This window comes from Natrix helvetica (genome assembly GCF_964273705.1).
Source record: "Natrix helvetica genome assembly, chromosome: 5".
Lineage (NCBI taxonomy): Eukaryota > Metazoa > Chordata > Lepidosauria > Squamata > Natricidae > Natrix > Natrix helvetica.
The window spans coordinates 77,723,753-77,867,931 of NC_138551.1; the positions used below are offsets into that span (position 1 = coordinate 77,723,753).

The 144,179-nt window shown below is 42.4% G+C and overlaps 1 protein-coding gene across 1 annotated transcript; it reads left to right on the plus strand.

Annotated features, from left to right (window-relative positions):
* Nucleotides 1–17,540: 17,540 nt before the first annotated feature.
* HTR7 (5-hydroxytryptamine receptor 7) lies at nucleotides 17,541–110,710 on the plus strand (the record flags this gene model as incomplete). The annotated part of the gene is made up of 3 exons (XM_081955339.1): nucleotides 17,541–18,181; nucleotides 99,777–100,526; nucleotides 110,197–110,710. The coding sequence occupies 3 exons, from the start codon at nucleotides 17,541–17,543 to the stop codon at nucleotides 110,237–110,239; spliced, it is 1,434 nt and encodes a 477-aa protein (XP_081811465.1). The 3' UTR covers nucleotides 110,240–110,710.
* Nucleotides 110,711–144,179: the final 33,469 nt, after the last annotated feature.

A 144,179-nucleotide genomic window follows, 5' to 3' on the forward strand; every position in this document is an offset into this window, starting at 1 on the left:
GAATTGATTCTGAACTTCTCTTGGTAGAGTTTTGTGGGTTACTTGATAGTTGGAAAAGGGAGGAGGACCTGTGGTTGATCATTATATCTTCTGCTACACATCTTTCTATCATTTTGAAATATTGCCTGGCTGCTTATTTTTCACTATATAAAAGAATCCAGAGAAAGGGTTTCCCATTATGTTTCTCTTGAGATTTAATGGAAGTCAAGGAGGCTACAGATTGAGGAAGAGATGATAGAACCATGAAAGATGCAACATTCATGCATCCACTGGCCACCTTATAATCATGTTATTGCAAGAACTCCACACCCCATCCTTGAGAATTTCATCAAACTTTTTCCTCTCCTTTGATGCTAATTTTGAAAACAAATTATTATTCGTTAAGTTGAATGAGAACTGAAAGGGAAAAAAAAACCCGGCAGGATATTTTTTGTGCATGGCAGTAGTCTCTATAATCAACTTTGTAATTGGAGATGGGGGAACTATTGTATCTCATTCTTAGTACTCCCCTGCCAGTCAGTTTTGCAGTCTGGCCAAGTTTTCTGCTTTGTGTGGAATTTAAAAACTATCAAAGCAAAACTGTGTTCTGCTGAATTTTTTTTTTAAAAAAATCTAGAACAAATAACATCGAACTGGGAATTGAGAAAAAAAAAATAGTTCAAATTAATAGATGGAAGTTGGTTTTGTACTTAATGCCAAAAACAACATAAAGGGAGAAAAAGTTAAATTTGTTCATAGTTTTACTGAAAACCATAGACTGAAATACCAGTTTTAGGGTGGCCCTCTAAAATAGGGATGTCAAACTCAAGGCCCGAGGGCTGGACCGGTCCATGAAGTGCTTAGATCTGGCCCATGGGACCAACCTGGAAAAAACAAAGGACCAGCCCGCGATGCCTGTGCCAGTGAAAATGGAGCTCTCTAGGTTGAGCTCTCTCACCAGGGGTGGCCGTCCTAAGCTCCGTTTTCTCCGGCAGAGGGTTGCAGGAAACCATCGCAACCAAAACCAGAGCTTGGGTGCCCGTTTTCGCTGGCAGAGTGCTTGGGCCACCACAGGTACCCCGACACGAGTGATGTCAAGCTAGCCACATACACCCTGGGCTTCCAAGGTCAAACAACCCTGATGCGGCCCTCAATGAAATCGAGTTTGACACCCCTGTTCTAAAACTAAGAAAGCAGGATCAAACAAGACACCAGCAGCATCTTTCTGACTATATGAGCTCTCAGCCTTTTGGACAGGATGCCACATTCACTACTGAATTCTCTGCTAGTCTTTAAACAGCAGCTGAGTGTTCATCTGTCAAAGATTCTCTAATGGAATCTGTGCTGAGCATGGAGTTGGAGTAATGTCTTCTAAGATACCTTCCACTGTGATTCTCTTTGGACTGGTGCCCTTGGCTTCCTTCAGCTTGCGGCACCCCTTCATGTGGTAATTTGAAATACAAACACAACTGAATTCTTCTCATTGTATGGAGTTCATTGAAATTATAATTCTCAGCTACAAATCCTCAAACTACAATCTTACATTCAGATAACTCCTTTGAACACAGTGGCAGGGAACCTCAATTCATTCCTACTTGCAAAGAGTTAAAAAGCTTACATCTATAGAAAGAGTGAGACAGTTTTTATTGGTTCTCCTTTACGATCCCTACCTGTATTTTCTAAAATAACAAGATATTTCTAGAATGAGAGGCAGAGGAAAGGAGAGAAAAATCATCAGTTTTTCCCCCATCTCTTGCAACAGCAACATCCTCTGTTCAATTGTTATCTTGCTCATGCCAAAAAGGTTTTCTAAGTGAGGAAGCCTACTTAGCATCCAAGAAACTACAGTTCAATTTAATTCAAAGTAAACAATTCAATTCCAAGTAAACATTTTACAAGTCTTCTTTCCCCCCCTCCTGTTTCAAGTTTTTTTTCATTAGTTTATCAAAATATACAATACAAAGGAAAATAAAAATAATGGGAAACTAGGGGAAGAAATAAGGGAAGGGACAAGAAAATGTAAGGTAAAAGTGGAGAAAAGGAGAAAAAGGCATTGACCTTTGTTCCTTTTTAGCACAGTAGAAAATAACATTACAGTCTCAACTTTCTACTTTTACACGTTAATCTATACCAGCCATTTATATGATGACAAATCTTTCTAATCTGCAAAAAAAAAATTTTTTCTTAATCACAAGCACAGAATCCAGAAATGATTTCCAAATTAAAAACATAATTAAATGTATTCTCCTGAAACAAATTTAACCATCTCTGCTTTTTCTTCCCTGCTGTGGAGAATATCTATCTATCTTATCTATCTATCTATCTATCTATCTATCTATCTATCTATCTATCTATCTATCTATCTATCTATCTATCTATCATCTATCATCTATCATCTATCATCTATCATCTATCATCTGTCTGTCTGTCTGTCTATCTATCTATCTATCTATCTATCTATCTATCTATCTATCTATCTATCTATCATATATCTATCATCTATCTATCTATCTATCATCTATCTATCTATCTATCTATCTATCTATCTATCTATCTATCTATCTATCATCTATCTATCTATCTATCTATCTATCTATCTATCTATCGTCTGTCTGTCTGTCTGTCTGTCTGTATGTATGTATGTATGTATGTATGTGTTGTGTCACAACCCCTGGTATGCCCAAATATGGGAGGGAACACACTGCTTCCTTTTTCTGTCTTTTGGCTCACTGTAGGAGACCATCCAGGCAGAAAACCATATTTTAATGTTGCCTTTTTATATTTGTGTTGTATTTGTGCTGATAAATAAATAAAGGGAGATTAGTATAGATCTATTTCAAGCTATTTAGCTCTCATCAGCTACCCATATCTGTTCTGTGGGCGTGGCCTGGTGGGCATGGCATGGTGGGCGTGGCATGGCTTGGTGGGCATGGCAGGGGAAATCTCCATTCCCTCCTCAATCCAGGGGAAGGTTACTGCAAAATTCCCATTTCGTCCCGATCAGACTCAGGAGGCAGAGAATAGATGGGGGCAGGGCCAGTCACAGGTGGTATTTACCATTTCTCTGAACTACTCAAATTTCTGCTACCGGTTCTCCAGAATTGGTCAAAGCCTGCTGAATACCATCTCTGTATCATACCATCTCAATTATAATCTGCCAAGTGTTCATCTGAAGATACTTTGAAGTTAAATAAATTTAACCTTATTGTTAGATATTAACATATATCGTGGCAAGTCTCCTCTCTGGTCCGCTGCTACCGCGGGAAACAGGTATCGTTCTGATTGGTCGAGAGGCGTACCCAATTCCTATAAAAGGGGAACCCTCTGGCCACAGAGCAAGCTGGATCACTACTACTACTAATAAAGAGCTGTTAAGTCACTTCGTGTCCGCAGTCTGTTCTCTCGTTGCCCAGATCAAACATTGGCGACGAAGGTGGGATCGAGAGACAGATAGGACGAAGATCGCTACTTCGGAATCTCCGGATTTGATCCAGCCCAGGAATTCGGCAGAAATTCTGGCAGCCATCTCAGGACACCGCAGCGCGGCAAATTCAAACAAGGAAAATGGCGATGCACACTCCCCCCGCTCCATTCGACCCAGCGAATGACGAATGGGAGGCATTCATGATTCGGTTCGAGTGTTTTCTCGAAGCGAACGAATACACGGGGATAACCGACGCACGAAAGAAAAATATCTTCCTCGGCTACTGTGGAAAAGAAGTCTTCAATACGGCCAGAGACCTCATCGCACCTACTCCGATACAAGCGGTATCATGGGCGGCGTTGCAACAGGTTCTACAGACTCATTACGCGCCAAAACCTTCCCGCCACGTTTGCCGCCAGGAATTCAACACGAGGAACCAGAAGGCGGGAGAATCAATCAATCAATACGTTGCAGCCCTATGTAAGGCATCAACTAACTGCGAGTTCAGGGATCTGGACGAGCATATCCTGGCACAATTTGTTTGTGGGTTAAGAGACATTTCGCTACAAAAAAGGCTGTTGGCAAATCCAAATTTAACCCTACAAATAGCACTAAACGAAGCAAGGGCATCCGAGTCAGCGGAAAGATCATCGGAAAGCATACAACGCGGGTTCAACACAAGCCAACCAGCACCCAGACAAACCAGAGTCCACTACGAGGACACCAACCCCGACTACGAGGATCCCGAGTTTGAGGACAGTCACCTGATGCGGAGCAGTCACATGAGGCCTGGGGGGAGACCCGGATTCCGTTTGCCGCCCTGCGCAAGCTGCGGAGGGAATCACCCCCGGTCTACCTGTCGGTTCAGGAACGTTGTTTGTTCGCTCTGCAACAGACTTGGGCACGTCGCGCGAGTGTGCCGGAGCGGAGTCCCTGCCTCACGGCAGCCACCTACGTACCGCCAACAGAAGCCCAACCCAGGGGCTTGGCGAAACCAAAAAGGGCGCCCAGAGAGAAACCCACAAGTGTTTACCCAGAGAGAAAATCCCCAAAGAGCTGAGCGAACATATTCCCAGAGAGATTACACACAAAGAGCTGAGAGAGCGTTCTATCAAGACGCTCAACGAGAGTATTTTCAGGATACAGATGCTGAGATAGAGTTGACCCAGAGAGAGGAGTTGCAAACGTATCTCACAACAATAAGTCAGGTCCGCACCAAGCGGCCTAAAAAGCTGAAAGTCACAGTCCTCTTGGAGGGCTCACCTTGCGAGCTGGAAGTTGACACAGGATCGTCCCTGACGATCATTTCATGGGCATCCATGAAACAGGCTATCCCTAGCCTCAAAAAGAGCCAACTACGCGCTCCAGACATCCTGCTACGAGACTACCAGGGGAACCGAGTCCCCATCGTGGGCCAAGGCACGTTCCAGATCCGTTTCAAGGACATCGTAGCCCAGCTGCCCATGACCATCGCCAGCGCACCGTTACAAAACCTCCTAGGACTGGATTGGTTCGAATCCTTGGGGCTAGAAATCACCGGAATCAACACCGTGGAGAACAGCAGCGCTGAGCAGATTTTTAAGGAGTTCGAGGATGTGTTCAGCCCCGGTCTTGGTAAGTATGTGGGTAAACCAATCTCATTCAATTTAGACCCCAAAGTGGCGCCAATCCGACTTAAACCGAGACGAGTGCCTTTTGCACTCCGCCCAAAAATAGATAAGGAGATAGATAAGTTAGTGGAGCAAGGAATCCTTGAGCCGGTGGATCACGCGTGCTGGGAAACTCCCATTGTGACCCCAGTCAAGCCAGACGGATCAGTCCACATCTGCGCGGACTATAAATGCACAATTAATGTCGCGCTACAACAAAGCGCATATCCTGTGCCCGTAGTACAACACCTATTGCATTTGTTGGGGTCAGGAAAGATATTTGCTAAGTTAGACATGGCACAAGCTTACCAGCAGTTGCCCGTGGATAGCGCCACAGCGGAGGCCCAAACTATAGTGACGCATAGAGGAGCATTCAAATGCAACCGGCTACAATTCGGTGTGAGTATTGCTCCAGGTCTGTTCCAGAGCGTCATGGAACGGCTTTTGCAAGGGATACCGGGAGTCATCCCCTATTTTGACGACATCTTGGTGTCCGCTGCAAACGAGGAGCAACTATTAAAAAGAGTCAGAACTGTTTTGGCCAGAATCAGAGAAAAGGGCCTCCGCCTAAAAAAGGAGAAATGCCAAATTAACGTGCCTAGTGTAGAATTCCTGGGATATAGAATCGATGGTCAGGGCATACACCCCACTTATAAGAAAATTAAGGCGATCCAGGACGCCCCCACACCACGAAATCAGACCGAGTTGCAGGCCTTCCTCGGACTTCTTAACTTCTACAGCGTTTTTCTGAGACAGAAGGCGACCGTTGCTGAGCCATTACATCGACTACTCCAGAGGAACGCAACATGGAGATGGGGACGATCCGAAGCAGCAGCTTTCGCCGCAGTAAAGCGCCTGCTCACCACCGACTCGCTGTTAGTCCAATACAGCCAGACGCTACCGCTGGTATTGACCTGCGACGCATCACCTTTTGGAGTTGGCGCAGTCCTCAGCCACAGGATGCCAAACGGGAACGAAGCACCCATCGCCTTCTACTCCAGGACTCTTTCATCGGCCGAGAGGAATTACAGCCAGATGGACAGGGAAGCATTAGCTGCTGTAGCTGGAGTTAAACGTTTCCACGAATACCTCTACGGCCGCGATTTTGAACTGATTACAGATCACAAACCGCTGTTGGGACTTTTGGTGGGAAACCGCCCCACTCCAGTCTCCCTTTCTCCACGCATGACCAGGTTGACTGTTTTCCTGGCTGCGTACTCATACAAGTTAATTCATCGACCGGGCTCCACTCTAGGACACGCACTCAGCCGTTGCCCACTACCGGACCTTTTGCCAGACCCCACTCCCTAAGTACCGGTGCTGCTCATTGACTGTTTGGACTCAGGACCAGTTTCTTCCTGCGATGTTGCAAGGTTCTCTTCTAAAGACAATATAATAAAGCAAGTTCAAACTTGGGTTTGGAGGGGGTGGCCGAAGGGGAACGTGGGCCCGGAATTCAAAATGTTTTGGTCAAAACGGGATGAACTCTCAGTGTTACAAGGTTGTTTATTGTGGGGGGATCGAGTGGTTATTCCGTATGCATTACGTAGGAATGTGTTAGATGCTTTACATGTTGGTCATCCGGGGATTGTTAGGATGAAGGCGTTAGCAGGAAGTTACGTTTGGTGGCCCAACATGGACAAAGAGATAGAGGAATGGGTGGCCACTTGCGATCCATACCAGGAATCGAGACCAGCACCCCCGGAAGCGCCCGCCACAGAATGGGAAAAGCCTAAAGCACCCTGGTCGAGAATACACATCGACTTTGCTGGGCCGGTCCAAGGTCAGACTTTCCTTATAGTTGTGGATGCATACTCCAAATGGCTAGAAGTAGTCCTAATGACTTCAACCACGGCAGAGGCAGTCATTAAGGTTCTACGGTGACTTTTCGCCACTCATGGCCTGCCCGACCTCCTGGTCTCCGATAACGGGCCCCAGTTCACGGCCATGCAATTCGAGACGTACTTAGCAGGTCAGGGAATTCGGCATGCCCTCGTCGCGCCATTCCATCCGGCATCAAACGGACAGGCGGAGAGAATGGTGCGATCCGCAAAAGAGGCCCTCGCTAGGATGGGTCCAGGTGATTGGCAAACACGCATTGACCATTACCTATTAATCCAACACATTACCCCCAGCGCAACGACGGGTAGGAGCCCCGCTGAACTACTCATGGGCAGCCGTCTACGGTCTCACCTGGACCGTCTTCACCCAAATTACTCTGCCACAGCACCCCCAGACTCCACAAGCAAAATTCGGAGTTTTAGCATAGGGGATTCAGTATACGCCCACAACTATGCAGGGGGGACATTGTGGATGCCGGCAAGGGTCATTGGCATCACGGGTCCACGATCGTATCTGTTAGAACTGGAAGATGGGCGAAACTGGAAAAGGCACATCGATCAACTACGGGGTCGCCTGGAGCACTTAGATCTACGAATCGAGAAAGAGAGCTACCTGCCAATGCAAAGTCAGCCACTCGAGAGCCCCAACACAGAGAACTACGACACCTGCAAGCCCAGAACAGAACAAGAGGTCGAGCGCGAAACGGAACAACCCCCAAGCAACGAAAGCGAGCAGACCCCCGAACGCCAAAGCAACAAAAGCCTGCAAACGCCCGGACACGAAACGGAGAAAGCAACCGATCCTGCAACGACTTCTGACCAACCCGAACTGCGACGTTCCACCCGAGTAAAGCAAACGCCAACATACCTTAAGGACTATATAACTAACCGCAACGTTCCGTCTAAGAGGGGAGGGGTGTTAGATATTAACATATATCGTGGCAAGTCTCCTCTCTGGTCCGCTGCTACCGCGGGAAACAGGTATCGTTCTGATTGGTCGAGAGGCGTACCCGATTCCTATAAAAGGGGAACCCTCTGGCCACAGAGCAAGCTGGATCACTACTACTACTAATAAAGAGCTGTTAAGTCACTTCGTGTCCGCAGTCTGTTCTCTCGTTGCCCAGATCAAACACTTATATTGATAGAATTGAAAAAATCAGAGATTTGGGTATTGTTTTAGACTTGGGCTTAATTATTCATTATCCCTTTCATTTCCAAAGAGACATCATCCAGATAGAGGACATGTCTCTTTCCATTTTCTCTGCCACATTCAGTTGCTTCTCGACATAATTTCTGCTGCTTAATGAGAACTGCCTCGGTGAAGATAAAGAAACATATAGTAAGTCCAAGCTTACTCCCAGCACTTAATTCCAGTCTGTCTATAGTGATTATGCTTTGCAGAAAGAATGTGGGAAGGAACAGGAGATGGTAAATGTTTTTACTCCTGGGAGCTACATTTGGCACGAGAAATAGATTAGTTTTCGAGGTGAAAAAATGGACATTTTTCCCCAGACTGTGAAGGATATTCTCTTCTCCAGCATTGTAAAGTGCAGTTAGTTGAGTTTATATGCTAAGAGCCATCATTTGAGAAGCATTTAATAAACTTATAATATTAATTAACAAATTGTTGTTTTTAAAGCTGTGCTTTAAGCTTGAAGCTTGCCATGGAAGGGTTACAAATTTTGGAAACATGGTGGGAAAGGGAATTAATTGTTATTAAGAAGATAATGAAGGGAATTTTTTTAAAATTTTGTGGGCATTTAATATTTAACTTTTACATGACATCTTCAAGACAAGGCCAGCAAATCACTACCTGGGGATGCTCTCTAGTTCTGGATATCTTGCGTCAATCAGGAAGGTGGGTTAGATAGCCCATAAGGCTCTGTCTCCTTTATGCCTGGGACACGTAGTATGGTAACTATGTACGCTTAATCATGTTAATTTAATGAGGCATAATTGTTGGGTTCATACAACATACTAAACCAGGAATCAGCAATGTTGTAATCTGTGGATATAACAGTACCCCAAAACACCGAGTAAATACTTAGGTAGATTCAAAGAATTCCTAGATTATTTTTTCAATGACCAAAACTCTCATGAATACCAAAACCCCATAAGATTTCAGCTATTTATTTGATAGTGGTGATAATGGTAATGATGCCTACAGGATAGAAAACTATGCATTGGTCTCATCTTGAAAAGTGTGTCAAACCATTAATTATGCCTTGCAAATCACAGCAGATGGGTTCTTACAATATATCCAATACCAACAAGCCACAGTCTGATATATTTCAACTCAGCATCCATAACTGTCTGGTTTATGGAAAGTTATTAAGTTTTCCTTTGTGCAAAAAGGACTATCGGTAGCTAAGAATGACTCATGGTCTCTGAATGCCAGCTTTGGGGGGAATAAAGGTGTAGCTTAAGCATTTTCAAAGAGAGAGACGAAGTTTTTGGTCTGGCTAGAAAACATACAGGAAGCCTCCAGCTTAGATTTTCCGAGTTTGGAGTTAGTGACTAATGAATGCTCTTTTGTAGCAAAGGATGCCTGCCTCCATCTTCCTTCCTTACTCATCTGTGCAGCCTATATAGTTCTATAGAAACAGAAAAGCATGACTTTTAGAAAATTGGCTCAGCCTTACATTACAAGGAGTCAAGTGGAGGATGGCCAAAAACAGATTAATTATTTATTGTATTATTGTTCCATTTTGATTCCTGGAATCAGGATCCGAATCAAAGCACCAGTCCTAAGAAGAGAGATCATTGCTGCTACTTGTTATATAACATTTTGGACTTCAAATATTAACTTGACCAGCTTTGGGAAGTATGTACTTTGATGTTTAATGGGCAATTTATACCATATTAGGAAACACAGACTCCTACTTTGTGTGTATGCTTTGGAACAGTAACTCCCAGAATTAGTCATGCATTCGTAAAGCACCTGAAAGAAGCCAAAATGAGGAAAAAAACACTTTAGCCAGAATGTATATATTCTTTTTATTTGGGCATTTGACTTAATGCTCCATCCCTTAGCTTTCCTGATTATATTGAGATTGTCACTAGATTCAATTAAAGCAGGCGGAGACCTGAGCCAAGGAAAATGAATCTGCAGCAAATGACATGTTGATCTTTGGTTTGGTTATTTTCTTCAACTGATGGGTATTTGGAATGGGTGATCAACCAACACTTTTTGCTTCGGACACAAATAGAAGGGAAAGAAATGAATCGGATGCATAAATCAACTCTTAAGGACAACCCATGCAGAATAAATGAAGCATGCAGCCTTCAGCAGTAAGTCAAATCCATTAGCCAACACTGTGTTAATAAGAGGATAAGAAATTTGCAGGGCTTATCTGCACTCCAACCTAGCACAGCTCACTAAGATGGAAAGCATACACTCAAAAAGGGTGGACTTTGATCACATGGTGTTCGCCATCTTAACTTTTTAGTCCCCTCCCGCCCCAAACACCACTACAGGCAACTATTAAGAGTTTAAAATAAGGGCTGTTCTTGAGGTAATTCAAAAATATAATTAAGAAAGCATCTGATAAAACATCATTTAACAAAGCTTTAGCTAAATCTTGAATTGTGGACCTATGGCTGAGAAACACCCCAAATGATAAAATGAAATCAAACCAAACAGGCAGCCCTATTGCTAATCCAATTTCCTGGGGCTAACAAGCAAATCCTGTCGGGAACATAGAAGTCACACATTCCAATTTCAATCTCTTTTGGCCTAATCTTTGGAGCACTTTTGTTAACTTCTCTTCCTGCTGATCTCTTGACTTAAATTCTGTAATCAGTAGATGGAAGTGAAGGTTTTTCTTCAGAGAAAGATTTGGAGTCTTCCCAGATCAGGCTTTTGCTGTGTAATCAGTGTGCCTTACTTTATTTTTCCACTAATTGTCTGTGGGTTGTTTCTTTTTTTAATGATGAAATAGATAGAAACACTGCACGATGTCTTTCATTTGACAGCAGTTGGGTTCTCTTTCTATGAATAACCACATCCACTGGATTTCTGCCTGCTATGGAACAGCAGGTAGTGTGTGTCTAGTGTGTGTGCATGAATGACAGACTATATTGTGGTTAGCTACCACTGTGTCTATAAGCATCAGCAATATGGTGATCTGTGGTGGCACAGTGGTTGGAATTCAGTATTGCAGGCTAACTGCATCCCACTGCCAGGAGTTCAATTGTGACCAGCTCAAGGTTGACTCAGCCTTCCATCCTTCTGAGGTTGGTAAAATGAGGACCCAAATTGTTGGTAAAATGCTGACTCTGTAAAATGCTTAGAGAAGGCTATAACGCATTATGAAGCGGTATAAAAATCTAAATGCTCTTGGAAATGGGGCTGACGTTGCTAAACACGACATGCAATCTTGGTGCTCCAGGATTGTTGTCGATATCTTTGCTGCTGGACTGTCCTTTTTGGACCTAAACTGTCCTGAAGAGACAGTGATAGAGAAGGGCATGTCCTGCTGATCTCAGGGGCATCGTAAAGCCCCTGATTGATCCAGGAGAAAGAGAAGCAGCCATTGAAGCTGCACAAGGTTGAGACAGACCCCTGAAATGGAAGCAGAGCAGGAGAGAGTGTGTTGAAATTGGTGAGATAAATTTTACTATTGGAGAAGAGAATACCCCAAAAGACTTAGAGCAAAATTAAAATTGAAGACAGAAGAGAGTAAGTGGCGGATTAAGCCTGTATTAAAATTAGAGTGTTATCTTTCTTTCCTTAACTTCGTTTTCTTTTTTGGGATGGAATTCTTACAAATGCCTCTTACTTTTTAAATTGGACTGGTCTCTTTTTTCCTTCTTCTATTTTTCCTCACTTTTTGTATTTATGGAGCAAGAATCTCTTTCTTTTTGTAACTTTTGGGTGAATTTTACCTTAAAAATTTTTTCTCTCTCAAGCTCGGAACAAAGAAAGGGCTAAAAGCAGGAGAAAAAGTAGTAATGCTGTCACCTAGAGGCTAGAGGCTTGGAAACACTAATTCCTATGAACATTTGATTTATATTTTATATCTTGAAGTCCTTGATTTTGTTTACTGAAAGGAACAGTGGGAACAGCACGATTTGTTTATACAGGTGCTCTTTTTGGAGTATTATCAGTAGCTGGACTGGAATAAAGAGAAAGCCTGGACTTGAAAGATTATAGTGAATTTGTTTGAAATTTAGCAATAAGCCTTGGATGGTTTAGTGGCAGTGTTTACAACCTGGAAAAATGGCACAACATGAAGAAGAAAAGGAATTAACATTGCAAATAATTATGTTAGAAATTCAAAAAGTTCTAATAAGCAGAAAATTGATAAGAGATTTGAGATTATAGAACAAAACATAGAAAGAATGGAGGGAAGAGTTGAGAATATTTACAAAACAACAATGAAATTTGAGGACAGAGTTCAAAAAACTGCAGAGAAATATGAACAAAGTGATAAGAAAATTGTTGACATTTACAGCAAACCGAGAGTGGAGGGAAATGATATGGGTGAATTAATGAAAGGAGAGACGAACTCGAACTCTATTCCAGACTTCAAAATATAGATGAAGAAAGGGGAGAAAATTTGGCAGAAACAATGAGAGTAATTTTGGCAGAAGCACCAATGATAACAAAAGGCAAGATGATGGAAAGAACAGATGGAGGGTTTCAACTCTCTATAAGATATGGAATGAACAAGAAGTTGCTAAGAGAAGTCCACATAAGACTTATCAAGAAAACACTTAGAATGAAATGTTACAATAAAATCAAGTTAAACTTAGTTAAACTTTGAGTATTATGTATAAGACAAAGTAATAATAGTTATAGTCAAATAAATGATTAACAATGATAATAATGTACTTATTATTGATGTATTTATTATTGATCATATGTAATTTTATATAAAATTGGAAGTGACTATGGAGATGAGGTTGAAAAGCTTTTTATAAAAGATAAACAATTTTATATAGAATAGAATATAAAGCTGTAATATCATTGGATGATTTTAGGACGATGTAATGAAACGTCGTAATATAAATTTAATTTAAATTTAGTTATGCTTCACATAAAAATAATGTAATAATAGCTATACTCAATGAATGTTTAATACATAATAATTGTATACATATATATTAGATTGATGATATTAATAATGGGGAAAAACATGGAATTGGAAATTATTAGAGAATGTTACCAATACTAAAATAATAGAATGACCTAGGATATAAAAAATACTTTATTATTGGATATATTGAAGATGATATAATGAATTATTATAATATAAATGAATTTATATATAGAATTCCTTGTTTAAAATGAAGAAACAATAGTGATAATCAAACAAATGAAGTACTATAATAATATATACAAATATATTTGATTGATAATATGTGACTTTAGATAAAGTTTAAGCGATGACTATGGAAAGGACGCACAAAAACCTTGTAACCAATCGACACATTGAATGTAATTGAAGATGTTTTTATGTTATATGTTTTGTTTGTTTATGTTTGTTTAAAAATAAAAAAAATATTTTTAAAAAATATTTTTAAAAATATTTTTTAAATGCACAAAAACCTTGTAACCAATCGACACATTGAATGTAATTGAAGATGTTTTTATGTTATATGTTTTGTTTGTTTATGTTTGTTTAAAAATAAAAAAAATATTTTTTTAAAATCTAAGTGCTCTTGCTATATACAATGCCCAGAGAGATGAATGGACAATACAATGGTTGTGTGAATTGATTCCACTGTTCTGAAGTTGGCTTGGTTTGATCTTTCATTCATCAGGTTTCAATCCTTGAAACCTGAGCTTGTAAGATTGACTCACTTTTCATGAGGAAGAAAAAAACTGTTCAGAGCAAAGTATTATCTGTGCGCACCTCAAATCCTATCAGGCATTCGGGTCAAATAATTTCCAAACTATCAAATTTATATTGACATCTGACCATTTTTTACGGCGATGATCAGTAATGAATCAAACTTTCACAGTCCAGTAAAGGCTGGGTGATGGGTGCATCTTCATAGCAGCACACAAGCACATTGTTGACTGTTTTGGGGGGCCCAATCCCACTGCAAAGCCAATCCAAAATTGTTTTTAGTGGTTCTGTTGTTCAAATGTTTCCCTTCTTTTGACATAATTTCTGCAATACAATCTATAAGGGCTCATTGGTGTTATTTAGTTTAGTTTACTTTATTGTCATTGCACCTTGTACAATGAAATTAAATACGATCTTCAGTGTACACTGACAGTTCAGGTTGTGGTTGTTAAGGAATCGTGTGCAGTCATTAAGCACAACATCAGGTGGTGGCTGGTTTTCTCATTGACTTTGAGTTATTGGAAGCTGGCAGTGAAGATCACAAGTGGTGATTACTTACTTTACTTTACTTTATTCATATTTCTAGACCGCCCCCTCTCCCAAAAGGGACTTGGGGCGGTGTACAGTCAGTGGAATACATAAAAAAGAATACATAAATACACAAATACTTAAATATTTAAATACTTAAATGCTTAAATGGAGGAGGTTATGAAAACTGTACATTCAAGTAAAGCATTTAAAATACATTATTTAAAAAAAATGACCCCTAAAAATACCCCAAAGAATTAAATTTAAAATAGTTACCCCAGAAATTCCCAATTAAAAATATCAGCCAGGAGGTAAAATAAAACTATGAGTGGGCCAAGCCAGCTAATCGAAACAGGTGAGTCTTTAGTTTGACGTCTCGTCTGGACTACTGCAATGATCATGTGACTGTGGGAAGCTGTAACCACTGTAACTGTATGCCGGTTACCCAGTGCCCCAATCATGATCCTGTGACTGTGGGGACACTGCGACAGCCATAACTTCAAGGACCATCCATGTCTTCTTGTTGAGAACTATTGTAACTTCAAATGCTTCCTAAACAAGAAGTCACTAAAGGAGGATTACCTGTATAGTCAAAAGCCTTCCATCTTCCATGGTTGATAAAAGCATAATGATACCCCTGATGACAACAATCGGACCAACTCCTTGCTGGGATCTGTAGTACCCTGGGGTCTCTGACCTGCTGGCAAAACCAAGTCTTCATGCTTTTTGAAAGAATGTGGGGGGCAACCTTATTATTTCTGCAAGGATGATGTTCCACATATATCTTCAATTCCTCTCATCTTAAAAAGAACGCCTGCACAACATCCTCTATTTCTTTTCCTGTCCATTTTCTCCTCCTCCTCCTCCTTCCTGCGGGGATAGTAATCCATGGCTCCCCCAGGGGCCTAGCTGCCTCCTCCGGTATTTTATAAGAACGTATAAAATTGTCTGTAATGGTCTTTTCACATTTCAATCCAATTGGTAACAAGGCTTGCCGACTATAGATGCCCCCTTTCCCCACGGGGTTCATCCATGTGCGCAGCCATCTTGAATGGCAGCTGGAACTAATTTAATTTCATTAAGCTCTTCGGTGTGTTCTTCTAGAGATGTTGAAGGATGATGTTGTGGCCAGCTTTTCCAAAGGCTAAATAAAGGCTTGCCGACTATAGATGCCCCTTGCCCCACAGGGTTCAATCAAGGGGAAAAAACCCCAATCAACACTATACATTGAAAAAAGGAGTTACCCAGCTGCAGCATCCATGTGCGCAGCCATCTGGCCTCTAAGATGTTATATTGTCACTGACCAAGCTCCCTTTGGCAGCTTTGGAGTGCTGTGGCATCATCCTTTCCATGCCCGATCTCTAGGCATACATCCATTTTGACAGATACCTACCATGAATAGAGTGGGCCTGTCAACCAGGATATTTCATTTTTCCTAAAAGTCTGTAGAGATTCTCAGTCATCCAGGTCAAGGTTGTCCCAAAGATGTTTTTCCGGGAGGCAACTGGTCTTACTTGTTTTTTTCTTTTGAAGATGTTTCATTTCTCATCCAAGAAGCTTCTTCAGCTCTGATTAGATGGTGGGGAATGGAAGGATTTATATTCCTTGCAGACAGCTGGTCATTTGCATCCTTTCAGAGGGTCATTAAAGCCCTTGGAGGTTTATCTGTGTCCTCAGGATCACCTGAATAGCGATACGAGTTCCTGTAGTCTGCAGTATTTTTTCTCTGGAAATCCATTCCCACTTCCACCCCAATCCAAGGGGGTTCATCCCAAATTGTGTAGTTAAAATTGCATAGCTTCATTTTTCCTATTTTTTAAATTTTAATACCTTCCCTCTCCCATGGCAATCCCTCCCCCACCCCAATTATGTCTGGTAAGTGGAACATGGGAACGGGAGCTGGCTGAAACTGAACCAGGTAAAGAAGGACATTTGCAATATAACTCCATCTGGACTGTGCATTTTTCAGGAATGGAGGCGAATGTGAATTTTTCTCCCACTATCCTGTTTTTTTTAACGTGGGTCTAGCTATCTCCTGAAGCATCAATGCAAGAGTCTTTTAATTATTATTTTAACGCCCTAAAAACGATCAACCTTTAAAAAAAAAATTCAAGCAGACTGCTCTTTTTCCCAGATAGGTCTGTCAATCTTCCTTCGTTATAAACTTTCTTTAAAAAAAGAAAGAAAGCCCAGCATCTCTGCACTGCAGTGGCAGCTCCAGGAATAAGGGAAGACCCGGAGGAAAGGACTGGAAATCCCCAGTAGAGACATCGCTATTTAAAGAAATCGTATCCCAGTGACCACAATCGGAGGGGAACAGGTGATGGCTGGGAGAAAGCGGCCAAAAATGGCCAAATCCCGCCCCGCCTAACATTATACGAACCACAGGGGGTCCTTTTCCCCACCCGCAGGTGCGGCTGGGTGGAAAGAGAAGCGAAGCCAGGGAAAAAAACAAATCGCCGGCTTGAACTCCCGCATTCAAACTGCGAGACCGCCACGCTCCTCTGCTGCCTCTGACGCTACCCGAAAGCCCAGCTTGCGCGGGCCGCACTTAAATGTCCACAACCGATTCGAGGAAGGTAAAGAAAAGCCGGTGGAAAGCCCAGGAAAACCCGCCAGGGCTGAGCTCCCGTAGGAGGCTGCAGAAACCCGCCCGGCTAGCGGAGAGCAGCGAAGAAAGGGCAGCTTTCCTGGTCTGTTTGCAAGCAACCCAGTCTACGCGGCGCTCCGGACTTTTGGAAACGCACGCTCGGCGCGCTCAAAGAACAGAACCTGCCCCCCGATTCGGGCTCCGTCCGGGGGAGGGAAAGGCGCCTCGGATTAGCCTCCTCCACCCGGGAGCGTTTCTTCCCCCTCCTCCCCACCGCCTGCGCCGACGGGCTCCCCGCCAGAAGCGCTCCTCAAAGTTCCCGCTTTCTGGCACGACTTGGGATTCCGGCCATCGACGTCGAATAGCGAGGTCCGGCTTAGAGGCGAGTCCGGCCCTCGGGCCAAGAAGCTGGGTCGGCGCCGAGCTCGCACTGCCCCCTACGGAGGCGGATCTCCTCGCTCTGCGCCCGCGCCGCCGCCCGCCGGAGGGAGCCCCGCAGACGATGCCAGAGCCCTCGGCGGCGGGGAAGTGGCGCTTGGCCTCCGCGCGCGGCTCCATCTCCGGCTCCAGGTGAAGCGGGCGGAGAGAGGCGCAGCTTCGGCGGCCGGAGCGAGCGGCTGGCTGCGTGGGCGGAAGCAGCCCGGGGACGCCGGAGCGCTGGGAACCGCCGCCGCGTGGAGAAGCGGGCATGCGGGCTGGCGGCAGTGGGCTTCGTGGGTAGCCCTCCTCAATATGGTCCTCGTCTGCCACGGCGCCAGCAGCTGCCCCCTCTTGGCTAGCGGCACCCTGGACTCCTGGGCGCCGGAGCCTCCCCGGCCGTTGGGCGGCACCGGCGGGGCGAGGATGATTTCTGGCTCGCTGAATCCGCCCCGTTTAGGGATAGGCGGGAAACTTCTGCAAGGGGTCACCGCCGGCCCCGGAGGGGGAGGCGAAGGCGTCGGCAGCGGCGTCGGAGGAGGCGGCGGCGTCGGGAGCAGCCCCACCGGCGGTCCCAGCGCGCTCAGCCCGGGCTTCGGCGACGCCGGCAACGACACGCAGTGCGGCGAGCAGATCCTGAACTACGGCAACGTGGAGAAAGTGGTGATCGGAGCCGCCCTGACGCTCATCACGCTGCTGACCATCGCGGGCAACTGCCTGGTGGTCATCTCGGTCTGCTTCGTCAAGAAGCTCCGCCAGCCTTCCAACTATCTCATCGTCTCGCTGGCCTTGGCCGACCTGTCGGTGGCCGTGGCCGTCATGCCCTTCGTCAGCGTGACCGACCTCATCGGTGGCGAGTGGATCTTCGGCAGCGGCTTCTGCAACGTCTTCATCGCCATGGACGTGATGTGCTGCACCGCCTCCATCATGACCCTCTGCGTGATCAGCATCGACAGGTGAGGAAGGCGCGCCAACCAAACCACCCCGGACGGCGGGGCGGCTCGGCCGGCTGAAGCTCGGGGCCACGTGGAAGCCTGCCTGGCTTGAGGGAAGGCAGCGCCGTCTTAGCCGGCGCGCAAGCCGGCCGGCTAAATTGAGGCGGGTTGAAACCGCTTCGGGTTTCCCGCGCTTCTCCGGATGGCGCTCTTTTCTTTGTTCTAGTATAATCCGCTTGAAGGTTTGGGTTTCTCGGTGGGAAAAAAAGAAAAGATCACGCGAAGCTCGAAGAAGTTGGGTCCCGACCCTTGGTCAGGCTGAGTTCAATGCAAAGGATTACCCATTTAGGATTCCTTCACTGGATTACCTATTAATCATCCCGATTTGTAACGTTCTATAATTATGGTGTGTTAATTAATGCTAAGATTCATTTTACATATAGAGAAATTATCTAGAATCGTAATGAGGATAAACTACAGCCAATTCCCCCCCCCTCCTTTAAATCGAAACCTGCTGCCACCTGTAAAATAGGTTGGGAACCTCTTTCAGGAAGTGTTTAGGGGTTATCCTAAGGAACCAGTGAAAAGAGAATAATTGTTCTGAACTCACCATCGTGAAATGATACCCTGGCTTTGAACACCTGTCTCGCAAAACAAGTTTGTTCAGAAAATGTCTGAGTTGATAGAAACACTGGAAGGCTAATCTATCTGATGAGCTTCTAACCTTTCTAGAGGTTCCACCGTAAAGGAACCCTTCCTGGTATTGCCATTCCCAGAAAACTAAAGGTATACTTAATAAAAGTTATTCCTGCCATCAAATAGGGGGCTTTGTACGTCCCTCAAAACTTCTGGATTTTGAGTGGGGTTTTTTTTTTTTTACCACTGGAATATCAATTTTATTTCTTTATCTGCCTATCTTGGAAAACATGAACTATTGATGAGGTTGAAGAGTTTATCTGCAAAAGGTGTGAAAAGTTTGCCTGGAAGCATAACATTTGTTTGACTTGAGTTGAGAATCGATTTTGTAAGCAATCCAGCAGGGGTCTCTTTTGAGTTGCTATAGCCTTAAAAAGAATAGACAACTACAGTAAACTGTAAAAGTCGGGCAAAAGAATGGATATTTGATGTGAAGAGAAGAGGATGCACGGAAACCCTTCAGAATAGCTCTGCTAGTTCAACATCCTACTGTGTTTTCCCGAAAATAAGAGAGTCTTATTTTCTTTTAACCCCTGAAATAAGCACTTGGCCTTATTTTTGGGGAGGTCTTATTATTTTTGAGGTGCAGGAAGCGGCCAGCATGGTCACCCCATGGCTGCTGCCATGTTACAATATTTTCGGTGAGGGCTTATTTTAGCGCATAAGCTCAAAAGCCCGATTGAGCTTATTATCCGTGGAGGTCTTATTTTCAGGGAAACAGGGTAATTATCAATGATCACCTTTATCAATGAATCATTTTTATTCCTTTAACTCAGTTATGGCTGTATAAGTCACTCAGAGTCCACCAGATGACAAGGTATTCAGATGAAATGTATTTGGCTAATTTTGGCTCACTCTGTCCTACAGGGATAGCCATGGCCTGGTGTAAACTATTCATGAGTATCAAGTTGTATTGTTAGAAACAGGATATCTGCCCAGGAGTATGCAATATTGTAAACAGAATCCTTCTTCTTGAGTAGATTGATCCATCAGCTTGGTTCTGCACAGAAATGGACACCTCCAAGTGCTGGATGATCAACAGGTTTTATTCTGTCTTATTATCCAATAGAGTACAACTTTCTTCTTCTTTTGATGTTTCCTTATGTGTATGCCGCACCAAAAAATAAAACCCCATTCAAATAACATTAAAACCTTTTGAGTGTTTTTGGCATCCATGCTTGTTCAGAAGTATCTTTTTTTAAAAAACCTTGGAGACTCGTGTCAATCAGGAGAAGCGTGTTATGTGGTAGTTCTGAGAATTATGTGAAATGAAATATGTCTTTTGCTTTTTATGATTAACAGGAATTGTTTCACCATCCCACAACATTGTAAAATAGGCTTGTAATTCTTGCAGAAATCCTGAGAGTTTTGATAGCATAGTAAAATAGGGTGTCATCTGTACTACATATTATTACAACATATTACACATTATTAAATGTAATTTACAATTTGTAATGTGTGATTCGAGATACCAGTCTTCCTTAACCTGTTATTTTCCAGGACTGGAGAAAGTCATTGTTAGCTGAGAATTAGGTTAGCTGTATCCATTGTATCAGGCTAGGGAAAACTCGAGCAGGATTGGGATAGGGTGGGGAGCCATGTTTTATTATTTTCAACAAAGGATGCTTTATAGTTTCCTGAAACCAAGTCAAAATCAAATTCAATCAAATTCTTTAAGAGGTTCTTTAAATTTCAGTCTAAGTTTTGACAATAAGGAAAACAATAAAGATAAAAAAAGGAGAGCTCTGGGCTTTGAAAAGATTCCTAATGCCTTAAAAAAGAAAGGAACAAATGCTTTCATATGTCTGCACCAAAGATTTTCTCAGGGTAGGGTTAAAAAAAAAGTCAGCCATGGCCATGAGTCTGCACATTTCTTTTTTTCCAATATTTAACTTCCCAACTGAAGTAGATTCAGCTAATTTATCATTGTTAAGGATGGAAGATTTTAAGTTCCTTTTGTATTCTTTTAGAGGTAAGACTTCTTCAGCTTTTCATAGTTTTTCTACCCTTGTGGAGGAATTCCCTACATTAATCTCTCTTTGCAAAGTTCTCTTTTACATCAAAACTGAACACACAGCTAGTCGGTAGAGCCATGTCTAATGGGCATCCTGGAAAGGGAGACATATGGCCACTTTTGACTTCCAATAGTTAGTGAAGGTTGCAGGTTATAAACCAGCAATGTCCAGCTTTGCCAACTTTAAGACTTGTAGACTTCATTCTCCGTGCTAGCTGGGGAATTCAGGGAGTTGAAGTCCACAAGTCTTAAAAAAAGTTGCCAAGGTTGGTTACCTCCCTCAGAAATGTTGCATAAGGCTCACAAAATTAGCACAATTTATAGCCTGACCTTTACAGCCAGAATGCAGCAATTCAGAATCCCTCACAGTGATCATGCATGGAAGTATAGAATATTATTCCCCACAGAGCAGAACCTTATTATCTAAGAAGGATAGCTCAAAGCAAGAGGCTTCACAGGTGGAAGCTAAGGAGAGTCAGACTTGATTAGAAATTAGATGGGAGAAGCTGCCAAAGAATCCCAAATATATAGCATGGGAAGCTAAAAAATCATTCTGAGAGAAGACAAGAATACTTTGGTATGGTTGCTGAGAAAACTCTATGGATGGGTTCATGAAATCATTAGGGGTTAAGCTCAGCTTGAAAGAGACTTTACTGGAGGATCTAGAAAGAATGCTAATGAACAAAACAATTAAGTATTCTGAAATAGAGTTTTAATATTGAAACTAGCCTTTGTATATTTTGGATTGCAGTGGCGGCTTTTCAGAAAATCTTATAATTAAATGGAAAAGAATTAAAATGCCATCAAAGGCTTATATTGAAATGGGCATTTTCACTAATTGTGAAGTTACTCACATTTCTGTAAATAGCAAATGGTAAGCAAGTTTTCATTCTTAGAAGATAAGAGGAGTTGGCTTTAAAAGGTCACTTTTGGTTTATAGATAGTCAGTTTTTCTTCTAATTTCTCCGTGGATGGAGAAAAAAACTCTGTAGGTCTCAGTTCCACAGCCGTGGGCAAATTCTGTTCTGGGACATGAAGCCAGACATGTTTGCTGGCCTTAAAAATGATGACCCAGGGTTTCTATGCAAAAGAAGGACACTTTAGCATTCTAGAATCCAGGTCAGCAGAATTTTGGAGGGCAAGAAGGACGACAAGAATAAATAGGAAATGAGTCAGGCAGAGGTGAGCTAGGAGATTTGAAAGCACCTTGCTGCAGAGGTAAGTTAATTTCTCACATTGCAGATGTTCCATAATAAATCAGGTTGTGATTACTTAACAAGAAACAACTTCAACAAAGGCATTAAAACGCAGGCCCACAAAAGTCCAATCCAGCCAAGGAATGTGGTTAGGATGCATCCCCCTTCAAACTTGCCTATTTCCCCAGAACAGTTATTTCTATAATTCCTGATTCCTACACAAACCACTCACATTGCTTCTCTTCTGTCTGCTGAGAGTATTAAAATAACGTTGCATTATATTGAAGGCCCATCTGGCTCACTCTTCTAGGGGCAGTGTTGCCAAGCCAATGTATCCTGAAACCTTTCAAGTTTTCAAGGCAAAAGGCCCTTTTCTTCTGTTATTCCACTGCTGCTGTGGATTTAAAATAAATTCTCTTTCAAGATGAGGCTCACTTTCCAAGCCATCTTAATGGGTGACCTTTGTTGGCACCTGCCGGCAATCAGTTCCATAGTTATGCATCAAGCAGAGAAATAAATATTTTTATTGGTCCTAAATTTCCTGGGCATTGAGATTCATCAGGAATCCCAAGTCCTTAATGCTGGGTAAGCTAGAGGATGAGGAAATGTCTTGTTTCCTTCACATTTTCCACACTAAGATATCATGCATCCTATTGTTTTTTTTCTTTCCAAACCACATAGTCTCAAATGCTGTTTAATATTCATGTATATGCAAGTTGCTCTAGCCTCCAAATAATTCTAATTGCCTGCTCCTATGCCTTTTGGGGCTTTGGAATATCTTTTGCAGTGTACCGATTAGAACTATATATAGTGTGCTTTTCTAGGAATCTTCCCCACCCCTAATTTTTTAACCTTCGAAGAGTTCTGTACATTCAAACATAGTAGATCATTTAAACAGCAGCTTCATCGATACTGCCATATAGCCAAGTCAAGAAAATGGCAAATTTCAGATTATTGTTCTTTTTGTTATTCAAATTTTTATTGGTTTTTAAAAAGATTTCAGGGAAAAAGGGTTATAGGGTATAAAACATTTTGACAGCAACATCGTGCGGGGAGGAGGAGCCCCCCCCCAGATCTTGCAACTTACAAACAATGATAGAAAAATATCAGCATTTACCTAAGTATTAGCAGTTTAAAATTTGACACAAAATCATCAGTATGTTTCAATCATTTGTTTTGTATCACTTCCATAAAAATACATTGTAGCAACAATTGCAGTAGTATTCCAAATCACTTTTGTGATCTGAGTCTTCTAGCTGTTGCATCCTCTCTCCCATCCACCGGCTGAGCCTAAGTCCCTCCCTCCCTTGTTCCTTGTGTGACATCCCCCATTTCACCTAAAAGAGCACTATGTTTTTTAGCGAAAGCCTCTGCTTCCGCTGGTGTGTGAATTCTAATTCTGCTGCCCTCCCAAAAAATCAGCATGCCTTCTGGAAAAAGCCATCTGAACCAGACCCCATTATTATATAATTTTTTTGCTAAGAAGGAATATTTCCTTCTATTATCTCTTACTTTTTTGGGGATCTGTTTAAGAATGGTTATCTCTTTATCTTTATATTTTAGTGGTCCTCCCCTTTGAGCTCCTAGAACCTCATCTCTTGTAGTTTTTCTAAGAAATTTAATATGAACTTCCCTTGGGACATTGTGTGTTCTTGTGTAGGCCGAATTAACCCTATAAATCAGGTCAATGTCCCACCAAAGCTGTTGTTTCTCTCTATTCATATACTCTGCTAGTATTGTGGTCATAATCTCCTTGAGATCTTCATTCTCAACTTCTGGCAAATTTTGGAACCTAAGAAAAAAAGACATCCTTTTAAATTCCATTTTTAACATCTGGTTCCCAAATTCTGTATTCCCCCTCTGGATTGTCTTCATCTCATCTCTAATCCCAACCGCCTCCTCCTCCAACACACCAATCCTCTGTTCATTCCGTGTGGTTTGCTGGTTCGTCTCTCTGAGCTCTTCCTTTAAGTCCTGCAATTGTTGTTTAATTTCGTCCTGTCCCTTTAAGATGTTTTGAAGCATCTGCTGGGTAGACAGGTCTTTTGCACTCTCTTCAGAGGCTTTGGTTATAGGAAAGATCCCATTTGTGACTGGTGTGCAGGGCTAGACGTTGAAGATGTTGGGGCCGACGAGGCCTTACCAGGTGGTAATTTCTTAGGACCCATCATAAGGCTCAGAGTTAATTGTTATTCTGTACAAAGAAATGGCGTCTGTGGGAGAGCACAGCCGGCAGGGATCACCAAACAAGCAAGTCCAAAGGAGAACAGGTCCTCTAGCAGAGAAGTTAAAACAAATAGGTGGGTCAAAATATTCCAAGTCCAGGAGAGTAACGTATTTGAAGAGGCTCCTGGAGGTCTCTGGGGTGGAAATTAGTTGAAAGCCATAAAGTTTTCCAAGGGAGGAGTCTCATTCATAAAGACAAAGAAGAAGGAGGAAGTTGGCCATCTTGGGTCAGCCAGTATAGGTGATCAGGAAAACAACAAAGTCAAAATTTCCATAAATAGTTTAAAAAAGAATCAGTTCAGCCATCCTTTCTCTCGCAATTGTAGCCAAAGAAGATTCCCCCCCCCCATTATTTAAGGGAAGTGAAAGTAGTTTTTAAACTTTCTCTCTCCCCCATGAAGGGGAGGGATTTTTCAAACGCCGCTTTTCCGAGGGGGGTGGAATTTCCCCCCCCCTCCAATCTAAGCTCCTCCAGAGGTTGAAACAAGCAAGGCAGGAAAACTGCAAAACCATCAGAAGTGTAAAAATAGTAAAAGACCTGGAGAGGCCCCTAGGCTCACCGCAAGCCGCCTTTCGGCAGGAGACCCTTTGCTCGAGCCTCCTGTGCTCCTTTTGGAGCCCGCCAAGGGAGCGATCGGCAGACTACACGTCCGTCGCCATTCGGTCCCGGAAGCGGAAGTCTAGATTATTGTTCTTAATCATCCTGCTGATTTTGCTGAATGCCCTTTTAGAAATTTGCCCTGGAATTATGAGCGTTCCCTTAGCCACAAATTAACCACTTCCATCTCAGTACCCCACAAAGACCATAACATCCTGCCTTCTCAATCACTTAATTTTATGTTCCTTAATATATTCTTGGAATAATGAACTTCACATTCTCGGCTGCTATCCTGACTGCAAGTACTAAAAGATGCCTACAACTGGATAATTTTGAAGACGACCAAACTTCCTTAATCTTGTAATTTACAACAATAACAACAATCAGCCTATTACATGACCTGGACTGAGAGAGAGTGACTGGTTCAAAGTCACCAGCTGGTGCCTGGAATTTTTGTTCAGCATCTTAACCACTACACAAAATTGGCCTGGACAGATTTTTTTTGTCAATTTAAATATTGCTCTACTCTCACCCGTGTAAGACATTGACATGTCCTTCTTCATAATTTCAGAATGCGTGATGTGTGTTTGAGCAAATCTCATTCCAGGAGATCCGTAAATATAAGGGCATACCTCTTAGTTGGCAGAGATTTTTCTAGTCCATATTGGAGTGGATCTGAAATAAAATGCAGTGGAAGGAAGAACCCATCCTCTGTTTATGAAGTGAAAAATTTGGAGGAAGAACTGGACAATCTGAGTGTTCTTCTTACCACAAGGGAGAACAGGGCATGTGTTTTAGGCTAACACTGATAATGCAGCAGAAAAAAAAGATGGATATCTTTTGGAACCCAGAGGAATATCATGTGTTGCTCAAATTAGAATGCCTGTGAAGTACAGTTGATGGCAAACATGGTTGGGCTCTCAGCGGAAGTAGTTCCTGCTAGAATATCTGAAAAACACTCCCTTGATATTTATAGAAACATAGTATTAGATTCTTAGACCCTGCTACTGCTAGGTTACCTCCAGATTGGAGGAGGATAGACTGATAGAGCAGGACTAATTTTCTAGGGACTTTCTGGGGTTACTCAAACTAACTATCTCATAGGAACTAACTCCCCTTTTATAAATATGGGATTTGTACTCCTGGACAATTCTGTCATGCAATGTTTATTAGATTTATGCCATCCCACCTCTGTTTGTAAAGTTAAAGTAATAGACATAAAACTCCCATTTCTTTATTTTTCCCACAACAATTACCCTATTAGATGATCTGGACTGAGAGAGAATGACTGTCCCAAAGCCACCAGCTGACTGGGTAGAATTGTTGTTCAGCATCCTAACCATTACACAAAATTGGATTATTACTCAGAAATAGTTGATTATCTGAACCATAACCTTCAACATCTGGTTGTTGTTTTCCCCCCAACTTTATCCAGCATGTAGACTGTTCAGACAGCAAATCACAGAACTGATAATTGACCCCAGCTTTGCTCAGTGCAGAATTACAAATTAAGGTCTTCTTAAGAAAAGGATGTTCTACTTTGTTCCAATGTAACAAGCAATGTAGATCCCCTGCTTCCCTCAGAAACTGGTTCCACTGTTGAATAAATGTTAGGTTTTTTTTTTATATTCATAGGATGCACTTCCTGACCAAGGATAGTAGATCAGGGGTGTCAAACTCAATTTCATTGAAAGTTGCATCAGGGTTGTGTTTGGCCAGGGTGGGCGTGGCCAGCCCGATTTGACTTGTGTCAGGGGCGTCTGTGGTGGCCCAAGTGGCTTGCCTGTGAAAAAGGGCTACCAAGCTCTTTTTTTGGCTATAACAGCTTCCTGAAACCCTCTGCCAGCAAAAAGGAGCTTGGGAGGGCAGCCCGCGGCCATTGCGAGCTGTTTTTGGCTGCAAAGGCCTCCTGCAACCCTCTGCCAGCAGAAATGGAGTTCAGGAGAGCCACCGGTGGCCCTCCCTAGCTCCATTTTTGCTGGCAGAGGCACCACAGGCTGGTCGTTTGCTGTTTCCAGGGCAGCCCTGCGGGCCAAATCTGAGCATCCCGTGGGCTGGATCTGGCCACCAGGTCTTGAGTTTGACACCCCTGTAGTACATACTGAGCCACATATGCTTTTGTGGAATATGTGCGCAGAAATACCTGCAGATGTCGTATGATGGGATAATATTCAGAGATACACAAGCAATCAGAAGAAAATGTTGAATACTCTTATGCCTACTGCTGATAAAAGAGTTTGAAAGAATTAAGTCATGCTTCGTAAGATCTCTCCATGTTGTTATTCTTTCCAATCCAACAGAATGTTGAAAATACGTAACTTATATAAAGAGGATTGGGTAACTTTCCAAGAACTGAACAGAATAGGGCTGAATTTAGTCCAGGGGGAGAAACCGTAAAATGAAAGATCAGGTTGAAAAGTAGGCCATATCCAGCTTGAAGCTGTGGATGAAAAAAATAAATCCATAAATATTTTCCCAATACATTTCTGTAGCTTGGAATGTTGCCGACTTCTCCATTCTCCATTCCCCTCCTGGTCAATAGATTTAGTGATGGACAAGTTTTAAGAAAGTTGGAAAAAATTCAAGAAGCCACATACTGCTCCTTTTCCTTTCTCAGTGGACAAGATAGGAACATCATGAGGTAAATCTAAACAGCATACGGACCACAAAGAAAAAAGACAAGATACCCACAACAACCTTTATACCCACAACAACCAATTGTAGTGTAGATTGCCTCATGCAGGAGCTGGCACTCTCCAGCCAATCCACTACAACTGTGTGTTCTGGTCCATTGTACATTTTACTGTTCCTACTAAATGTAATATTTTAACATACTTGAAGTGGGGACTTACCCAGTGGTGAAATTCAAATTCAAAGTTCTGTGGGCGTGGCTTGGTGGGCGTGGCAGGGTAAGGATACTGCTAAATCTTCATTCCCTCCCCGCTCCAGGAGAAGGATACTGCAAAATCCCCATTCCCTCTCCAGGGGAAGGATACTGCAAAAGCCCAATTCCTTCCTCACTCCTGGGGGAAGGATATTGCAAAATCTCCATTCCCACCCCACTCTGGGGCCAGCCAGAGGTGGTATTTGCCGGTTCTCCGAACAACTCAAATTTTCTGCTACCGGTTCTTCAGAACCTGTCAGAACCTGCTGAATTTCACCCCTGGACTGACTGCTGTAGAATATATTTTTTGCCTCTTACTTGAAAACATTGGTAAAGCATGGTTATCATCACATAAGATGAGCTTTTGGGAGAGGTGGCAGGAGGGAGCCGAACCTCCTGGGTGCCCCTAATCAACCAACCACATATTTAGTTTCTTGCAATAATTCAAGACTAAGCTGCATCAAATAAAGATATTAATTCCACTAATTAGGTTTTTAAAAACTGTCTATGCTTGGATGGGTGAGGCGGGACTGAATTTGTTAAAAATGAAAAACCATCATGGATTCAGTCTAGTGTACAGAAAACCCCCTGAGGGCAGATGGATGCTCCCCCCCCCGCCCTGTCAAAAGCTAATTTTCTTGAAAATTAGGAAAATGAAATACTCAGCTGTGTGCAACACAAGAGTTTTAAACAGCTAGTTTCAATAGTTCCAATTTAGTTTAAATTTTGTATTTCACTAAGAGGTTAATAATGAAAAGAGAGCATATGTGAGAAATAGATTGCCCGGAATGAGTAAATACCAAGATATGATATGTGGGATGAAATTCTTAGTAAATTGTCACGTAATTATGCTGCTTAGAGTAGTTAAGGAGTCCTAATATATGACTAGACATTTATTAGATTTGAGTGATGATTTCTGATCTGGCCCCTCTCGTAGCACAAATGGAAGCTGAAACTTTAGAACTTTCAAGATCTTTAAGAAGTCAGTTTGGTCCAGTGGTTAAAACACCAGGCTAGAAAGCGAGGTGAGTTCAGTTCCCGTCTTAGCCATGAAATCCAACTAGCCAGTCACTCTGAGCCAAATCCATCTCACATCTCACAAATCCATTGTGGTGAAGAAAATAAGAGGAAGAAGGAGCAATAGATATGTTCGCCGCCTTGACTTGTTTATCAAAATAATAAAAGGTGGAATATAAACAAACAAATACATGTAAAAAAAATAAAAGCAGCCCTGATATGTTGGCAAAATAGCTTTTCTTGGATTGGTGTTTAATCCCCTGAATGTTGGGAGATTAGATAATGGTATATTAGCATGGATTGGCCCCAGTTTTTTATTGTTTTTAATGATTTATGTTTTAACTCCTTGATTTACGATCACAATTGAGCCCGAAATTTCTGTTGCTAAGCAAGACAGTAATGCCCATTTTATGACCTTTCTTGCCACAGTTGTTAAGTGAATCGTTGTAGTTGTTAAGTTAGTGGCAGGGTTGTTAAGTGAATCTGGCTTCCCCATTGACTTTGCTTGTCAGAAAGTCACAAAAGATGGTCATGCGACCCTGGGACAACTGTCATAAGTATGAGTCGGTTGTCAAGCGTCTGAATTTTGATCACATGACCTTGTCGATGCTGTGAGTCAAAGGTGTGAAAAGCAGTCGTAAGTCACTTTTTTTCACTGCCGTTGTAACTTTGAATGGTCACTAAATGAACTGTTGTAAGTTGAGGACGATGCGTAGTTGATTTTATAGTTTTCAAAACGATTTTATGTGCTTTTTTAAAATCTTTGTGTGAGACACAACAGAACTGATTGAAAGATGGGCAGCAATATGAATGCTTTAAATAAATAAATAAATCACTTTAAGCCCATCAATATGGAATTTGAAATAAAATGAAACCCGAGAAAGCCTTTTGAAGTTTTTGATGTGCGAAAAAGAGATACCAGGTCTTCATTTCATTTCCAAGTACTGGAATGAGGAACAATTGAAGATAATGTATTAAAACATAGACTCTAAAAGGCTGACACGGGGCACACATCTCATTTTGTTTGAAGACTAGCAGCAATGCAATTGTCAATTCCAACCGTTGCTAGCTCTGCCTTTAAATCCACAGTCAGTAGAATATAGCTTTCTTTTTGTTTAAAAGAAAACCCTATATCAGTGATGGCAAACCTATGGGACGCATGCCACAGGTGGCACGTGGAGCCATTTGTCAGGGCACGCGAGGCACTGACTTCCGGTTTGCTCGGAGGGTCGTTTGAAGCGCTCCGAAGGCATCAGGGAAGCCTCCGGACGGTCCCTGAAGCCTTCGGAACGCTTAAAACGACCCTCTGAGCAAACTGGAAGTGACTTCCGGTTTGCTTGGAGGGTCATTTTAAGCGTTCCGAAAGCTTCAGGGAAGCCTCCGGACGATCCTTGAAGCCCCCAGAGGGCCTCCGGGGTGGTGGGGGAGGCTCTTTTTAATTTAATTTAATTTAATTTTAATTTAATTAGCACTTCTAGACCGCCCCCTCTCCCAAAAGGGACTCGGGGCGGTGTACAGTCCACATCAAAAACATCATACATAATAACAATTAAAAATTATTAAATGGATAAATACATAAATAAGAGGAGGATAAAATAGACAGAACTGTAATTGCTAAATAAATAATTTAAAATATACAAAGTTTAAAACCCCAGTGTCTTATAAAATTAAGTCCCCTAAAAAACCAGTAGGAAATATATATGCCAGGAGGTAGACGTTAAGAATTATGCCAGACCAGCCAGTCGGAACAGGTGTGTCTTCAGTTTCTGCCGGAAGGAGCGGAAGTCAGTGGTGGTTCTAATGTCGGGGGGGAGGTCATTCCAGAGGGTTGGGCCCATCACAGAGAAGGCCCTACTCCTTGGTGTCGCCCGTTGGCATTGCCTAGTGGACGGCACCAGGAGAAGCCCCTCCCTGTGAGAGCGAATTGGCCGCAGGGATGTATGTGGGAGGATGCGATCCCGCAGGTAACTAGGCCCTATGCCATGGAGTGCTTTAAAGATGGTGGTCAAAACCTTGAAATGCACCCGAAAGACCACAGGTAGCCAGTGCAGCTCGCGCAGGAGCGGTGTTACGTGAGAGTACCTAGTACTCCCCATGACTGCCCGCGCGGCTGCGTTCTGGACTAGCTGCAGTCTTCGTGCGCGTCCCAAGGGAAGCCCCATGTAGAGAGCATTACAGTAGTCCAGGCGAGACGTCACCAGTGCATGAGTGACCGTGCGTAGGGCATCCCGGTCCAGAAGGGGGCGCAATTGGCGCACCAGGCGAACCTGGTGGAACGCCCCCCTAGCCACGGCTGCCACATGGTCGTCCATTGACAGCCGGGCATCAAGGAGGACGCCCAAATTGCGCGCCTGTTCCACAGGGGGCAGTTGTTCGCCCCCTATGGCCAGCGTTGGAGTCAGCTGACTGAACCGAGGTGCCGGTAGCCACAGCCACTCAGTCTTGGAGGGGTTGAGTTTGAGTCTGTTGTCCCCCATCCAGACCCCGATGGCTTCCAAACACCGGGACATCACTTCGACAGCCTCGCTGGGGTGATTTGGGGTTGAAACGTACAGCTGAGTATCATCAGCGTACAGATGGTATTCAACCCCAAAACCACGGATGATCTCTCCCAGCGGCTTCACATATGTGTTGAACAGGAGGGGCGAGAGGACCGACCCCTGTGGCACCCCACAAGTGAGTGACCTCAGGGTCGACCTCTGCCCCCCTGTCAACACACATTGCGACCGGTCGGAGAGGTAGGAGCTGAACCACCGTAAAACGGTGCCTCCGACTCCCATCCCCTCCAGCCAGCGCAATAGGATACCATGGTCGATGGTATCAAAAGCCGCTGAGAGGTCTAATAGGACCAGGATAGAGGAACAACCTCTATCTCTGGCCCTCCAGAGATCATCAACCAGCGCGACCAAGGCTGTCTCTGTGCTGTGCCTGGGTCGGAAGCCGGACTGGCGTGGGTCTAGATATTCGGATTCGTCAAGGTGTCGTGGAAATTGCTGTGCCACCACATTCTCAACAACCTTCGCTAAAAAGGGAAGGTTGGAGACTGGACGATAATTAGCCAGCTCCATTGGGTCCAGTGAAGGCCTCTTGAGCAAGGGCCTCACCACCGCCTCTTTCAAGGCAGTTGGTAGGAAGCCCTCACCCAATGAGGCGTTCACCAGGCCCAGAAGCCAGCCTCGTGTCACCTCCCAGGATGCCAGTACCAGCCAGGAGGGACACGGGTCCATTGAACATGTGGTGGGTCGCAGCCGTCCACGCAACCTGTCCAAATCCTCGGGGGCAACAGTCAAACTCCTCCCAGAATGGTCTCACAAGACTCACTGTTGACGGCTCGTCCGGCCCACTGGAGGGGGCCCATCCGCTCCGGATCTGAGCGACTTTGTCCTGCAGATATTCCCCAAACTCCTCTGCTCTACCCTGCAAGGGTGCCCCCCGCGTCCCCTGTGACAGGAGAGAGCGGGTCACCCTAAACAGGGCAGCAGGGCGGTTATCCGCGGACGCAATAAGAGCGGCACAATGTCTACGTTTGGCCGCTCTCAATGCCACAAGGTAGGTCCGTAAATAGGCTCTTACCTGTGTTCGATCAGACTCGGAGCGTGAGGATCTCCACCTGCTCTCTAGACGTCTCCTATGGCGCTTCATCACCCTTAGCTCCTCGGTATACCAAGGAGCTCAGGTGGATCGCTGCCGCAGGAGAGGTCGCAAAGGCGCAACCCGGTCCAAGGCCCCAGCCACCGCCGTATTCCAGGCGGCCACTAGGTCCTCCGACCGAGCGCGGGTCAGGGCTACAGGTAGTGGCCCAAGTTCCGTCTGGAACCTATCCGGTTCCATCAGGTGCTTGGGGCGGTACCAGCTTGGAGAGGCTGGCTCCGCCTCCTCGCGGTGGGGGGTAGCGGAAGGGAAGTCGAGCCGGAGACATGAGTGATCTGACCATGACAGGGGAGTAATGACTAAGTCCCCTATTCCCAGATCACTCGTCCACTGTTCAGATACAAAAATAAGGTCCAGTGTGTGACCGCCCTCGTGTGTGGGGCCCTGAATTAATTGGGTCAGGCCCATGGCTGTCATGGAAGCCATGAACTCCCGAGCCACCTCAGATGCTGCTCCCGTCGACGGCAGGTTGAAGTCCCCCATGACCAAAAGCCTGGGGATCTCAACCGCCATCTCTGAGATCAGCTCGAGGAGCTCGGGCAGGGCCGCTGATGTATAGCGAGGAGCCAAGTATACAATCAGCAGGCCCAACTGCCTCCCTGGGCCCCATTTCACACCTAGGGATTCACAACCGGGTATCTGAGGAACAGTGAACTCTCTGGGTTCCAGACCATCCCGTATAACTACCGCCACCCCACCACCCTTACCCAGGGCCCGAGGCTGATGGAATGCACGGAAACCCGGTGGGCACATTTCCACGAGGGGTAAACCACCCTCGTGGCCCAACCAGGTCTCCGTTATCCCTGCAAGGTCCAGCTCCCCCTCCGAGATCAACTCGCTAATGAGGGGGGCCTTGTTGGTTACGGACCTTGCATTGCAAAGCATCAGCCGCAGGCCCTGGCTCTGTAGTTCCTGACCACCTAGGCTGCGGGGATTGGTACAAACGACCGGGCGTAGCCAACAGCCACGGTCTCCCAACCGACCTTGTGATCTTCTCTTGTCCTCGCATCCCCCCCTCCCCCGACCGATGTAATAAAACAACCCTCTACCGGAATAATTTGTTCCCTCTCCCCCCCCACCCCGCTCACTTCCCTCCTGGACTCACCTGTTCGACTGGCGCTGGCTTCCCTCCCGGCCTGGTTAACCCACCCCCCCTCCCTGGAACCCCCTAAAAACAATGTAAAACATTTGACTAAAAATCCCCTCAGCTTCCGTTTCTTCCACCTCTCGGGGTTCACAAACCCGTCATCAAGGCAAGCCCTTGTAAGAGCCAAGGGCCATACCTGCGAGAGAGGGGCCTCCCGCAGGCGGAGCAGGTCTAACCTTGAATAAATTGATAGAATATTAAAGCCCAATTGGGTAAGGGTGCAGGTAGTAAAAGTCAATAGCCGGAGGGCTAAGGTCTTAATGGGATACTAAAGCTGGAGGCTTTAGTATCCAGATAGTACTTGGAAAGAGGGCGGGGGGGAAATGTTCAAATATTCCCAAAGTGGAGCAAGGCAGAGATGTCATAAAAATGGGAAACAGTCTAAGGTGGTTGAGGATAGATATAATTACAGATGTGGGATCCTTAGTGGGTGGGTGGGGCATTCTGAGCCCAGCTGTTTTTAATCTAGGCAATCAGTCAGGCCCATCCATAGCCCTGAAACGGGCCTCCAGTGGCCTCTGAAGTTCTAGGCCATCCCCAGCCGTTATTTTAGTTCCTCTCCTCACTTCTGGTTCCCCAACACATTCATCTTGGTCCCCATCCGGCGCCTCAGTGATCATTGCAATTTGGGTAAAGCTCTCAAAAATTATAGGAACATTCTCCAGGTTCTCCAGGTTCCCGGGAGCATGGGAGCAGCCAGGCTACAGCCAAATGTCATAGAGGAGTCCCTGGCTGCAGCTCTTTCCACACCTCCAACGCTGCAGCCATCTCCCTTTGCCGTTCCTGATTGTCTCCCTGATCTGCTCACCTCTCCGGAGCCTCCAGTGCCTCGTTGTCTTCTCTGGAGTCGTAGGGAGAACCTTGTTCTCTTTGGTGCCATTCTCTTGGTTTTTTCCCATTTTTTTTGCATTTTTTTCGCAACGCAGTTCAAATTTCACGCCTTCGCGCCGCTGCGCGCGCCGCCGCCATTGCCTCCCGGCTTCCTCCTCAGCCGCTCACAGCCGTTCCGCTCCTTCCACTCTCCGTTCTTCTCCGACCAACCCTGGTGGGCTAAAATGAGCCCAAAACAAGCCAGGGTGGTCGGGCTACCCAATTCTCGGCCCTCCGATGACATGAGGGCCGGCAGCAACCTCCTACCCATTGGGACGCTCCATGGTAAGCTTAGGAGCTTAGGAAGGCGACCGCCATCGCCGGAAGCTCCTCCTCCTCTTCCTCTTGCTCACAACAAGGTCCTCCCCAGGCTCCTATAAAGCCTCTGGAGCCTGGGGAGGGCGGAAAAAGCATGTACAATTGGGGGGGTCGCGCCTGTTGTGCGCACATGTGCACTGGGGGGTCGCACATTGCATTATGGGTGTGGCACGCCCGCACATGACCCCCCTGCGCTCCCCCCACATGTGGCACGCGAGCCAAAAAGGTTCGCCATTGCTGCCCTATATCAAATGTTATATGTCAATTCTCTATATGTTTCATTTAAGTTTTTTTTTAAGAAAAAAAATCCATCCATATTGTGACTCTTGAGAGTTTTAGGTGGGTATATCTTTGGCAACTTGTGATTTTAGTCCCAATATTTAGGGTTGTAAAGTTATTTCCTTGAATCTATATTCTTTAATGAATTGCAAAGAATAAGTAAACTTAAAATAACAATAAAGTAAACTAATAATTAAAATATGTTTTATTTTAGGATGTGTTAATTTTTATTTTATTTTTCATATTTTTATATATTCAACCTAGGCAATTTCTGTAGGCCTCAGAGGTTCAGGTGTGGTTTTATTGATTGGAGATTACCTACTCTTTTTCCTTGTCTTAGCATTTGATGGATTTGTTAATCTATTTCACAACCAGATTTCATTAACTCGGGCTAGCCAGATCCTTTAGTCCATTTTACAGTGCAAATAGACATAGACATTTAAAGGGAGCAAGTGACAAAACATATGTTGCAATACAAACCCCCACTCCTTATGTTCTTCCATGCAATGTTATGATGACAAATATAAAATGGCAGGGATTTCATGGGACATCACAATGCACTCTTGGTCATTTTGGATGGATGGATATACACTATGTATGTATGTATGTATATGTGTGTGTGTGTGTGTGTGTGTGTGATTTTCACAGGTGTAGGTATGCTGGTCTTGTATTCGAGTCTTTTCCCATGTAAGATTGAGATAGTCTTGGCAACGTTTTGAGAAAGTAGCACAAGTAGCGCAAAGAAGATAGGCTAGAACTATGATGGCGAACCTATGGTGTGTGGGTGACACGTTCGCACAGAGCCCTCTCTGTGGGCACGCGAGCCCCAGCTCAGCTCCATTGCTTATGTGTGCCTGACTCCCGCTGGCCAGCTGATTTTCAGGTCTCTGCTGCGCATATGTAGGGCGCATGCAGGAGATGGATGTACATGTGCGGGGCCTCCCCCGCAGCCTGTTTTTGGTTCCAGGAGGCTGCAGTGATGCCTGCTAGGCCCAAAACAGGGCACCGGGAATTCATGCGTGCATGCACTGGTGGAAGGGGGAGTGTGTGGGGTTGTGCATGCACATGCAGGGAGTGCAGGGGTGAGTCGTGCACATGCGCTTGGGGGACGGAGTGTGGGGCGTGTCATGCACATATTGCATTATGGGTGCGGGCGCGGGTGCACTCTCAGCACACAACAACAAAAAGGTTAGCCATCACTGGGCTAGAATATAGGCTGTGTGATCCATATAGGAGGCAGGTTATTTCTAAATATTCTTTGAAAATGACCTCCCGGTTAAAGATTTGATTCGAGTGAGGCTTACTTTTTTTAGCAGTTATGCAAAGGATTACCAACATGGTATATTAACAGTGTAACCCTATTGTCTTCTCAAAAATACATCTGGAGGTGAACTGATGCCTCCAGCGCTAAAGCCTTACTGAATCTAGAGCACTAGCCAAAATACAAATATATGAAAAAAAAACACTCTAGAGACAATACAAACCATGTTTCTATTGTTGTTATTTGCTGCGTCACAGGGTACTCCAACACAGGAGTTGGTCTGAGTTTGGCTTGCACAGATCTAAACACAGGACAAGAAGTCTATTGGTGGCATACTGAGATCAGATTTTTTGCTTACGGAGTTGTTCCTGCTACACTGAGCTGATAGCTACCTTTCACTCTGAAGAAAGGGAGTAGAGCAAAAATTAAGAACAGCTGGAGTGCCTCTAAATTCCTTACACACCTCGGCTGACCAAAAAATTGGTTGAACAACACTGAATGTTATTCCAAACTCAATTCCCTCTTTGGAGCCCTAGAAGCACCCCAGACATAGAGTCCTGGGAATCTGCAAGTATTTTCCTCTAGCTTGAGAAAGGACCTTTTTGGGGCTAGGAACAACCTCCTCCCATCCACATTATTATTTGTCACCTATGCCAAGGGGCTTCCGTACCTGAGCAAGCCACATCTGAAACAGTCAAGTGTGGTGAAGGGCTCTTTGATGAACCCGTCATTGCTCAGGAAATAGTTCCAGTACCCAAACTATTTCTGAATGTTGTGCAGCGCCAGTGGGCCCAACCTGGTACTCTAGCCACGCCTAGCAATAGCGACAGGAAACTTTACACTGTGGATGCTATCTTGGAGGATCTTTTAAAACTACCTCAGGTGAATCCACCGGTGCAGGCTGTTACCTCCTCCTCTGTCCTGCCACCCGACCTTTTAGAAGGTCTGAAAGCAGAGGACAAGAGATCAGAAAAAGCATGTCATAAGACCCATCAGGCAATGGCTTGGGCCATTAAGACGGCCACCTCTGCTTTCTTTATGTCTAGGGCTTCTCTCCTGTGGCTCCGCCACCTGGCCGCCAAACTTCCTGCAGGTGACACCAAGTTGAAACAGGAACTTAACAAGATTATGGCAACGGCTGAATACATGGCCGATGCTACCCTTAATTCCTCAAAATTCGCATCAAGGGCCTTAGCTTCCAATGTCACCACACGCAGGCTATTATGGTTGTGTCACTGAAATGCTGATATGAGGTCCAAATGGAAGTTGGCCTCAGCCCCCTTCAAGGGGACAAAACTCTTTGGTGAGGCCTTGGACCCAGTTCTCGTTGAGAACAAAGATAAAAAGAAGGTCATGCCCTCTGTTTCCAAAAAGGTGGAGCGCAAAGGCTTCGGATACTTTAGGAAACAGTCCTTTCGTTCCTCTGAGGCCTCTACCAGTTCTGGACAGTTCCATTGTCCATATGCGCAGGGTCCCGATCGGCCCCAGGACCGCCAGTCATTTCGTGATAGGGGCTGCAACTAATCCTTCTCCAAGCGCCCATACCATGAGGGTTCTGGCTCTAGGCTGTTCCGTCACTATAAGTAACACCCAGAGGATGGCTCCCATTGGAGGCCACCTGCAGTTATTCCAGGCGAGATGGGAGCAGACATGTTAGACCAGTGGCTTCTCCAAACCATTCGACTGGGTCTGACCCTGGAATTCATCTCCCCCTCCTCCCGCCACTTCATCCGCTGTCCCACTCCCTCCTCCCCTGCCAAAAGGTCCCTGATGGAGCAGGAGATTCAGCACCTTTGGGAGATAAAGGCCATAGAATTAGTGCCAGCGGGACACGAAAGGTCAGGTTTCTATTCCATTCTGTTCCTGGTCCCAAAGAATTCAGGAGGGTGGAGGGGGATATTAGATCTAAAGAAGTTAAATTACCATCTGGCGTACAAACGCTTCAAGATGCAGTCCCTCCAGTCAATTCTGGGCTGCATCAAGCCGGGAGATCTGCTAACATCAATAGATCTCTGGGAAGCGTACCTCCACATCCCAATCCAAAAGGCCCATCACAAGTTCCTGAGAGTTTATTACGCAGGCAAACACAGGGCAAACATCAGTACAGGGCAAACATCAGTACAGGGCACTGCCGTTTACAAAAATTCTGGCAGCGGTGGTTGCGTCCCTGAGGTCACGCCCGGTTCGACTTCAAGCTTATCTAGATGACATTCTCATTCAATCATCATCCTCCCAACAAGCAGTCAGGGACCTCCAGTTGACGATGAGGGTTCTGCAAGATCACGGGTTCTCCGTCAATCTGGACAAGAGCCACCTCACTCCCACCACCAGGTTGCAGCATCTCGGCGCAATAATAGACACTGTCAGTTGCCAGGTTGCCTTGTCCCAGGAGCGAATCTCCAGCATCAGAAAACTGGTACTCCAGGTGCGGAATTCACGGTCGGCGCCCATTATTCAGTTATCGATGCTCCTCGGCAAAATGATTTCTTGCATGTCAATAGTGCCATGGGAAAGGTTGCACTTGACAACTTCAGTGGTGTCTCCTGCCCCACCAAAGGGCCAAGAATAGCAACTCTCCCACTCCGATTCCAATTCCACTCAATGTCCAACAGTCCCTCCAGTGGTGGCTTTCTCTAGTGCTGACCAAGGGCAGTCTCTTCCGTGAACCAGATCGTCTCATCATCATGACAGACGCCAGTCTATTTGGATGGGGAGCCCATCTCGACAATCAGATTGCACAAGGCAGGTGGTCCCTCAGCGATCTCAAGCACAGCATAAACTGGTTGGAGCTAAAAGTGGGGGGCTAGCTCTTCTATATTTTCAGACGACAGTCCAAGGTCACCAGGTAATGTTGCTCATGGACAATGTGGCCACCAAAGCACATGTAAACCGCCAAGGGGGCACTGGCTCCAAGTCGTTGATGGGGGAGACGGAGTGTTTGGGAAGTGGGTGGAGAAACATCTATCATCCCTTTGAGCGGAGCACATCTCCAGGGTGAGCAATGTCCAGGTGGATTGGCTGAGCAGGGCCACGATCGACCATTCAGAGTGGTGCCTGCATCCAGACCTCTTCCTCAAGATCACACAGAGGTTTGGCCACCCATCCATCGATCTATTTGCCACTCCGGAGAACACCCATCTCCCTATCTTCTTCTCCAGGTTCCGGTCCCCAGGAACAGAGGGAGTCAATGCTCTGCTTTGCCACTGGCCACCCGGCCTGCTCTATGCATTCCTGGCGCTTCCACTCCTTCCCCAGAGGGACCTCCTAGTGAGAGACAGACTATCCACTAAAGTCATACAAACCATTCAAGCCTCTTGGTGACCATTGACTACCAAAATGTACGATGCCACTTAGGCTGCTTTCACCAGATGGTGCACTCTAAAGACCATTGATCCCACTTCTGCCACCATTCCACAGATTTTGGATTTTTTGCAGGAGGTGTTGGACCAAGGATTAGCAGCAAACACGCTCCACCGTCAGGTGGCAGCGCTGTCTACAGTCCTGGTCTCCAGCAACCACTTCTCCCTTGCACGTCACCCCAGGGTTCGCAGTTTCCAACTTACGACCTCCTGTTGTCCATCGTTATCCGTCTTGGGAGTTGAACATTGTCTTGAGGGCACTGATCGGCATTTCGTTCGAGCCCCTTCGCTCCTGTGATTTGAAACACCTGACTTTCAAAATGGTTTTTCTGACTGCCATTACCTCTGCGCGAAGAATCTTTGAACTGGTGGCCCTGTCTGTCAGGGAGGACCTATGTATCATACACCCCGACAGGGTCGTTCTCCATCTGGATCCGTCGTTTATACCTAAGGTCAACACCTGGTTCCACCGGAGCCAGGAAGTCTGGACTTTTGCACGCATCCAAGACATCCTAAGGAGCGCAGATGGCAAAAACTAGATGTGCACAGGATACTCCACAAGTACATCAAGCGCACGGCGTCATTCCGGCAGTCTGAATCCCTCTTCGTATCATTTCAACCTGCCACTATAGGGCACAAGATCACCTCTGCCACCATCGGCCAATGGTTGCGTGGCTGCATCGCCCTTGCCTACCAGCTCCAGTCTACACAGGTGCTATGTCACATCACGGCCCGCTCTACAAGGAGCCCAGCATCTACAGCAGCCTGGGCGACTCAAGCACCCATCAAAGAGATCTGCAGGGCGGCAACGTGGGCATCGCCGTTTCAATTTGTTTGGAACTACAAGTTAGATAAGTTCGTGTCGGCGGACCCAGCCTTTGGGAGATGACTTTTTTAGGGTATTCATTCGGCTGGAGACACCATTAACACAAGTGCTCCTGGCCCTAGTGACATTTAACTATGTCTCATGCTTTTTCCCTCTTCAAGCAGCACACAGGAGAAGTAGCATTGGCTTACCTCTGTGCACTGCGGGAGAGTCCAACCCCGCCCTAAGGTCTCTCACAGTGTTAATTTGCCATTGATCTTTCTCAGTTCTACGTGTGCCCTTATGCACTCAGCTGACCAGAGCTGATGACTTACGACGTTGTTTTATGACTTTTGAGACTAACTATGGACTTGATCTTGTAATAGACTTACTGGAACCACTGTTGAACAGACTACAGGTCCACGCCTTCATCGAAAATCTGAGGTGCCAACACAGGAGGCATGGCTAAAGATCTTCAATTCAGTCCAGGACAGAATTAACCCATGCTTGGAATCTCCCACAGTGCCAACAGAGAAAACAGTTCAGGTAAGCCAACGCTACTTTCATCTTAGTGATTCCAGGAAAATCGATCCATCTAACAAGTTCTTTTCTGTTGCAACTTTTATAAGGATCTTCGAAAAGACATCAGATCTTCCCGCTGTATTAAATGCCCCTGACAATTTTTATACCCTCTTTTTACTTTCAGCTCAAATTATGAAGCCAACTATACAGTAGCCAAATTTATTGTGGCAGCAGCAGAGGCAACAAACAAAACATCAAACAAAATCTTACCATTTTTTTTAACTGCTTGATTTTATTTGACTGTTTTTATCTCTGATCTCAAGTTGTAAATGCAGGATGAGAAATAAGCCTCACCAAGTTCAATATAATTACAGTTAAACAAATGAACGTTAAACAAATTTGCTCAGGATAGACAAAAAATGCACATACTTTGTTTTTTAGATGAACATGGAATGCTTGCTATTTGCACTCTTACAGCTACAATTATTAAAATGTGTTTGTTTTTAAATCTGATGCCCAGTTCTTCATCAAACATTTCAGAACAGTAAATCAGATTGAATATGCAGTTCTCTGCCTGCCTACACAGAAGCCAACTTCCTGAGGTCAGTGGAATTTATTCCAAGGATTTGGCCATAAGCAATTTAATTTAAACACAGTAGATGAATTTAAAATACCATCTAGATTGCCTTTTATAGATAGATTGTGTGCCGTGAAACCAAAAACACTTTTGCATGAGCAATTCAAGGTGCTGGTCATCACCTATAAAGCCTCACATGGCATAGGGCCAAGCTTAATTAATGGACTGCCGATCTCCCATGCTTTCTTTGCCAGCAGAATAGGTGTGCGTAGAGAGAAAGGAAGATGACCTTGATGTGCAGAAGCCAGCTGTCTAGGCAAAAAGGATTGAGGCATTTTTAAAGTCCAGAATGTGCAGGTACTATTCAGAAGAACCTCAGAAAGAAACCTCCCTTATTCACTGAATGATAAGGAGGCTGTTCAGCACAATCAAACTTGCAAAGATCCTGCTTTTAGAATCAATTACAATAAAAGCCATTTTAACCTTTTGGTGGATTTGATTTTTTACTTGGTTCTACCTAGAGGAGCTGACAATAAACTCTGGGTCCCTTTGATTAAACAGTACCATCTACCCAGTGATGATATTCAGCCTGTTCAGACCATTTTGGGTGAACAGGTAGTGGCGACCTGCCTGGTGCTATGCCATCCTATTTAGCCACGCAGCCAAGCTGCGTGTGCAAGCAAAGCACATGTTTCAGTGCATGGCGAACCGGTGTTAAAATTATGTGAAACTCACCTCTGCATCTATCAGGAAGCACACCTCCATCACGTGCCTTGGTCTCTGGAATCACCTTGAAATCCAGGGGGCTCCCATCTTGTTGGTGTTCCATCAGCCCTTGAAGACCTAGTTATTCTTCTAGTAGGTGGAGACATTATCCAGGCATGGGTTTGACTCTGTCAGGATCCAATTGGACTGGGTCTACAAGCTTTAAAGACACGCCCACAAGGCTCCTTCTCCCCAGCTTAGCCTCGGTCGATCCTTGGATTAGCTGGGTCTGTGTATCTCTCCTATCTAATTAATTCATTTTTATTCTAAATTTCTTCAAAAAAAGTCTAAATTTCACTAATTGGATTCTTTCTTCAAATTTGACTTATTGGCTCCTCATTTGGCTGATTAGAGACTTTTAGCCTCACAAGGGGCTCTAGCCCTTTCTATCTCTCGCTAGCCATCGGTAGAGGGACAATGGCGAGCCTACGAGGTTTTTCCTCAGGCTCTTGGTTTCTTTGGACATCACTGCAGCCATGCCGCCCGAAACTTTCTGGAGATCGCTGTAGCTGCGCCGCCCGAACAGCCATTGGAGTGCAGGGCATTTGGCACACCACCGTTCGTGTTTGCTGCCTCACAGCAACCCTTCGTGGTAGCGAGCCGCCGGGGCCCCTAATTTTGGCCCGATCACCTTTATCATTTCTGACAGCGTCCGGATTGATCATCAGGCGGCCGTTCAAATAGCCAATTAGCTGACTTGTCGGGTCGCTCCCTCAGCCCTTCCCCTGGGCCCTATCTACTTCGGTGGCCATTTTGTTTTGGCAGAAAACCTGCAGTGGCCATTTTAGGTGCTCTCCTCAACCATGAATAATGTCAACCAACAAGACCACTGTTACACAAGGGGATTTATTTATTTATTTATTTATTTATTTATTTATTTATTTATTTATTTATTTATTTATTTATTTATTTATTTATTTATTTATTTATTTATTTATTTATTTATTTATTTATTTATTTATTTATTTATTTATTTATTTATTTATTTATATTTAATGCTTCTAGACCGCCCCCTCTCCCAAAAGGGACTCGGGGCGGTGTACAGTCCGTGCAGAATATAACAAAATACAATAAAAAGTTAAATATGTACAGTTGGCATGGAGGAGGTTAAAATGTAATTAAAAGAACTGTACAAAGCTAATATAAATATAAGTTTTAAACCCCTAAAATAGACACAATATTAAAAACAATACCCCTAAAAATAACCAGTTGATAATCCACCTTCTCCAGACATTGTTTCTCCTCCAGTTCCCTCTGAACCCAGGAGCACAAAGAGAACCTCTGTTTCTCAAGCACCAGTCCCTAGGCCTCCCAAGGACCCAAGACTGCCCCATCTCAGGAGGCCTCAAGCACTGCTACCCCGGTACTGACCGTGACGATGCCTCTGATTCTGCCCCACAAAAGGCTTCTTCTAAAATGAAACATTGCACTGCTCCTACCCCTGCTCCATTGGTTTCTCTTCAAACAATGGTCAACTCTCTTGAGGATCACTCTACTGACACGGATGGGGATATCTCCACTCCAGCTTCTCCCTTGAATCCTGAGGTTAGGATTGGATTTCAAGAGAAGTATGATTCTGATGGGGAGGGCAGTGTCACTCCGGATATAGATGTGGGTGTGGGTTCCCCTTCCCCCAGAGCAATTACTGTTAACGCTAATGATATGGCTGACATCATAGCAGCTGCCATAGAAAGGGGGATTGCAGCAGGCTTCAACACCAGGCCCCGGCTGCAACTACCCCTCAGTGTTCCACTTCCAAAAAGTTAAATAAGGGCCATTCCTCCCATTCTCAGGGGGCCTCCTGTGGAGGTTCTTCTCAGCCTTCAGCTGCGGAAACTGAGGAACAGGTAACTCGTGATTCCGATCTTTCAGATGATGAGGACTTGACACCTGTCCCTTTGGCCTTAGTGGGTCTATTCAAGCCTGCCTTGTTCCGATCTCTTATTTAAGGCCAAAAAGGTCTCTGGCATCCCAGCCTCAAAACCAGGGGCTTTATTCCCGTCTCTTTATAGTGCCTAAGTCTTCAGGGGGTTGGAGAGCAATTCTTGACCTCAAATTTCTAAACAAATTTATAGTTTACAGGAGGTTTAAAATGCATTCTCTGCTATCCATCTTGGAGAGCATTCGGCCTAATGACCTCCTCTCCTCAGTGGACTTAATGGAGGCATACTTCCAGATTGCAGGAAATTCCTCCCATTTCTCCTATGCGGGGAATCATTTTCAATACCATGCTCTGCCCTGAGGGTCTTCACCAAAATCCTTGCTGTGCTGGCTGCCCATCTTAGAACTATGCCGGTCAGAATTCTCTGTTACCTTGATGATATTTTGTTACTGTCCAGGTCCCTACACCAAGCACTCAGAGACGTCCAGATCACTCTTCGGACTCTAGCTTCCTGGTCAACTTGAAAAAAAGCCATATGCAGCCCACGACTCACCTCACACACGTAGGGGCAGTGATAGACACCTCCCTGGAAGAGGTATTTTATTGCCAGAAAGGCAGGTGAGCATTCACGATCTAGTCTCATCCATCAGAGGCCATCCGAAGGTTCCTCTCATCCACCTGTCACAACTTCTGGGGAAAATGGTGTGCATCTTCAACATTGTTCCATGGGCCAAATTCCACAGTCGCCAGCTTCAATGGTTTCTGCTACCATATCAGAAGGCAGATTGCAGTTGCTCAATGCACAAGGTTCATCTCACCTCAGAGGTAAGCTGGTCCCTTCGCTGGTGGCTCTCCCCTGACTTGGAACAGGGCTCCCTATTTCGCGACACCCTCCCGCATCACTCTAACCACGGATGCGAGTCTGCAAGGCTGGGGAGCTCACATTCTGTCGCACTCAGCCCAAGGCCTTTGGTCACGCTCCGACCAGAGGAACAGTATCAACTGGTTGGAGCTAAAAGCTGTTTTTCTGGCTCTTCTTCAGTTCGAACACCTTGTAACCAATGCGCATGTGCTCGTCCTTATGGACAATACCACCGCCAAAGCGCACATAAACCTGCAGGGGGGGGGACGAGATGCCGGCATCTAATGATCTTGTCATTCCAACTGGGATACTGGGCGGAGACCCACCTATTGTCTATCTGGGCCGAGCACATCTCGGGGGTCCAGGACATTCAGGTGGACGACCTCAGCCTCATGCACATTGACCCGGCAGAGTGGAGCATGCATCGGTGAATCTTTCAACAACTGACAGTCAGGTACGGCATTGCGGTTCTCGACCTCTTTGCTTCCCAGGGCAACAATCAACTACCAAGGTACTTTGCGCGCTATGTGACTCCAGGGACGGAGGGCGTCGACGCTCTGAGGTGCAAGTGGCCTCCAGGCTGTCTTTATGCATTTCCTCCGACCCCTCTCTTACAGAGGGTAATCCGCAAAATGCTGATGGAGGAGGTGGAACTGATCCTGATCGCTCCTCACTGGCCCCGCAGACATTGGTTTGCTGATCTGCTGAACCTTTCAGTAGCTCCTCCATGGCAATTTTTCCAGTTTCCCTCTCTGCTTCTTCAAGGGTCAACCTTCCTTAGTTACAACTAACCGCTTGGAGATTGAGCGGGAGGCTCTAAAGAGTGCCAATCTCTCCACTGAAGTTATTCACACAATTCAAGCCTCCAAGGGCTCTTCTACTAACCGATTTACGATGCCACTTGGACACAGTTCTCTGTCTGATGCCATAGGAAAGACATTGTTCGCTTACAGGCTTCTATCCCTAATATTCTCCAGTTTCTGCAATGAGATCTAGATCTAGGACTCTCGCCAAACACACTCTGTCGCCAGGTTGCGGCCCTGTCCTCCATCCTGAAACTAGGTTCCACTCAGTCCCTTTCTCATGACCTGCTTATCAGTTGCTTTTTGTTATTCAAATATTTATTGGTTTTTAAAAAAATTTCAGGGAAAAAGGGTTATAGGGTTATAAACATTTTGACAGCTACATCGTGCGGGGGGGGGGGGGGGGGAGAAGCCCCCCCAGGTCTTGCAACTTTTACAAACAATGATAGAAAAATATCAGCATTTACCTAAGTATTAGCAGTTTAAAATTTAACACAAAATCATCAGTATGTTTCAATCATTTGTTTTATATCACTTCCATAAAAATACATTGTAGCAACAATTGCAATAGTGTTCCAAGTCACTTTTGTGATCTGAGTCTTCTAGCTGTTGCATCCTCTCTCCCATCCACCGGCTGAGCCTCAGCCCCTCCCTCCCTTGTTTCTTCTGCAACATCCCCCATTTCACCTACAAGAGTACTGTGTTTTTTAGCGAAAGCCTCTGCTTCCACTGGTGTGTGAATTCTAATTCTGCTGCCCTCCCAAAAAATCAGCATGCCTTCTGGAAATAGCCATCTAAACCAGACCCCGTTATTATATAATTTTTTTGCTAAGAAGGAATATTTCCTTCTATTATCTCTTACTTTTTTGGGGATCTGTTTAAGAATGGTTATCTCTTTATCTTTATATTTTAGTGGTCCTCCCCTTTGAGCTCCTAGAACCTCATCTCTTGTGGTTTTTCTAAGAAATTTAATATGAACTTCCCTTGGAACATTGTGTGTTCTTGCATAGGCCGAATTAACCCTATAAATCAGGTCAATGTCCCACCAGAGCTGTTGTTTATCTCTATTAATATACTCTGCTAGTATTGTGGTCATAGTCTCCTTGAGATCTTCATTCTCAATCTAAACTCCTCCAGAGGTTGAAACAAGCAAGGCAGGAAAACTGCAAAACCATCAGAAATATAAAAATAGTAAAAGACCTGGGGAGACCCCTCTGCTCACCACTCTTCAGCTGCTTCATTCTAATTGATTATTTCCTTCAGGCTGCGTTTGGAGAAGCGCGCGGTGGCATTCCGCGTGCTCCCTACTTCCCCGGCTCCTGGGGCAAAACTGGCGACCCCCCCCCACGGCCGCCGCCATTCCAAGGGGTCCCAGCAAGCCGCCCCTATGGCAGAGTGCCTTTCCCAGGCACCCCGTGCTCCCCCTAGATTTCGGGGGAGCCCACCGGAGCAGCGAGAAGGCAGGCGCAGGCGTCCGTCTCCTTCGGCTGCCGGAAGTCGTCCCTTATCAGTTGCTTTTTGAGAGGTGCCACAAACATCAAGCCACCCACAATACATATGTTCCCGACTTGGTATGTCACCAAAGTCCTGGACTCCTTAACTCAGACTCCCTTTGAGCCTTTACATTCTGCATCCTTATATGACTTAATCTTAAATGAGGTTTTTCTTGTAGCCATAACCTCGACGAGGCATATTTCCGAGTTGGCATTGTCATTCAGACAAGATTTATGCATCTTTCATCCAGATAAGATCGTTCTCCACCTTGATCCAGCTTTTGTACCTAAGGAAAACTCTGTATTCCACAGAGCCCAGGAAATGGTGCTTCCCGACTTTTGCCCTAATCCATCTCATTGACTGGAACGTAAGTGCATTACCTTGATGTGTGACGTGCTCTATGCGTTTACATTAAACGAACTGCTGCTTTCAGATGTTCTGAGGCTCTTTTTGTGAAATTCCAGGCGGGAAGTAGGAAAGGCTCCAAGGCCTCTTCTTCTGACATCGGTCATTGGGTTCCAGCTGCTATTTCTAGAGCTTACTGCGCTCTCTCCCTGCCTGTTATGCCTCATATCATGGCACACTCCACCCGCAGCGTGGCCACCTCTACTGCCTAGACATCTCAAGCTTCATTAGAAGAAATTTGCTGGGCGGCAACATGGACTACTATCTCTCCATTCATCCGCCACTACAGGCTCGACAGATATGCCTCAGATGACGCTTCATTCGGCCGGCGTGTGTTGCAGCGAGTGGTTTCTTCTTAGGATTATTAACTTCTATTCAAGTCCCTCCCGATGGGACAGATTGGGCTTTGGTATGTCCCATGGCTGGATGATGTCTCCACCTACTAGGAGAATGGGCTGTTGGTTACTCACCTGATACGCCCTTTCTCGGGACGGTGGAGACATCATCTAGCCCCATCCTTTAGTTATGCCTTTGTCTTTGATCTTTCTCTATTTTTACCTTGAGGAGAGATAATATATACCATCTGAGACTGTTTACAAAGCGGTCTACAAGTTATGCCATTCGTCTAAGCTGTGGAGGAGGATCCTCGTGGGCATGTCTTTAAAGCTTGTAGACCCAGTCTGATTGGATTCTGACAGAGTCAAACCCATGCCTGGATGATGTTTCCACCATCCCAAAAAAGGGCATATCAGGTAAGAAACCAATGCCCATTCTCTCACACTCTGAGTTAGAATGGATGGAGTCCCTAGTTGAATGTGTTTTTGTCTACCTTTTTATGCAGAGTGCCAGTATCCCATCATGTTTTTTATTTTTAATTGCCTGTTATACTGCGAGCCACCCAGGTACATATTGGTTGGCGTTTACCTATTTTTTGGGAATATAAGACGCACCGGAGTATAAGACGCAGCAAGGTTTTGAAGAGGAAATTTTTTTAAAAAAGTTTTTGCACTCTGTGAAAACGGGCCTGTTTTTTTCACCAAAAAAAAGGCATGAATAGCCTTTAGGGAGCTTGCAGAGTGCTCGGGGGGGGGGGGGGACACGAGAAAAAAAATGGCCCATTTTTCATTAAAAAAAGGGCATGGATAGCCTTTAGGATGCTTATAGTTGGGGGCTGTGTAAAATTGAGCAAAAAACGGGCCATTTTTTGCTCATTTCTGCTCTCCCCAGCCTCCAGGAGCTCTCTAAAAGCTTCCTAGAGGCTATGCATGGCCATTTTGGTGAATGGGGCAGGGTTTCGGGAGACAAAAATGCTGTATTCAGTGTATAAGACGCATTCAGATTTTCAGCCTCTTTTTTGAGGGAAAAAGGTGTGTCTTATACTCCAAAAAATACAGTAAGTAAAATAAAATATAGTGGGTAAAAGTTATAGCAGTGGTTCATTTAAGATGCTTTTCTGAGAAGAGATAAATATGTTTTTTCTCCTTTTCATGGTACCAGATCAGTTTTTGTACAAATCCAGTTCTCTCCTCCCATGTAATATAAGTTACTTGTGCTCCGGAGTACAAGATACTTACATTACTCAGGAGTATTATAAATAAGAGGCATAGGTTTTTTGTTCGTTGTTATGGCTCATGGTATATCCATTATATCCAGAAACAGATTTAATACATTGAATATGCTAAATATTGACTTTAATGTACTCTGGAGCATTTAGTTTGTTCGAACTTGCTTTTAGGTAAACATGGATAAAATTACTATATAATATATGCAAACACAGAGAGATAAAATTACATAGTTATGGGCTTTTACTTTTCAAATTTTAGCTGTTCAGTTTTAAAATAAATATGTTACTGCTTATTTTGTGCTGAATAATAGGAAAGTGGGATACCATATCTGGACAGGAGAAATTATTATTTATCTGTCTCCCCTGTTTCCCCGAAAATAAGACCTCCCCAGATAATAAGCCCAATTGGGCTTTTAAATGCATGCGCTAAAATAAAACATCCCCAAAATAAGCCCTCCCCAAAAAATAAGCCCTCCCCCCAAATATTGTAACACAGCAGCAGCCATGAGGTGACCATGCTGCTGCCTCCTGCACCTCAAAAATAAGACCTCCCCGAAAATAAGGTCAAGTGCTTATTTCAGGGGTGAAAAGAAAATAAGACCCTGTCTTATTTTCGAGGAAACACTACCATCTTTAGATGTAGATTGCCACATGCATTATCTTGTGGATCAGTAGGATGATTCGACTGCTAGATGGCACCAAAGAGTTTGTTATATTTCTTTGCTGCCATCTTTACAATTGTTTTGAAGGGTATCATTTAAGTAAATAACCAGACTCCAGCACTGTTAGAACAAACAACAACAACAACAACCCCATCATTTAGATCATTTAAACTTTGTGTGATCACTTCATCTGCCAGACAGCAAGATATAACTTCCAGTAAGGCAGATGTAGGATGATGAAGAACTTATGATGACAGTAATAAAAACTGACTGATTACGATCCATCAAACTGTTTTCAACTCTAGTGACCATATAGATATATTTTCTCCATGACAATCTATCCCTAATTTGATCTTTTGAGTTTTCCAATGGTGCACCCATCACCATCCACCTTGCTGCTTGTTTTTGTCTTTTCTTCTACCTTTTCCAACATTAGAGCATTTTCTAGGAAGCTAGATCTTCACATAAAGTGACTGAAGTAGGATAACTTGAACGGGTCATTTGTACCTCAAGAGAGAACTTTGGTTGATTTGTTTAGTGATCCATTGTTTGGTTTTCTTGAGGGTCCATGGTATTTTTCTTTAACACGAAAGTTCAAAGGTGTCAGTATTATTCATATCCTTCTTCTTGAAAGTCCAGTTTTGGCTTCCACAGAGTGTTGCAGGGAACAGAGCATTTTACTGAAACATATTTTTGTTTGAAACAAGCTTAAAATACAAAATACAGAACTTAAAAAAAAAGAGAATCCAAAAGAAAAAGGACAAAAAACACAAAACGATCAAAACATTAAAACAACAAGAAGAAAAAAACACCCAATATCACCTCTGGCTGAATACTGAATAATAGATTACTCTGTTAGTTCTCACACCTTACAAAACAAGCTTTCCCAAAATCTTTAACTACTAAATCTATTTACAAATTGTTGACCGTCGTCTTTTGACAAAGTAGTTAACAGGAAGAATAATGATACTAAAACAGAATTAAAATGTCAAAACTTTCTGTTAAGAAACTATTATTGTAATTCCCTCGTAGAAAGTTTACCAGCCATGGCATCTTATCTATCCCAAGTTATCCCAAAAGTTATAAATAGTTCATCCTGGATCAAATGTCCATGTTTGTTTCTTAGTATCATCTCTTATCAGTTGTTGTTTAATTAAACATAATAGATTCATTCTCCAGAATAAGCCTATCTTCTGGTCAAAGTCCAAATAGAAATAGTTACCAGTTAACTGTAATAAATCCATCCAGTCTCCCTCATTCTTTATAGAAAATAGGAATTTGCTTCCCTTTTTAGTCAAAGTGCTGATAACGTAGGAATACAAAGACTTAAAAACTTCAGAACAGCAAATGAAGTACCCTCTGTTATTCCTCCAGCCGTGGGAGTATCTCTTTGATCTGGAATTAGGTCAGAGTCCTCATCCAGAGTTTCTTTTTCAAAATCAGTATCATCTCATCAAGCTTTTAAAAGAGAAAATTAGCTAGGGCAGGGGTGTCAAAGTTGATTTTATTGAGGGCTGCGCCACTGTTCCTTTTGACCTCGGGGGGGGGGGGGCATGGCCAGAGTGGGTGTGATGGCTAACTTGACGTCACTCGTGTCAGGGGTGCCTGTGGTGTCCCGAGTACTCTGCCAGTGAAAACGGACTCCCAATCTCCGTTTTCAGCTGAGCCAGCCTCCTACAACCCTTTGCCAGCAAAAACAGAACTCAGGAGGACCAAGATTTGGAGCCCATTTTCGGGGCCGGTCCTTTGCTGTTTCCAGGGTGGCCCCATGGGCCAGATCTAAGCACTCTGTGCGCTCTGAGTTTGACACACCTGCACTAGGGTTTTTAGTGCCAAGACTTCATTGTCTGCAAAGCTATGTCATGTTCTTCCATTTTGAAGGCCTAGAATGCTCATGCAATGATACAATTTGCAACCCATAAAACATTAGGGAGCATTTATGAGAGAGAGAAAAATGGCTTGGAATATATTTCCATAATACACACTTGTAGTTTATCGAAGAAATGTTTCAGGCCATTGAGCAAGTAAAAAGCCAATCCAAGGAGTGGGGAGGGGGGGACGGGACGCCGGAGGTGGCTGAAATAAGACCTGTAACGTGGCCACGTATACTTTATTGAAGCAATGATAGGGCTCTTTTTGGCTGTCTTGCTAGAGGCATACAAGTCATGTATCAACTGCAAGAGGCCTACAATGTGTCTTCTCCATCCCTGGGGTGTAATTGTCTCAATTCAGACCTTTGAATAGATCTATGGGTGCTTGCTTAGATCACCGTGGAGCCTTTATGTATTTGGTTAAAATGAGGAATATAACATTCCAGTATTTTGAATTCTTATCAGCTGGTGGCTACCAAACTTTTGAAAAGAAGCCCATTCTTACATGCAATAGCTCAGTTCCCGAGCCCGTTTTAACCCTGGTACAGTTCACCCGCCAGGTAGCTGGAGTGGAAGCATTAATCATAATACCACTATTCAGATTATTTATTTATAGGTAGCAGTGATGTTCTCAAAGTGCTTCCTTCCAGTCTCAGGGCTAATTTATAAACAGCTGAAATGTATCTGGCATGCTTGTGCTGTTGGTTGGAGATCTCCAGTGCTTTCCAGAGGACCCATTTAATGTTTTCAAAGCACGTCAGCAGATACGGATCCTTTGTTTTGTAGTTTGGCAGCTTTTCTTTAAAGTTTCTTCAGAAGGGAAGGAAACTTTTACAAGTAAAAAAAGAAAGAAAGAGAAGAGCAGGTGGTTTTTGGGGCATTAAGAGTGGTGAAGAGGTGTACCAGGGGTTCCCAAAAATTTCATGGTCCAGGATGTAGCAGAGAATTTTAAGTGTTGATGCATCCCCCCTAAAGGCATATTGGTTAGATTCAGTGGTAGGATTCTTTTTTTTTTTTACTACCAGTTATGTGGATGTGGCTTGGTGACCATGGCGTGACTTGGTGAGCATGGCTTGGTAGGCGTGGCAGGGGAAAGTTAATATAAAATCTCCTTTCCCACCTCACTCAAGGTGAAGGTTACTGCAAAATCCCCATTTCTTCCCCATCAGCTGGGATTCGGGAGGGAGAGAATAGATGGGGGCGAAGCCAGTCAGAGGTGGTATTTACCGGTTCACTGAACTACTCAAAATTTCTGCTACCGGTTCTTCAGAACTGGTCAGAACCTGCTGAATACCACCTCTGGTTGGCTTTGTATAATTTAGTTGTCTTGATAATACATATTACACTTTAAATATAATTTATAATCAGTTGAAGACCAGTGGTAATATTTAAAATGTCGGACTGGAACCAGGGTGATCCGTTCTTAGTCATGGGAATTCCTCGAGTGATTAAGCCCCCCACTTTTTCTCAACCCAATTTCTTTGTAAAAAGTAAGGATTTTGGTATGGAAAACCGTAACTAAACATTTGTAATGGAAGAGAGGCAAGATCTGCAAAATTAAGGATTAATAATTTGTTAGCTAACTTAATTTCACTATGGTGATTATAATACTATTTACACGAAAATAGTCATGCTAATATGTTTTGGACTTTTAAAACAAGGAATGGGCATTATTTCTACAACTAGGTTCACATCTTTAGTCACAAAAAGAGCTGATTCAGTTACTTTTTGTCCTTCTCCTTGCCCTATTTATATCTGAAATATGATATATAGACTTGATATCTACTTCGTCCTGCTGGATAATAACCTAGGAATCTTCTCTTCTACTTGTGCAAATGAGGCTACTGTTTATGAAACAGAGCACCTTCAGCTTTTGCTTTGATAGAAGTTCTCACCTGGATTTGTGGGTTGGGAGCCTTTTTCTACAATCCTTACTCATTTGGTAAAATGGAGGTAGTCCTCAACTTACAACTATTTATTTAGTGACCATTTGGAGTTATAACAGCACTGGAAAAAGAGACTTATGACTGTTTTTCACGCTTACAACCCTTGCAGCATCCCCATGGTCTCCTCCTCCTCCTCCTCCTCCTCCTCCTCCTCCTCCTTCTTCTTCTTCTTTTTCTCCTCCTCCTCCTCCTCCTCCTCCTCCTCCTCCTCCTCCTCCTCCTCCTCCTCCTCCTCCTCCTCATCATCATCATCATCATCATCAACATCATCATGGATGATCAATTCTCTATTCACGGAAGGCAAGATGATTCCCTTCCATATTCCATCTGTTTTTTTAAAACTGTTTTTATATGCTGTTTTTGGACTGCAGATTGTTTTATCATACATATGGTGGAGAAAGGCAGAACGAAAGTGTAGAAAATAAAAAACAAACAAACACATCATTGCTACAATCCATTGCTTGAATTTTCAGCCATCCCTGTATGTGGAGGCGTGTCTGATCTTTAAAGGATTGTTTCTAGTCCAAGTTTTTCTCTAAAACAAACAATATTTGAGGTTGTCCTTCAGTTAGGCAGTCAGCACTTGGACTACCAACTGAGCAGTTCGGCCAGGTTACCTAATCATATTCTTCTTGAGCTTGAGATGTGCTACATGGCCTGCATCACCTTCTAAATGGCTGTAATTATTTCTAGATGGACCATCAGTGTGTGGAAGGTTTATGCAAATCGGTATCCTTTGGGGGAGGGGGAAATTGTTTTAGGTGATAGACTTCTTTTTCAGCCACAGGTAGCTATCCCGCCCCATGGATTGCTGGTGGTGTATTGCTGTGTTTGGGGAACCTTGGATGGGCTGGAGACTGTTTACCTGCAGAAGGTTTGGTGACTTCTGAACTTGTATTTTTGCTCCTGCTTTCTCAGAGAAATGAGAGAAATAGCAGGAGGTAATCTGTGTGCTTTGGTGCCTGCATAAACCAGTACCTTTAAAAGGAAGAAACTAACAGACCCTGGATTATGCAAATTACTAGCCATGGCCTGTGCTCAGTTCCCTGGGAATAATTCTAGCTAATCTTCATTTGACTTAATTCTGAGCAAATATGCACAGGACTGCTGCCTAAAGCTTTGGAAATGATTTTTAATGTCGGTGCATTAATAAAACATAGGGATTATTTATATTGAGGGTGGGGGGGTTGTATATACATCTGTTCATCGTTTACTGTAAGTCGCCTTAGGAAATGGTTGGTTTTTTTTTTTTTAAAAAAAAGAAGGGTGAAAAAGATGCCTATTCGGAGCTCCTAAAGAATTTATACAGAGCTATAAGTTTAAAACATGCGTCTCTGAGTATGTGCAGCAGCAGAAGTTACTGTATGCCTAGCTTTGTATTAATACATGCAGTACATAGATTAAATCTGTGGCTGAATTCAGGGCAGATTTAGTTTAATACAGTTATGTTAAATATGATTAATGGTATTACCCCAGCACTCGTGTGTGAAATTGAAAATGGACCCAGCGCTTTTATGCATTTTTATATGTGATTTGGCAGTTTGTTTTAAGTGCCTAGTCCATTTGAAATTGCGATTGAAGCCCTATTTAAATGTTTGGCAAATGTGATTTTTAAAAAAACATGAAACCACCTATATTAATGGGGAGCATCTGCATGGAATCTATCAACCCCGAAAGGCTTACAGTTTTTATGCAGACTTTCTTCATCAGCCCAGGACAAAGGAAATGAAATGGAGCCCATTCTCCATGGTTTTCTTCATGGAGATGATGAAAGAAATGTCCTTCTGGGTTCGGCTCCAAGTGGGGAAAAAGACACTGGAGACATGGAGGCTGCTTGGAAAGATGGTTTTAATGGTGGACAGGACCACATGGCCTGAGTCCTGAACAGAAAAGGTGATCACATGCTTCAATGTTGGTAGAGAAAAAGAGAAGGGAAGATGGAGGGGCTTGCTAGGCTTTTTATAACCTGTTCAGTCCCACCTCTCTGTTTCCTGTTCCTGTGTAAGAAATGTATTCTGATTGGTTGTCAGACTCACATGGGCCCCTCTAGGCTGAGTTTTGAATCCAGGTTTAGTTAATTCTCAGATGCCATGTGGTCAGTTGAGTAAAGGCTTATATTATCATGCCTTCATTCCCATCCCCCTGGAGCTGAAGGGGAGAACTCTTTATTATGTAAAGTGGACTAGCTTGGCCTTCTTAATGGCCCATTGATAAAGTGAGGATGGGCAGGAAGCTGCAGGAATTTACTTACTTTTTAAAATGTGTTTCTCCCTTTTTCACATCCAGGAAAATATAATATTCTGCCTTATCAATATTTCCTAGGATATTTCATTTTTCTGGGAGAGGGCTGGGTGATAACTTCCCACAGAGACTTGCTAAATGCTTAAATAATAACTCTGTTTAAATAAAAGAGTTGTGTTTCTGCCCCCCGAAAAGTGGAAATAAATCTAGATCAGGTCTTTGCAGTGTTATTTCTTGTCTGATTTTATTTTATTTTATTTTAGAATATAATATATTCAATAGAATATATTCAATATATTCAATAAAGAATAGAATTCTTTATTGGACAAGTGTGATTGGACATACAAGGAATTTGTCTTTGGTGCATATGCTCTCAGTGTACATAAAGAAAAATAAAATAGAATACATGCATCAAGAATCATAAGGTACAACACTTAGTGATAGTCATAGGATACTAATTAAGCAATTAAAACATACTAGGAAACAAATAAAACTATACATTGTAAAGATACAAGCAACATGGTTGTAGTCCAGAAGTGGTATTCTGCAGATTCTGACCAGTTCTGGAGAACTGGTAGCGGAATTTTTGAGTAATTCAGAGAACTGGTAAATACCACCTCTGACTGGCCATGCCCCCATCTATTCTCTGCCTTCCGAGTTCCAGCTGATCAGGAGGAAACGGGGATTTTGCAGTAACCTTCCCCTGGAGTGGGGAGGGAATGGAGATTTTACAGTATCCTTCCCTTGCCACGCCCACCACACCCACCAAGCCACACCCACCAAGCCATGCCACGCCCACAAAATCAGTAGTAAAAGTTTTGAATCCCACGACTGTTATAGTCATAAGTGGGAAGAGATAGATACTAGGAAAGATGAGAAGAATAATAGTAACACAGTATCTTAGTAAATAATGTAACAGTGTCGTGGGAATTAATTGTTTAGCAGAGTGATGGCATTTGGGGAAAAACTCTCCTTGTGCCTTTGTCGTTCTGGTGTGCAGTGCCCTATAGCTTCGTTTTGAGGGTAGAAGTTGAAACAATTTATGTCCAGGATGTGAAGGGTCTGTAGATATTTTCAACTAATACTAGATAGATAAAGATCAAGATTTTAGTTAGGACAGGGTATACTGTAGAGAAATCTAACTGTCATCTCAGCAAAGCAAGAGTTGCAACAGTGATTGCAATATTTGTAAGGAGAAGTTAGAAGAACTCAGAAGATTTCATCCACGAAGACCAGATGTAGTTAGGGTACAGTTCATTAAAGAAATAAGAAAAACCTTCAGGGGAAACCGTAGTGATTGGAAGCATATGTTGAACATTGAACAAAACTAAAAGCTGGTGAACATATCATAAAAGGTATGTGTGTTTGGACAGAAGCAGGATGAATGACCACTTGGACTATGGGCCAGATCTGCACCCGCCATCTAAAGTAGACAGCAGCCAGTTTTGACAATAATTGTATTAGCTCTTTAAAATGAAAAAGTAATCTAGGTAGTTAATAATCAAGACATATCAACATGGTATTTAAAAATAAACTCTGCATCCTTTCAAGGAATTGAAAGGTTTTTTAAAAAAAAGGTTTCGCTTTTCAGCAATGCTGCAGTGACTCTCTAATTCTCCCTTGCTCATCTCCTTGATACCAGGAATTCAGGAAGCTGCTTTAAATAATAAAGTTTAACTCAGGTTTAATTGAATTGGTGAGAAATATACTCGGTTTGGAATGTAAGACAATGTATTGCAAATAAAGAATTTTTGCGGAGATGGGTAGCACTTCTTGATAATAAAAGTTTGGGAAATTTGGGCCCTAGAAGACCTACAACTTGTTTAACTGTAGAACTCAATTCAATTCAAACCTTTATTGTCAATGCACAACATGTGTACAATGAGATTGGCTAAGCCTCCCTTAGTGCACCCTCCCAACACATCTCAATAACTCACAGTGACAGAAAGAAAATCCTTAACCCAGTAAATCATACTAACAAACAGCCAATCCTCTATACATATATCTCCGTAATATTGCACCAATATGAACATGTTGCATGTTGCAATGGCCCTGCAAGTCTATTATACTACATATTTCGGATGTTATGTTGCATTCAGGAGTCTGACAGTCCACGAATAAAAGCTGTTCTTCGTCCTGTTCTTATGACTGGCTATGCTTCTATATCTCCTTCCCGATGGTAGGAGGCAGTGGTGCCTGCTGGGAGCACCAGGTACCGTTCCGGTACGGTGCTCTGGAGGGCTCACTGCCCACCCGCCATCCTTACCTGTATTTGAGCCGATCGGGGCTTCCGCACATGGAGCGAACAGTGCCTGCACGATGCTCCGCTGAGCAGCTGGAGTGTTGCGGTGCATCATGGGGGGTAAGTACGCATGCACGTGCTGCACACGTGCATGGGATGGATGCCTGGCCACGTTGCACCACACCGGTTGCACCGGGATCCGGAACCCACCACTGGTAGGAGGGTAAAGAAGTGCTGACCAAGGTGTGAGTCATCCCTGAGGATTTTCCTCACTCTTCTAAGGAAGCGAGTCCTAGCGATTTCGTCTAGTGGTGTCAGGGGACAGTCAATTATGTTTTATGAAGACCTACAAAGAAATAGATTGGTGTTAGACTTCTGTGTGGGCGTCGAAAGTATTGGTCCTTGCAGAGATGTTTTTGTTTCTTTATTTAACTTCTCTCCCCCACCCCATCTTTTTAACATAGATGCTATGAAAATACACGGTTAGATAATTAGAACAGTTCTAAAGCTTTACACGTTCAGAGGCATCAACTGCAACCCGACACTCTCTTGCCACTTTAAACTTTGGTTGCTATAATACATTTCTATGCACCAGTGAACCAAATAGATACGGGGCCACATTAAAATTAGAGAGAGTTTTTCATCCATAAGCTATAATTATGCATATTAAGTCCTATTAAAAAGGAATTCATACATTAAATGCTTTGCTAGGCGCTAAAGCCTCATATTTTCAGCAAATAATTAAGAGCAAAGAAATATTACATTCTTTCCTGTCCACCCAAAGCCTAATTCCAGCCACTAAAACAGATGAACTTTGTGTCAGGCCTGCAGCCAGGTTCCTGATGGATCTTTGGCCTGCAACACTTCTATCTACTATGCTGTTTCTATAGTGGGGAAATGAAAGGGGGATAGCAAGGAGTAGGATGTGATGTAACCAAAATAAAATTCCTTTTAGATTGCCAAGATCATCCTTTGTCTTGATACCTCTGCACCTGACCGGAACTGGATGAATGGAACTGCCAGCATGGCAGTGGAAGATTGGACCATGGGATGGACTTGTGGCTGGGGGCAAGATCTTGAACCTTGAACTGGGTGTGGAAAACCAAGAAGCTTTGAGATTTGGGTTTTCCCAGATGTGCCAATGTGGCTCTCTTAATAGATTGGAACTTTGAGCAGTACTTTGCCTTGGACTCTGATTTAATTTTGGATATTATTTGGAACCCTGACACTTTGGCAGCAGAGTGCAAATAAGAATGAGAGGCCCCTAGGAACCAATGCGCTTCCATCCTCATCTTTTAAACTCACTTTCCCAAATCCCCACAAATTCCCATAATTGGTCCCCATGAGCTCCAGAAACCTCAAACTCCCGGTCTCGTTTTTTAACCCACCCATTCTCCCAACAACATGGAATAAAGGACTGAAAAACACCAAGTGCAACAACATCAGCACCCTTTCCAGTCTTTAGGTGATAGTTCAAAGGACTTTATTGCAGCTTGCAAAACCTTGTAAGTTGCCCCCACCCCTGAATACCACTACTCTAATCAAAGCCTGGAAGAACTGAAGCTCCTGTATCAAGAAAGGAGTCTTTAATTGCCATAGTGTCTCAGCTGTGTGGAGCAGAGATTCTTGTTTAGTGCAACATATTTCATAAGCTACCATAAGCAAGAAGATCAGCAGTCACCCTTTAACAAATTGAAGCACCTCTCCTGTTTAGATCTGTTATCTGTTGCAGCTGCTCCTAATAAAGCGGTCAGCCATCCACATGCAAGTTGGTTCAGATGCTAGAATTATCTCTCAGTCCAAATATATTCAGCATCATTATTCAGGCCTGCATAAGTCTATCCTCTTGCTCCTTCTTGCAGATATCTGTTAGTTATGCTAATAGTGGCCATGTCCGATTCCCAATAATATTGACAGATTCAACATTGGGTGTTTCTGCTGCTCTTAATCCCAGACAAAAAAACTCCAGCATTTCAACAGAAAAGGGACAAATAATTGTCCTTGTTCTATAATTGACCGGACTTGCTGATCTTCTCCCAAATCCTGGAAATGAGAGGTGGTCCCTGTTAGAACCCAGCCCAGTGTGTAATCAAATCATTTTGTTTTGCAGCTGAAAGGATGACAACTGAATCAAATTATGTAAACCCTTAAATTATGCTAGTTGGGTGGTTTGGTTTCTACCCATTCAGCTGGATGCAGACTGCTTGTTTGGCATGCAGATGTTTGCTTCTGTCCAGAACATTGTGTTTTCTTAATCAAGACAAAAGATGAAAAGCAGTCTAGAATTTCTATAAAAGGCATGGCTTCATGGCCTTAATGCCTAATGTATTAAAAGGGACATTAGTGTGTCTGTTGTTTTTCCAAGCCTTTCTGTGACCAACTGGGGGTTTGCATAGTCCAGTAATGGCTAACCTTTTTGTTGTTGGGTGCCAAAATGCTAGCGAACACATGCAATAGTGTGTGTGTGCTGGCACCCATAATGCAAAGCGCACCCCCACATGCGCATGCCAACACAAGCCCCCCCACGCTCCTCCTATGCGTGCCGCACTGCTGGTGCGCTGCTTGCCCCCAGGCTGAGCTTGATATTCTCCATAATGGGAAAAGTAACATTCAGACTAGGTTGACCTCATCCACTCATTGATTGGACTGAGTCTGACAAGACTGTTAAGCCACGTCCCTGTCACTAGGCAGACCCAGCTTTTCACTCAGTCCCTCAATGAGGACGGATGTGTCATAGCTGTTCTCTTCAGAGATTGTGGAAATGGAGCTGACATAGGGCAATGGCTCACGTGCCTGCAGAGATGGCTCCACGTGCCACTGTGAGTTTGCCATCATGGACATAGTCCTTACTGGCACTTGTAATTCGTGATTAGCTCCCCTATAGTCTTGGCTTTTCTTCTAACCCCTTTCAGGCTTTTCAAAACTGGAGTCTTCTCCATGTCACCACCTCAGATAAGCCCTGGGATCATTGCTCAAATGAGGTAAGCAGTTCCTGCAGATGTTCAGCATTGAGCACCAACATCTGCAAGAGAGAAGCTTTTCCTTGTATCACTGTGCACTTTGTATGTCACACGATGCAGAATCCTGTGTTTTCAAGACCATTTGGCCTTTGGAAGACAGCAATGCCATGAGTTTTGAACCGAGTTTCTATCTCACAAGACAACCTTGTAGTATCTATAAAATAAACAAGAATGTCCCTTGCCTGAGCAAATAAATCTCCCCTCCCCCCCCCCGCAGCACTGACAATGTTACATGGTTTATCAGTTTGGGAATGAAATCCAAGGTTAACATTTTATTTTCTTTGTGTATGAATTGAAAAATTCATGTCAGGTTTCCTTTTGTAGCAAGAAATCTTCAGGGCAAAAAGTGCATTGTGTAAATATGCAGCTATTCTATCACTAACAACTAAGCACGAGAAATGGAAGGCAGGAAATTTGTTCACAGTGAGGGAAATGCTGGGGGGGGGGGGCGGAATAGTACAAGATTCAAATTTGAAGGAAATGTGACTTCTGAATCAAAATTTGTCACTCAGTGACTGTCAGCTAGTCAGAACATTTAAATTGCCAATTATTTTATTTGAAGTCTCTGGGAACTTCACCAAGCCTGTTTTGGGGGCTACGAGAAGTCTAGTCTGACTTGCATTGAGGAGAAAATGCAGCTTTTTCTTGATTTGGAGTCCTTTTTATTACCAAAATTTTGTAGCTTTTTAAAGTCTTGTTTCTTCCATTATCTTGCAGTAACTGTGATAAGATGACCTGGACAGATTTGCATGCCCAACGCTTACAAAGTAGTTGGGTTTATGCCTGCTCATTTATTTCTTTATTTAGATTTCTTAAAGTTATATCCTGCCATAAATATCAAGTTACATCCAGGAATGTAAGATGGTGCTTTTTCCCACAATACCAACCCTGTGACATGAGTTAGGCTGAGACAAAGTAGTTGGTTCAAAGTCACCTAGTAAGCTTCTTCAGTTGAGGATGGACCCGAACGTAGGAACTCCCTGCTTGTAGTCCCAACACTTAACTAACACGGTATCCTGGATTTCTTTGGCTTTAGGTTAGTGGCTTGTGTGAACCACACCTTTGTGGTTTATAAAACCACAATTTTGGCTTAGCAGAATGCATGATTTCACCCACTGTGTCATCTAAGTTCATAGCAAAGAAAGGATTCTCAGTTCCTGGAAATTAATCTTGCTGACTTTGTGACAACATGTGCAGGATAGCATCGTGGTTCAGCACTGCAAATTACAAGGTTTTCTTCCTGCTTTAAGAAGTTTTGTGATATTTCTGATTTGTCTTGACTAACCCCTTCCATTTAGATGGGGATACATTCCTTTTTTTCAACTTGTCTGGATCAGATGTGCATGGTGAAGGAAACTGGTCTGTTTCCTGATTATCAGCCTATTAAAAAAGTATTAGAGATAGTGGAAGGATCCTTATTATATCTTTATTTATGAATTTACCCCTTTTTTGATATCTTCATTACTGTTACATCCCTCCTGTGTTTGAAAAGAAAGTCTCTTTTTTGAAGTATGCCAATTCATATAGAATTTGGAGTTTTAGCTGTAGGTTTTGTCTTTTCATTTCAATTGAGCCATAAATGGACCACAGAGGAGACATAATATTGAGAAGCCTAGAATGATACTAGAGGTGATGCAAAGAAGTTAAATAATCAGTTGGCCTTTGGGTAAATGAGGAAAAAGTGTCTTATCCCAAAAATGGCCTTGATGCAGAGCTGATTTTATAATCAGCTGGGCTAATGGGAAGTTGTCACAGAAAATATCTTTGAGCTTGTACAGTCCTCTTTGTTAGCCGCTAACTAAGCAGAAGCTATTAAAAGGTTAATTGTATTTTCTTCTAATATCACAAGGGGTGTGAATATGTGAATGAGAGACCAAATGAAAATTGTTGCTCCAGGCAGGCATCTGCAAAATAGGTACCAGAGTTCAAAGACATGAGGATACAGAGGTTTCAAAGCTGAACATTGCTGTATGGCAGAACAAGACTGGGGTGTGTGATGTACAGGTAGTCCTCCAATTACGACGATTGAGCCCAACATTTCTGTTGCTAAGTGAGACAGTTGTTAAATGAGTTGTGCCCTATTTTATGACCTTGCTTATTACAGTGAATTGCGGCAGTTGTTAAATTAGTAGCACGGTTATTAAGTGAATTTGGCTTCCACCTTGTCGAAAGTGGCAAAAGGTGATCACATGACCCTGGGACACTACAATTGTCATAAACACGAGTCAGTTGCCAAGCATCTGAACTTTAGTCACGTGACCATGGGGATGCTACAATGGGTGTCAAAACCGGTCATAAGCTTCATTTTTTTCAGTGCTGTTGTAACTTTGAACTGTGACTAAATGAACTGTTGTATGTCAAGGATTAGCTGTGACCTTAACCTTATCCTAGCCATGGCTTTTCTTTATCAAACTCAGTAGTAGAATCCAGGAAATAATTTCCTTGCCTTGTAGTGGTTTCCGTTTTAAATCATTATATGAATGGTTTCAGTGAACTTCATGTTGGCTAGAAAGAAAAAAAAAGCTGCATGGAATATTCCTCCTTAAAAAAAGGTTAGGATTGGCAGAGTCGAGTGTGGCTATTTGCAGCCTTTCAGTTCAACTCTCCATATCACTCTTTCAGAAGTTGGTATTTCCCTCCACAGTTATCAATCTGTATTATGTGTCTGTTGGGTGTGCTCAGTTCTCATCGAACTATCTCTGGATTCTCACGGACGTAAGAGTAATACACTCTGTAAGGAATGCCTATCATTCTTGTTTGCTTATGAATTAATATCCTGTGGTTCTGCCCCAATAGTGCTGAAGACACTCAACAATAAACATAATACTATCTTAAAATATTTTTTAAAAGTAACACACATTAACACACCAATCAACCAATAGGAAGGCATCAAGTAAATACGATGCATAGAATAGCCCAAAATACACATTCTGGTAGAAGTAGAATAGCTTTATTGTCACTTTGAATGTATACTAATTGACATGCATTAAAATGAAATTTCGTTGCATACAGCTGTCAATCGGTCATTACCTCCAATGTGCACTACATAAGGGTGACAAAACAAGCAAACAAACAAACAATAAATAAATATGCATTTATCCACATATATTATATGACACAGAGAAAACAACATAATCCAGTTCGGATGTATACATGTACATGGCGATAAAAATGAATCTTGCGAGTTTACCAGATGGATGGCATAGGGAACAAAGCTGTTACAGAATCTGGTAGTCCTGCTAGAAATACTTTGAAACCTCCTCCCAGAAGTGGGGAGCAACAGAAACAGACAGAAAAATGAGTTGAGCTCTAAGCACATAGAGTTTATAAGCAGTATCCTGAATAACAGGAAGCGAGCTTCCTATAATCTTCTCAGTTGTCCTTACCACTCTCTGAATGGACTTTCTATCTGAGGCACTGCTGCCACCAAACCAAACAGTGATGCAGTTTATTAAAACTCACTCAATTGTGCCTCTGTAGAAAGTGGCCAGAACAGAAGAAGAAAGATGTGCTTTCCTCATCTGACGTAGGAAATGCAGATGCTAGTTCGCATGCTTCACTAAGGATAATGTGTGGTAGGGAGAAGTTCCTTGAGGATGGGCTTCAGTATGAGTCCGAAAGCTTGGAAGACCAAACCTCTGGTCCTGATGACCGACCCAGATTGGATCTTGCAACTTTTTCATACTTCTACAACTATCAGTTTCTTGAATCCTCTGGATATCTGGTTCATCAACACTCAGAAGATCAAGATCTGTTGTTTCTCTGGTTTCATTCTTAACTCTTGAGTTGCTTTATAATCTTGAGAATGCAAGAAGCCGCCTTGTGTCTCATGTGATTTTAAAGACCTCAAAACAAGGCTGAAATAAATTAGTGTTAATTACATGATTACAATTAAATGTATAACTAATTTTTAAATTCTTTTATTGAAGAGCAGGTGGAGAGGGGATAAGTGGAGGCGAGGAGGAGAAATTTAATTATTTCCCTATCAGTCTTCGGTTAAAATGCAAATCGATTTAGAAAAGCAATTTGCTTTGGGGATCTTCGGGTGGGAAAGAATTAAAACCCCTTCCTTCAATGCCCTGAGTTTGTAAGTGTTCAGACTTTTCCACTGCTGCTATTTATTTAATAAAGAACACACCTGTTGGCTGAATTCACACAATTATTCATGTTGTTCCACATAAGATGTAGATTTTAAGGTATTGCTGGGCATAGAGGAACAAAATCCAGGCCTGATGGGAATCTTTAATGCAGGAAACATCAGTTTATATAGTGCCCCCCCCCCCCCCCAGCAAAGTATTCAAAATGGGACTCAGGCATTATGTAGCTGTCTGATTCTGTTTTACATAAATCTTTTTCTTTGGGATTACTCTCCTCTATTCAAACCATCTTAAACCTACATTTTCAAGTAGATCTGCCACTAAAGATCTTCCAGTTGAATAAGCTGCAACGTCTTGGGCAAAGTAACCTTGGGAAATGCTTAACATTTTACCTTTTATCACGAACAGGTAGACTTGTTGAAGACATGACATTACCCTAAATCCCAAGGGGAATGTGACAGCAAGTCGCATTTGTCACCATCCAGTTTTAAATAATTTTAAAGAGATGTTATTCTGCCCTGGTGACGGATGGGATTTGGAATAGTCATTTTTTTAAATATATAAATGTGGGTTCTGGTAGTTTATATAACTACTGTATGTAAAGGATTGGCTGTGCCTACTTTCCGCCCCCCCTCCCCATAAATAGATGCAAAGGATCTTTTATTAAGTGCATTCCCTGATCTGCAAGACATTTCTTAGCAAGCAACTTTCAGTGGAATTGCAGATTATCTGCATAGTTTTACTGGATATTCCAAAAATAAGCATCCACAGGGTGGAAGTGAGAATAGCTGTGGAAGGATCACATGTAATATTGCAACTTTTTTATTAAAATAGCATATACTGCTGAGATATCCTTGCATAATGGTTTAGGTTTTCCATTGTTGGGATGACTATGAAACTTGAAAAGCTTTCAAATTTGCATTGAGCAAGTGATCCAGAAGACTTATCACCCTGCCTTTCCTTTACACACTCATTCTTTTACCCTCACAGGCTATAATAACTTAATAAACTGATGATAAGCCCCTGTGCTCACTAGGAGAGGCTGCAACCTATGGTTGTACTCATCTTTCTGCATATTGTTTTTATTAATTTTTTTAAGAAGAAAAGGACTAACACAAGCTAACATGAGAGAAAAAAAGAATGATAAAAAGCAAAAACTGCCAGAAAAGAAGAAATATTGAAGAAAAGTAGAATGAGACAGAAAAGAAAAAGATATAGAGAATGGCTTTCAATATTCATCATTGTCAGGCATTCATTCGTGTTTGACCCTCGGCCTCGCTCTATGGATCAGTGCTCTTCTTGCCCCTCTCTCTCCCACTGTCTCCTTCAGATCCACCCTGGTCATCCCAGTGTCGTCCTTTATAGCACGGGTGTCAAACTTGCCGCATCACGTTACCATCATGTGATGTTTTGTAATGTATTTCCTCTTGGCGGAGCTGGGGTGGGCGGAGCTGGGGTGGGTGTGGCCCGCATATGATGCACCCGGCCTATGGGCCGGCAGTTCAGTTTGACATCCCTGCTTTATGGTATCAAATCAACGGATGCTAGGACGCCTCCCTCTCCTTTTATAAGTATTAAATATAATTTATATTATATCATATCATATATTAGCAAACATATTTTATAATATGTACAAATATAAGTACAAATTATAATTATAAGTACAAATATAATTTGCATCTCTCTGCAAACTTACATCATATTATTCTCCTTTCTATAATCTGTCCTGCCTATCCATCAAAGCCATAGATCACAAGTTCATTTTCCCTCCCATTTTTACACAAAAAAAATCCATAAAAGGCTTCCAGTCACCAATAAATATAGATAATTTATTCTCTCTGATCAAATATATCAATTTATCTATTTCAGCAAAATCTGCCAGCTTCACCAACCACTCCTACGTAGTGGGTAGTGTTGAATCTTTCCACCTCAGTGCATATTATAATGTTACAAAATAATCTTCCATGGCTTTTTTTTAGGATTCATTAATCCTAAAAGGAAAATTCCCAGCTTCAATTGAATATTGACCTTTAAAATCCTCTGTATCAAAGTATGTATTAGAGTCATTTATTTTAGTTTTTTTTTCACATGTCTACCAAATATGATAAAAAAATGTTCCTTCATGGTTTCACTTATCTTTCTGAAAGGTAGTGATATTTTTCAATCTTTGTCCTTTGTGGTAACCTTTGCTATGAAGCTATCCCAGTGATTGAAATTGCAGAATAGGGTGGAATGGGCTATAGAATCAATGCAAGTTAAATAAATTTAAAATGTCTTTCAATTCCCAATGGCTGGAGAAGGTCCTCTAAGGAAAAGATTTATCATGGTCAAGTTTTGGTTACACTGATTACATGGCTGCATCCTTTACAGAATATTCTGGAAACGATGAGTTAATATTATTTTGTTCCAGGACTTAGCTGTAAATCTCAGTTCTCCTGATGCTTACACAAATGCTTATTTGGGAATAGATGAACTCTGTAGAAGACTCTCAAACATGACTTGACTGGAGTGGAATCTGTGACAGATAAAAATAAATTCAATATCTTCATCTATTTATTTATCTGAAGTTTATACTCTTTAAGTTTTTTTGTTCTACTTTATAAGTTAGCAGATATTTACGGGTTCTGCGTGGTGGTCTTGGATGGCTTAGACATATTTATATAACACTTTCTTCTATCCTCATTCACTCCTTACAAGGATGACCTTTTATTACGTTCCTTATATCTGGACAAATAGGAGCCATAATTCAGCACAGTTAAGCATGTTTAAGTTTCCCGAAAACAATGATAACATGCTCAACTCTGTGATGAATGGAAAACATGGTCGATATTTTAGAAAAATAGATAAAATTAATATTGTGTTCAGTATATTGTGGATTATGTAGATCAGAGGGGTAAAATCATTATCTCCAGCTTCCTTCTACCTCAGATGCCTTACCAATGATTGAGATGTATTTGGAGTTGTAAGTCCAAGAAACTCCACTTCGTCCTTCCCTGGTATAAATGAAAGTATCTCAGAAAGAATCGAGACCATATGTTTTGTGGATGGTTCTGTTTTTAACTTGTCCAGAATAATTGTTATTTGGTGTCCTTATAACTTTGTATAAAGTTTATAAAGTATATATAAAGTCTAAAACCATAAGAAAAGAGGGATATTGAAACAACACAAGTTATAAAATAACAACGGGCATAAGATCGCAGGCAGCATATAATAAAAATCAAAAGTAAACTCGGGAGGAAAAATAAAATGAGGTCAAGATTTAAAATAATTTTGTTTTTACACTTGTTAAGAGAATGAAGAGTTTCAGTTTGCCTTGATAAAATAACTCCAAGCTACTCCTGAGTTGATAGTTGATGAATTGGATACTATCACTGAAAGCTTTCTGAGATAACCCTGACCTTTGTTTGTAATTGATGGAAGCATCTCAAGAGGCTTGGGCAATAACCTTAGGCTCCACTTAGTTGAATATTCCTGTAGGTAAGCCAATCTCAAGATCTTTGGGACTTTAAAAATTAAAGCTAGTCCTTGGAAATGGAAACAGTGTGAGACAAAGTACTGGTCTCAGAAGATTGCACTGGCTGGTCCCAGAAAAAGCGTAGCTATTGGGGTAACCTTGAGCAAGATAATTTGGGAGAAGTGCTCCATGATTCCTTGGCTAATTGGTCACTTTTTTCTCTGCCTTATCTTGCCCACTCTTCCCTGTCAGTTAAAACCCTTGGAGTAGGGTGGAGTGTAAAGTCTTTTATCATGTTTTTGTTTGGATTCTCTAGGAAGTGACACATCTTGGGCAGACTCATTGATCTCTGTAAGTCATTTGAAGAAAAGAAAAGTGTCCCTTTTGAGAGCTTTCTCTTCATTATTTTCCTCCAACTACTTCCAATCCTACATCTTTAAATGCCACCAATAGCAATTGCCAGCAGTCTGTGTTGTACTCTTTTTTTAAAAAAACATTTTTATTCCTGTTGTACAGGCCATAAGTAGCTTCCAAATAAAGGTGAGTATATGTGACCCAGGATAATGTAATAGGATCCAATCTGGATCGGTCACCAGGATCAGCGGTTTTGTCTTCCGAGCTTTCGGACTCGTATTGGACCCCATCTTCAGGGAACTTCTCTCTAACACAGTGATGGCAAACCTTTTTCTTACTGAGTGCCAAAATTGCGCCCACACACCAGTGGTGGGTTTCAAATTTTTTTGGAACCTACTCTGTGGGTGTGGCCTCCTTTGTGGGAGTGGCTTGCTGGCCATGTGACCTGGTGGGAGTGGCTTGGCAGTCATGTGACCAGGTGGGCATGGCTAACTTGGAAAATGTGGTGAAACTCACTTAACGATGCTCTTGCTTAGCAACCAAAATTTTGGGCTCAATTGTGGTCATAAGTTCTTTTTCTTTCTTTCTTTCATCTCTCTCTCCCACTTTCTTTTTTTCTTTTTCTTTTTCTCTCTCTCTCTGGCTCTTTCTCTCTCTCTCCCTCTCTCCCTCTCTGTCTCCCTCTGTCATTTTCTCTGGGTGTCTATCTGTCTGTCTCTCTCTCTGTATCTCTGTCTCTCTCTCCTCCTTCCCCCATCTCTGTCACTCTGTGTGTGTGTGTCTGTCTGTCTCTCACTCACTCTGTGTGTGTGTGTGTGTCTGTCTCTGTCTCTCCCTCTGTCTCTCTCCCCTCCCTTCCTCTCTCTCTGTCACTCTGTGTATGTGGGTGTGTCTGTCTCTCACTCATTCACTTAATCACTCACTCTGTGTGTGTCTCTCTATCTTTCTCTCCCTCCCCCCCCTCTCTGTCTCTGTGTGTGTGTGTGTGTGTCTGTCAGTCTCTCTGATTCCCTCCCTCACTCCCTCTCTCTGTCTGTCTGTCTGTCTCACTCACACACACACACTGTGGTCACCTTGTTGAGTGTTCCAATCACATTTGAAACACTCAACAACTGGCTTGCATTTATGGTATTTTGCAGCATTCTGCAGTCATAGGACCAAAATATATGCTTTTAACCATATATTTTGGTCCTATGACTGCAGAATGCTGCAAAATACCATAAATGCAGGCCAGTTGTTGAGTGTTTCAAATGTGATTGGAACACTCAACAAGGTGACCACAGTGTGTGTGTGTGTGTGAGTGAGACAGACAGACAGACAGAGAGAGGAACAGAGAGGGAGTGAGAGAGGGAATCAGAGAGAGACTGACAGAGTCTGACAGAATCAGAGAGGTACTTTTAACTACCTGGCAGCAGCGTTTTTCCTTGGGGGGCTCCTCAGAACATCCTAAGACTTCGGAGGGAAGCCTCCAGCCCGGAGCAGGAGCAAAGCCCCTTTTCCAACTGGCCTTTCCTCGCTTGGAGGGCTTTGGAGGGAAGCTTCTGCATAAGCCCGGCCGAGTGACAACAAGTTCCCACCGTTACGAAGCCTCGGAGGCTGTAATTTTCTGAGCTGTGCGTGCCCGCCTGTTTTCCACGGCGTGGAGCAGCAGCGAGGTTTGTGTGGCCGGCAATCACTCCAAATGCCATCCGGGAAGACGAGGAACGTGAGGGGGGACCGTTGACGGCCTCCGCAATCATCGCTCGCCTCGCAGAGCCTTGCTGCTGCTCCACGCCGTGGAAAACAGGCGCGCGCGCACAGCTCAGAAAATTACAGCCTCCGAGACTTCGTAACGGCGGGAACTTGTTGTCACTCGGCCGGGCTTATGCAGAAGCTTCCCTCCGAAGCGTTCTGAGCCTCGGAGGCTGTAATTTTCTGAGCTGTGCGCGCCCGCCTGTTTTCCACGGCGTGGAGCAGCAGCGAGGTTTGTGTGGCCGGCAATCACTCCAAATGCCATCCGGGAAGACGAGGAACGTGAGGGGGGACCATTGACGGCCTCCGCAATCATCGCTCGCCTCGCAGAGCCTCGCTGCTGCTCCACGCCGTGGAAAACAGGCGCGCGCGCACAGCTCAGAAAATTACAGCCTCCGAGGCTCAGAACGCTTCGGAGGGAAGCTTCTGCATAAGCCCGGCCGAGTGACAACAAGTTCCCACCGTTACGAAGTCTCGGAGGCTGTAATTTTCTGAGCTGTGCGCGCGCGCCTGTTTTCCACGGCGTGGAGCAGCAGCGAGGCTCTGCGAGGCCGGCAATGACTCAGGATGCCATCCGGGAAGACGAGGAACGCGAGGGGGGACCGTTGACGGCCTCCGCAATCATCGCTCGCCTCGCAGAGCCTCGCTGCTGCTCCACGCCGTGGAAAACAGGCGCGCACGCACAGCTCAGAAAATTACAGCCTCCGAGACTTCGTAACGGCGGGAACTTGTTGTCACTCGGCCGGGCTTATGCAGAAGCTTCCCTCCGAAGCGTTCTGAGCCTCGGAGGCTGTAATTTTCTGAGCTGTGCGCGCCCGCCTGTTTTCCACGGCGTGGAGCAGCAGCGAGGCTCTGCGAGGCGAGCGATGATTGCGGAGGCTGTCAACGGTCCCCCCTCGCGTTCCTCGTCTTCCCGGATGGCATCCTGAGTCATTGCCGGCCTCGCAGAGCCTCGCTGCTGCTCCACGCCGTGGAAAACAGGCGCGCGCGCACAGCTCAGAAAATTACAGCCTCCAAGACTTCGTAACGGCGGGAACTTGTTGTCACTCGGCCGGCCTTATGCAGAAGCTTCCCTCCGAAGCGTTCTGAGCCTCGGAGGCTGTAATTTTCTGAGCTGTGCGCGCGCGCCTGTTTTCCACGGCGTGGAGCAGCAGCGAGGCTCTGCGAGGTGAGCGATGATTGTGGAGGCCGTCAACGGTCCCCCCTCGCGTTCCTCGTCTTCCCGGATGGCATCCTGAGTCATTGCCGGCCTCGCAGAGCCTCGCTGCTGCTCCACGCCGTGGAAAACAGGCGCGCGCGCACAGCTCAGAAAATTACAGCCTCCGAGGCTCAGAACGCTTCGGAGGGAAGCTTCTGCATAAGCCCGGCCGAGTGACAACAAGTTCCCGCCGTTACGAAGTCTCGGAGGCTGTAATTTTCTGAGCTGTGCGCGCGCGCCTGTTTTCCACTTCGTAACGGCGGGAACTTGTTGTCACTCACCCGGGCTTCTGCAGAAGCTTCCCTCCAAAGCCCTCCAAGCGAGGAAAGGCCAGTTGGGAAACGGGCCAGAAGACAAGGAACAGCAGTGGCGGCGGGGAGTCAGCCCCGATGCAAAAAAAATGCCAAGGGGGCGGGGCCGGAAATTACTTCCGGGTTCATTCTTCAACCGGTTCGCACGATCCGGTGCGATCCGGTAGAAACCCACCACTGCCACACACCCACTCAATTCCCTGTCTAACTGTGCATGTGCTTGCGACCCCCCACCACCATGCATGCCTGTGAGCCCTCTCCCCAGGCTCCGGAGGCTTTCCTAAAGCCTGGGGAGTGTCTCCTGGCCCCCCCCAGAAATGTGAAAAAAATCAGTTGGCCGGTGCGCGCATATGCGCCAGAGCTGACACCTGGCATGCCAGCAAATATGGCTCCATGTGCCACCTGTGGCATGCGTGCCATAGGTTCACCATCTTGGCTGTAGGAGATACACACACTACTCGAGAAAAGCTCCCTGAAGATGGTCTCCAGCACAAGTCCAAAAGCTCGGAAGACAAAACCTCTGGTCCTGGTGACCGTCCCAGATTTGGATCCTGCATAAGTGGCTTCCATGCACTCAGGTTGTAACCCTCAGCACCCCAAGATTGACTCCCGGATTCATTGACTCCATGTTATCAAATCTGTATCAACTGTTGAAATTTATCAATAAAGCCAAGGAAACAAATAATTAAATGAAATACATCTAAAGGACTGTCCTTTATAATATATAGTCACTGGAATTATAATCTAGCCAACAGCAGATCAAGGCCCCAAAACCCTAAGAAGAATTCTGTTTTGAGTTGCTTGTGGAAGACAGGGTGGGAGCCAGCTACATAGTCAATGGGCGACCATTCCATTAAATCTCAAACCACGTCCTTCCCCTTCCTAAAATTGGAAGCTGCAATCAGGAAAGGATCCAAGATACGGTAGAACAGTGTTTCTCAACATTTTTTTTCACCACGAACCTCCTCTGGCCACAGACCATGGCCACAGATCCCCAAGGCTTTTATTGAAATGGCTTTGCTGGCTAATTTCTTATAAAACATAGATTTATAATTTCCATTCACCTAATTCCCTGTAGGCTAACATTTGGGATGGAAGGTGAATTATTTGTTGTGGTTTCTGCCCTCTGGAATTAGAGACAGATGTGGCTGCCACTCTCTTAAGTCTTCTTGAAGTTCCTCATGATCTGGTTGTCTTGTGGAGCCCCTGGTGCTTACGGAGCTCCTGTCAAATATTTTGGGAATGTTATTGACACAATTTTGTTTGAGCTATCGTGTTTTCCCCCCTCAATTATACGTATATTTTAAATATTTTAAGGAACGCACAGTCTTTTTAGAGTTTGGCAGCCTCAAAATCCATTAAATTAAATTAGGTTGAATTACCTAATTTACCAACATGTGATCATCACAAAATCTTATTTCTAATTAATCCTTCGTTGCTCCCAAAAATACGGTTCAGAGGTTTAGTGGAATTCTATACACTGCTCTGTCTTTAGAGTACAATATTTGAACAATTGCTTTTTAAAAGTGTGTGAATACATCTTTTTTTTTTACATCTTTAACATACATGGTTATATTTGGATATGTTTTAATCATTCTAACTGGAAATTCTCTGTGATAGAGATGGGCAGTTCAAAAATGTGATAAATAATTACAAATAGTAGGTACTTTGCCAACTTTTTTTGACAGTTAGTGTAAGCTAGATTACTTATCTATTTATATAATATGTCTAATCTCTTTTGGACAGTCTGATAATAAATCTTTCCCAATTTTGCTTCTCTGCAAAATTTGTCTTCTGAAAAAATATACATATATCTCCATGACAAGAATTATTTCTGTTTTTCCCAGATCGTAATTCTTTTAAATAATATTTACATTGCTTAATAACCCTTTGTTTGTTATTTCTGATTTGTGGGAAAACATCCTGAAAGAAGGTAATGGTTAACCAGATAATGTACTGCTGCCAAAAAAGAAAAGAAAAGAAAAGAAAACTATGCGGAAGTTTCCCTGAAATCAACCGAGTGCAAAATGTTCATGTTTCTTTCGCTTCTTTAAAGTCACGCTCAAAAAAAGATAGGCAGAACCATTTGTAGCCATTCAAACCTCAATTTTAAAGTCTGATGCCTCATCTCACCTCTCTATCTGGCTACACCAAGCAGGGGATTCGATTGCAATGCCTGACAGGCGATCTGACCCCTTGTGCGGTGGCTTTGCTAGACAGCCCCTCTCTACTGTCGCCTCAATTTGTTGAATTTAGTAGAAGCCAATTAAGAAATTTTAGAATATCCAATTTTCCAAATATTGTTTAGATATCAATTAAGTAATTAGCAAAAAAAAGAAAAAAAAGAAACCCACCTAGATTTTCACTAGCCTAAAAAAACTATCAGCCTAATTGGAACATAGACGGAGAGGAAAGTGGGCAAAAGGAGTAGAGGTGTGGCTGCAACACTTTCTCTCAGTCTGTGGACCAATCAGGATTGATAACAGCCTAACGGTAGCACCTCCCATCCCCATCATTAGAATCAACGTTCAGGTAAGTACCAATGTTCGTTTGTTTCGCTTCTTTAAAGTCATGCTCAAAAAAGATAGGCAGAACAATTTGTAGCCATTCCAGATAATACTGTGCAGTCCAGGATCTATATCTAGGATTTTTTTAAAAAAATCTCTAGACATCGATTTCTCTTTGGTAGACAAGAGGGGGCCTTTTACTTGATGCGTAGAAGAGGGAGCAGTGTGGTAAGCCATAAATTTCCAGCCCCTGTTGTACAATCTTCTCTTTTTGAAAGTCAGAGCTTTAACAGCTTCATTCATTCAATTTGTTCATTCTGTTAGGGAACACATGATATGGATTTGTGGTATACTAGGGCTGTAGACTTTCACAACTTCAAGAGGGCTACACAATTACTTTCTTTGGACTATGCGCTGTGATATGTAGATAGGGCAATTTTCAGTTGGCTTTCTTAGGATGAAATATATTCAGTAAGTGTGACTTTAAGGAGAGCAAGATATAAGCCAAGAATCATCTCATATTATCATCTCACATGTTGGTGCAGAAGCTGTGATGTGGGGCAAAGCCTAAACCAGATGGAGAATGGAGCATACTCAATGTAGTTCAATTCCTAGCAAGATGGTCATTTAACCTACCCTGTGTCAGTTCCCAATATTCCATGAAAATCCACCTCTGGTAAGTTGGGAGCTCTGCTTTGCTGCACATGGTAATGTTATAGTAACAGGCACGCATGCGTACATGTGCGTGCAGGCATGTACACACACCTTGCAAAGATGAGGGAATTAAACATCTTTTAATGTTTGTTTTCATAAGATACTGGGGATGGAGGAGAGGATTTCTGAATACAATGATCTTAGCTTTTCTTTAGATGAGGGGAGGTGGAAAGGAACGTATACATTTCGATATTTATCTTGAGCAATTCTGTATGACTGGACTCGACACCAATTGATTTCCCCCCATCTGCCTCCTTTTTATTCCTGGGCTTTGCATATTTGCATAATGTTAAGAATTTATGGACTTTCCTGTTGAATTGGGCCCCAAAGCCCTCCAGTCCAGCAGCCTCTTCTCACAGTGTCCAACCAACTGCCAAATGTCTTCGGTACCATGTTTCTAAATTATTGTTTTCTTTTTCAATTTTTCTTTTCACAACACCCACATTTCAGTCTTTTATTATTCTTTAAACACCACAGTTTCTCAATTGAACTATTATTTTTATAACTCTGTCTCCCCTCTCGTTCACGTGTCCCTCCTGCAAACTGGTAATTAGCTGTTTCTTTGCCTTCAGTTAGTAAAATAATGGTAAACAATAAAATTGTATGCATATATATGTTTATCTCTGCCTTTTGCCATTGTCAGCCAAATAACAGGGGAAAGAAGAAAGAAGCATACAATCTGAGTAGGATGGCAATTTTATTATTTTCTTTAGGATGCTTTAGATTCTGTTTTTTTCCAGTGTGAGTGTTACGACAGGCCATCACATAAATATGTAACAGCTACTCAGCCATAAATATATAATAATTCTCCAAATCATTTATTGGAGAAGTCATAATCTCTCAGTTTACATATCCTTATTTGTTGTTCTAAGAGTAAAGGGAAAAAAAATAGTAGACTATTATGCATTCCAATGAAACTCCCACTCAGATTTGCAATGAAAAGAGAGTTGATGCACACAATGCATAATAACAGAGTTGGAAGGGACCTTGGAGGTCTTCTAATCCAATCCCCTGCCTAGGCAGGAAACCTTATACCATTTCAGGCAAATGGTTATCCAACACATAATGCTTATTCCCTTATCAGAAGTAGTCCATTTTGACTCATTCCCCATTCAAGACTGTGACACGAGAAAGGTGTGTGTGTGTAAAAATAAACCCCTCACAATTAGCAGCTGTGCCATTTTTTAATTCAGAAGGATGAGAGCAAGAAGTCCTGACTTTAATCTCTGAGATCATTAAAAAAAAAACATTCTCATTTTCTCGCCTGCATTGGCCACTCCGCTGTGGTTTAATGGCTGTGGCTTCATTCTTGGGTGCTGTAAAAATTCTAATCTCGTGAAGCTGTGCCTCTGTCAGCCCCACTATGCAAACCAAATAAAAAAAATCCCCTCACAAAAACGCTAAAACCACTTTATACGCCATATTGACTACAGTAACAGAATCTGGCAAGCCTGACTGCTTTATTCCCTACCCCAATAATTGCAAATTAGAGAGGTGTCTGCCTGAATCCCTTGTCTATACCTTGTTTTTATTTTGGACTTCTTGTTTTTCCCCTTAACACTTTTGAGAACAGATCTGGACTATCTGTCAAGGCTATTTTCCTTATTTTCTACAGTCTTGTGAATATACTGCCAAGCGTAACCAAGAGGTTTAAGCCATGAAGGGTTAGGAGATTGACTGCTGAGTCCTGATTGGGGAAACCTGATGGAGAGTTTCATGCAAGTAGATGTGAATGCAGGTAATGGCCGAGGACCAGGTTTCTCCTTGAGATGATGATTAAGGAATTAGCGGTTATGATTAACAATTAATCCATTTAATTCAAGTGGATTTGGGTGCCATATGTTTCTCTGTAAACATGCTTATCCAAATTCCATTTCACTTACAAATGCAATTATGAAAAAAAGTTAAACCTAGGGGAAATAGAGGGAGTAAAAATAGTCACACATTGTGTTGTGCTCCCATATGGTTTGATTGATGTTGCCTTGATATGTTCTGAATACCCAGGATAGTTTGTAAATGATAGTTTAGTGAACAAACCAGTTTAATGAACTGTACAGTGTATACAACCTCAGGGTATATAAATACATTTAAATTTCCTTGTAATTCAACTATATTCACGAAAACATCCAGGGGGACAAGAATGAAAGAAGGCTCGGGAGCCTATTTAGTTCATGTGCCTTCTGATAATTAGCCTTCCTTTACTTCTTAAAAATGATAGCATCCTCCTAAAGAAATATTGGAAGATTGATGCTCTCCTGCAGGTTGAGAAAATGTTCAGCTCCCTTGCATTTTCTAGTGCTGGCTTCTGCGCACGGTTTCACATGGTTTCCACACAGTTTCTGAGGTTAGCCTCAGCATGCGATACAAAGTAGGTTTTGTGTTCTTTGGATTTCACTCCATTATTTGGAATTGTAGGAGTCCCACATACTTCTCCCCTTCTTCCTCTCTACTGAATGTATCCCAGAAAAACATTATCTCCACCACCACTCTCTCTCTCTCTCTCTTACACACACACACACACACACACACACACACACACACTATCCTCCCCTATAACCGTTCCTATATTGTTTACTTATGATGGTGCTAGTGTGTCATTGCTTTTTAACGAGAACATATGGCAATAATTGGCACTTGAAAAATATTATGCTTTAAAACTGCAGATATAGCAACGGGAAGCATCACTTCCAAAAATACCATTCCTCTCCTCCTCTTCTCTCTCTTTCTCTCTCTCTTTTATAAATGATTCCTTTTACATAAATTTCATCTCAAATGGTAATTCTGGCTGCTGTATATTCCTAATTAGTGAACAAGTACCTTTCAGTTAATTTTAGCTTTTAATTTATTAATGCTTGTTGTTGTTCTTGCTGCTGAACCACTTTAGGTTAAGAATGTGCTTTCACTTCCAATAAAAAAAAAATCCTGCAAAATGTAATACGATACACAGGAAATGAGCTAATAAATCTGGGCCTTAAGTCAACTCCGAATTGCATTGTGATCAAGAAATAACCTATCCACTCTTCTCTTACATAGTTTCAGAAGAAGTGATCCAACTGCTTTTAATTAATTGGACAATAGTCAGCCTATTCACCAAAGCACCTGAGGGTAGGACAAGAAGCAATGGGTGGAAACCAATCAAGGAAAGATCCAACTTAGAACTAAGGAGAAATTTCCTGACAGAACCAATTGATCAGTGGAACAGCTTGCCTCCAGAAGTTATGAACGCTCCAACATGGGATGCTTTTAAGAAGACATTGGACAACCATTTTTTTGAAATGGTATAGGGTTTTCTGCCTGAGCAGAGGGTCCCTTCCAATTCTGTTGTTACCTAGATCTGTTGTTCTGTAATTGGCCCCCTAAGTCCTTCCGTGTATGATACGGAGCAAGAGCAAAGAGAAAATGAAACTTGAGTTTCATGATTCCTGATCAATTGCCAAATTGGCTGAAATGGAATGCCATAGGGATCATTTCTCTACTTCAGTAGTGGCTGCAAGGCAAACTGTGAACTCCCCAGTTTTTTACATTCTCCATTTTGGGACTTAAAATAGTTGTAACTGCAATCCGGAAAGACATTTATCTAGAAACAAATTCCACTAAACATAACAGGACATCTTAGTAAGCATGATTTTTGCTTACTATTCTCATGAAAGTAATCTAGGTTGCTTGGGTAAAGTTTATTTCTGGGTCAGTTTTTAAACTTTTAAATAATATGATTTTCTAATGCGAACATTTGAAGAAGATGGTGCATTCAATGATATGCTGGTAGCATCATTACTTCAAGAAAGGTATATGTATGTTGGTATTATTTCAAGACAGGTGTATTATTACTTCAGAAGTGTGTGGAGAAGATTCTGTGCTCAACAAAATTGTGATGTTACTACTACAGGAAAGGTGTTTGTTGAACGTAAAAGGCTCTTGCAAGTCCAACCAATGTGGCAATTGATCAGGAATCTATTACCTCAAGGAAGTTTTTCTACAAGTCAAGACATTGCAGATAATGTTTCTATTTTGCTCATTACAAAATTCAAGAAAGGTATATGAATGATACACACACAAACACACACACACACACACCCAACACAGTTGTTTTGATGTTCGCATACAACATAAATTTCTGTCTTTTCACAATCAATAATCTGTACAATTAGACTGTAGTTAAAATACGACAATTTGAAATTAATTATATTGTCTGAGTGTCACGTAGCATTGAATTACATATTTTAATATATATCTGGCAGTTGGTACATTCTTTTTCTGTCGATATCAGTGCTGTTGGGGTGATAATGGCTTATGAAGCTGATGCCTCAGAATGCCTCTTACTAAGGTTGTCAGAAAGGAAAAAAAAACAGCTAAGGAATGTTCCTCTCCACTCAGGTCCGCTTTAAAAATAATTGGTGCCATCATGTTTTGTATATAGCTATAATTAGGGTGGAAGTCTTCAATTCAAGTTGCAAAGATGACACTGGATTGGAATGTAGATTTTCCATATCTTAAAACCAGCACTTAATGGCAGAAGATGGATTCTCTCTAAAATTATATGAACCGATTTTAGTGGAATGGATGCAAGTGGAAATTGCATTCACACTCAGGCTTCATTTTTATCTATATAGCATAGAGGCTGCTTTGATATCCTTGCTAAATATGAAATGTCCTTTTCAAATTTGAAGGAAAGTGGTTATGTGGGCGTCCTGGCTGATATGGCTGCTTAACAAGCCAACTTTGTTAAAGAATACCTTGAAATGGTTTGCAAGAGTTGAACATTCTGGAAAAGGGGCGTAATATTAAGAACTTTTGATATGGCCAAATTTCCACAGCCTCTATGCTACCGTAGCCTTTTAGGGCTTAATGGTTATTTATTGGCGATCAGGCTCCTGTAGAATCTTCTAAAACCATTTTTATTTTACTGGGCTGCTTTATTATTAAATTGCAGGCATGAGCCAGGATTTTATAATTTAATGTTCTTGCTCACTTAGCCAACACATAAACTAAATAAGATCGGATCTGATTAGCCACTGGATGGAAGATCACAAGGACATTCTAGGGCTGCAAGCTAGATTTTTTAAAAAAAATCCAGAATATGACAATGTCAACTGACCTCCATTGCTAGAATAATTGCATGAACCTATCAAACTTGATTCAAATGAGACTTTGTGCCTTCCGAAGAAGAGAAAGGCAGTGACCGTGTTACTGTTAAATTACAGGTAGTCCTTGACTTATGTCCACAATTGAGCCTAAAATTTCTGACCAAGGTAGCTAAATAAATTAATTTGCTAAGTGAGACATTTGTGAAGTGAGCTTTGCCCTGTTTTATGACCTGTCCTGCCACAGTTGTTAAGTGAATCACTGCAGTGGTTAAGTTAGTAACATAGTCGTTAAGTGAATCTGGTTTCCCCATTGACTTTGCTTGTCAGAAGGTCACAAAAGGAGGCCCTGGGACACTGCAACCGTTGTAAAGGTGAACCAATTTTCAAGTGTCCGAATTTTAATCACTTGACTAGGCTGCAACGGTCGTAAGTGTGAAAGATGGTCGAAAGTCCCTTTTTTCAGTGCTGTTGTAACTTTGAAAGGTCACTAAATGAACTGCTGTAAGTCGAGAACTAGAATAGAATAGAATTAGCAGAGTTGGAAGGGACCTTGGAGGTCTTCTAGTCCAACCCCCTGCCGAGGCAGGAAACCCTATACCATTTCAGACACATGGCTATCCAGCATCTTCTTAAAGACTGGGGCATTCACAACTTCTGGAGGCAAGCTGTTCCACTGATTAATTGTTCTGTCAGGAAATTTCTCCTCAGTTCTAAGTTGCTTCTCTCCTTGATTAGTTTCCACCCATCGCTTCTTGTTCTACCCTCAGGTGCCTTGGAGAATAGCTTGACTCCCTCTTCTTTGTGGCAACCCCTGAGATATTGGAACACTGCTATCATGTCTCCCCTAGTCCTTCTTTCTCTTAAGCTAAACATACCCAGTTCCTGCAACCGTTCTTCATATGTTTTAGCCTCCAGTCCCCTAATCATCTTTGTTGCTCTTCTCTGCACTCTTTCTAGAGTCTCCACATCTTTTTTACATCGTGGCGATCAAAACTGACACTATTCCAGGTGTGGCCTCACCAAGGCATTATAAAGTGGTATTAATACTTCACGTGATCTTGATTCTATCCCTCTGTTTCTGCAGCCTAGAACTGTGTTGGCTTTTTTGGCAGTTGCTGCACACTACTGGCTCATATTTAAATGGTTGTCCACTAGGACTCCAAGATCCCTTTCACAGCTACTACTGCTGAGCAAGATATCATCTATACTGTACCTGTGCATTTTGTTTTTCTTGCCTAAATGTAGAACCTTGCTTTTTTCACTGACTACCTGTACAGTTTTCCGAAAACAAAATAATTTTTGTTTTATCATCCAAGCAGTAAAGAAGGGAGGTGGAGAAGATTTGACTGGATTTCTTGTTCTTATTTAGCAGTCTGTTGTACTTCAACCCATTTGCACCCTGGCTTGAAACTTCCTAAGTGAGGATCACCATGCAAGAAGTGTCTGCTCCTATTAGCTTGAACTAATGAATCAATGTGAACATATTTGAAGACTGATTGCTGTTTTGGGGCATTGCAGCCCAAATGCCAGGGCCGGTTCCCAAAGAGGTTGTTAACATGGGCAAATCTCATTGTAAACTTTCCTTCTTACTCTTAATTTTGGGAAAATTCATCCCTTACGTTGCTTTCAAACTGCAGCAGTGCTGGCAGATGACAGTGGTCTAGGCTGGCTGACAGCCTCTTCATTAACTTTTTGGCAAAATATACAGCACCGTCGTAATCCTGGTTAGCTGCTGTGGGAGAAAGGATTCACGTCTGTTTCACAATAGTACTGCACTGACACAATCTCTTAATAAAAGCAGCTGTTCAAATAGCCAAATGTTCAAAGAATGTATTTTGTAATGTTGGATGTTTTTCTTGGCAACAGCATGTTATCTCACTTGGGCTGCCATCCATCCTGTTCGCCCGCTGATTGTCACATGGCAAAATCAGCAATTTTGTGTTCCCTCTTGTGTTATCGAAAGGGAAGTGTTCTGTATAATCGGTAGTGAAGAGTAAAAATAAAGGCAGATGTGTGCGGAGATACACGCATTTATAATTTTGGCAATCACAGAGGAAGAAGCCAATGGGAGCATCGCAACTGCGGGGGCAGAGATGAAAATGTGGGAGGACAGCACACCACTCTTGGGAGTTAAAACTAAACATCATTTCAGCCTCACTCTCCAGAGAGAAGAAGGGCAAAAAGGCAAGGCTATTGCATGAGCAATTCTATAATCCGATGGAAATTATAACAAACTTTGAAATGAGAGCTAAAAGAAGAAGGTTCTTGAAAGGGATGAAATGACAGAAAGTAAGAGTCATGCAGAGATGAAAGGAGGGATATGTCTTAAGAAGACGACATACCAGTGACTCCATGAAAAGAGGGCCAGGTTTTGAATTACCACGCCAGCAATGGACAATCCTGAATGGTATTTGTATCTCACACGCATCTGCTGGGACTCGCTGTTTAAATGGGGCATAGTATCCTTCCCTCAGTGTGACTGTGGTGTCCCACATCAAATTGTAGATCATATGACTGATTGGAAGTTGAGGGCATATACCGATCCATTATCTGATTTTTTTTTCATGTAAATGATGTTGCACTTCAGTGGTTAGATGGCCTACACCAAGGGTTCAGGAAACGTTTTTCTTCTGAGGAGAGGCCGCCTGTCAGGCCTGCAGCCAATTTCCTTTTGGATCTTTGGCCTGCCACATTTCTATCTACTATGCTGTTTCTATAGTGGGGAAATGGGAGGGGAATAGTAAGGAGTAAGATGTGATGTAACCAAAATGAAATTCCTTTTAGACTGCCAAGGTCATCCTTTGTCTCTACACCTCTGCACCTGACCGGAAATGGATGGGTGGAACTGCCAGCATGGCAGTGGAAGGTTGGACCATATGATGGACTTGTGGGTGTGGGAGCAAGAACTTGAACTTTCAACTGGGTGTGGAAAACAAAGAAGCTTTCAGATTCGGGTTTTCCCAGATGTGCCAACATGACTCTCTTAATAAATTGGAACTTTGAACAATACTTTGCCTTGGACTACGATTTAATTTTGGATGTTATTTGGAACCCTGACATTTGATCCCATTGCGGGCCGTATCAGGATTTTGTTTGCCCTTAGAGGACTGGGGCGGGTGTGGCCCGGTCATCACATTCAACTGGATGAACGTGGCCGGGGTGTGCTGGGGCCAGGGCGGCATGAACTAGTCCCCCACTGTCTCTGGGACGGCTCTTCAAGATTACTCTGGGCCTATCTTGAGCCAGATTTGACCCATGGGCCATGTGTTTGACACATCTGACCTAGACATTGATATCTGAATATAGATCTTTTAAAAATTTTATTGTTCTTTTTAATCTTGGGGAAGTGTTAATATATATTGCAAGTCCATGTATGATATGCTGTACGCTAAATGGGGGGAGGGAGAGAAGGAAGGGAGGAAGGAAGGAAGGAATCTGTGAGCATGACAAAAAAAGGAGAAAAATATGAATGAGAGAGAAAGGAATTAAAAAAAAAACCCGCCCCATGTCTTTAATGGAGGAAATACATAAATGCCAAGAATGCTTTTAAAAATCCATTATCCATAGCATTAAAATGAATTCTAAGCAATTATAGAAATAATTAAGGAGAAGAATCCAGGAAATTCCATACAAAGGCATAAATGTAAATGGCAGTAATGAAGGGGAGGAAATTTTAAGTACTGAAGCGATACTAAAAGTGAAATTTTGAGAAAACTGCGCGCCCATATGTAATATTTATAACAGCATTATAAGGTTTTATAATTCAGGAATCTGGAGGAGTTCCATCCCATCTTTTACCGGCCATCTTCTGAAAAAGGAACAAAGAAAGATACTAGTAAGATTTACATTTCTAGTGTGTATTTCAGAGAGTTTGATCCCACTTGCATCTTTCTGGGTCCATTAAGTAAATGTGCTGTTCAAAATAAAGGTGCATCACTCGGTTGCGGTGACGATGGAGGTGGAAAACCTGTTGTGCCTTAAATCTATTCTTTGTGGCCACATCTGGGTGGCATGGAGCAGTCGGCCTTGGATGGCATGAGCCAGGCAATCGGTCTTGCGTGTAGGCAGACATATACAATTTAACATGTCCTCAGCCAACCAAGATTGCAAAGATTCACAGAGTTCATCAGACTGTAATTGGTGCATTTCAGGAAATTAAATACTGTAGCATTGCAGCAAGGGAAAAGCAACGTGGCATTTGTGTTCAAGTCTTCCCTTCAGCTGGGAGCTTGGGATCTTCCTCACCAGCCAAGGGTTCTCTGGAACCCCATTTCTGGATATAGTATCCCCAAAATCTTGGCAGCTTGAAAGCTGAGGCATTGACCAATTGAGCATGCAAATGTCATGCTCTTTATTTGATATATTCAGGGTTGTTTTTTGGGTTTTTTTTTGCTATATATGTCCCCTATCCCACTGACATAATGAAGCATTATGCAGAAAATGAATCAATCAATCAGTCAATCAATCAACCAATCAAGCCAATATGGTTGTAAAGAGGCCTTTCAGAAGCATTTTGGCCAAGTTTCTTATGATGCTAAATGCCTCTTTGCATGTAACTGAGTTTTCTTTTTTTTAAAAAAAAATGCAAATTGTATCGGTTAGGAAAGAGGCTGGTAAATGAATGGCACAGAACAGATGCTGGAGGAGTAACTGAACTTCCTCTCCTGCTGGTGTATTGTAATAGTAAGTGGGAATGACTTGAGAGGCAAAGAGAGGCTGGCAGCCAAGGGAAAGGTAAGATAAAAGTCAACTTAGTCTAATACCTGAATCTGGATGGGGCAAGAGTTTCAAAAGACACCTTCGCTAGTTTCTTTAGCTGCAAAGGGGACAGGGGGACAGATATACTTCCAGATTTGCAAGTTTGTGCTAATGTAACCCTACCATAAAGTAGAATTAGCTTATTTACAGTGCATTCAGAAAATATTCAGCCATCACTGTAGCCCACCACCAATCTGTGGTGAGATGGAAGCTTCTCCACACTGCAAAACTCATGAAAGCCCGCTTGGAGTTTGCAAAAAAGGATCTGAAGAACTCTCAGACTGTGAGAGATTCTCTAGTCTGATGAAACCAAGATTAAACTGTTTGGCCTCAATTCTAAATGTTATGTCTGGAAGAAACTAAGCACCGCTCATCACCTGCCCAATATCGTCCCAACAGTGAATCCTGGTGCCAGCAGCATCATGCTGTGGGGTTGTTTTCCAGCAGCAGGGATTGGGAGACAAGTCAGGGTTAAGGGAAAGCTGAAAGGAGCAAAGTACAGGGATATCCTTAATGAAAACCTGTTCCACAGCTCTCAGGACCTCAGACTGGGCCAAAGGTTCACTTTCCAACAAGACAACCATCCTAAACACACAGCCAAGACAGCACAGGCGTGGCTTAGGGACAACACTGTGAATGTCCTAGAGTGGCCCAGCCCTGACTTGAACCCTATTGAATAGCTCTGAAAACGGCTCTCCACCGACGGTTGCCATCCAACCTGACTGAGCTTGAGAGGATTTGCAAGGAAGAATGGCAGATAATCCCCCAATCCAGGTGTGTGCAGCTTGTTGCATCGTACCCCAAAAGACTTAAGGCTGTAATTGCTGCCAAAGGTGCTTCAACCGAGTACTGAGTGAAGGATCCGAAGACTTAATGCCAATGTAATATTTCAGTTTTTTTCTTGTTAATAAATTTACAGGCATTTCTAAAATTCTGTTTTCACTTTATCATTATGGGATAGGGAGTGGGGATTAATGAGAGAGAGAAAAAATTAATTTCAACAACTGTAGAATTGGGCTGCAGCATAACAAAATGAACAAAAGTGAAGGGGTTTGAATCAGGGGTGAAATCCTCCCTGTTCGGCCCAGTTCAGTCAAACGCGTAGGAATGATTGGCCTTGGTTCTGTGAACCAGTAGTAAAAAAAAAAAACTTCCTAGGATCACCCGTGAGCTGTGTGATCATCAGAATCTTTTTTTCCTGCTTTTCAAAGCATTTTTTTCCCTGCTGGTAAAAAAATGCTTTAAAAAGTGGAAAAAAATAGCCGAAAGAGAGAAAAAAAAGTTGGCCATGCCCACCCAGTCACATGACCCCACCACCACCACCAAGCCATGCCCACAGAACTGGTGGTGGTGGCAATTAGATTTCACTACTGGTCTGAGTACTTTCTGAATGCACTGTAGCCATGTTTCCGTGTCTGTCTTGCAAGGCTGACAAGTATTGACGCAAATCCCTCTTCTGAAACTAGTGTTTACTTTGAAGGTAAATCCCTAATGGTTTTGTTTGGGTTTTTGCATCTGTTGTTCTGCAATGCAGAATGTCCCGGTTGACAAAATAGAGTCTCCGGGAGCAGAGGAAAAATGTAAACAACTCAAAACATTTTGCAGTACAGTGCATAACAGTTCCACCCTGAAGTCATGTTGTGTGTCATGTACTTAGAGCCAACTAAGGAATTTGTCACGTGAGACATGAGATGCCACAGACCTTATTCTATCTCCCCTTGCAGTCAAAATGTGTCATGATTAAATGAACTAAAAATTTGCTATTGTTACGTAACAGCAAGGTAGTTATCTCGGGACAGCTCTACAAATACGGTAGTCTTTGTACCTCCAAAATTAAATCCATACCGTGTGAATCTTAGACTATCCTCCGGGTACAGCAGGTCAGCTAACTGAGTATAAGAGAGACGAGCGGTTTCTAAATTAATTGGATGGATGGATGGATTTATTTTCAGATTCTGTGGAGCACCCTGTTGTATATGATAAATCACAGTCAAAACAATTTCTGTTTTTTACCTTAGAAATACTGACTTGAGGGCAGGGCATTTTCCCCTTGGCCAAAACTCTTATTTCAGCTGGTCTTCAGCTCTGAACAGCCAACCACTCTCCTTGCTTGAAGAGGGTTAACCACCATCATTGGCAGATAAAGAAAGATGCCTTTGTGGCTTTGCAACTCCCTCTTGTAGCCGCTACTCAGATTTTGGAGTAGAGGTGGAATCACAAACGAGCACAACAAAAAAATGAATATAGATGGAGATAGGTCTCTGATTAAATACTATTCTCTGCAGTTTCCTATTAGTCATTTGAACAATAGCTGGGCAGTGATAGCTGGACAATTGAAGGGTAGCTGGCCACTAGTTAGCTTCAGCCTTTGCTAACTTTCAGGAAGTGGCAGTAGTGGTAGGCAGTATGCCTATCCATCCTTTTTTGCAGATGTTTTCCCCTGCCTCCAGATGTTCTTACCAGTCTTGGGGACAATGAACTATAGAACATTACAGACTACAGATTAAAATAAGGCATTGCTCTCCTTTGCCATTATTTGCAAGGGAAATAATTCTGTTGAAAGACACTGTTTATTTTACCCCATACACGGCAAAATGGCTGATGAATGTGTTTCTTCTTCTGTACGCTTCCAGCAGAAGCCCAACTGTTTACATTAAGTTGAAGAAAAATCGTACATTTTAAGTTAAAAGAAATGAGTTTATGTGCGTATACTGAAGGCAGTAGTTTGAAAACTGTTTCATAGATGTTTGTTTAGTTTTTAGATGATGAAATAGACTTACTGGCGTGGAAAAAAACATTTTTATACAGATTACTGTACTTGAATTATAGGTACTACAGTTCATAAAACTACTACAAGTTTATACTGATATAATTTTAATCATGCTGGTAGTGCATTTTTTTCAAATGTTATATTTGAATGCATTAACTTGAAGTGCTAAGGACTGTAGAAATTACTATATACAATACTGACCTGAGCTTTAGAATGTCCTCAAGCTTTATTATTAGGCGTATCTAAAACATTTTTTAAAAAAAAAACTGTTGGGAAGAAAGATCTTGTAATTATTCATTAACATCATTTCTTGGGATACAACTCTATATGACACTAAATCAGCCTTCCGCAACTTGGTGGAAGTGACCTTGATGCTGGCTGGGAGATCTAAAATTCAATCAACATTAGATTTGGGGAGCAAGTGGTAATTGCACCTCTACAAAACAAGGGGACCCCCCGCCCCATAGGTCAGGCTGAGCTCCTTCACGTATGTGTGTGTGTGTGTGTGTGTGTGTGTGTGTGTGTACCTGGGAAGGATGAACGAGTGCCAAGAAGATATGCCAAGTGAGTTCCGGTTCCGGCGGCGGCGGCGACGGGCAGCTCTTTGCCCGCTCCGGCTCCCCGGTGGGCTTCCCCACTCCTTGGGGGGCACAGGACACCCCGCAGAGGGGTCCTGCCGGAGGGGCGGCATCGCGGAGGTCTCCTGCAGCGGCGGCAGCCGGCGGGGGCTCTCTCGCGCGCCCAAGGCACCGGGGAGCAAGCTCGGAGGGCGCATCGCGTTTCCACGCCTCGCGCCTCGCTACAAGCCGACTGGAGAATGCTACAATTGAAGGAAGCAGCTGCGGTGCGGTGAGGTTGCCTCTCTCTTCATCCCTTACTTTGCATGAAGATTTGATTCAGCTTTTAAAACTTTAAAACAACTTTCGGAGCATTTTGGAGGTGCGGCTGGAGGGAGGGGGGTTTCCCCCCCCCCCCTTGGACAAGCGGCAAGAAACAATTTTGCTCTCAGCCCCCGGGGAAGGAGGAGGGGGGAGAGCCAACGAATGAAGCCTCACTTAGGCTGAGATGATTTTCTTTTCAATTTAATTTTACATATTACAATGATTTGAGGACTTTTGGAACTTTCTAAAACTTTGTTACGCCTCTGTGCCCAAAACTGGCAGGGCAAGATGGCACACTTCCGTTGTCTTTATGAACTCTGAAACCTGACTCCACCTTTAAAACTCAGGCTTCCGGTCTTTGTCTCCGTGTCTCCCAGAGGAACCTCTTGTGGATTGGTATTTTTTCAACCTTCTAGGGGAAATTTTCTATCTATTGCCAGACTTATTGGAGAGATTCTCTTCTGCCTGGTTATTCTGCTCCCGGATTCACCTGGCTACCCTTCTTTTCTAATTGCTTACTTCATATTTGGACTGAACTTTTAACGTTATAAAGGATGGCATCTAAAAGACCCCCTCCTGGAAAACCTGGCTTTGCCACTTCCGCTCCAACATCCGCAACATCCAGTCCAGCCACACAGTCAAAGATAACAGAACTGATGCAACATAAGACTACAGAGATGGACTTTCAACAAATGCTTCAACAAATTCTACAGGGCCAGGAGGAAATCAAGAAACAGTTAAGGGAAATGAAAGATGAAATTAAAGAAAATCAAGCCCAAATATATAAGAACTCACAAAGACTGAATCTTGTGGAAGGGGGGGTGGAGGAGGTGAGGGGGGGGGTGGAAGCCGTGCAGAAAGGGAACAAAGATCTTGACATCCAACAGATGAAATTAGAATTTGAGAGAATGTCCTATTATCTTAGATTTCAAAATGTTATAGAAGAAGATGGGGAAAATATAAGGGACATCATGACAAACATTCTGGCTGACTATACACACAAAGAAAAACAACAGATGGGGTGGGATATAGATCTGGTTTATAGAGTGAACTCAGCTTATGCTAGAACACACAATTTACCCAGGGAGGTTCACATTAAATTCCTTAGAAAAACCACAAGAGATGAAATTCTGGGTGTACAAAGGGGGCAAGCATTGACATATCATGATATGGAGATAACCATTCTGAAGCAGATCCCTAAGAAGATTAGAGAAAAAAGAAAAAATTATTCGCAATTAGCGAATAAATTATACCAGAAAGGGGTGTGGTTTAGATGGTTGTTGCCTGAAGGTATGCTGATATTCTGGGAGGAGACAAGAATCAGAATTAATTCACCCATAGAGGCGCAGGCCTTTATGGAAAAAAATAAAACACTCCTAGAGAAACCACCAGACACTACAACGGTCACGCAGGACACGGGAGGGGCCAGAGCTCTGCCAGTGGAGGGAGATGGGGCAATAGCAAGAAGACTCAGATCACAGAAATAAATATGAAAATCATATTATTATAAATTGACCGAAAGTGAAAATGGAATTATATTTGGATTTTATATTGTAATGTTTAATTTGATTGAATTTAATAATAGAACTAATATGCTGATTATAATCAATTATATACTAATGCATTATATATAAATGTACGCTATGGGTATGGAGGGAGGGGGGCCTCACACACTTTGCAACTGCCAAAATTTGTATACCTGTCCATTTACCCTTTTCCCTATAAATTTTGAAAAACCAATAAAATTTTATTACAAAAAAAAAAAAAAAAAAAAAAAAAGAAGATATGCCAAGAAAATATACTCCCAACATCTTCACCCAAGTTGTAAAAATCATCTCAGCTGCCTGCCTATAGCAAGCAGGGAGTTAACATCAGGCTGCAGAAGATATTATGGGTGAACAATCACTTTAATGACAATGGCAAAGGCATCATTTCTCACTGTCCAGGAGAAATCAATAGCAAATCATTCATGCATATTATCAAGAATACAACATGCTTGGTCATTATAAAGCCATTGACAATATAGTGCTGAAGGAGGAACCCCTTAACATGCTGAGGAAGAGCTGATGATCTTTCAAAATGCTCATGATGGTTATGACACGCAAGGACAGAATCACGAGGCTCAGGTAGGGGGAAAAATAGTCCTTCTTGAAGTTCTGGAAGGGTGAAAATGGGCCCATTTTCAGGGCCTCCAGAGCCTAGGGGAAGCAGTTTTTGCCCTCCCGGAGTCTCGAGGAAAGCCTCCAGAGCCCGGGGAAGGTGAGATCTCCCCCCCCACCATGGTGCAGGAGGCTGATTAGGCCATGGCCACCATGGCCACGCCCACCCAGCAATTGGCCAGAGAACCTGTTGCTGAAATTTTTGAAGCCCACCCCTGGATGCCTATATACGTGGACATCACCAAATAGACTTACCAGGAAACGACTGTTATGTTATTGGGAGAAGGAAGTAGAATAACTTGGTTATAACAGCAAAAATGCGAGCCAAGCTGACTGGTATAGGCCACATACTGTCTTGAGCATATATGTGTGTTCTGACCTAGGCTTCGCAAGCAATGAGAAATCATTTACTCACAAGTAAAACAGCCCACTTTTTTTCTTACAACAGGACGCAAACAGTCTGTATTCACATTGGATAGACAAAACCCCAAAATAATTAAGCCACAAATGAAAGTCTTTTTCCCTTATGAAACAGGACACGAACAGTCTCTGTTCACATGAGAACCCAAGATTTTAAAAAGTCCTTCAATGATTAAGCCAAGCAGAAATAGTCCCTGTTCACACCGATGAGGCAAATGCACTACCTATTGTTTCCCAGCAGGGAGACTCAGTTGGCACCTCAAATAGAGAGCAATTGGTCCCGACAAATCTTGTTCTGGCAAAGAACTTGATTGATGTACACTGGAAAATGAACGATTGTCCACGGCAACAGGCCACTCCCAAACCCCTACTATTTATTTCCCAGCCAAGGAGGGGCTGGCTAGCGTCTATGACTTCTTTTCCCAGAGAGCCAGCTTATTGCTTTCCATTGCTCTCCTCTCATCTCTTCTCAAAGCATACGCGTATCTGGGATGGGTCTCATCTGTTTCTCCCTCTCACTCAGTTCAGGCCCTGAAGACAGCTGCCTCTCCATCTGGGGGTGGACAGAAGGCCCCGGCTCTATATCTGCTTCTGATTTTGCTTCCTCATCAGAGCCTCCGAAGCTGACCCAGCCTCCCCCTCGTCTGACTGCTGCTAGCTCTGCTGGCATCCGACGGGCCACAACAATATGTACCATCTTCAAAGCAAACATAGAGCATCACTTTGAAGTTCTGCACTTCATTGATAGGAACCAGAGGAACTGTAGAATGATATCAAGTGAGTTATTAAGAATGAATGTGAAAAGAGACCAAAGAACAGAAGAAAGCAAATTGGATGTCAGAACAAATAATGGGAGACAAAAGGATAAGAAAAACATCCAAGAAAAACAAAGATCTCTCAAAGAAGCAACAGCAAAAAATCAGACAGCCGTTACAAGAGGCAAGTAGCAATATTACAATAATATCTACAGAGACATCAAAGAAGACGAGAGAGGGGCTGTCTCATGCTTTGTACCTGTTGGCATTTATCATTTTTCATCTCTTAACCAACAGTGAAAGTGAGAAAATATGATTACAAAGGAAAGTCTTGTTGGATGGGAGTTCTTCTAAAGCAATCAAAAAAGGGGGCCTAAGGGAATTTTGAGATTTGTAGCAATTGGAGGATGTCATTGTGCAAGATTGAAGCAACAGCACTAGAAGCAGAACAAAAACATTGTTAGTTGGATGGTTTTTGGCAGCAAAAAGAAACCCAGCTACGTCTGTGGAAACCTTATTAATATGTGTAACTGTTTAATTATTGAAATGATCTTTTGAATAGTAGTACTGAATTTCCACAAAAGACTGGCTTCTGATGCAATAAAAAAATAAATAAAGATGCCCTTGAGTTGACTTTGACTTCTGGTAACTGCTTCCATGTAATTTTCTTTTTTAAAAAAACAAAAAGAAAATTTTATTGGTTTTTAAAAAAAATATTCAAGGAAAGGGGTAATGGATGAAGTACAAATTTTGACAGTTACATTATGCAGGAAATGGCCCTCCCCCCCATTCTCATAACTTTCATTTACTAATACATTCGTTTGTTATTACTTGATACTATTTTGTCAGCATATAAACTTTTATCTTAAACTAGTTTCAATCATTTTATATCACACGGATTTTCAACTTCATTTTTATGATCTGAGTTTTCTCAATGTTGCCTCTTCTCTCCCCCCCCTGGCAGAGCTCCGGCACCTCCCGTGTCCTGTATGTCCGGTGTAGTATCATCAGGTTTATCTAGGGCTTCCATGTAATTTTCTTGATATTAATTTTATTTCTAGACTGTTATAAAAGTTAATTGTTCCTAAAGAGCATAATAAATGACATTTGGATCCTACCAATGATTTCCTATCAATTTAGAAACCAAACACGGAGTTCTGTTTCCCCGCCCCCCTTATCCTTTGATCCTGGCAAAATCCTAGGCTGTTCCTCCTGATTTACCGATACAGATTAACAGAGTTGGAAGGGACCTTGTAGGTCATCTAGTCCAACCCCCCTTCCAAGTAGACCCTACACCATTTTTGACAGATGGCAGATTTAATATCAGAACTAATACTGGTGTGTTTTTTTCTTTTGGTAGGAGAACGATGATTTTAAGTATTCATGGTGCATTTTACATAACATATAAAAACCACATGACTACTGGCTGTCCTTTTTTTGGGGAAGGGGGGGACATGGGAACTAACCAAGCCATGAAAGAAATGCGGCTTGAAAATGCCAAAAACCCTATTATATTCATTTAAACAAAATGAAAATGTTTAACTGCATTTCAGATTGATATTTTAAATATCAAAAGTGAATATTTTCCAAAGATTAATCTATTTAGTTAAGCCAGTTTAGATAAGCCCGTTTGACAGTTGCAATAAACAGAATTGTGAGATATGAAATCATTATTAATTTCGGTAAGTAAATGCACAGTGCTGAAAGGAATGGCATCAAAAATGTTTTGGGTGAAATCTGAATTTCCTATGAAATCTGGACACTGGTCATTAGCATCTGGAGGATCTCAGCTTTCCTATTCTCATTTGAAAGCAATGGATGAAACATTTTGAAGAAAAAGCTGAGAGATTCACAAATCAATATAAACAAAGGAGTTGTTTCCTGAGACTATCAACTAACAGTGATAATTCTAACTACTGAGTCAGAATTAAGTGGCTGTTGACTCTGCATTCTCAAGAATTACAATCAGAAATAAATAATGTACACATAACAGCAAGTTTCTGATGATTCTTGTGCATTGCTATTTTCAAGTATTAGGTAATATTTCCTGTTTTAAGTTTGTATTTCCATGTAGCTAGAGCATCATACTACATGGCATTCAATGTGCTGAGCCTTTATCATCTAAAGAGCATTAATAGTATACTGATCAGATAATTATTTGGATCATTAAGAATAAAGTACATGAGGTCTTCTCCCCTGCTTTGGTTTTGGGAAAACGCTCTAATCTGAATTTATGTTTATTTTGGAGAGGGAGGAAAGAATTCAAAAACAGGCTAAATCTATGACTGACCAAGACCAATAAAATGAAGTTTAATTTCTAAGGTCCAGGGCAGAAAGTTGGGTGTGGGCTGAATCTAGATTAGTACTAGTTTTATGATGAGGCATTAAGCTTAATTACTGAAATCTTTGGTTCAAGTCTCTGCTGTATTGGGATCCTCTTTGCATCAGAATTGGATGAACCATAGTGGTGCAGTAGTTATAATGCAACATTGCAGGCTAACTCTGCCGACTGCCAGCAGTTTGACCCTGAGCGGCTCAATGTTGATTCAGCCTTCCATCCATCCGTGGTCAGTAAAATGAGGACGCAGATTGTTAGGGGCAATACGCTGACTCTGTAAACTGCTCAGAGGGGGTTGTAAAGCACTATGAAGCGCCATATAAGTCTAAGTGCCATATACAGTAAGTCCAAGTTCTTTCATATTGAGATAGATAGCAAAATGGAAAACAGTTAAAAGAAATCCGTAGGTAGCCAGAAAGGGTGACCAGAATTCATGATTGGCAATGAAGTCACAGAGCACTGAGTGCTATCTGATGATAACCTGTTGTAATGAGAAGAAGGAATGACCTTGAGGGATAGGAGAAAGATCAAGGCAATAACCACGTAAAAGAAATCTGAGTCTGAGGCAGAAATGTAATATGAGAAAATATCTCAGAAAAAAACTTTTCTAGTTCTCACAAAGATGAATGGAAAGAAGAAGAGGAAAGTTCATTCAGACTTGCATGAATCTGTTACTGTTACCTTGTCACAAATATAGTATTATTTCATAGCATTATGCAACTGTAAATGTGTTCAACAGAATTTAGTATCTGAGAGTGCAGACTAACAATCTAAACTGGTCTCTCCGCATGCCATCCTTAGGGAAGCGGGCAAACCAGCATCTGCATTTCCTGTGTCGGAGAGCACATCTTTCTCCTTCTGTCCTAGCCACTTTTTACAGAGGCATGATTGTGAGCGCTTTTTAACAAACTGCATATCACTGTTTGGTTTGGTGGCTGCAGTGCCTCAGAGAGTGTCCATTCAGAGAGTGGTAAGGACAGTCTAGAACCGTGATGGTGAACCTATGGCACGCGTGCCAGAGGTGGTACGCAGAGCCCTCTCTGTGGGCATGTGCGCCATCTCCAGCTGCTCTTCTGGATTATATTCGCACACTATTGGAAAGATGAAGAAACACTGCAGGATGAAGAAATAATTAAGAAGATACTAGACTAGTGATCGCACATGCGCCGGGACCCTGGAAACTCATAGGCCAGCTTGCATATGTGCGCCAGAAACCAGACGACCAGATGGCCAGTGTGCACTTGCGCACCAGCCAGCTGGTCTTAGAGTTTCCAGGGTTCATGCATGTGCACACCTTCCAGTTTGGGCACTCAGTGCCGAAAAGGTTCGCCATCACTGGACTAGAGGATTATAGGAAGTTCATTTCCTGTCGTTCAGGATACTGCTTATCAGCGCTATGTGCTTAGCGTGCAAAGCATTGTTAAGAGACCCCACACGCCCACTTTACAGTCTGTTTCTGTTGCTTCCCTCTGGGAGGATGTTATGAAGTATTTCTAGCAGGGCTACCAGATTCTATAACAGCTTGGTTCCCTATACCAGTGGTGGGCAACCCGCGGCTCGGGAGCCACATGCGGCTCTTTACACCCTTTAATGCGGCTCTTCTGTGTGCCGGGTGCCCGCTCCCCTCCCTCCTCTCGGGCTTCGGAGGGAAGCTTCTGCAAAAGCCCGGGTGAGTGACAACCAATTTTGGTCCTATGACTGCAGAATGCTGCAAAATACCATAAATGCAGGCCAGTTGTTGAGTGTTTCAAATGTGATTGGAACACTCAACAAGGTGACCACAGTGTGTGTGTGTGTGTGTGTGAGTGAGAAAGACAGACAGAGAGAGGAACAGAGAGAGGGAGTGAGGGAGGGAATCAGAGAGAGACTGACAGACAGACAGACACACACACACAGACAGAGAGAGACAGAGAGGGGGAGGGAGGGAGAGAAAGATAGACAGACAGAGAGACACACACAGAGTGAGTGATTAAGTGAATGAGTGAGAGACAGACACACCCACATACACAGAGTGACAGAGAGAGAGGAAGGGAGGGGAGAGAGACAGAGGGAGAGACAGAGACAGACACACACACACACAGAGTGAGTGAGAGACAGACAGACAGACACACACACACAGAGTGACAGAGATGGGGGAGGGAGGGAGAGAGAGACAAAGAGCCAGAGAGAGAGAGAGAAAGAAAAAGAAAAAAAGAAAGAAAGTGGGAGAGAGAGATGAAATTAAAAACAACAACATACAAACCTGACTTACTCAAACTATCCAAGGAAATGCAAGGCCAATGTTCACATTAGTGGTTGTGACTTTGTCAGTCAATGTCAGGATGTAATTTTCTCTACATTGTAAGGCAAATTTTACGGAATTTAACGTTATCGATAAATAATATCGTTCTAAAGTTTTTGTTTTATTAGTTGTGTTATTTGTATCCTCCCAACCTATGTGGATACTTGCATGCAGAATATTCTCAATAAAAACTTATTGAAACTAAAAACAGTGTACCATCCTATGTATTTTCGGTTTTAAAAATGTGGCTCTCAAAGTAAATTTCAATCGTGGTTTTGGCGAGATTTGGCTCAGTTGAAAAAAAAGGTTGCCCACCACTGCCCTATACCATCTGTCTGGTAAACTTGCAAGATTCATTTTTCTCACCATGTACATGTATACATCCGAACTAGACTGTGTTGTTTCCCTGTGTCACATAATATATGTGGGTACATGCTTAATTATCTATCTATCTATCTATCTATCTATCTATCTATCTATCTATCTATCTATCTATCTATCTATCTATCCATGCATAATTATGTATGTATGTATGTATGTATGTATGTATGTATGTATGTGTATCTATCTATCTATCTATCTATCTATCTATCTATCTATCTATCTATCTATCTATCTATCATCTATCTATCTATCTATCTATCTATCTATTTATCCATCCATCCATCCATCCATTCATCCATTCTGTCATGGTTATGTAGTGTATATTGGAGGTGGTGACCCTTTGAGAGCTGTGTGCAACAAAATTTCATTTTAATGTATGCCAATTAGTGTACATTCAAAGTGACAATAAAGTTATTATTCTATTCTATTCTACTCTACTCTACTCTACTCTACTCTACTCTACTCTACTCTACTCTACTCATGACTTTGACTTCCTACTCTGGAGTTGACATCCATGCACTCATTCACCCTTGGCTCTGGGTAGAGTGATAGTAGCCCCTGTTTCTACTTCCTGCTCTTCCTGCTGGACATCACTGCTTGCCTGACATCAGAATAGATGCGACTTTCAGTCCAGGATGGGATCATTTCACAATGGGCTGAGGAGTTAAATGTATCCTTTGATCAGCCTTGCGTATGTTCCAGAGTTATGAACTGTTAAGCAATCTATGTACTGAAAACACTGTAGAAATGTTTCGTTGTGGAATATTATTATTAGTGTTATAATTGCAAGAGACTGATAACTTATACTATGTTTGTCAAAGGATGGCACATAAATGTATTGTATTGTGATTGGGAAATAGCCATTACATTTTTCTCTCCCTACAAGCAACTCAGTGTAAGCAGTTCATAGCTATTTTAAGGAAATAGAGACAATGCCAGGATTCCCCGGCAACAGGACAGAAGGCCGTCTTATGACTGTCAATCTGTGTTCCATCCACCACAGCTTTGATAATGACTGGGCGTATCCAGGATCTCAGTAGGAAGTTTCCAATTTATTAGGGAAGAAGAAAAAGAAACTTGGGACTTGTTGCTTGCAGAACCAGTTTTCTACTACTGAAATACTTCCCATTGCTATGAAGGAAGCCAAAAGTCATTCATAAGTTGAAAACAGATAACACAATCAGATGCAGAGTGGGGGAGAAAATTGGGTGTATTAAGAACATGTTTTGGTCACCCTCATAAAATGCTTTCCATGATGAACACAGAAAAGCACCAAGCTCCATTGACCAAAAAACAAATTGGGATGAGTAGAGATTGCTGTTCTCCCTACAGCTCTTTTGAATGCTCCCTACAATCTTATCTTTTTCTTTCCCTTTTTTTTGCCCCTTTTCCTCTCCTTCATGGTAGAAAGGGGAAGTGGCAGACCTGGCACGGTGAAGCGATATATAAGTCTAAGTGCTATTGCTATTTTCAAACAAGGCACAAGAGCCGCAGCCACTCCCCATTTTTAATTTATAGAGCTGTGTTATATTATGAGCCATGGTGGCACGGTGGTTAGAAGGAAGTATTGCAGGCTAATTCTGCCGACTGCCAGCAGTTCGGTTCTCACCGGATCAAGGTTGACTTAGCCTTCCTTCCTTCTGAGGTCAATAAAATGAGTACCCAGATTGTTAGGGGCAATATGCTGACTCTGTAAACCACTTAGAAAGAGCTACAAAGCACGATGAAGCAGTATATAAGTCTGCTATTGCTATTTTCAAGCTAGGCACAGAACTGCAGACACTCTCGTTTTTTAATTTCTAGAGATGGGTATGTGCATTCCTGTAAATAAAAGATTTATCAGCCTCGACCTTTTAAAAAAACAGTCCTGCAAAGCAGGGTATCTGGTGTGGGTTCCCTATTTCTCATTCCAGAAATATTGATAGAGCTTTGAATTCATGTTGGCGGTAGCATAATTTAACATTCACTGTGGAGCCCTCGGTCCTTCTGCATTTGTATTTAGAGGACATCAGGCTGAAGTTCCTATGAGGCAGTTTGTACTCTGGAGTCTGATAATTTAGAAATTGTGTGTTTAAAGAAGTGTGCTAATTTGGAACACAGATGTGTGTGCTTGCAAGCACGAGAGACAGATTGATCAGTGGATCAAATTATGATTTGTCCAGCTCACCATAGTGGGGCATAAATAGTCCACAAACTGACAATGAATATAGACTAACTCTTGGTGTTTGTTTTTATCTTTCTAGGTATCTGGGCATAACTAGACCCCTCACCTATCCTGTAAGACAAAATGGAAAGTGTATGGCTAAAATGATTCTTTGCGTGTGGCTGCTGTCTGCTTCTATCACTTTGCCCCCGCTGTTTGGATGGGCTCAGAATATTAATGACAACAAAGTCTGTTTAATCAGCCAAGATTTTGGCTACACAATTTATTCCACTGCTGTTGCGTTTTACATCCCCATGTCAGTGATGCTGTTCATGTACTATCAGATCTACAAAGCTGCCAAGAAAAGTGCAGCCAAACACAAATTTGCTGGTTTCCCGAGACCCAACGAACGGGAAGGGATGGTCTCCGCCAACGGCATCATGAAACTGCACAAGGAATCCGAAGAGTGCACCCATTTTTCACGTCTGCTTAAGCATGAACGGAAGAACATTTCTATCTTCAAAAGGGAGCAAAAAGCAGCCACTACCCTTGGAATAATTGTAGGGGCCTTTACTGTATGCTGGTTGCCATTTTTCATCCTTTCTACCGCTAGACCCTTCATCTGTGGGACCTCTTGCAGTTGCATCCCTTTGTGGGTTGAGAGGACATTTCTCTGGTTGGGTTATGCCAACTCTTTGATTAACCCATTTATATATGCCTTCTTCAATCGGGACCTGAGGACCACCTACCGCAATCTGCTGCAATGTAGATATAGGAACATCAACCGTAAACTCTCGGCTGCAGGCATGCATGAGGCCCTGAAGCTTGCCGAAAAACCAGAGTTTGTTCTGTAAGGTCATTTCCCTTTTATTACACTTACTTTCAGGTTCCCATATAGACTTTCTATCCCAAATAAAACCAAGTATAGAGCAAATAGTCTAAAAATAGATTGCTAGACATTTCTTGATTTATGGGACCACTGAGTTGTGGAGACACGAAAAGTGTTTGGGGAAGTTACGGGGAAAGTTGACAAAAAGTAAAGGACATCCTAATTGTTGAAACGAGTAAGAAAGTAAAAATCTAGGTTACTAGGCTACTGCATATCTGTAAGAGCCAGATTAATTTGTCTACTTGGGAATACTATCAGAAGAGACAAATTAGGGTATGAAACACAGCACAACAGACTGTTTAATGCTCCCAGACAGTATCCCAGTTCAGATAGCCCAGGTGGCTCAATGTAGAGAGCCATGGAGATGGCCGTGAGAGAAATAGAAGTCATTACAAAAACAAAAAGGATAGAAGCATTTCTTGAGTCCTGGGAGAGGAAACTGTGTTAGAAAAAGAGTGAGTCTGGCCCCTCCTTGACTCACTAAGATATCAGAATGAGGGGACAAAAAAAATCAGACTTGCAAGATTAAAGTTTGCAATAAAGCTTCTGTCAGGGTTCCGATGGATGCCCTAATTAAAACATGAGTCTCGAGCCAAGCTTCAAAAGAAATCCAGTTATTTATTAGGAGCAATATGTTGGCAGGTACCCAAGTGAAGCCAACTCTGACCTCACGTAATTTATGACCCAATTATAACCCCCCTCCCCCCAGGGTATGTCATAAATCACATTCTCCAATGGAACACTTTTGCTGGCTGTAGAGATCACTGCCCTCCGGCTGCTGCAGGTAACCTGGGAAACAGCCTTGAGAAAGATATACGTGGAATGTGCTTCCATTTGTGACTGCTGTGCTGCATTGTCAGTTCCCCATCCCCTTTGCCTATGGCAACTCGAGAGCAGGTCAGGGATGCATTGCGAGTTGACAGCTTCATTCTAACCTTAATATGGAGTTAATTTCCTGTCTATAATATCGTGGCTGGTCCTGAGAGGATATTGTTGTGGAACACTAATGCATCAGCAATTAGATATTTAGATTTCAAACTTATTGATATGGCTTTTATTTTATAAAGCTGACTGAAAGAGATTGCATGGCTGGAGGTAGACCTGTTCACCTTTGAACACTTGTAGCACCAAGCAAAACCTGAAGGGCAGAAAAACAGAGATGTAATGGCTGAATTCTGGAATCAGATAATGGTATTTTTGGACAGGAGCTCTTCTAGGTACCCTGGTCTGTCAGTAGAACCAACAAGAAAGCAGTGGGATAATGACAGGAGCAACACTAGTGAAAAATAGAATCAGACTGAACATCGTCTAGAACAGTGATGGCTAACCTTTTCCGAATTGAGTGCACAAAGTGCCCAAACCCACAAAATGCAATGTGTGTGAGCACCCCTTGCACGTGTACTGTCTCCCGCACATGCACATGCACATGCAACCCCCTGCATGCACCATGTGCATGTGTGCATCCCACCAGTCACCTGGTCATTGGGTCCCTTCCACGCATGCGCGGGGGGTGATGCAGTACGGGGGGCATGTAGGGCAGAGACCAGACAACCAGCTGACTGGCGGGAGGCACGCCGCATACACGGTGGAGCTGAACTGGGGCGATGGTTCGCGTGCCCACAGAGAGGGCGCTATGTACCACCTGTGGCACACATGTCATAGGTTTACCTTCATGGGTCTAGAACCTATTTTAAGGTCCAAGCTATTACACTGATTGTAGTAAATGCATCATTTTTTTCTAGGCACTATGTCGTCTGTACTAAGTTGTCCAACAACGTTCAAAAGCCAATTAAATTCTGGACACCCGGAGCACGACATAAACTACTCAGCAGCCTATTGTAGACAATTCGTACAACACTTGTAGACAATTGTAGACAATTCGTACAAGATCATATTGCTTGGATTCAAGCAAAAGTGGAGTCTAAAGTTTATATGAGACAGTAGAAGCTTCATTCTTGCTCTTCCTGGCTTGTAAAAGTGGCTCCAAGCTGAATAGGAACAGATATTAGCATATTCTTCTGGGTAACTGTGTGTGATTTCCTTCATATTCAAAGAGATAGTGCCAAGATTTTATTAGATGGAAAGAATTCTCTTTCAAAGAAATCCCCTCTGATTTTTCATAATTTCTATCTAGTTTCCAATATTCCTACTTCAGCAGCGCTGGCATGTTTCAAGCCCTGGAAATCCTTCTTCTCTTGTTTTCTCATGTATGATGACTATTTTGGTGACTTTTATATCCCTTTGGAGGAATAATTGTTCCAGTGATGCTGGGAAATCGTTAACCTGTGGTGTTCTAAGGGTTTCAACTTCTCCCTCATTCTGTTTATCATATCTATCACGTGTCTTATGAATGTTACAGGCAGATTGCTGATTGGGAGTAATCATAATGAATAAGGCTGCATCACTTTTGGGATTTGAAGGAGAAAAGATCCTTAAGAGCAGAGGGGGTGTCAAACTCAAGGACCGGATCTAGCCCATGGGGTGCTTAGATCTGGCCCTTGGGGAAACAGTAAAGGACTGGCCCGCGGTGCCTCTGCCAGCAAAAACGGAGCTTGGGAGGGCTACGCACAGCCCTCTGAGCTCTGTTTTCGCTGGCAGCGTGCTAGCAAAAACTACTAGCAAAAGTGGATCCTCCCAGATCCACCCGGGCTACCACAGGTGACCACGACATACATGATGTCAAGCTGGCCATGCCCAACTGGCCAAGCCTCCCTCCTGCCCCCAAGGTCAAACACAACCCTGATGTGGCCCTCAGTGAAATTGCGTTTGACACCCCTGCTTTAGAGAGTATTGGGCACTCTCACATAGCTACTCCTAAAATCAATTGTGGTTTGTCGGAGGATCGTGGATTTGCCATCCATAGCTGCTGCAACATCCAGGAAATGAACCAAAGAGTTGCCATTGATATGGTATGGGAGCCCTTGCAAATGTTCTGGAGAACCTTTTCCCTTCAGATCCAGAGCATTGCAGGGTCTTCGTGTAAAGCATAAGACTTTCTGATTAAAATAGCTTCATTGACTTGTGCTTTTTCCAGATACAATTCATTGTACCATATAAAACCCTTTCGACTTGGAAGATGTGACAGTTTAAGGGAAGGGCCCTCTCTTAATTCTGCCACCGCTAGAGAAGGTCTTGTATGAATGGAGAATCGGCCTTCATGTTGATAACTTTCATTCCTTGTACTCTCTTTTCTGCTGACATGCCAAAAACTTCATTTATTCAATATATAGGCTGATGGGCTGCTGAGTTGGATTGATGCTATCTGTTTAATAATGTGTTTTAATCAGCTTCCTGTTTTGAAAACCCTTTCAAAAACATTTGTGAGAAAGCTTTTGAGTAAAATAAATAAACAATAACCAAGTTACGCAATGTAAAGCATTGTTTCAGTGTATGTCATAGTTAATTATTATTTTTTTACTGATTTCCTTTGTTTCCCAGTTTTCAAACAGCCGGATGATAGATAGTGAATGATCTATTAAAATAAGTGGTTCCCCCCCGCACTTTAATTCATTTTCTAGGAATATTTTAACCTGCAGAAGTCAAGCCTGGCCTCTATTCAGAAAACAGAAGCACTTCCAGACAAAATCAGTATATTGTAAATTCCAACTTCCAATAAAGCCCCTCCATTGTTTACTTGGGACTCTTCTCAAAGATTTGGGCTAGAATTAACAGCTTTTTGGGGAATTCCCAGGGCTTCAGACATAACTTCTGATTTAGTAGGAACCATGCCAGCTTCTCAGGTAGCAAATTAAGATGGCATTCACACATCACACAAAGCCATAATTCTTGAACATAACTTCACTTCTAAATTATAGTTTACAATCCACAGAGGTTAGATTCAAGTATTACACTGGAGTCCAAAGCACATTATGCCTTGGCACCAATATAGTAAACAAAAAGAAGAATAAAATACATAAGAGTAATGAGTCATGGTACTCTTTAATTTGGAATCACCGAAGGGCTGGCGAAGTGATAAGATTAGCTTTGTGGTTTGAGATTCCAAAAAAGTCTTCTGACAAATGCAAAAACTATCCCGCTTTCCCTACTTTTTTTTATTTCAGGGTTTCTGGTCCACATGTTGTGTAGGATCAGAATTGATACATCCTCTGGCCCTTGGAGCTTTGTTTAGCCATTCATGGTGGATAGGGCTTGACGGAGCCTGGGCAATATTTCAGGAATAAATTGTTTTCTGCTATTGGTGTGGAAAAACAGTTTTTGAGACCTACCGTATTTTTCAGAGTATAAGATGCACCCTCAAAAAAGAGGCTGAAAATCTGGGTGTGTCTTATACACTGAATACACCATTTTTGGCCTACCGAAACCCCGCCCCTTCACAAAAATGGACATGCAGTGAGGTTTGGGAGGCTTGCAAAGTGCTCCTGGGGGTTGGGGAGGGCAAAAAAGAGCAAATAAATGGGGCGCCCCCCCCCCCCGGAGCACTCTACAAGCCTCCTAAAGCTTCTGCATGCCCTTTATTTTTTTTTTGCAAAAAACGGCCCATTTTTGTGAAAAATGGGCTGGTTTTGCTCATTTTTGCTCCCCCTCCCCAGGAGCACTCTACAAGCCTCCCAAAGCTCTGCATGCCCCCCCCCCCTTTTTGTGCAAAAAATGAGGTGTGCAGAGTGATTGGGAAGCCTGCAGAGTGCAAAACCTTTTTTTTTAAAAAAATACCTCTTTAAAATAATGTTACATCTTATGCTCCGGTGCATCTTATAGTCCGAAAAATAGGGTAGTCTGATATTTGTTTGATATCTTCTTGGGTAATCTTTCTTGGGTAATTTTGTGGGAAAGTTGATAACTGAGCTTATTTTACACAATTATTGGTTCTTAAATAAAGAACGATCTTCCTTCCTCATTGAGGCAGGGGAAAAAAACCAAGCAAAAGTAATATAAAAGGCAAAAAAAGTAGACAATATCGGGAATTGATGGAGGAGCTGAAAAGGACACATTTACTGAAGACGTTTGACCTCAGCATAATGAGCCATCTCACCCCAATCTACTCCAACACCAAACCAGCAGTAAAAAGTGCAAAAATCCAAAGAACTCAATTTCTTGGCTACCGTTTGAAAACATTTTTTAAAAAATCTTTCCTCCTGCTTCAGCCATGGTTGAATCTTGCATTCCCAGAAAGAAATTCAGTGTTTGTGAATGCCGTGTTTGTTTTCTCCTAAGACAACCTGCCTCATCCTGAAACCTCAGTATGGAGAAATGTTTCCAAGAGAGAATTGATGGCATTTACTATACGTTCAGCATCTGTTGCAATAAAACCCTTTAATTGGGTTTGCTATAGACAGCACCACCACAAGCTGAAGACTGGTTCTTCTTTTGGTTCTGCGGACTGGTGGGAATTTAGCGGGGAGAGGCAATCCAGCTGAACAACTGGCAGAGTAGAAAGATTGGTCTTCTTTGTCCTCTGAAACATCAATTAGCTTAGACCAGGGGTGTCAAGCTCAATTTAATTGAGGGTTGTGCTTGACCTCAAAGGGCCTGGGGTGGGGGGCAGGGAGGGTGTAGCCAGTTCGATGTCACTCATCGAGACTCTATTTTCATCCGCGCCAACCACCTGCAGCTCCCAGCAAGTGAAAACGAAGTGTGATGCCTCCCCAGGCCTCTGTTTTCGGTGGCAGAGGGCTGCAAGAGATTGTTGCAGCCAAAAATGGAGCCCAAGCAGGCCACACGTGCCCCCCCTGAACTCCATTTTCACTTGCAGAGGCCTGTAGGCAGGGCTGGATTTAGATGGAAAGAGGCCCTAGGCTATTCCACTTATGGGGCCCTTTCACCTCCCATTTTTAAGTTTGTAAATTACATGAGAGATAATAAAATACATCATTACTGTGATATATATCAATATATTAAATGAAACATGTTGTAATTGGTACTAACCTTTATAAAAAATGTGGCACGGATAATAAATAAAAATAAAAGGCCCCTCTTGATCTTGAAGCCCTAGGCTGAAGCCTAGTTAGCCTATAGGAAAATCTGGCCCTGCCTGTAGGAGACCTTCACAGCTGAAAACGGAGCCTGGGTGGGCCTTGTGCAGCCTCCCTGAGCTCCGAATCTGGCCCCTGGGCATTGAGTTTGACACCCTCGGCTTAGAGAAAGTCATGATTGGCTAAAGGTGCTTCCCAGTGAGCTCCAGTTCAATGCTAAACGCATTTGGGGATGTGCAGATGGTGAAGATGATGTGGGAAAATGTAGCCTGAAAAGGAATTGGGGAAGATGTGCAAGATGAGTTTATAGATCTGTATTTTATTGGTGTGGAGGACCTCCTAATAACATTATCTGAACTAGTTGAAAAACAACAAACTTTTGAAAAAGCAGGTGTTTGCTGATCTTTGCCACAATGTAAAAAAGATGTGGAGACTCTGGAAAGAGTACAGAAAAGAGCAACAAAGATGATTAAGGGACTGGAGGCTAAAACATATAAAGAACAGTTTCTGGAATTGGGTATGTCTAGTTTGATGAAAAGATGGACTAAGGGTGACCTGATAGCAGTGTTCCTCTCGGGCTGCCACAAAGAAGAGGAAGTCAAGGTATTCTCCAAAGCACCTGAGGGCAGAACGAGAAGAGATGGATGGAAACTAATCAAGAACAGAAGCAACCTAGAATTAAGAAGAAATTTCCTGTCAGTTAGAACAATTAATCAGTGGAACAACTTGCCTCCAGAAGTTGTGAGTGCTCCAACACTGGAAGTTTTTAAGAAGAGATTGTACAACCATTTGTCTGAAATGGTGTAAGGTTTCCTGCCTAAGCTGGGAGTTGGACTAGAAGACCTCCAAGGTCCCTTCCAACTTTATTATTCTGTTTCCTGTTTTCATATTTCTTTAAAATATCATTAAAATACCTAAAAGGTCACACAGTTCTATTAGTGTTCTAGTGAATGAAACACTTTTTTTGTTAAAGAGAGAATTGAATGGTTTTCCCTCTTGAGGATTTATCAGTGTTGTTCTTTATATTGTCCACAAATATACATCATGCTCAGCCATGCTTCTTATTGTAGATGCTTTCTAGTTTTATAGACTTCCAGCTTTCATCATTCTTATCAACAGCTATGTTGCTTAGGGAATTTGGGTAACTCAAGTCTGCCTTTCTAAACAGCCATGTTGATTGGAATGACTGTGCTAAGTTATGTTAGTGCAAAAAGAACAAGAGCAAACATCAAGCTTATGATCTCTTCTCTACTCACGCAACCATGGTTTGCATTTAAAAAAAACCGTGATACCATGGTTTAAGGCAGGGGTGTCCAAACTTGGGAACTTTAAGACTTGTGGACTTCAACTCCAGCAGCTGGGGAATTCTGGGAGTTGAAGTCCACAAGTCTTAAAGTTCCCAAGTTTGGACACCCCTGGTTTAAGGAAACCATTTTAGGGATTCATATTAATCCTAATTTGTCAAAAAATGTGTGTCGTCCCCCCCCCCCCCTTCTGCTCAATTGTGTCCAATTCTCAGAGACAGCCTGGACAAGTCTGCAGTTTCTTGGCAAAGTTTTTTCAAAACTGGTTTGCCATTGTCTCCTTCCAAGGCGGAGAGAAAGTGAAAGGGCCAAGATCAACTTGCTGGCTTTGTACCTAAGATGGGTCAAGAATGCATGGTCCCCTGGTTTCTAACCTGATGCCTTAACCACTGCAACAAACGAGCTCTCTGTGCTCTTGTTAAGCCAAAGAAAATGTATATTTTTATTATTTCTGTTACCTTTTAAATATGATTTGTAATACCTTTCGTAATGGAAAGATGATTATAATAGTGGACAGGGGGAGGCAACTTGTCTTGCATTCTAAACATTGCAAGCCAAAAAGCAGATGGTTCCGATCGTGACAGAAATGCTTTGATCTTGAAATCAGTGTTCTGAAATTTGAAGTTTTACTGGGTATTTTGATTAATATTTCAAACACAACACTATCATGAAAGCTGAATTGCCCATATTGTTTTTTTTAAAAAAACCTTTCCCTTCTGTAAGTAAGGGGATATTAAGTTTGCCTCAAGATATGGCATTCAGAGGTGTCCCAGGAGGAAAGAGATGTATAAAAATATAAGTCAAGGTAACAGTCACAACCATGCAAAGTCCCACTTTTTTTTATATGTGCATCAAGACAGACGTGTCTTGATTTTATTGAGCCCTCTTGCAAAGGCCAGCGAGGTCAACATTACCTAAGTGTAGGTGCAAAACATTTCATGAAAAAAAATTCTGTTTGATTAAGCTGCCACAGTAAACTCCTGTACTATATTTTTCCCCTTCCAGTCCCCCCCCCCCAGAACTATTCTTCTCCAGTTTGAAATATGTGTTTTTTAAATTTTATGGGTTTTTAAAAAATTGAATGTGTTGGTGAACTTCTCTTGGTGAATGCAGGATTCTTGCAATTTCCTTAATGAGGAAGTGTCTAAAGAATATCCTGGGACGCAGTGGCTCAGTGGCTAAGACGCTGAGCTTGTTGAGCAGAAAGTCAGCAGTTCGAATCCCTAGCACCGCGTAACAGAGGGACTTGTTCCAGCTTCTGCCAACCTAGCAGTTCAAAAGCTCATAAAACAATGCAAGTAGAAAAATAGGGACCACTTCGGTGGGAAGGCAACAGCGTTCCTTGCATCTTCGGCATTTAGTCATGCTGGTCATATGACCACTGAGACATCTTCGGATAGCACTGGCTCTTCGGCTTTGAAATGGAGATGAGCATTGCCCCCTAGAGCTGGAAACAACTAGCATGCATGTACCTTTACCTTAAGAATATCCAGTCTTTTATCCCTGGATTAGCATCCTGTCTAGCTCTTTGGTTCCATCAGCTTTTTTTCATTTGGAGTAAGTGTATCTTTCTCCAAAGTACAGCATGAAAACCTACCTAGTGACTGATTTTATGATGGTACATCTAGCAGGCCATCTAGGAACATGGAGAAAACAACAGCCATTATAAAAGAAACATCTCAGCCTAGGGCAGGAAATAAGTGTGAGAAGGAGTTAACTCTGTCTTAATTAAGCTAGGCATAAATTTATCTGGGGAACTGTTCAGCAGACTTTCTAAATTCTATTACATTGCCCTACTACCAATAAAGATCTTTACAGTAATCAAATTATTCTTTCCTAAGTTTGCCAGTCTCACAGGACTTGACAGTAAAACACAGTTGTCAGTTGGGGAAATGATATCATGGTCCACTTCTAGCTTCATCCAGAAGGCAAGAGAACATCAACATCTTGACCCTTGCCTGACGATGTCCTCATGCAAACGATGTAGTTATGCAATTATTTATGATCACATGATTTGAATCATTATGTTATTTCTTTTTCTCTGGCCCGCTGTGTAGACATCTGTGTCACAAGAGTTGGGTTTCTGCCGGTTCAGCCTGGATTGGGCGAACTGGTAGTGGCGGATGTGGGAGGCTCCGCCCAGACGCTTCTGCGCATGCGCAAAAGCATCACGCACGCGCATAAGCGAACTGGTAGTAAAAAACATGGAAACCCACCAGCATGTTACCAAGCACACCTGATCTCACCTGTCATGGGAGTCTTTGCTGGGCATCATGCAAGGTTCAGCCACACCGAGTTGAAAATACGTAAGGGGGAATCTGCCATTGTAGGGGTTAGTCGAACAGTTAAAATCTATATAGAATCTGAATTTTTGTGATTTTTTTTTTAACAAAACAGGAGGAACTCTGATTACTCAAGAAGGAAGAGCCACAACTTATGATTGAATGCTGATGGTCATATATGGACAAGGGGCTGAGAAATTGCTGCAAATCCAGGCATTGAAGAAAACCTGTAGGGTGAATAAAATCGACTTTGCGAGGGAATGTTGTAAAGGAAGTTTATGAACTTTGGTTTAACAGTATTAAATGTAATCCTGCCAATCCAGTGACATTTTTCTTTTCTTTTTTTCCTTTTCCCTATTTTGTTTCTCTTAGCAGAACAAATGCTAGCTGTTCATAAATAAGCCCCTTTTTATTTGTTTCGTAAAGCAAATAACATTAGCAATAAGTAGTTTGGCCCATAAGAGGAATAGCAGACAATCAGCTCTTTGACTTCCTCTGAGGAACGTCCAACATTGTTCCATCAGTCTTTTGACTTTAACAAAGGTCCTTGTGTAAATTGTCCTCAGATCTAGCAGTGTCTACTGGGAAGGCGAGGCAAAGGCGCAGGGGTAGGCTTCAAAAAATTTAGCAAGGGGTTCTCTGCCCATTTGCAAGGTGGCCATAGCCATGGTGTGGGTGTGGCTGTTTTTGCCCTCCCCAGACTCCGGAGGCTTTCCTCGAGCCTCCGGAATGGCGAAAATGACCGAACTTCTGGTAGGGCCATTTTTTACCCTCCCCAACCTTCTGTGCATACCCTGTACTTACCTGCATCCAAAACAGGTGGCATGGGACTCCAGGCACGGCAGGGTGGGCGGGGCCAGCCAGGAATGGGATTTGGGGTTTCTCCGAACTGCACAGAATCTTAGCTAGAGGTTCTCCCAAACCCCTGCGAACCCCTAGCAGCCCACCTCTGGCAAAGGGTCAGTTTTGACAAATGTGATGCTTTTCTATGTGTGTCAAAACAACATCAAATGAAAAACCCAAAGGAGCTCATGGAAATCACCAGTATAATATTTCAGTGAGTGATAGCAAAGTAACTTCTAACACTGTCAAGATTTCCTTTATGGGAAGAGATGATTGAATTATATGCCAAGCAAATGGAATAAATTGTCATCAGTATGACCCATCCACACTTGTTTCTTTCAAGGAAGCCAGATGGGCAAAGAATAATACAGTAGTTTAGTTTCATAGTTTTGGTCCACTTCTCCCCTCCCTCTTCTATTGTTGACTTTCTTTCTAAATTTCTTTCTTTGGTTGAGGGGCTGAATGAGAATTGTAGTCACACGTTAGATTTATATTGCATAAATTTTCAAGGAACATGTTTCAAAATGTAAAATGGAGATAAACATTTAGCCGTTTATCTATAAGTACCAAAAGGAGCCAAGTGACACAAGTGTTATAAAAAATTGAAAGACTATGGTTAATTCGCAAAAAAAGATATATTCAGCATGTTAATACGTGCATTTTAATGCAGTTAGTTATTCCAGTTTTGTTAAGTGTTCCAGGGATTTTTCATGGGAAGGGAGTCAAAAAATCACGATTAAAGCCACATTCCTAAGCCCCTCTTTTTGAGGATGTCTTGTAAGCTAAAAAAAAAAAAAAAAAAGGCAGGGCTTCAAGAAGTTGCAAGTTGCAAAAAGGAAGCCCATTTTGGCTTCTTTAATCCCTTATGTATGCAGATACTCCAAACGTTTTCTCTTGAGAGAAGTCACTCAAGATTAAGTGTCAACAGAGAGCTAAAAAACACCTTCAGGCAGTAATTAGGAATATTTAAAATACGACTGTTTTTTTTAAAAAAAATCTGACCAATCAGCAAATGAAGACTACTAATTAGCATAGACTCAATAAATGCCCTATTTATGGGTTGAAAGTACAGGGCATTGGAAAATAATATCTGGAAGTATATCATCTGTTCCTAAAATGTGCATGGTGGATTTTGTCCAAGTACTTGGATCAAATGTGTCACAGGCCCAATCTGCATATTTTGATTCCATGACATGTGCTACGCCTACATTCGATCCCTCAGAGTCATCTACTCAAAGGTATGTATATTTCTGCTCCTGGTTTTACAAGCAATCCTCGACTTACAAATGACAATTGAGCCTAGGATTTGTGTTGCTGAGTGAGAAATTGGTTAAGTGCGTACTTTTGTCCCATTTTATGACTTTTCTACCTACATTTATTAAGGGAATCACTGCAGTTGTTAAATTAGTAACATGCTTTTTTTAGTGAATCTGGCTTTCCCCCTTGACTTTTCTTGCCAGGAGTCGCAAAATGATGGTTAAAGGATCCCCGGACCCTGCAACCATCATAAATGGGAACAGTTGCCAAGCATCTGAATGTAAATCGCGTGAACCATGGGGATGCTGCAATGGTCATAAGTGTGAAAAACGGCCACAAGTCACTTTTTTCAGTGCTGTTGTAACTTCAAACGGTCACTAAATGAACGTTGCAAGTCGAGGACTTGCCTGTACAAGGTTTAACCATCATTGTTTATTTATATCCTAGGAAAAGATGTACATGAGAGTTTGAGACCGCTTAATTCTTCAGATTACCCACCTGATCATACGCTCAGGATGTTTTGTGGGAAGCTAAGAAAGTTAATCTAGTTTATGTGAAATAAAACATATAAAATAGTTTATATGAAATAAACCATGGCCCTTTAAGACAAATCTGCCTTAAAGGCCAGTCGATGCAATTATTATCCAATCACGGGTCCCTCTGCACCAACTTGTCTCTCCTGTAACTGTTGTTACAGAATGTGTTGATGTTGACCATTTTAAATAAAGTTCAGTGTTCCAACGTAAAAGCTTACTGTATTTGTAAATGTCTTGAGAAATGAAAATGCATTATTTGAAGGAGAGGCTTTAATGGATTTTGGCTGACATAATGAATCTTTACTACCAGTTCGGCGCCCAAAAAAAATTTGCGCTCTGCGCGCGTGCACGTTTGCACTTAAAACAGTGGGTCTCAACCTTCCTAATGCCGCGACCCTTTAATACAGTTCATCATGTTGTGGTGACCCCCAACCATAAAATTATTTTATGTTTTCTGTATTTTTTTGAAAATAAGTGTTCTCTGATGGTCTTAGGCGACCCCTGTGAAAGGGTCATTCGACCCCCAAAAGGGTCCTGACCCACAGGTTGAGAACCACTGACTTAAAATGATCTGCGCATGTGCACAACATTAAAAAAGGAATAAGAATTACATTTTTTCAATGAAGATTGTTCTGCGCATGTGCAGAACAGAAAATCAAGATGGCGCCACCAAGGATAGGACTGGTACGGTCACGTGTCCACCGGAGTTACTACCTATTCGGCTGAACCAGACTGAATAGGTAGGAACCACCTCTGGGTGGGGAGAAGGGTCTTCTGCATATTTACAATACTAGTATGTTTTGTTTATCATTTCAGAAATTATCTGTCCAAGTTACACCAGTTTATAGTCCATGTTTGGGAGCTAGAAAAATAGATATGAAGCAAAAAAGACATTTAAACATTAGGAAGACGGGTAACATGCACATTTTTAAAACACAGTTGAGTGATTAGTTATTTGGATTTCCAACGCTTCATATATTTTTAGAGAAACTTACTGTCTATCACGTTTATATCCTTTATGGCTGCTATTTGGTTTGGAGACAATTCTAAGACTTGTAATATTGCCATATGGTTCATCGGTTGGTCCGTTACGCCATGGCTTCTCAACAGCCTCTTTATGTCTGTCCCTCTACACCAGTGGTTCTCAACCTTCCCAGTGCCGTGACCCTTTAATACAGTTTCTCATGTTGTGGTGACCCCCAACCATAAAATTGGTGTCTCGGTTCCTAAGACCATCAAAAATATGTGTTTTCCGATGGTCTTAGGCGACCCCTGTGAAAGGGTCGTTTGACCCCCAAAGGGGTCCCGACCCACAGGTTGAGAACCACTGCTCTACACATTAACTATAACTGGGAATTGTTTTTTTAATTTATTTAATTAATTAAATAAAACAAAAGTGCAACCCCAAAGAACAATAAAATAATAACAAGCACAATATTCTACAGCGAGGGGGGAAAAGCTAGTTACATTATAATGATTAAATGAAAGAAATTCTCATATCCTAACAAAGGCGGGGGCAGGCTAATGAAAATGACCCATATAATATCTATTGGTGTTGATATAAAATTATTAATTAACAATAATTTTAAGCCTGTCATTACATCCAAATCATTTAGAAACAGATCCAATCCCTTTTTAATTTTTGGAGCACAAGGATTATTCAAAAACTGGTGACAAGTTCCTACTCAGATAAATGTCTTTCCATTTCCATTGAATTTATGTTGATTAATTTTGTTGATTAGATAGGTTTGTTATAGAAATGGCTAGTATATACTACTGTATAAAAGTTTTTTAAAAAATGAGGTTGTATTGTTATATTCTGTGCCATAGAAAGTTGGAAGTCAATGCCTTTTTTTTCTTTTTCCTTCCTACTCCACGTTTTCTCTTTTTTCCTTCCCTAGTTTTCCATTACTTTTTATTTTCTTTTGTGTCTTATATTTTGATAAAAGTTAATAAAAATTTGATTAAAAAAACTAAATGTAATCTGGTACAACCACAGCTTTTCATGAGGTGACAGTTTCCACATTTTAGATATATCATCTAACATCACATTGAGGTTTATAATATTTTTTCCAGAATTGTATTAACACGTGTAATGATCAGAAAGCAAAATGAAGCCATAGCTGGACAAGAACAGATCATACGAGTTAAGAGGTGCATCTTTTTAAAGCATCATTTGAGAAGTCCAATAAATACAAAATAGCATTTTCTAAAGAATTACTTTTATTATTAAATCATAAGGATATTATCTCCAAAATCGGATAATCCAGTTCTTCATTCAGTTCTTCATGCCTGGAACAATTTCAACCAAACTTGGTACACAGATGACTTACTCTCTGGAAAAAAAATACTGTGGGGATAAGACACCCCTAACACCCTGTGTGTGTGTGTGTGTGTGTGTGTGTGTGTGTGTGTGTGTTCTGTTAAGATACAGCCTGTTGTGCCTTAAAATGGCTTCTACTGTACTGCCATAAAATGGCTTCTACTGTACAGCGCAGTGGAGTTGCCAGTGGTAATGGCTTCACAGTACTCCACAAAAAGCTCCCTCTGGTAAGGGAAAAAATCCAGCATTAGAAATTACATTTGGTGTGGACATTCCCACCCCCACCCCCCATAAATAAATACCCGGGCAATGCCAGGTTATCAACTAGTTTCTTATAAAATTAAATTGGTTTCATTCTAGCATTGCAGATCTTTTTTTGTTATGTGTTATAAAGTTGGTGCCAACTGCTAGTAACCACACAGATAGTTTCTTCTCCAGGATTTGCCTCTTTTAAGGTTCTTAAAATTGTAGTTGCTTCAAAAGCCATTAAAGTAACTGGACCATGTTTAATTAGTACAGCTGAAAATACTGCCAAGATAATGTTTAGGTAAATCATGTTCAAAACACAATCTCTGGAAGCCTTTGAAGGAACTATTAGAAATCAACTGATTTAAGGTTAATCCTTTGCTTGTCGCAAACTTTCCAAGAAAATGTTTCCTCTATTTTCAAAGTAGGGTTATTGCATAGTACCAACGTTTTCATGTGATATGGAACAAAACACAGCCAGGTACCTATTATCACCTAAATTTACCTGGCACTTTCCAAAGTTGAAGCAAAGGTTCAGTGCACATGGACGCCTAGAATGACCCATCAGAAATGCTATACACTTATTCTTCAAGTAGGCCCTAAGAGGGGAATATTCATCATTCCAAAAGAATATTAATATTAAAGTAAAAGCCCAATGATATAGTTAAAATCCTGGAAGGATAAAGCTGCTTCATCGTAAGATAAACTCAGACTGATCAAAAATATTCAAAGAGTTTAGCTAACCAGGTTAATTTAAATTATACATGTACCATTCTCAGTAAAATATCCAATGGGGATGAACATTGGAATTCATCCTGTAATAGGCATTAGTTTTGAATTAACATTCATTATAATAACATTAATCTTACCCCAGAAACTTACAGGAAGTTTTAACTATAGGGTTATATCTATTTAAATTGCATCTATAGATTTAGACCTTTTAAATCCAACATACTGTATTACAGGTATATTTCAAGAAATCCATAAGACAAAATAATTTATAGAGTTTGTACAAATTGTAAAGTCTAATTTCATGCAGCAGTCTATAAGACAGCAAATTAGATTTATTTCAACTAATTGTATAATTTCAATTTTCAATTTCAATTTATTTGTGCTTCTAGACCGCCCCCTCTCCCAGAAGGGACTCGGGGCGGTGTACAGTCCATAGAGAATATCACAAAAATACAATAAAAAATTAAATATGTACAGTTTGTACAGTTTGGAGGAGGTTAAAATGCAATTAAAAGAACTGTACAAAGCTAAATAAATATAATTTTTTAAAATCCCTAAAACAGACACAACAGATTAAAAAACCCTAAGATAACCAGATAATAATACATTTGCCAGGAGGGACAGTTGTAATTATGCCAGGCCTGCTAATCGGAACAGGTGAGTCTTCTATAATGAGAGTATAAGCCAAGTTGCTGTACGACCAAATTGCTCTGGTAATGACATGGCATATCTGTATTGAATTGCCGTAACATTGTCAGTGTGTAAGGGCAATTTATATTCGGTATCAAGTACCACCATATCCTTAACCACCCAAGAGTGCTTGGAATAAAAGTAGCCAAAGTTCAAGAACCAGACAGAAGACTAAAAGACTTGGAGCAAAGGACTTGATAGATTGAGAAACATGGGGCTCCAAGTCCCAAAGCTGCTTTTTCAAAAGACAACTGGACTTGCTTAGCTTTTCCTTGAAGACATTTCACTTCTCATCCAAGAAGCTTCTTCAGTTCTGAGACAAGAGCTGAAGAAGCTTCTTGGATGAGAAGGGAAATATCTTCAAGGAACAACTACGTTGCCTTTTGAAAAAGCACCTTGGGGGCAACCATGACTGAGAATCTCCATGAACATGGGGTTTCAAGAATAATCCTCTTGGTCATAATCTATAGACATCCATTATCTCAATTTTAAAAACAAATGGCAATGAGATTTCCTGATTCCATGTAAATTAACAAAGGCTTCAGCTGTTCAGCATCCAAAGGTAAATTCATGTCAGGCCCAAGGATCCAAGAATGACATGAATAATAGCTTATTCAGAATAGTTTCTTTACTGCTGCTTACCTATAGACCAGTGATGGGTTCCGGATCCCGTTCCAACACGCATGCATCTTACTGTTCAGCGACGCCTCCGCAAGCCTCTGCAACACTCCAGCTGCTCAGCAGAGCATCGCGCAGACGATGTATGGGATGTGCGCGGAAGCACCGAAGACTTTAAAGACAGGTAAGGAGCAAGGGCGGGTGGGTGGGCCCTCCGGAGCACCATACCGGAATGGTACCCGGTGCTCCGGGCAGGCTCTGGTATGCCCGTATCAGGGCGTTCCACCTGCAACCCATCACTGCTATAGACAGAAATATTGCCAGACTAAAGCATAACAACTGTATATGAGATGTGCTAGAGGAGTCTGTCTTTGCCCTTTTTCTTCATATCAAAGTTTCCAAGCTATGTGGTCTCTTTGCTCTTGGGAACAAGCTGACTCTGGAGTACATTGCACCACAATTAATTTTTAAATTACTTTTGAGGACTTGACGATGTACTTTAAATCAGGGATCTCCAACCTTGGCAACTTTAAGGCTGGCTGAGGAACTCTGGGAGTTGAAGTCCACACATCTTAAAGTTGCCAAGGTTGGAGACCCCTGCTTTAAAAGTTCGGTTTGTTAATTTGCCATGAGTTTATCGTGAGTTCATCATAACCTTCTAAGGTCATAATTCATAGTTTTGTGAGAAATAATTAATATATTTTTTCAGTTCTTCCATATTTCAAACCTGAGAGCTTAAACTTTAATAACCTTAACGTTTTCATAGACTCGAGATAAGCTACTTTCCAAGCTTTTGAATTTACTGCCCATCTGTTTAGAAACAAACTCAAGTTTTATTATGTATTCCAAGCATATTGTTTGTTTTTACTGGATAGCAATTTGTCAGGTGTTAACTATAGTTCCACCTAATCCAGCGGAACCTGGGGAAAAAGCTGTAGTCCCATTTTCAGTATCCAGGATAGTTTGTCCAGATTTCTCTCCTTCAATTATCTGGAGTGGAGATTTTGATTTGAGATGGCAGATGGGGAATTTTTTTTCATTTCATGAGGCATGGTGTTAAAGTAATGCCATTGCCAAGTTATTTAAGGCAAACTGTGCTTGGACATAAATCACCATACATTATAACACTAGGAGTAATTCCATCCACAAAGTCAAGGGGTGATGAAGAAAGGCAAGCCACAGAGAATCAAAAATGTCAGCCAAAGCTGGAAAGTTGGCAGTAGCTTTCTACATCTTTCTCTTCTAATGCTGGTGCAAGAGCTGCTTTGAAAAGTTATTTAAGAGAAAGCATTTTCACAAACAACATTTCACATCAAATCCAATACATTATGTAGCGGTTAATGTTTCCTGACAATGAGATTTCCCCCCCCCCAGCCCCCATCTTAAACAATGTAAGTTACCACCTTGGTCAAAATAATTGATACTATGGATATTGTCCTATAAAATTTTGCTTTGAATTGACAATATTAGATTCTGAATGCTCCATTGCTCATCAAGTTGTATATTCTTTCTCTTCTCACATAGACTAGTCTTTAGGTCAAATTCTCACTAGCACAAAGATTTATTTGGGAAAAAGAAGAATGACACATTAATTAGACTTTGTAGAAATTATATACAATACAATACAATAGCAGAGTTGGAAGGGACCTTGGAGGTCTTCTAGTCCAACCCCCTGCCTAGGCAGGAAACCCTATACCATTTCAGACAAATGGCTATCCAACATCTTCTTAAAAACTTCCAGTGTTGGAGCGTTCACAACTTCTGGAGGCAAGTTGTTCCACTGATTAATTGTTCTAACTGTCTGGAAATTTCTCCTCAGTTCTAAGTTGCTTCTCTCCTTGATTAGTTTCCACCCATTGCTTCTTGTTCTACCCTCAGGTGCCCTGGAGAATAAGTTTGACTCCCTCTTCTTTGTGGCAACCCCTGAGATATTGGAACACTGCTATCATGTCTCCCCTAGTCCTTCTTTTCATTAAACTCGACATACCCAGTTCCTGCAACCGTTCCTCAGAATACTTATCTGGTGGTGTTGCAGGCTCGCAGCAAGCTCCGGGTGAACCGGCCTGTGGAAGATTCCAGGAGCTTCCACCAAGCGGAGCTGCAGAGCAAACAGGTCCGTCCAACCTGTCCAAGGTAACCCCTCCTACTGAACTGCGCAGGTCAGGCAGAGCTACCCAAAAGCCCACCTACCTGTGTGACTACGTCACCAGTAGGATTGTTCCATCTAAGAGGGGAGGGGTGCTAGATATCTACAATAGTAAGTATAGTTTCCACCAAGGTCCTCTGTTCTGGCGGGAACAGAGTTTTGATTCTATTGGTTGAGAGTCTGACAGCTCCCTATAAAAGGGCTGCTGTCAGACCCAGTCTTTGCTGGATTGTTCACACTTGTTGTTGCTGTTAATAAAGAGCTGTTGCACTGTTAGCCTGTGTCTGCCTATCCATTGCCCGATCTAACACAAGCTGTTCCACTGATTAATTGTCCTAACTGTCAGGAAATTTCTCCTCAGTTCTAAGTTGCTTCTCTCCTTGAACAGCTTCCACCAGTGACGTGCGGTGACGTTTATGACTGGTGAGGCTGGTGACGTCATCAAACCACGTGGTTGCTCTGATCGCAGGGGCGCAGCCCAAACGGAGAAGTTTTTTCAGCTCCAGCCTCAATCAGCGCAGCCGCGGTCCCCTTCATCTTGCCTCAGGAAGGAGGGGAATGGGACCACGTGTGCAGGGGAAGGGGATCGCGACTCTGCTAATCTGAGGCTGTGCGCTGAGGAGCCGCCTGCACACGTGGTCCCATTCCCCTTGCAAGGATCCCGGGCTCACCCGATGCAAAAAATGCCTGGGTACCGTGTTTCCCAGAAAATACAACCTGTCCCGTGCTCACTGACCTAGCGTTATCACGAAAGCACCAAGTTACAGGAGCTGGGGGTGGGGGAAGCGCTCACGTTGCTTGCCGCCTTCGGTATACCGCTAGGTTGGGGAGTGGCGTTCTGTCCGGCCAGAGGGGACAGTTGCCGGGCGGCTGCTCTCTTGTGAACTGGCTCCCGAAGAGCCGGGCACAGCCTCAGGGGCGAAGCAGCCATGAGGTAACTATGCTCATGAGCAGCCGCCCAGCAAATCCCCTCTCCAGCCGGGAAAAGCGCCATTCACTGACCTGAGCAGCCGCCCCGCAAATCCCCTCTCCAGCCGGGAAAAGCGCCATTCACTGACCTGAGCAGCCGCCCCGCAAATCCCTCTCCAGCCGGGAAAAGCACCATTCACTGACCTGAGCAGCCGCCCCGCAAATCCCCTCTCCAGCCGGGAAAAGCGCCATTCACCAAGCCCTTGCGCAGCTCTCCCAGGCCACCGCCGCTGGCTGCTGCTGCCCGCCGCTGCCCGCCGCTGCCCGCCGCTGCCCCGCTCTGCTCCGCGCATAACTTCCAAACTCCAAAATTTCCAGCATCGGCCGCTCTAGGAGTGCTCTCTATGGTGGGCCGGCTGCCGGACAGAGAGTTTTCCGGAGAGTCTTCCAGCAGCCGGCCCACCATAGAGAGCACTCCTAGAGCGGGCGATGCTGGAAGTTTTGGAGTTTGGAAGTTATGTGCGGAGCGGAGCAGGGCGGCGGCGGGTGGCGGCAGCCAGCGGCGGTGGCCTGGGAGAGCTGCGCAAGGGCTTGGTGAATGGCGCTTTTCCCGGCTTGAGAGGGGATTTGCCGGGCAGCTGCTCATGAGCATAGTTACCTCATGGCTGCTTCGCCCCTGAGGCTGTGCCCGGCTCTTCGGGAGCCAGTTCACAAGAGAGCAGCCGCCCGGCAACTCTCCCCTCTGGCCGGACAGAACGCCACTCGCCAACCTAGCGGTATACCGAAGGCGGCAAGCAATGTGAGCGCTCCCCCCACCCCCGGCTCCTGTAACTTGGCGCTTTCGGGATAACGCTAGGTCAGTGAGCGCGGGACAGGTTGTATTTTCTGGGAAACACGGTACCCAGGCATTTTTTGCATTGGGCGAGCCCGGGATCCTTGCAAGGGGAATGGGACCACGTGTGCAGGAGGCTCCTCAGCGCACAGCCTCAGATTAGCAGAGCCGCGATCCCCTTCCCCTGCACACGTGGTCCCATTCCCCTCCTTCCTGAGGCAAGATGAAGGGGACCGCGGCTGCGCTGATTGAGGCTGGAGCTGAGGAGCCTCCTGCACACGTCCCATTCCCCTTGCAAGGATCCTGGGCTCGCCCGATGTAAAAAATGGCGAGATCGGCACACTTGGGGCTGCTGCTGAGATGTCCAGGGAGGCTAAACCAAGCCGCGCGCCTCTCCCAGCCACTTTCATGGCTTCCTGGAGTAATTCTTTTTTATTTTCATGATGAGAGTGGTGAGGCTCCGCCTCCCCTGCCTCCACTGACTGCACGTCACTGGCTTCCACCCATTGCTTCTTGTTCTACCCTCAAGAAGCAATGGGTGGAAGCTGATATAATTTGTAGAATTCGTGTACAGCAGGGATATTAGCCCTGCATTCCTGGTTTTATACCTGATGTCACATAACTATACTGTACATTCAGCAAAGCTCTGTAATGCAAGTATGTCAAGTGTTGCTTTCTGGATCAGGTGGAGCACCAACAGGTGGAGAAGCTGTCAAGAAATAGAAGTTCTTATTTGGCATTTATAGTAAGACAAGAGTGGAGTTAGTCAAGAAGAAGACATCAGGCAGAGGGATTAGAATTGAAACCCAGCCAGGTCAATTCTTCAGATGCATTCATTAACATAGTCAGTCCACCAGAGTCCCTGTTCAGAACATTTTGATTACATGACTGAAAGCAAATGAATTCATTTATATATATTTTATAATAATATGAACAAGCCATTTCTATAAAGATCTATCAGTCTAATCGGTAGGTTAACCCAAAGTTAGAGTTTTATTCTTTTCCACATCAAGCACGAAGTTCAGAAGTGGTCTCCAGGTGGAAACAAAAATACTTATGTTCTTTTTTTGATCAAAGTGGTCCATTTTGCCATTTCAGCCAAGTCCATCAGATTCTGCAACCATTCGTCCATAGTAGGAATCGAACTGTCTGTCAGCGTTCCAAATATCATGCAGAATTAAATCATTTTCCAAGGCAAAGTTATCCTTAAAGCTCCAATTTAATAAGACAGACATGTTGGCATTATGCTATGAAATTTCAACTCTATTTTACATCCTGTGGGTTCACCCAGTTGAAAGTTCATATCTTTCCCCACACCCACAAATCCATCACATGTTCCAATCATCATCTTCCACGCTGGCATCTACACCCCTCTGCTTCCGGTCAGGTGTCGAGGTGCGGAGACAAAAGATGACCTTGGCTTCTATAAAAGAATGACAACATACATTCCACAATCCTACTCCTTTCTATTCCCCCCTCCCAACTACTACACTAATGAACCACATAGGAAATTATAAGAAAGTGTGGCAGGCCAAAGATTCTTAAAGGAACCTCTGCAGGCCTAACACTGTCCTTCCATTATTGTGCATACTACAATCTTGCTGCTGTCAACATATATAATAACAAAGTTCCTGATTTTTTTTCTCCTGTTCTTTTCCCATTAAACCCAAAAGGAAAAGTTCTGGTTTCATTTTTATCTCCATTTTCAAAATTTTCCATATTAAAATATGAATCATACTTCAGAAAAAAATGTTTTGCTTTATCAAACGAATTCTTAAGGCAACGAAGATGCTTACCTTCCTGTCATTTGCCCCATTAATGGTCTCATAACCATTTAGGGGACAATCCTGGAAAACTTTTTTTTTAAAAGTACCCTCAAAGAGGTACACAAACATCTCTGGAATGAGATTTCCAGATTGAGTTTAGTCCCAGCGGTTATCATTTACAGTAGAAGGGGAAGATTAATTTAACACGCAGTTCAGTTTATTGTTTATTTTGCAATGTAATTAACAGGAAGTTTTTTAATCATTTCTAGGAAAGGTCAGTGACATTCAAAATAGGCAAGTTGCCTGTAATGAAGCATTGCTCTTGCTTGGTATAAGCACATTTTGAAACTCAGAGAGGAGAGAGTTCATTTTTTTAGAAAGTACCCTTAAGAGAAGCAAAGGACAAGCAATAAAACATGTATTGTTTACTCACATACAATGTTGCAACACAAGTAGAAAAGTGTTGTGATGCATGATTGCGTGATTGGTCATGGTCTATTTCTATTTCTGTTTCTCCAGTCAGATCAAGGGATGCTTCGGATGCCTTCCATAAAAGAGGTCATCTGCCAAGACCTAGGAAGGCCCTCATTTTTGGCCCAGCTGCTGCCTTCTGGAATTGCATCCCCCTCTGCCCCCAAGATCTGCATGGCTCCTCCCCAATAATGTTCAGAAAGTCACCAGAGACTTGGGGTAGTGTGCAGGGGTGGGTTCTGGCCAGCGTTCCTGCCAGTTCGCTCATGCATGTGCTTTACACACACGTGCATGCTCAGTTCAATAGAAATTGTTCTGCGTATGTGCAGAACTAAAAGAAAAGATGGTGACGATAGCAACCGGAAAACCGGTTCAGAGGCGTGTCCAGCCTGGGTCGCTGCCAGTTCTGTGACCCAGGCCAGCATGCCACTACCAAACTGGCCCAAATTGGTAGGACCCCACCTCTAGTAGTGTGCTAGTTCAGTCCCTTTAGGACATTTTGTTCTTATGCAAAGTTTGTTTTCTGGCTGCTTATGAACTACGCTTATTTTTATTGTTCTTTTTTTTTTAAGGTAAGTCACCAAGAATTATCTGGAGTCAGCAGATTCTAAATTAAAACAAATAAACAAGTCATTGTGATTCAGAATGAATGGGTGTCTAGAAAGTAATCATTTAGTCAGTTTTTTCCTCAGATTTATGTTCATTTAACAAATGGAAGTGTTTTTAAGATCATGCAAGGAGTTATACAACGATAAATGAATAGGAGTTGCACTAGCTTCAAGTAATTTTTGCTATGGAGTTCAACCATCATATTCTTTTCCTATTCTTTATTCCAGTTGCTTTCATTTTCTAAACAAAATACTTATTTAAAAAGAAGTAGATATATTTTAAAATTATTTATAAATGATGGTTGATGATGATGATGATGATGATAGTAATAATAATATAATATAATAATGAGAAGCGAGCTGAAAATTGGAAAAGCAAAGCTATGCATGGCCAATACTTGAAAATTATTGAAGGCAAAGCTGACCAAAAGCTAATTTGGAACTGGTTAAGATCAGGAGTATTGAAAAAAGAAACAGAAGGCTTTATTTTGGCAGCTCAAGAACAAGCCTTAGCTACAAATTGCATGAAGGCAAAAATTCAGCACATTACCACCAATAGCAAATGTCGTCTCTGTAATGAGAAAGATGAGACAGCCGACCATTTGATCAGTGGGTGCAGCAAAATTTCGCAAACTGACTACCTACAATGCCATAACCTGGAAATTGTGCCAGAGGTTTGGATTTGATGATGCCAAATGCAGACTCTGCAAAGAAGTTGATGAAACTGTTGACCACGTGCTCAGCTGCTGTAAAAAAATCACGCAGACTGATTATAAATTGCGGCACAATTCAGTAGCACAAATGATCCACTGGAATTTGTGCAAAAATTATAATATTAAAACAACAAACTGGTGGCAACATAAGCCTGAAAAAGTCACCGAAAATCAGATGGTCAAGATCCTATGGGATTTTCATATACAAACGGACAAAATACTGGCGCATAACACACCAGACATCACACTGGTTGAGAAAAATAAGGTTACAATCATAGACATCACAATACCAGGTGATAGCAGGGTCGACGAGAAGGAACATGAAAAAATCGTGAAATACCAGGACCTAAACATTGAAATTCAACGATTATGGCGCAAACCAGCAGTGGTAATTCCAGTGGTAATCGGCACACTGGGTGCTATTCCAAAAGCACTGGAATTACATTTAAAGAAGTTAAAACTTGACAAAATCACCATCAGTCAAATGCAAAAAGCTGCACTGCTTGGATCTGCACGTATATTACAAAAATACGTTATGACGTCCTAGGCCCCTGGGTGGGGCCCGACTAGTAATCAATGCCAAATCTGGCGAAACAACTGGCCGCTGTGATACAATCGTATAATAATAATAATAATAATAATAATAATAATAATAATAATAATAATAATAATAATAATAATAATAATAATAATAATGACGTCCTAGGCCCCTGGGTGGGGCCCGACTAGTAATCAATGCCAAATCAGGCGAAACAACTGGCCGCTGTGATACAATCGTATAATAATAATACATATGCTTATTCCAGGTCCTTTGGAAGACTTAATAAATGGATAAAAATGCCAAATCCAATCTAAACATCTGATTGACTATGTAACAAACCATAATGATGACATTTTCAATCTGAGTAAGTAAATATTCCTCACTGGAAGAGTAACAAACTTACGTCTTCATCTGTATCTTCCTGCAATTTCAGTTACGAAATTGTTCCTCAGTTTTGAATGAATTATTCCAAAGAAAGTAATACTGTTTCTATACCAACATAAAAGTTGCTTCTGTTAAAAATTGGATTATTTATTTATTTATTTATTTCTTGGATTTCTAAACCGCCCCCTCTCCCAGAAAGGGACTCGGCTTCTGTAACCTGCAAACACAAATGACTAAGTGATTCCAACAAACACTCCTATACTTCATTCTCTAATATATATTTCTCAATTCAATTACGCTTTGCCCTCATTTTAATTATAGCTGACATTATGAAGAAAGAATCATTTCATGATGATGATATAGCATAATGTACTCCTTCAGCAGTTGATTCTTATCCTGAGAGTATTAGCAAGCAAATGAGTTGGACCCAGTACCTACCTTGTAGTTACACCTAGTTCCTTTCAAACCAGCCACATCAGAAATAAAAAATGTTATTCTGCACTCTGTTCAAGGCCAAAGAAATAAGATTTATGGTGGGTACCAAACATTAATTGTTTTCTTCAACTGTGTATTGAGGAGTTTGGTGTTGATTTTTCCATTGTTTTCTTCCCAATTTGATTCACAGATTGCCACCAGAATAAGCCAGCTGTTCATTGCACTTTGCAAATAGTCCAAAGAGTATCCCACTGGATATTTGGGGGCGGGGGGCGGGGGGGGGGACAGGCTTAGTGTTTTCTTTTGAATAATTGCTACAAAGTGAGAGTAGGACGGCATAAAGTGACAGCATTCATTTTTGTTTCTGGAGCACTTCAATTTTTTTTGCTATCACCCTACTCTAGATTTGTAGCAATTGTTCAACACTAACCCTAACTTTTTTTTTCAAAAAATTACATGCAGCTTGTAAGTGAATACAGTTAATATTAATTTGTCCTTGAATTCTATTAGTTCTGCTGTGCCTAAGAAACAAATGTCCTACTCTATCCATCAGCTCACTGCCTTGATGCCAAAGATACATTTGAGCTGACAGTATTTCCCTATTACTTTGTGGGGAAAAGCGAAGACTCCGAGGGCTGAATAAAAACCAGCAATTTTTGATGCAAACTTTATGTGAAAATAATTTAGTTCAAAGTTAGATGCATCCCACAAGGATGATTACCAATTACTGCTAGCATCCGTGAGGAGGTTAAGCCGGGTTGCACTCGGTCTTCTTATTCAAACTGCTATATTGATTTGATTAACTATTAAAATCCTTTGGACTTCCATCCTGCTAAGATAAAGAAAAGATTCATTAATATTTAGTATATGCAGATGGTGAGGACATATTCCCCCTGGAATCCCTGTTGTTTCTAAAAGAACCTTAGAATCTGTTATGTAGCTCTGCAAGACGTTGGGTATTAATAACCAGAAAGCTCCAAAAATTATGAATTTCACCAGGAGAGCTAAGACCTACGTATCTGTGCAGTATAGATGGACACTAACGGAGTGGGAAAAACACATGAAATATCTGGAGAGGCATTCCATTCTTCTGGATTTCAAAAGGCATATACCTTATATTTCCCCCCAAATACTTTGAAAACTGAAATTGCAACAGTTATATTTCCAAGATCTAAAAGTGATACACCATATGTCAGCGGCTGTGAAGCTATGTCAAACCAATCTGTTGACACAAATACTGGGGTGAGTGCAAATGCCGGCATAAATGCTTTGGTTTCACACTTCTAGAGCAGGGATGTCAAACTCTATTTCATTGAGGACTGCAGCAGGGTTGTGTTTGACTTTGGGGGGGGAGAGCATGGCTAGCTTGATGTCACTCGTGTCAGGGATGCCTATGGTGACCCGAGCACTCTGCCAGTGAAATTGGGCTCCCGAGCTCTGTTTTCTGCTGTGACGGTGTTTGCCAGTGGTGGGTTCCTATCGGTTTAGCCGAACCAGTAGTGGTTTGGTGACCTGGGTCGCTGGATCCAGCAGTGACCCAGGCCTGCCACGCCCCTGAACCGGTTCTCCGGGCATCGCCATAGGCACCGCCATCTTGTTTTTTGCTTCTATGCATATGCAGAACAATTTTTATTGCACTGCGCATGCACGCATAGTGTGAATCAAACATGCCCATGAGCAAACTGGCAGTAGTGACTGCCGGAACTCACTCCTGCCTGCCACCCTCTGCCTGTGGCCCTCCTGAGCTCTGTTTTCACTGGCAAAGGCACCACGGGCCAATCCTTCACTGTTTCCAGAGTGACCCCGTGGACTAGATCTAAGCACCCCCTCTGCCGGATCCAGGGTCTTGGGCCTTGAGCATGAATCCCCTGCTCTAGAGCAACTTTAGGTTACATTTTTAAAGTCAACACTTCAGGTCCCAAAATAATGTGGTCCTACTCCTTCAGTCAAGTTCAGTGAGACTGGATAGAAGCTAGAGGTGATTTTGTTTTGTGTCAGACTTGATTTCTAGCGATGGCCTGACAAGGCTGCAGTTTTTTTGGCAAGATTTTCAGATGTGGTCTTTCTTCTTAGGGTTGAGAGAAAGTAACTGGATCAAAGTCACTCAGCTGGTCTTGACCTTAACAAAGGACTAGAACTCACAGTCTCCTGGTTTCTAGCCTGGTGTCTTAACCAATACCCCCAACTGCTCTTACAGGATAGAGTAATGAGAGCTATGTCTTTGCTCCTATGGCAGTGATGGCGAACCTATCGCGAGGCGCTGCCCTGTCAGCTGGCCGGTGCACATGCGCGCGCTGGCCAGCTGAGTTCACCCTTTTTTAAAGCCATTTTTTGCCCTCCCCAGGCTCCAGAGGCTTTATAGGAGCCTGGGAAGGGTGAAAACAGCCTCCCCTGCCCCCCCCGGATGCCCTCCGGAGGCATGAGGGAAGCCTCCGGACAGTCCCTGAAGCCTTCGGAGCTTCCGGTTTGCTCGGAGGATCGTTTTGAGCACTCCGAAGGCTTCAGGGACCGTCCGGAGGCTTCCCTGAAGCCTCTGGAGGGCGTCTGGGGGGGCGGGGGCTGTTTTCACCCTCCCCATGCTCCTATAAAGCCTCTGGAGCCTGGGGAGGGAGAAAAAAACATGTAAAAATGGAGGGGAGCGCCTGTAGTGCGCGCGTGCACACTGGGTGTGTGTGTCGCGCATTGCATTATGGGTGCAGCATGCCCGCACATGACCCCCCCTGCGCTCCCCCCACTTATGGCACGTGAGCCAAAACGGTTCGCCATCACTGTCCTATGGGATTACCCCAATCCTTGATGCTTTTCCAATCTACCAAATCCAATCTACATTTCTGCTGAAATTGGGACATTTAGTGCTGTCTTTGTTTAATCATTACTCTTGGAGATACAAAAAAGACTTGCATTCAACATAGTCCTCAACTTATGAATGTCATTGAGCCCATAATTACAGTCACAAGACATACTGGTGGTTAAATCGTGAGACTAACCCAATTCTATGACATATTTTTGTGGGTTGTCATTAAGTGAATCACTATGGTCCATAAGCAAATCCATGGTCATTAAGTGAAATCATTAGCTGTGATAGGCACTTTTTTGCTGAAAACCTGAAGCAAACAGTAAAACAGTGTAAATTGCAGTCACATGACTGCAGCATCCTACAAATGGCCACCAATCTAGACTGGTTGCTAACTGCCCAAAATACACGTGACCATAGGAATGTGTGAGCAGCCATCATAAATTTGAATCTGAGTTCTAAGTACTTTTTTTTAAGATATATTGTAACTTCAAGCGGCTGGTTGTAAGTCAAGAAGTACCTGTAATGTATCTTTACAACTGGAGGTACTAGGCAGTTGTGTGGTACACCTCATACAATCTGAAGACCCTAAGTTCAGAACAGCTTTTACATTGATGCATTTGAATCAGAGGTGGGTTCCTACTTATTTGGTCCGGTTTGCCTGAATAGGTAGTAAAAATCTGGCGTACCTTTCCAAACCGGTTGTAATGGCAGCCTGGCCATGCCCCCGAACCAATTCCCTCAGTCACCACTGCCATGGCCGGCATGTTTTTTGGCTGGAAACGAAGGCAGAGAGAAACAGTCCTGTTGCCAAGGTACGCAACAGGGGGGGGGATAGAAACTCCAACTTCAGCCTCCTGGTGTGGTGTGAGGCTTTGGGTGAAGGCGGGAGGGAGGTTAAGCAGCAGGTTGACTGAAGGGTGGGTGGTAGCATTTTTCCCTTCTCCCAGCCTCCAGAAGCACTCTGCAGATTTGGTTAGGGGGGTCATGTGACTGAGTGCATGAGTGACATCACATTGGCCACACCCACTCAGTCATATGCCCCATCTAGCCACGTCCACTGAACTGGTAGTAAAAAATTTTGAAACCCATCCCTGATTTGAATGCTTTCTCTTCTGCGTACCCAGAGAACAACTGTAAGAAGATCCCTCATATGTGTCTGTGTCCCTGGACTCTTAGACTGGACAAAAATGAGATTATGGAGCAGTTTCCTTCAATCTTTTCAAAACAGCTTGAGCTATTTTGCAAATGCCACTGATGGATTATAATCATAAACTATATGGAAAGCTGTTTCTTTTTCTGTTGCAGCTCATAAAGCTCACCAGGAATTAGCTGAGAACAAAAGTTGGCAAATTTTGCAAATTCCGAAATAACATTAGATGGACATTTTACATTTTATAACTTCGAGCCAAATTAATACTGAAATAAACATACCGTTTATTATTTTTATATTGTACCTTTCTGCTATTTTATTTCTTTGCTTGGCGTTAGCACTACAACTTACGGATGTAAAATGTGAACAGTATTATGTCGGTAATACCAAGTTTCGATTGCCGTGGAGATGGTTGTAGTGCTATTTGCACTGTTATATGCAATCCTCTGCTGGTGTACGACTGAAATAATGCTTTTATATGTGTTCTCATCTTGGTTGCAAAATTGCATGTTAGACATTTGGAATTACTTTAGCAATTTATTATAGCAGTGTTATGTAAACCTGGCAACTTTAGGACATGTGGGCTTCAATGCTAAGAATTCCCCAACCAGCAAGCAGGAGAATTCTGGTAATTGAAGTCCACATGACTCAAAGTTGTCAAGTCTGAGAAATAATGTATGTGTACTGTATATGTATATGAGTAGTATGTATATATGTATTAAACTTATATGCTGACCATCTCACCTAGAGGTGACTCTAGACGGCTTACGAAAATGTAAGCAAATTAAAATCTTAGCATTTTAATACAATAGATAACACTAAATTGATTTAAATTAACAAGATTGGAAGGAAAGTAGCAAGATGGGGAGGAGGTGGGATCTTATTTAATCCATTGACAACCTCCAGAATGACCGGTTGGAGCCCCTAGCCAATTGATAGAGTCAGTCAGGTCTTGAAGCCCCTTCAGAAGGCCAAAAGGGTGGGTCAGATCTCACCTTGGAAGGCATGAAGTTGCAAAGGACTGGAGTCACAGCAGACAAAGTCCTTATGTCAGGTTTCCTAAAAATGCCCTAATTGATTCGTGAGTATCGAGCCAAGTTTCAATACAAAACTGATCATTTATTAGGCACACCATAGGAAAGACCTTTTTCGCAGTCAAATCTAAGCTTTGTTTGATTTAAAGCTGAATTTTACTCCTGTTCCTTCCCATCCCTCAATCTGTGTCATAAATCACATTCCCAAATGAGGTGCACCCCTCCCAAACCTGCTGCAGTAATCTGAGATCCGGCTTTAGCCCAGAGTATGTGTGGAATGTGCCCCCCCCCTTCTCTCACTATGGCAACCTTAGGAATTGACACCTTAATCCTAACAGTACCATCTGGAAACCCTTGGCTGACAGGGCCTGCAGGCCAATGTCACTGGAGTGAGAGGGTTCCTCAGATAGCCTGTACTGATGCCATTAAGGTTTTTAAAGGTGATACCCAATACCTTGAATTGGACCTGGAAGCAAAATGCCAACAACTGCAGTTGGAGAAAAAGTGGTATAACATGGGTCATCCTAGGGACCCCAACAACTGTCCATAGAGCTGCATTCTCCATCAACTGTAGCTTTTGAATATTCTTCAAGTGTAGCCTATGTAGAGCATATTGTAATTGTCCAAATGTGAGATGATCATGGCTTGTGTGACTGAGTGCAGGGATTCCTGATCCAGGATAGGGGGCAACTGGCGCACAACCCTTCGTTGTGCAATGGCTCTCCTAAACTCAATGGCTACCTCTTCTTTGAGCAGGAGTCGCATATCCAGAGGAAATCTCCCCCCTCAAGTTGTGCACTGGGTCTGTCTGGGGCAGTGCAACCCCTCTTAGAACTAAAGATCTTAATGTCCCGGAGCCTGAAGCTCCACACACCCCAAATCACTCAGTCATACCAGGGTATTATACAGTGGTGAAATTCAATTTTTTTTTTTACTACCGGTTCTGGCTTGGTGGATGTGGCAGGGGAAAGATACTGCAAAATCTCCATTCCGTCTCCACTCCAAGGGAAGGATACTGCAAAATCCCCATTCCCACCTCACTCCAGGGGAAGAATACTACAAAATCCCCATTCCCTCCCCAAGCCTGGGGGAAGGATATTGCAAAATCTCCATTCCCACCCCACTCACAAATATCAACTCTTGGGCCAGTCAGAGGTAGTATTTGCCGGTTCCCTGAAGTACTCAAAATTTCTGTTACTGTTTCTCCAGAACTTTTCAGAACCTGCTGTATTTCACCCCTGGTATTATGGCTGTCATTACTTCATCAGTATTTACAAAATGCTTAAAGAACATAATTGTATAGGTTATTCGAATATTTTCGATGAAACCATTTTTTTCAGTCTAAAAGACATTCCATTCTTCTGTTGACACCCAAGCACTTAGAATAAAAACATTGTGAATATTGGTCCACTCATTAAAACTCAAGAAACATAATTTTCCTTATAGATTGGGTTTTTTTGTTTTCATCTTCTTTCTTGATATTTCCCTGCAATATCTGATTTGTTGACAATCCCAGTTGAAATAATTGAATCTAATTGAAGGAATGTGTGTTCTTAACCATTCTGAAAAGAGAGTTTGTTTGTTTTTTCTGTTCTTTATTGTGATGTATTTGGTTCTCTTGTAAGATTAATTATGTCTTTTTTTTTCTTGATGGCAGTTTTTTCTTTTTAGTTTGCAGTTATGGATAATATAATAGGTTTTACTAGCATACATGAAGGAGAGTACTGCTGTTCAATAAATCTAGTTGTAGGGGAAAACCATTAGAATTTGAAATTTTGATGGATTCACCTGAAAATCAACAACAAAAATCAGCGCAGTCAAGATATCTGCTTCTTGTTTAATGGAAAAATGGAACAATAAACATGTGTTAAAGTACCGTAACACAGCAACTATTGCCTTCTTATTCAACCATGAGAATTCCATTACTAACTTGAGAAGTCTGTTCAGAAGATAGATTGTATCTTAAGAAAGAAAACGAGTAAGATTATATAAGAATATTTACCAACCAGAAGAATGTATATGTACATCATCTTCAAAGAAAGAACAATTTCGTATAATAGTGTGTCTGAGCAACAAGGCGTTAGATTTTTCTTCTGTGCCATAGGCATTTTGCATGATAAACTGTCATAACCACGGAGCCAAACTTAGATTTAATGTATCTCGTTCAATGAAAAGAAGTGACATGATAGCAGTGCTCCAATATTTGAGGGGCTACCACAAAGAAGAGAGGGTCAAACTATTCTCCAAAGCACCTGAGGGCAGGACAAGAAGCAATGGGTGGAAACTAATCAAGGAGAGAAGCAACCTAGAACTAAGGAGAAATTTCCTGACAGTTAGAACAATTAATCAACGGAACAGCTTGCCTCCAGAAGTTGTGTATGCCCCAACACTGCAGGTTTTAAAGAAGAGAATGGATAACCATTTGTCTGAAATTGTATAGAGTTTCCTGCTTGGACAAGGGATTGGCTTAGAAGATCTCCAAGGGCCCATCCAACTCTGTTATCCTGTATCTGTTCCTCCTGATTGTTGATTAAATATCAAAGCATCCCAGGGCACCAATTGCACAAATGAAACAAATAACTGAGAATAAAATAAATTACGGCAAGTGGGCTTTTGTTCATTTACTTAAAGGGCTCCATATAATAATAATAATAATAATAATAATAATAATAATAATAATAATAATAATAATAATAATAATAATAATAATAATAATAATAATAATAATATTTAATGCTTCTAGACCGCCCCCTCTCCCGCAAGGGACTCGGGGCGGTGTACAGTTCATACAAAATATAACAGGATACAATAAGATTAAATTAAATATGTACAGTTGACAATTGACATGGAGGAGGTTAAACACCTGATAAGAAATGTTATCCATGAAAAAAAGTTTTGCTGTTGTTCCAAAATGTCCTCAAAAAAAGTAACTCTTGTTGATATTATTATTATTATTATTATTATTATTATTATTATTATTATTATTATTATTATTATTATTTCTTTTGGCTTGAGTTTCAATTCGCATGGATGCCTAGGGTCAATGTTTTTGTCACTCTATTCTTTAAATATGAATAATATATAATGGCTCTCTTCTTTACAACATGGAATATTAATAAACTGTGATCTTCAACTTTGAATAGACAAGTGTTAAATTGTCCCCAAAATGTCAAGTTTACGCTTACTCAGCGGTATTTTGGAACATCAACTGATGTGTCCTACTTACTTTCATTTTTTTCTTTCCCGTTCGTCTTCCTTGCCCAAATTCTCTATTTCTTGGCCTTCTTTGCAGTTTTTGGGATAAATCATATGCCACTCTGTTAAATGATGTTTCCACTCCACTTTAGGAAGTAGAATACAGTGAAATTAGAACTATTAAAAGAGATTAACTATAATATAAATAAAATATCCTCCAGATATTCTATTTTTAATGACACAACTTCGAAAACAAAAAGTTTAAAATCTGACCTAAATGTTAAAAATCCAAATTAAAATTTTATGATCTGTTTTAAATTTTGGAAATCCACCTTACATTAAAAAAACATGGATTTTTTAAAAGAAAAATATTTTTATCTGCCTTTGTTTGTTCTCCAGTGCAAACACATGATGCAGTATTGTGACCTGAGGAACTGATGACACATATTAGAGGAGATCCTTAAGAAGATTGATTTACTGTCTTCTTAGGTCATTTCACTTTGAGCAGATTTAGATTATTACAGATAATCCTCAATTTACAACATTAGCTCATTTAGTGACTGTTCAAAGTTACAAGGGCACTGAAAAAAGTGACTTATGCCTTTTTCACGTTTATGACCATTGCAGTCTCCCCATGGTCAATATCAACATTCATATGCTTGGCAACTGGTTCATATTTATGATGGTTGCTGCAGTGGTGAAATTCAATTTTTTTACTACCGATTCTGTGGGCGTGGCTTGGTGAGCATGGCAGAGGAAGGATACTGCAAAATCTCCATTCCCACCCTACTCTGGGGCCAGCCAGAGGTGGTATTTGCCGGTTCTCCGAACTACTCAAAATTTCCGCTACCCATTCTCCAGAACCTGTCAGAACCTGTTGAATTTCACCCTTGGGTTGCAGTGACCTGAGGTCACCTGATCAGCTTTTGCGACCTTCTGACAAGCAAAGTCAACAGGGAAGCCAGATTCCCTTAACAACATGTGACTAACTTAACAACTGCAATTATTCACTTAACAACTGTGGCAAGAAAGGTCATAAAATGGGGCCAAATTCACTTAACAAATGTCTTAGTAACATAATTTTGGCCTCAATTGTGGTCATAACTCAAGGACTACCTGTACTTACATACTGGCCAGTATTTTAAATGGACCTATGCTTACTGTGCCTCTGTCTGATGCCAAAAACAATTTCTTTTTCATATGAACAAAAATGGCCTCTTTACCCCTTCTTTCAAACCAGCGGTCTTCTCCGTCCAAAATATGGAGTTTGCTGTCTTCAAAGAGGTCATCTATGTCAAAATTGAACAGGCCCCTCTCAAGAGAGAGGGAGGGATACGACATTATCTATCTCCAATTTACAACACAGTCCTTTGAACAGTTCCCAAAAAGGCCCCACACCCATTTGCACCACTCGTGTAGCCTTGGTGACACAGATAAACCTCCAGGTGACCTAGTGGTGGGTTTCAAATTTTTTAGAACCTCTTCTGTAGGTGTGGACTGCTTTGTGGGAGTGGCTTGCTGGCCATGTGACCGGGTGGGAGTGGCTTGCCAGCCATGTGACTGGGTGGGCATGGCCAACTTGTAAAATGTGATGAAACTCACTTAACAACGCTCTTGCTTAGTAACCAAAATGTTACCTCAGAAACTCTGGCATTTGAAGCACACAAGTCTTAAAGCTGTCAAGTTACAAGACCTTTGCACCCCTAACCCTTTAGGAAAAAAAAACCCCAGGGGTGTTCAAACTTGACAGCTTTAAGACTTGTGGACTTCAACTCCCAGAATTCCTCCTCTCGCTCTTCATCTTGATGAGGTGCGGACGGGCGGGGGGAGGGAGCTGGAATCGGTTCTAAACAGCACTGTAGATTTGTGGAACCTCTTCTATAGAAGAGGTTAGAACTGGCAGGGACCCACCCCTAAGGTGACCTTTACGGACTCGCTAAAAGAATGCAGATGAACAGCTGATTTACAGTCACAAAAGAAAAAGCAGAGAAAGGAGTTCTCCCAAAAAAGGAACCACAAAATAGTAAGAAAAGGAGGAGAACAGGGGAAACCCTAGGGAAAGTTACTAGAATAATAAAATAAATATTCTGAAGAAAAGATACAACAATCACAAAAACAGAAAAAAGGAAAAGAAGTTAGGGGAAAGGCAGGGGGAGAAGAAGGGAAAGAATTAAAACTGGAATTTTTGAGAGTCCAAGAGAAAACGGTTAAAGGAGGGAAAAAGGGAAAAAAGTTACATTAGTAGACTAAAGAGAATAGTAGAAAGATTGTTATTGTGAGGTAACTAATGAAGAAATAAAGAAATGATAGTATATTGTTAACTGTAGAAAATTTGGAAAGAAATGCTCTCTATGCATACATTGAATTAGAGAATGTATGCTGTTTATTATAATGGAGAAAATAAGAAAGGAAAATTTGGTGTAACTTTGAAGGGGCAGTGGATGATATTGCTTATGTATTAAGAAAAAATAATCATAAAGATGAAAAATAATGGAAGAGAATAATTTGGCAGAAAGTGAAAATGAAACTATGATGCAAAAAAGAACTATGTAAATGAGAGGATGTAAAAGAAAAAACACCTTTGAGATATGCAAATAAATATGTATTTTTAGAGGAAAAGCCATTAAAATAAGCATTACAGTTTTTTTTTAAAGAGGCCAAAGTTACATTTGCTACTCACCAGTCTCACATTCTTGGTAATGCTTCTATATTGTGCAAACAACCTAATTCTGGATAAAGCTGGCAACAATTCTAGTTTGACAATGGCAATGAGCAAATGTTGCTGATTGCAGAATTGTTGCCAGCCTGTTTTCATAATTGGCCAATTCATACATCATGTTAGTCAAGTAGATTATTTTATTGTTCCTTGGCTTCTTTTTTATAATTCCTTCTTTCGTTTCCAAAAAGAACAGTTTATTTCTCTATATCAAGTCTCACAAGCCTCAAGCTCCAATATAGTGATGCATTAATGGACGTCTATCTAATATTTAGGGATCATGAATGAAAATTGGGAACTTGTCTAAGCTTTATTGCATATTGTACTCTTAGTCCCAAACACACAATGATGTTTGCGTTGTTGATGTTATCATCATCATTTTCTTTTGTATAGAACAGAAGCAAAATACAGACAAAGATAATTTCAAAGTTTTCTTTACAAATAAAGCACAAAGCGATGCCAATCAAATACAAGAAAATCTCTGGGAGTTAAAGTAACAGACTAAAAGCAATACATAAATAAAACAAAAGGAAGAAGAGAAGAAAAGAAAGAAATTAATTTAGGATTTCATATACCTTCAAAAGCGGCATTCATCCTGCTGTGCTGAAATAAAGCAAAATATTTGCTTTATCTATGAGAAAAGTATAGTACTCGTGAGAGCATGCAACACAATGAAATTATGAGTTATGCATGCGACTTGCCTTTTCATTTGAAATAGTTTCTAGAAAAGTAGATTTGTTCAATTGTTGCGGCATAAACACAGTACAGCTTTGCAAAGACTACCAATTTCATTATCTGCTTTGGGATTTGTTTTTAACCATGGAAAATGGCTGAAAGCATTGTCAGCAAACAGAATGTACTTCCCACGTAGTAGAATTCAGAATACTAGCATGGGAATCTCTAGAGCAAGGGTGTCAAATTCAAGGCCTGCAGGCCGGATCAGCCCCACAGAATGAAAGGCGAGCCAACCGGTCAGTCCTAGAGGAGATCAACCCTGACTGCTCTTTAGAAGACCAGATCCTGAAGGGGAAACTCAAATACTTTGGCCACCTAATGAGAAGGAAGGACTCACTGGAAAAGGGCCTAATGCTGGGAAAGATTGAGGGCAAAAGAAGAAGGGGGGACGACAGAGAAGGATGTGGCTGGATGGAGTCACCGAAGCAGTCGGTGTGAACTTAAATGGACTCTGGAGGATGGTAGAGGACAGGAGGGCCTGGAAGAATGCTGTTCATGGGGTCGCAATGGGTCGGACACGACTTTGCAACTAACAACAACAAAAACCATACTTTATTCATATTTTCACATGGCAAATGAATATGAGCATACAAGCATGATTGATTGAATTGTTCATGATGAAGAAATGAGAGGGTGATGAGAAATTCTAAATGCAGGACAAATTACTTTTTGGTAGTGTTAAGAATATATCCTGGAAAAAATGGACTTAAGAGAAAAGTGGGGGTGGGGAATGAATAAACAAAATAAGGATGCAAGAGGGAGAGCAAGAAGGACAGGAAAGAACCAAAAGCGATGATTAGAAGATAGATTAATCACCAAAAGGATAAATAGGAAGTGGATTTTAAGAAAGGAAGATCTGGAAACTATTTGGAACAGAGCAAAAATAACTATGTCCCAGGGTGTCACAAAAGTCTATCATATTGTGCTAATGGGAATAGTGAAAAAGTTTGCTTGATAAATTAAATGAAACAGGATATGGTTGAGGCTGAAAAAAGCCATATAAGAGAATTATTTTTGCAAAAATTAAGGATGAGAGGCAGAGGTGGTATTCAGCAGGTTCTGACCAGTTCTGGAGAGCTGATTGCGGAGATTTTGAGTAGTTTGGAGAACCAGTAAATACAACCTCTGACTGGCCCCACCCCCATCTATTCTCTGCCTTCCAAGTCCCAGCTGATCAGGAGGGAATGGGGATTTTGCAGTATCCTTCCCCTGCCACGCCCACCAAGCCATGCCCACAGAACTGGTAGTCAAAACATTTTTGAATCCCACCACTGATGAGTGGAAGCTACCGTATAATGTGCATACAGAGAAAAATGATAATAGTAATTTATTCAAAAATTGACCTTGAAGACTGAAGATTTCAACTCCAATTTAATTAATACATCTGCAGAGCTGCTCCTTATCCTCTGGACATATCAAGAGTTCCAGCAAAGAGTACCTATTTTGAAGCAATGCTCGTTATTTATAACTACAGCAGTTTAAGGGGAAAAATCACAAGCCTATATGATAGCTAAAGTTGATATTGCAATTTTTCTGCTTTATTTTTTTAAAATTTGACTCTATGTGACCTAATTCAGAAAAAAATACAGCTTTTAAATTTTATTTAAACATAGAGATGCTTCATTATTGTTATTGGTAATACGCTAGAAAGGACTTAGTTTAGCCTTAAAAGCACATTTTCAGCATGATACCATTGTAGGCACCAAAATGGTCAAAGATAGCATAGAATAGGACATTTGTTGGACATTTTACAAAAAAATATCAATGTGCGAAGAGGATCAGAAAAGGAGTTTAATATCTCTCTAAGAGATATTAGCAATTGTAACTTGAAATAGCTGTCTATTTGAAAAGTATGTTTATATTTGCTCAGCCATTTCAAGTTACCATCTTACTAAGGATAGCTATATCATTTTGTGCTTCAATATCCTTAATTCTTTGGGCAGCTCTTTTTTTTTAACTTGTTCTCCTGTTACACAAGAGTCGGGAAGACCACAGCTTCTTACAAAAATTGTCAGTTTAGTGATCCAAGGGGTTTGCACTTGTGACTTGGATATAATTTAAATTGACTAATTGATTTTTGTGGGTACGAAATTGAAATGAGGGAATGCTGGAAGCTATATTTCAGTTTGTATAGGATTGCTATTGATATGTCAAGCAGGCGAACTGAAACAAATATTTAAAGTGTTACTATTAAAAATGTTTAAAATGGTAATACTGCAGTTGTAGATGATATAACTGGAGAAATGGTGAGAAATGGACACTGGGAAAACTTGTTATAATCTAACTGTGAATAATGTGATGTTTAATCTGTAAATGAAATCTACATCTGATATGGAATAATGTCATTATTTTTCCCTTATACCAAAATGAATGCAAAAACTATGGGGGAATTAGTTTTTAAAATCTCCCTTGCAGAATTCTGATTGAAAGGGCACAAGAAATGACCAGCAGCAATATTTGGGTAATACAGTGTGGCTTTATATTGAAAAGAGTCTTACTTAGACAATGTATGAATGTGAGAAGTTAACTGTACATTTGTTCATATAAAAATGCATATGATAAAGTGAATAGGCTTTCATGATGAGGCTTTTGCACAAAAATGGACTTGAAAATTAGTTCCTGAATTTGGTAGTAGCTACATAGGATGGGAGGGGACACTATGGCTCAGCAATTAAAGATGTTGAGCTTGTCAGTTGGAGAATGATAAGTCGGGGTTTTGAGACCTGAGTTCCATGCAAAGGGTTGAGCTCCCATTACTTGCCTCACCTTCTGCCCACCTAGCCATCTGAAAGCATAAAAATGCAAGTAGATGAATAGGTACCACTTCGGTAGGAAGGTAACAGCATTCCATGCGCCTTTGGTCTACAGCCATGCTGGCCATATGACTATGGAAATTGACTTTGGCCAATGCTGGCTCCCTTGGCCAAGAAACCTTTATTTTACCTTTTACATAAGATGGGAGTTAAGCATGTTTGAGAATAAATAGCATACTTAGTAGATGACACAACACTGAGAATAGAGTAAGGCAAAAATATGTGACACCCTGTTCATTTTTCAAAACACATAATTACTGAAAATGTTCAGAGAAAATAAATACTAGTTACAAAATATTCAACAGGTGTACAAATTCAAACTAAACATTAATCATAAGAATATTTTTGTAACTTTGTAACTTACTCTTTGTAAGATACATCTTTTCATGAAAGAGATCTCTCCTCTTCCCTGACTAAAAAAATGTGTCCCTATTAACGTCTGGAATCAAAGGTTGTGAAAATCTAAGTCAGTCTGACAAGAGGATGCAAAGTCGTGAAAGCAAGTTGGCTACCCACAATAGTGGGTATAAAATCCTATATTGTTTGGCTCCTAAATTGTGGTTTTTCCCCCCAAACTTCAATTTATGGGGAGACCATTAACTTGGAAAATTGGCTAAAGGTAAAATTACTTTTGAGAGTTAAAAATGCAGCCCCATCATTTAATACTTCTTTTAGCTGACATTGGATTTGGAAAGGTAAGGACTTTGGCTTAGGTGATTTTTTTAATTTAGACAGATGAGAAAAATCTACAAGTCATTCTGAACTGGACGATGTTTGCTTATTTATTTAAATTGCTACATAATCAGAGTCCAAAATAAAAAAAAAACATTAATTTAATTGACTGGGCTTTCAAAGCAACCAATGTCATTGAAAATGTCATTTTTTCCATGTCAATATGGATGACTACACAGCTAAATGTGTATTTTCATATTGGCCATGGGCTATATTAAAATGCAAGGAACCCCACCTAACAAATAAATATAAAGAAAATACATATATAAAAGTCAAGTATGCCACAAATATTTTGAAAGTAAAATGACTCTAATATTTGCATTCTAGTAAATCAAATATACAAGTGTTGTTATCAGGTAAGAAATAGACACTGATATAATTTTAAAGAAAGAAATTATCAATGTTGCTATTTTCTAATAAATTTCTGGTATTAGGTCTGTCTTAAAACACTTGCCAAAATTCAAAGAAGTCTTAAGAGCTGGAAATATTTGGTTGATGTGGCTTCATAGGGTGATTTGCCTAAATACTATTCATACTGAACTACTCTTAGATGCTGAGAAGTGGGGAAAAAAACAAAAGGAGTCATAGCAGTGGTGGGTTACAGAGGGTATGCCCTGGTACGTGCAAACCCATTAGTCAAATTTAGTGTGTCTTCCGGTACCCGTTCTTTCAGAGGCCACGTATCAGAATGCTACCTCCCATTGCCTGCCCCCTTGCTCGCTCCCCCCACCCGCCCAGTCGCCACTTACTTGCCCCGCCTGTCCGCACCAGGCTTGCCCCTCCAACAGCCACCTCGTTACCAATAGGGGGTGGGAAATCCATGCAGAGGGAGGAAAACGCATGCATTCCCCACCCCCTCCATTGGAAACGAGATGGCTGGCAGAGAGAAGAGGGCAGCGCACGCCACGTGGGCTTGTGCAGCAGCTGAAGAAGGAACAGGAGGCGAGGATTTGGCTGTTCCACAAGCCCACAGGTGCGTGCTGCCCTCTTCTCTCTGACAGTGTCTGGTTAAAAAGCCATCCCCCACTGTTTTTTTCCTGGGGGGCTCTGCAGAACATCCCCAGACCAATACTGTTAGATCTGGGCAACGAGAGACAGACTGCGGACACGAAGTGACTTATCAGCTCTTTATTAATAGTAGTAGTGATCCAACTTGCTATGTGGTCGGAGGGTTCCCCTTTTATAGGGATCGGGTACGCCCCTCGACCAATCAGAACGATACCTGTTTCCCGCTGTAGCAGCGGACCAGAGAGGAGACTTGCCTCGATATAAGCTAATATCTAACACCCCTCCCCTCCTAGACGGAACGTTGCGGTAGGTAACATAGTCTTTTAGGTATGTTGGGGGTTGCCTTACTCGGGAGGAGCGTCGTAGTTCTGGTTGGTCAGAAATGGTTGCAGGATCGGATGCTTTTCCTGTTCCACGTTCTGAAGGTTTCGTGCCCTCGTAGCTGGGGCGTTCCGGAGTCTGCTCGGTTGCGTTGTCTGGGGGTTGCTCTGCTTCGTGCTTGCTTTCTTGTTCCGAGCTCGGTTCGCAGGTGTCGTAGTTTTCTATGATGGGGCTCTCGCGTGGCTGACTTTCTGTAGGCAGGGAAATCTCGTCTTCGTTTCGAAGGTCTGAGTGTGCTAGGCGACCCCGAAGTTGATCGATGTGCCTTTTCCAGTTCCGCCCATCTTCCAGCTCCAGCAGATACGATCGTGGACCCGTGATGCCAATGATCTTTGCCGGCATCCACAATGTTCCCCCTGCATAGTTGTGGGCGTATACGGAATCCCCTATGCTAAAAGACCGAATTTTGCTTGTGGAGTCTGGGGGAGCTGTGGCAGAGTAATTTGGGTGAAGACGGTCCAGGTGAGACCGTAAACGGCGGCCCATGAGTAGTTCAGCGGGGCTCCTACCCGTCGTTGCGCTAGGGGTAATATGCTGAATTAAGAGGTAATGGTCAATGCGTGTTTGCCAATCACCTGGACCCATCCTAGCGAGGGCCTCTTTTGCGAATCGCACCATTCTCTCCGCCTGTCCATTTGATTTATTTATTATTTATTTATTATTTTATTTATTTAAACTTATTAGTCGCCCCCTCTCCCCACAGGGACTCGGGGCGACGTACACAAGCAACAGTTAGCACAGTGTCAGAGGAGGTAAAAAATAAATAAATAATTACAATAAATAACATGATGCCGGATGGAATGGCGTGACGAGGGCGTGCCGAATTCCCTGACCTGCTAGATATGTCTCAAATTGCATGGGCGTGAACTGGGGCCCGTTATCGGAGACCAGGAGGTCGGGCAGGCCATGGGTGGCGAAAAGTCGCCATAGAACCTTAATGACTGCCTCTGCCGTGGTTGAAGTCATTAGGACTACTTCTAGCCATTTTGAGTATGCATCCACAACTATAAGGAAAGTCTGACCTTGGAATGGCCCAGCGAAGTCGATGTGTATTCACGACCAGGGTGCTTTAGGCTTCTCCCATTCTGTGGTGGGCGCTTCCGGGGGTGCTGGTCTCGATTCCTGGCATGGGTCGCAAGTGGCCACCCACTCCTCTATTTCTTTGTCCATGTTTGGCCACCAAACGTAACTTCTTGCTAACGCCTTCATCCTAACAATCCCCGGATGACCCACATGTAAAGCATCTAATACATTCCTACGTAAAGCATACGGAATAACAACTCGATCCCCCCACAATAAGCAACCTTGTAACACTGAGAGTTCGTCCCGTTTTGACCAATACATTTTGAATTCCGGGCCCACGTTTCCCTTCGGCCACCCCCTCCAAACCCAAGTTTGAACTTGCTTTATTAAATTGTCTTTAGAGGAGAACCTTGCAACGTCGTATGAAGAAACCGGTCCAGAGTCCAAACAGTCAATGAGCAATA